General features: G+C 51.4%; 9 protein-coding genes across 23 annotated transcripts; 6 read left to right on the top strand and 3 right to left on the bottom strand.

The window, feature by feature from the left end:
* Positions 1 to 16,105: 16,105 nt before the first annotated feature.
* On the bottom strand, positions 16,106 to 36,161 carry LOC122369879 (carboxyl-terminal PDZ ligand of neuronal nitric oxide synthase protein-like). The gene is made up of 2 exons (XM_043344984.1): positions 34,511 to 36,161; positions 16,106 to 17,079 (listed from the first exon to the last, which is right to left on the bottom strand). Exons 1-2 carry the CDS (start codon positions 35,396 to 35,398, stop codon positions 16,684 to 16,686), a joined length of 1,284 nt encoding a protein of 427 aa, XP_043200919.1. The 5' UTR covers positions 35,399 to 36,161; the 3' UTR covers positions 16,106 to 16,683.
* Positions 36,162 to 36,362: 201 nt separating this feature from the next.
* Positions 36,363 to 39,889, top strand: LOC122369878. Its single transcript, XM_043344983.1, has 2 exons — positions 36,363 to 36,562; positions 39,099 to 39,889. The coding sequence occupies exon 2, from the start codon at positions 39,108 to 39,110 to the stop codon at positions 39,639 to 39,641; it is 534 nt and encodes a 177-aa protein (XP_043200918.1). The 5' UTR covers positions 36,363 to 36,562; positions 39,099 to 39,107; the 3' UTR covers positions 39,642 to 39,889.
* LOC122369876 lies at positions 36,383 to 38,589 on the top strand. Its single transcript, XM_043344982.1, has 2 exons — positions 36,383 to 36,455; positions 37,479 to 38,589. The coding sequence occupies exon 2, from the start codon at positions 37,579 to 37,581 to the stop codon at positions 38,392 to 38,394; it is 816 nt and encodes a 271-aa protein (XP_043200917.1). The 5' UTR covers positions 36,383 to 36,455; positions 37,479 to 37,578; the 3' UTR covers positions 38,395 to 38,589.
* A 54-nt stretch (positions 39,890 to 39,943) lies between the features above and the next one.
* Positions 39,944 to 54,625, bottom strand: LOC122369875 (probable ATP-dependent RNA helicase DHX37). 6 transcript variants are annotated; one of them, XM_043344976.1, is made up of 21 exons: positions 54,545 to 54,625; positions 53,394 to 53,476; positions 53,058 to 53,240; positions 49,431 to 49,655; positions 48,990 to 49,200; positions 48,467 to 48,662; positions 48,007 to 48,193; positions 46,713 to 46,928; positions 45,752 to 45,887; positions 45,373 to 45,595; positions 45,062 to 45,254; positions 44,581 to 44,736; positions 44,057 to 44,378; positions 43,556 to 43,743; positions 43,166 to 43,298; positions 42,361 to 42,622; positions 41,941 to 42,056; positions 41,485 to 41,622; positions 41,058 to 41,226; positions 40,699 to 40,796; positions 39,944 to 40,608 (listed from the first exon to the last, which is right to left on the bottom strand). In XM_043344976.1, the coding sequence occupies exons 2-21, from the start codon at positions 53,472 to 53,474 to the stop codon at positions 40,508 to 40,510; spliced, it is 3,534 nt and encodes a 1,177-aa protein (XP_043200911.1). In that variant the 5' UTR covers positions 53,475 to 53,476; positions 54,545 to 54,625; the 3' UTR covers positions 39,944 to 40,507. The 6 variants fall into 6 exon arrangements, with proteins under 6 accessions (XP_043200911.1, XP_043200914.1, XP_043200913.1 ...); XM_043344979.1 differs by having other exon boundaries at positions 54,486 to 54,545; XM_043344978.1 differs by lacking the exon at positions 54,545 to 54,625 and adding an exon at positions 54,357 to 54,542.
* A 2,829-nt stretch (positions 54,626 to 57,454) lies between these two features.
* LOC122369873 (AN1-type zinc finger protein 1-like) lies at positions 57,455 to 109,762 on the top strand. Of its 9 annotated transcripts, none has more exons than XM_043344974.1 (5): positions 57,455 to 57,472; positions 57,937 to 57,991; positions 106,253 to 106,544; positions 108,090 to 108,248; positions 108,850 to 109,762. In XM_043344974.1, exons 4-5 carry the CDS (start codon positions 108,090 to 108,092, stop codon positions 109,510 to 109,512), a joined length of 822 nt encoding a protein of 273 aa, XP_043200909.1. In that variant the 5' UTR covers positions 57,455 to 57,472; positions 57,937 to 57,991; positions 106,253 to 106,544; the 3' UTR covers positions 109,513 to 109,762. The 9 variants fall into 9 exon arrangements, with proteins under 9 accessions (XP_043200909.1, XP_043200903.1, XP_043200908.1 ...); XM_043344973.1 differs by lacking the exons at positions 57,455 to 57,472; positions 57,937 to 57,991 and adding exons at positions 105,193 to 105,239; positions 105,747 to 105,849; XM_043344971.1 differs by lacking the exons at positions 57,455 to 57,472; positions 57,937 to 57,991 and adding exons at positions 105,195 to 105,400; positions 105,747 to 105,849.
* On the top strand, positions 68,971 to 77,838 carry LOC122369871 (BTB/POZ domain-containing protein 17-like). 2 transcript variants are annotated; one of them, XM_043344964.1, is made up of 8 exons: positions 68,971 to 68,984; positions 70,767 to 70,970; positions 71,140 to 71,280; positions 72,922 to 73,101; positions 73,769 to 73,888; positions 74,147 to 74,283; positions 75,031 to 75,233; positions 75,713 to 77,838. In XM_043344964.1, exons 2-8 carry the CDS (start codon positions 70,848 to 70,850, stop codon positions 76,303 to 76,305), a joined length of 1,497 nt encoding a protein of 498 aa, XP_043200899.1. In that variant the 5' UTR covers positions 68,971 to 68,984; positions 70,767 to 70,847; the 3' UTR covers positions 76,306 to 77,838. The 2 variants fall into 2 exon arrangements, with proteins under 2 accessions (XP_043200899.1, XP_043200898.1); XM_043344963.1 differs by lacking the exon at positions 68,971 to 68,984 and adding an exon at positions 69,013 to 69,032 and having other exon boundaries at positions 70,765 to 70,970.
* Positions 78,838 to 83,283, top strand: LOC122369870. Its single transcript, XM_043344962.1, has 2 exons — positions 78,838 to 78,937; positions 80,659 to 83,283. Exons 1-2 carry the CDS (start codon positions 78,859 to 78,861, stop codon positions 83,010 to 83,012), a joined length of 2,433 nt encoding a protein of 810 aa, XP_043200897.1. The 5' UTR covers positions 78,838 to 78,858; the 3' UTR covers positions 83,013 to 83,283.
* On the bottom strand, positions 83,394 to 94,125 carry LOC122369869. The gene is made up of 2 exons (XM_043344960.1): positions 94,030 to 94,125; positions 83,394 to 89,293 (listed from the first exon to the last, which is right to left on the bottom strand). Exon 2 carries the CDS (start codon positions 89,248 to 89,250, stop codon positions 83,635 to 83,637), a length of 5,616 nt encoding a protein of 1,871 aa, XP_043200895.1. The 5' UTR covers positions 89,251 to 89,293; positions 94,030 to 94,125; the 3' UTR covers positions 83,394 to 83,634.
* Positions 94,442 to 104,176, top strand: LOC122369872 (mitochondrial ornithine transporter 1-like). Its single transcript, XM_043344965.1, has 2 exons — positions 94,442 to 94,599; positions 102,197 to 104,176. Exon 2 carries the CDS (start codon positions 102,229 to 102,231, stop codon positions 103,138 to 103,140), a length of 912 nt encoding a protein of 303 aa, XP_043200900.1. The 5' UTR covers positions 94,442 to 94,599; positions 102,197 to 102,228; the 3' UTR covers positions 103,141 to 104,176.
* Positions 109,763 to 112,283: the final 2,521 nt, after the last annotated feature.

The following is a 112,283-nucleotide window of genomic DNA, read 5'->3' as shown; positions in this document are numbered from 1 at the left end:
TGTTATTTGTTCGCATGACTTAGAATTGAGTTTCTTGGAAATTGGAAATAATTGGCTTTTAATTTAACATTAACAGTTATTGGCGACGCCCGTGCCTTTTCCACCGCTCGGACGGCCACGTGCTCTCACCGCCTCTCGAGCGTCCCCATCTCCCCGCTCCCGGGCTCTCTCACATCTCCTCTGCCGACGAGCCGGCGCGGTGGTGAGTCCGTATACATACAGAGGCGGTGCGGGACAGCTGAGAGCCGGACGGCCGCTCTGCCGTCCGACGGGGCGGAATTGAGCTGTCGGCCGGAGCTGCCTGCCGAGTTACTGAGCGGCCGCTGCGGCGCGGTCACCGAGCCGCCGTCCGAGGCTCCGCGGCCGTGAGGCGGCACCATGAAAATAGCGCGGCGGTTATTTGATTTGTCGGCGCCAACTGGTGCCCAAATGTGGCGTGACAGCGCTGGAGACGGCAGCTGATAACACGCGCCCGGCCCGTATTCCAATCACACAGAAAGGCGCTGCAGTTCTCCAAAGGCTGCGCCGTCAACTGGAGAGGCCGCTGAAAGTCGCTGCTTGAAGTGAATTGTGTCGCGCTCTATTCCAATGCAATAATCAAAGTGGTTTCGCTCAGGTATAAGGGGAAGGACTTGGGAGCGTGACAGCAAGATTTATCGACCGAGAGAGTCAGTGTAGAGCAATTTCTAATCTTCACGATGAATGACGAACTTTTTTTTATTTATCGGTGCTGTGTAAATAATGATAACTTAATTTTTATCTGCCTCTTTATTTTTTAATTACCTATCCATTGTGCACATTTTAGGACACAGACTTTCTACACTAAGAAATAGGTTTATCAGTAATTACTTCGTGCAAATTTAATTTGTCGAGTTGCGTGTGATGCAGCTGGTGGACAAAAAAGGGATCATTTCTCTCCGGTGTGACTGATGACGGAATGTGTTGATGGCCACTCATTCAAAGTGTGTCGCGCAGGAGTCCACTCCGGCATTTTCGCGTCGTCTCCCGTCGCTGCTGACCCTCGTATAGCGGCGTCGGTCGCCGATGCTGACGGAGCCGCTCGGCTGGGAACAGTGCCGACGCACCATCTCGGGCGCCCATAGACGACGGGGCGGGATTTTGGACCGTCCGGCGGCGGGCCGGCGGACGCGGGTCTGACACGACACGGGGGATGTCGGACCGGTCCTAGGGGGCTGCCCCGGGCCGCCGTTCGCCCGCTGTCCGACCGACCGTCGCTGTGTTCCGCCGGCGGTGCAGACGCGAATAACCGGGGCCAGTCAGAGGACGGATGGTCGGCGGCTGATGTGATGTGCTCCCACAGGGCCCCGGAATCAATCAGAGCCGCGACAGGCCGATGCTGCTTTTGACGAGCCCCGTTCAATGCATCACGCAATGACGCGCCACTACCTGATTGATCGGGGACCACTCGGCGGGCTCCGCCTTAGTTTGCCGCTCAGACTGCACAGTCGGGATGCACGCCGGGTGAGTGTTCCACTCAGATACCGCCCTGAGGTACGGGGACGGTCCTCCTCCGGCAGCCTCTGGCAATCAGCTGGGCCGACCCGAGCACAACAGTGGCCATCAAATCATATTATCGACGTCGCCGGGCGATAATCGCCCTTCAATAGCGGCGGCGCGGCGCCTTTCACACCAGCCCTTCCCTGTCCGAGGACGGCTGCACGAGAGAAACCGACCGTATAGAGGCACGGCTCTGCTGAGCCGATAGAGGCGACAGGTGCCAAACCAAGGACCTCCAGTGTCCTCACTATACAAAGGAACTTTGTAAGGAATGAGGGCGTCTTAGGTCACATCAAATATTATATGCTAGCAATCATGTATGGCTTTAGATGTGAACCAAAGTCTTTATGTGTATGTTGCAGTTGAAGATTGAGTTCCTATAATAAGACTTGTCAAATTTTCACGAAATGTTACTGAAGTGATTATCAGAACCAGCCACCGCTGATGAAATTACACCCACGTATCACATTAAACGCTAACGGGTACCGTTTAGCCTGGCACGCACGTCAACGGAACTGATTTGTGATGTTTCAGAGCCTTGGATCTTCACTAACCACTTGTGCCCTCCGGCGCAGATCATTCCGCTCGGCCGATCTGCTCAGAGGCCTCAGGTCTCTCCCCGATCAATGTCGCTGATCAAAAAGCCGCTGATTTGGCGGCCGGACCCGACCGGTCACGTCTCCGGGTCATCATTTCCTGTCCGTGTGAGCGGAGACGGGAGACCGACACAAGAGCTGCCCCGCGGCCGCACCGTCAGGCCGTCTCTAGTGTCCTGGGTCACATCTGTCCACCAGCCACTAGCTATCAGTGCGACCGCGGGGACTTTTTCTTTTTCCTTTGTGTCACTCGATTCAGATAGCTGCAGGGTCTCAGGGGATTGGCCGGGACGTCTTGGCAGAGCAGCTGGGTAACCGTTTCGACAAACCAATTATGCCGTCCGCCGTTGCAGAATATAAAACGGACAGGCGAAGAAAACATTTCAGCAGCAGGTGTTTTCGCAGATCAGAAATAACTACCGGCATAAAAGCTGAATACGTTATGGAGCTCAGAGATGTTTTAAAAGAGCATACCGTACCTATACAGGGTGTCTCAAAAGTTCGTTGACACATTTTCAATGCCAATAAAGCATATAAGTACAAGCCAAAAATGTAAGGTTTTGATGCTTATCTGTACACTAGACAAATGCACGTGCTTTGACAACGAATTCGGAATGTTTAAAACCAAACCCTTTGCTGTAGCTCCAAAAATAATTGACGGTACCGATTTTCGTCGCTCCGCCAGCTGCCAGAGGCTGATAAAACGTGGCCTGCTTTCAAGCTCTTGCAGAGAAATCCCTTGCAGTTTCTGCGTCGGATTTAGGTTTAACGAGCTCCCCGGCCACATTTGCTTCTCCCTAAAAGCCGACAGCTTGCATCGACACCATTCATTAGTATTTTGTAGGTATTCTCTGGCGCCAACTCCTTTACGAAGGCTGGCGCCGAACATCCAAAGCACCATTCCCTCTTCAAAACGACCCCATTCCTGAACAAACGGGAATTGCCAGGGGTATTTTTTTTTTTGCATAATATCGTAGCAGAATGTGTTGGCCATCTGTTTCTGAGACACGCCGTTCAAATTTTGCAAATTCTAAACGCTCAACATTCCCCATGCCAAAACATTCGCTGGGTTCCGGAGTGTTTTCTTCAAGAGAGCTTTTGCCCTGTAAACGGCCCAAGCCTGTCTATCATGTGGTTTTGTCGGGTTTTCGTGTCTGAAAGAAAGCTATTCGCTCCAAATCTGCCTCATGAAACTTCCTAGGATCAAACTTTACATTTATTTACCTTTTTTGGGGCCAAGTGTCCTTGACATTTACGATTTTCGTGTTATTTTCCCAAAAATTTTGGCATTTTAGATATTATGAAGAATTCTAAACGATGCTTTGTCTTTATTTTACGATAACCTGCTATTTTTTATATTGGGTAGCCTTTTCTTGTGAGCTTCTTGCCAGTTCTCAATAGTTATAACCGCACTTTCAGCTGCTTTTTGGCACACGAGCCTAGCTGACGTACGGGGGTCGATCAAAACGTTGATAGTCTCTGATGGTTTCGCCCTTAAAAAATGTTTGCCATCATTTTTTTTAAATGATCATCATATTGTACCCATCCTGGCCGACATTTTGCCATGTGTCCGCTCTGACTTAAACATTCCAATTACTCCTGAAACAGAGCGTTTCACAACAGACTCGATTTTGCGACATCCATTTTTATGCCTGACCCAGTGACCCATGGTCAGAGGTGAACCCTTTTTGTGAGCTCATGAAGGGTCGAATGCATTTGAAAACAATGACACTGCTTCAGGACGGTCTTTGGCAATGCCCATGCAAAATTTCGACATTGAATTTCTTGTTGATTCGGAATTATTGACGAAAAAGCATGGTTGGTACCTGACAACGAACTTTTGAGACACCCTGTAGGGGAAGCGGGGGGAGCACCGCCACCTTAAGCATTTCTGCTCACCGAGCTAATATGCGTAGTAAAAACGAAGCTCTTTTGCATTCATGTGAAAGTAGGGATGTTTTCCTACATGTTGGCATAGTTTCCAGCGCTCCATTATAAAATTTCGCTACTTTACAGACGTCGAAAACAAGTCCTGCATTTTTCGTCCTCCAAAAAATGTGCGGGTAGCACCGCCACTGATGGCGATGTTATCCACAGATCGGCCTTACGGTGACAGCCACCCTTGGAAGCGTTACTGCTGTCTGAAAAAGTAACTCAAACTCATATAAGACACACAAGAATTGGTTGTTAGTTTGTCACAGATCAGACTGTTTGTTGCAGACAATATGCATACAAAGCATGACAAATTCACGTTTATTTCGAAACATCCAGTGAAGTCAAACGTGAGGTTAAAAAACAGACGACGTTTGCGGCCTTACTAAAGCTCTTCTCCGAGCTGAGTGAATCATCATTGCGGCTTTATCCATTTTGCCACCCCTTGGGGTAGCACCGCCGAGCATGGCGGTGTTACCCCACTCACAGTCATGGACCGACAACGCCCCGACAGCAAAACAAGCCGGGACGCGATTCTTCTGCAATTCCTTTCTCAACAAAGAGCACTTCATGCCCTCAAATTTAACGTAAAAATCAAGGCATTTTGACTTGAAATGACCACTTACTTGCTGCTCAAACATGCCAAATGATTACAACGGTGGTTTGAAATTCACAAAATGGGCAATTGCGATCTCAAAATCAAATAAATCTTAGCGAAACCTACCTCACGCGGCGTCCCGTTTCCGTTCGGACACCAAAATGGCGGGTGTTTGCATTTACAATTCAGAGTTTTGCCGATAGAGAGGATGGCGGTGTTTCCCACATGGCGGTGCTACCCCCGCTTCCCCTACAGTTCGTCGGCCGTTTATTGGTAAATTGTATCATAAGCTTACTAAGGAAGACACATCAGCAAGCAATGACATGAAGACCTCAAACTTTTCTACTGCAGGCTGAACTGCAAGTATTTTAGATCTGCAGGAACTGGCCTGAGGCGCTAAGGCTTTGTTTTGCCGTTCTGTCGTGTTTAAGCCTTTCAGTCTTCTAGGACCATTCCCCATTCCACCATTCCAGAGAAATTGGATGAAAGGATAAGGTCGAGACATTGTGCTGATGTGGGCAGCTGTTGCACTGCCACAGCCCAGTCCGTCCCGAGAGACGGGACTGGCGCCGCCCCTACGAGAGTTCCTTCTAAGGCCTTACAATACAGGCAGTTCGTCTACTTTGGTCCCGGCTACCGGCGAACTTCCACTCCATGGCTCGAGCACAAGAAAAGGCTTCTTCACACTGGTCGAGGAGAGGGGCGGATACTGACCCCGAGGATTAAAAAGACCGGTATAAGATAGAGGATCGCTGAAATATGGGCAGTTGGGCACAGGTGGACGTTTCCTTGGCCCACCAGCATTACCTAACCTAAAGCCTCCGCAACTTAGGTTTTATTATGAGTACAGAGTAAGCACTTACTAAATGTACATGAATGTCAAACGCCAAGGCGTGTCAAACTTCAGGTGGTCGGTTGTATGATTGTTCTGCACCCTCTTGAATCGCTTGCTTTGCTTTGCTGGCTTAGGGCTTATCGGTGTATAATGACTAATGAGACTATTTCAGACCCGCAAGGATGTAATAATTGGGGCGTTAACCCTCGCCAGGCGAGGGCCTTTTCCATAACACGGACGGCGAGGGGGGGTTGGTACGACCCCCCTCGCGACTGGCTCCTATGGCACTTAGAAACGCCAAATTTAGGTACAGGGTAGGTGGGTGAGGGTCCATAGAAGATCTCGCCCCTGTGAAAGTTTGGTGATTCTAAGTCAATATTTAGGGGGGTTTGGGGGGGGGGGGGGGGGTATGAGTGCAAAATTTTTGCTATAACATGTCAAAAGTTTTTCGCTTATAACTTTTTACCTAGTAAAGATAGAGCAAAAATAAAAGCACCAGTGAACTCAGGACGTCCGTGCGCATCGAATGGTATACTTGGTTACCAATTTTAGTGAACTCTGGAATTCAGTTGCCGCTAAGCTAGTCCAATTTTACACTGACCTTGGACCGGTTTTTGTGACCTGGTGACCTGACCTGAAAAGACTGGGACTTCAAATTTTCAGGAAAGGTGCGAAAATGTTGCCCCAGAGGGTATGCCAAATTTGGCGGCGCTACGCGCCGCCGTTCTTACGTTATTTGCGAAAAACCCATGGGGGGGTGCATCAACCCCCCCCTCGCCGGGCGAGGGTTAAAGGGACCCTCCCACCTTAACATTAGTTTTGAGTTGAGATAGCCAAGGCCAGGCTCAGAAACCACCATTTATCCTGGTCGCAACCCCCGCAGCTTTATGGTGTTCAAGAAATTTCTTCCTTTTACTTGCAGGGTGGGACCAGCGTGGTCCCTATCTCTTAGGGGAGAGTGGGGTGGGTTGTATCAGTTTTTACTCCGAGACCCATAACCTCGTAACTATCCGTGATAAACTCATTATTTCCATACTATCTCCTTCCTTGATTCTTCTGCTTTTTTGTGCAAGGTAACTTTTCCGTTACCTCTACTAGTTTTTCTTCAACGGTCTGCCGAAGAGAGCAATGTTTTTGATACAACTTGCCCCATGGCTTGGGTGAGTTGTATCACATGGTGGGGTAATATGTATCACTATTTCACGTTTCAGGGAGTGTGTTTGCTACTGGTTTTGAACATAACAACAACATTAAATGGGATTAATACAATGTATTTGCTCAAAGGCTTCACTTTTATTAGACCAAACTTGGTCAATCCGAACGAAACATCGAAACGAACGAAACATCAACAGGTACTAGACGCAAAAGTGACCCGTTAAGAGCAAGGCAGCCAACACATTGTGCCGAAAAGGAACGAGTATTGACTAGCTACCTACAAACGCGAGCCAGGGCTTAGCTTTCGCGATCAAAAGCAACATACCCATACATACATACATACATACATGTTACAACATACCCCACCCGGCTCTGATACAACATGTACCTCGCCGCCATCTTGGAAAAAAACATCTTCGTGCTCAAAAACAGCGGACAGTTGGAGAAATCCATTTTCACTCACGCAGCCTTAGAACCTACCCTCACCACCGCTACGGAGATCTGTCAAATTCGTGCACATCTAAATGCCCAAAACACACATTTTCCTGCAACCTATTTTTTTAGAATGCCATTAAAAAAACATAAAATCGGCTCTCACCTCGAGATGCGTCCACCCAGCCACACGACAGAACAGGGAAAGATGGCGCCCGGAAAACCTCGTCGACTGGTCGTGTCACGAGCGCTATCTATTGGATAAGTTTGGCACAATTCGCCCTGATACAACTTGGACATGATACAACTCACCCCGCTCTCCCCTAACCATTACGGGAATCTGATGACGTCATCAGGCTATCGAACGTCCGTTAAATGTTTGACTAAAACGTTTTGTAGCACGCGGTGGTATATGCTGCTTTGCGCGCAACAAATGCCGCACTTTCAAATAAAGTCGCTAGGAACAGCGGAGATCCCAAAAAGTAAACAAAAGTAAAAGTCTAATATCTTGAAAACCGGTGAACATTTTTCGATGAAATTTGGTAGATATTCGTTTTTGCTCTTTCTGAACCGAGCGACATCACTTTCATGCCAATTCATTAACTTTTTTGAAGGTGGGAGGGTCCCTTTAATATGATATTGTTCTGGGCGGTCATGCATGATGCCCTACCGGGGCTGAGCCCATGTGGACTGTCGAGGGTCAGGCCACCTAGTCTCACAAACGGCCACCCCACCGATTATACCGAAGAGGAGCATCCCCCGAAATGAACTACTACATAGAGTTGGATGATGGTGTCCGTTCAGCCCGCTGAGAGGTTCTGCGGAGAGGTGATGTGTCCTGAGGATAGATATTAGATATGTGTCACGGGCCAGTGTCCTCAAAGAATTAAGAACAACAGGACCCGCGTGTATTCTCGAGTCACCACCACACAACAACCCTTGCCTTGGGCCGTCCGTATTTCTGGTAGGTCCGTATTTCCTACATACATGCATAGGTATATGGCAGCCCAGTGGCAGCCAACGTCAGGGGTGGATTTTTTTGTTTTTCATTGGGGTTGCACAGCCCTGAAAGGGCGCCAAAAGCGGTTCCGAGGGGCGCAATGGTCCGGAAGTGGGCGCCACCAGGGACGGTCTTAAACTTGGCGGGGGGGGGTTGCGAATTGGCAAAGGCCAAGGGGCCCCTGTCGACCCTCGGGGGGAGGGGGCGGTGTTTTATCTTAACCCGCGTACCGCCGGGGGGCGGATATCCGCCCCCCCCACCCCTGAGGTTTTTCGTAAATAACGGAAAACCGCGAAATTTCGCATGACTATTCCCCTATCAATTTTACATACTGTGTGCAAGTTTGAACCAGCCTATCTTTCAAGGTCAAGTCACCAGGTCACTTCGAATGACCCGACCTCAAATCACTTTTTTCAACTTTGTCACCGTGTCAGAGCTATAGTAGATGACGGAGTCCTTTGCAAGTTGCAGGATGTAATGAGGTCATTGGTAGCTACAATTTGTTTATCTCTTTTTTTATACCGATGACCTAAGTTCAGGTCAAGTTCTTGGCCTCCCCATTATAAGTCAAAGGGGAAAAATCAACTGCCTTATTTTCCCCCTAAAACGCGTTCACTGAAAACAATTCAACCCGCGTACAGCGAGTAAAACCCGCTGCTGGCGGGTACACCTACCCACCACCTAATTTGACACTCTACCAGCGGGTGCGTTTACCCGCATATCGCAGGCTGTCAACCCGAGTATATTGTGTACCTAACCCGCATAGGATGGGGACTCAACCCACACACAGAAGGCAACCTACCCGTTCGCAGCGGGTACACAATCCGCACATGGCGTATTACCTGCGCTGCGTGGGTTGGGAACTCGCTTTCTGCGAGTACAAATATCCGCTGGTAGGGTGTCCAAATCAGCTGGAGGGTAAAGTACCCTCCAGTGGCGGCGTTCAAGGAGGAAAACGCCGCCATCGCCGGGATTCGAACCCGATATCTTTGATATTACAAACCGATGCGCTACCAACTGCGTCACAGGCGACCTGACGCTAAGCGACTGAAATGTCGGTGTATATCTGATTAAAATGAAGAACTGACGGCGGACTCAATACAGAAAGTAAAAAGGCTTATCTTAGACAATTGACATGAATCCGCCTATAGTGTTTTAAATATTAAGGAATAGTTTGGACAAATATTTCATTTGCATCGGGAAATATTTATTTATCCAGGCTTATTTTTACCAATAAAATGTGCTAAGAACGGTCTGCAAACTTCACCACAATGCGCCAGATTCGCGGACTGCAGAATATTCTGCTGAGCGTTCCAGCGAAATATTCTGCCGGCCAAGACGTGACGTCATCCAAACAATGATTCAAATGTCCCAAGCCCGTTAAGTACCCTCCTAACTCACAGAACGCAGCCCCACAGCTGTTACAGTTACGATTACCTACAATTGCCTTGCACATCTCTACCCCTGCACAAGGCCTGCACAAGCACGCAGCCGAGCCGAAAAGCGACTATTGTGGCGCGTCACATTTCAACACTCGTTTGAGCGTCGAAGTCAAAAGTATTAATTTCAAAACCAATGCCGTGCATCAGTGGGATATCTGCCATGACACATGCGTGATCAAGGCAACCTGCGTATAGCATGTCACCTACCTTGGCGCAGCGAGTTACACGATGCAAAACCTGCGTGATGCGCTTACTCCGTGGGCGCGAGTAACGCCTGCGGCCACAACCCGCTGCGGACGAGTGATTGACCCCGCCAGAGGAGGTTTCATGTATCCGCGCATGACGGGTTGCTGTTTTACCCGAGTATAGCGGGCGTTGACACCCGTGAAGCGGGTGAAAGCTACGATGATAACGGGATGCTCTGCGAAACGCGGGAAGCTAAACGGGTAGACAGCCTACCCGGCAGCAAAAACTCGCGCAGAGCGGGTAGTTTCTTCAAAATACCCGCGATACCCGGGCCAACTCGCAATCCGCAGGTTGAATTGTTTTCAGTGTTGGAATGGCCTAATATACCATGAATGGCTTCATATAAGATCAACCTTGACTACCTTTAGGCCTTTTTTTGCTCTTGGGCAACTCTAAAGTCATGTGAAGTAATCAAAGGACACCAGAGCTTTTTTTTTGCAAATAACTCCTTACAGGAACGAGATAATGCCGCGCAGGTGGTCTCATACATCGCTCCTCGGAGATCGGCATGACTTGTCTGCGTTGGACCTAAGAGAACCGAACCGATTGGGATGCTTGAAAGCCGCCTTGAGGCCCTTTGAGACCCGTAAGAGTCCACCAGAGGATGGTTTGGGGCACGTTGAGGACGGCAAGGGGTACATACCTACCTATATAGGCTAGTATGGATTCCTATGAAGCCAGCATAGAGCCATAAGAAGTGGGTGGGGGGGGGGGGCAAAAAGTATAACTTTTGGTCCTTCAGAGGCCTATATAGCGTTTGGAGAGACCTGCGTGGGGCATTAACGACCCACGTGGGATCTCCAAGGATCGACGTGGGGTCATCAGAGGCCGGTGGGGCTCTCATTTGACGGAATGGGGATGGTCCTTAGAGAGCGGAAAGGAGCCATAAAAGGACAGTTTTGCCCCTCAGGAGCAGACAAGAGTCTTCTGAAACCAGTATGAGGCCCTTATACATATAAGTCAGGCGTTAGATCATTTAAGGCTAGTATTGACCCTCTTAACCCGGGTGAGAGCTCGCGCAACAGTATGGATCTTTGAACTCCAACGTGGGTCCTACAAGACCTGGCTGAGCCATCAGAGGCCAGTGCGGGGTCATCAAAGGCCAGTTGGGAACCTCTGAGGTGGTGTGAGCCCTTGGAGACCAGCGTTGGGCCTTGACAGGTCAATGTGGGACTCCTTGACTGGTATGGGCCCTAAGAGATATGTGTGGTGCCAATCCTACCCACAATAGTCACAAATAACGACATGGGAGTCTAAGAGACTAGCAGAGGCCCTTAAAGACCAGCATGGGCCAAAAAGATCAACAGGGGGCCCTCCGAGACCGGCAGAGACTAAAAAGATAGCATGAGGCGCCCATGATGTCATCAGAAGCCTCAGAAGCCCATGATGCCTCAGAACTAGAAGCCCGGGCTCTCAAGGACCGAAATGGAACTATCAGAGACCAGTGTGGGCCCCATGGCAGCAGACATGAGCCCTCAGAAACCGATATGACCCCGATATGGCAATAGTCCATAATGGGCCCGCTGCGGCAAGATAACGGCCCTCAAGTTCCGAAATTCCGACATGGGGACCAACAGAGACTGACAGGGAACCTTGGAGGACGGCATGAAACGCCAAAAGTTTTTCCTTGGACCACAGAGACTAAAAATGGGACTCTCAGAGCCTGTTGTTGGGTCCTCTGAGGCCTGTTTCGGGCCACCAGGGTCCGGTTCGGTCCATCAAATGCCGGTCATGCCCCTCAAAAGCCGGTTTGGGACCCTGAGCGGCCAGTACTGGCCCTCCAAGGCCAGTTGGTCATTAGAGGTCAGTCCAATATGGGCCCTTACAGGCCAGTGTGGAGCTCTCGGAGGTCAATGTTCCTCAGAGCCCAGTGCGAGATACCCACCGGAGTGGGTTCATCAGAATTCAGAGGCTAGTGTGGGTCCCTCCAAGGAGCCCGGTTCGGCGCCCTCAGAGGTCGGTGTAAGGCCCTCGAAGGCCAGTATTGGTTCCCAAAGACCAGTATGGGCCAGAATGGGCCATCAGAGGTCAATGTGGGCCCTAAGAGGCCGGCAACGGGCCTTCAGAAGCCAGTACGGGCCCTCAGAAGTGCCCAAGGGTCAGTCTTTGTCTGCCAGAGACAGAAATTGGGCCATCCGAGGCCGGTGTTGGGCCCTGGCAGGTCAGTTTGGGCCATCAGAGACCAATTTGGACCCTATAAAAACCAGCGTGGGTCCGTACAGGCCAGTGTGGGGCCCTCGGAGACAGGTACAGAGCCTTCCAAGGGCAGTTTGGAACCATCAGAGGCCGACGTGGGCCCTCAGATGCCGGTGTGGTATCTTACAGGCCAGCGTGGAACCCTCAGAAGTCAGAGGTCAGTGTGGGGTCCTAAAAGACCAGCATGGGTCGGTGTTGGACCCCAGAGGTCAGCAGAGGACCCTCAAAGGCCAGTATGGGCCCTCAGAGGCCGATGTGGACCCGTAGAGACCGGCATCGGGCCTTCAGAACTGTCAGTCGAGCCCTCGGGGGCACCCAAAGGCCAGTCTTAGGCCCCCAGAAACAGAAATGAGGCCTTGAGAGGCGTGGACCCTCAGAGACCGGTTTGGGAGCCCTAGAGACCAGGACAGGGCTCTCAAGGGCCAGTGGAGGGCATGGCCCTGATGCCCCTGCGACCGCCATTGGGCCCCACCCCCACCCCAACCCACACACATACACACGCACACACGCATATAATATTATGATTTTGGTACTTGGCTAGGTACAGCAATGTCTCAATGATGACCAGTCACAAATTACATTTCAGCTGGGCGGCACGTTTACTTGTGGGGCGGCAGCCGCACCTACATCTGAACTCTGAAGAGCATGCAGCCTGTGCCTACACTTAACCCGCGCACCGACGGGGGGGGGCGGATATCCGCCCCCCCCCCTGAGGTTTTTCGCGGATAGCGGGAAAACCGCGGCGCGTAGCGCCGCGAAATTTGGTATGACTATTCTCTCATCAATTTTACACATGGTGTGCAAGTTTGAACCTCCTAACTTTTAAGGTCAGGTCACCAGGTCACTTTGAATGACCCAACCTCAAGTCACTTTTTTGCAACTTTGTCACCGTGCCAGAGCTACAGTAGATGTCGGAGGCCTTTGAAAGTCGCAGGATGTTATTAGGTCATTAGTAGCTACAATTTGTATATCTCGGAATTTTGATGTCGGTGACCTAAGGTCAGGTCAATTTCGCGACCTCCCCATTATAAGTCAATGGGGGAAAAATCAACTCCCTGTTTTTACCACTAAAACGGGTCGGAATGGCCCCATATACCATACATGACTTCACATACGATCAACCTTCACTACCTTGAGGTCTGTTTTGCTGTTGGGCAGCTATAAGGTCATGTGACGTCATCAAAGGTCACCAAAGGTTTTTTGCCAATAACTCCTTACAGGAACAAGATACAGCCGTGCGGATGGTCTCATTGTGTTCAGCTCATCAAGACGCATCAAATGATATACATGATGACCTCGAGGTCACGTGACCTGAGGTCAACCTTTGACCTTGACCTTTCGAGGTCAACATATATATCATTCGATGCGGATTGACGAGAGGATCACGATGATGCCCTTAGTTTGTTCCTATCTTGACTACTTCGAAAGTTATTCGAGAAAAACCCTCTCCATATCTAGCGCCGCCATTTTGACTTTTTCGACCCCTGTGACGTCATCTTTGACCTGACCTGAAAATGACCTTTGTAAAAATTGTAGACCTTGTCCGTGCGTATCCGATGCCGTTTACCGCTTGTCGCTATCTTGCTTAGTTCTCGAGATCTCAGGGGGGGGCGGTCATCCGCCCCCCCCCCCCCCGTCGGTACTAAGTTGGCGCAGACCCCCGTCGGTGCGCGGGTTAAGGGGCGGCACGTGTACTTGTGGGGGCGGCAACTACACATAAGGGGGCGGTACTTACACTCTATGGACGGAACCTTCATTTGAGGGGGCGGCATCCACACTTGAGGATACTTAAAGAGGCGGCACCTACATTTTAAGGGGCGGCACTTAGATTTGCGGGGGTCGTTAACTACACCTGAGGGGGCGGCACCTACATTCGAGCGGATGGTACCTACCTTTAAGGGGGCGGCATTTACACTTGAGATGACAGCATTTACACTTTAGGGGGGCGGCACCTGCATTTTAGGGGCGGCACTCACACTTGAGAGGGCGGCACATACATTTTATAGGCGGCACCCACACGTGAGGGGGCGGCACCTATCTACATTTGAGGGGAAGGCACATAGGTACACTTAAGAGGGCGGCACCTGCATTTTAAGGGGTGGCACCTACCTTAAGGGGCGGCACCTACATTTGAGGGGCGGCAACTACACCTCAGGGGGCGGCACCTACATTCGAGGGGCGGCACCTACACTTAAAGGGGCGGTTCCTACACTTAAAGGGGCGGCACCTACACTTAAAGGGGCGGCACCTACATTTGAGGAGGCCTCATCTACACTTGAGAGTTGAGGGGTGACCCTTATTACATTATGGGTGGAGCTCTTGAAGATGGTGCGAAGTCAACAGGCGGCATTGAGTTTTTGGGTGGTACATGGTTATGGGGGCGGCACACTTTAAGTCGCCCGCCGGTTTACTTCAATTTTGAAGTTGGGGTTGCACAAATTGATGTTGGGGTTGCACAATTCAAAGTTGGGGTTGCACGTGCAACCCCAACTTGATATAAAAATCCACCCCTGGCCAACGTCCCAACAGCCGCGTTTACATAGAGATTGTTGCAAGCTTATAGCTCCGCCCGTGATGTTGCAATAGATGCCAATGGTGCTTACAATTTACAAAATAATACCTTCTTAATGTACCATGAGCATTTCACCGAATTTATTGCAAAATAAATGAGCTGAAACTTCATCAAAAATGCTATGTAACCAGGCATAATATGAGGACAGCCTCCTGCCCGAGCAGTCCGTCTATGTGCGGCAGTATTGTCCCGGAGCGCCCTCTACAAATTCTGCAAGAGCCTGCCCGCCACCTGGTGGTGGAAGCACAGGGTGAGAGCCATCGTTTTCTGAACCTGCCCGTCATCTGATGCTAGAAGCATGAACTATCAGTGCTAAGCCTTGCTGCTAGGTGGCGGGGCTGTTCACATCGGGACCATTGATTCTCATACGCCAACAGTCCCAATAAGCGCCGCATCATTTAGACGATGGTGCTCTCCCTGGAAGTCTGAGACGATCTGCAGAGACACGTCTGTGGGGGGTAGCGAACGGAGCTGGATGCTGTCCCGCCGCGCCGGCCCACCCGCGCACGGCTAGCAGCGCCACCTGGACTTTACACCGGACCAAGACATTCCGTGAACCCATGAGCAGACGAATAGAAGTACGATTCTCCGTGGCAGGTCATGCAATGATTCATTGATAAGTAGGGTTAACGGTGAATATTCAGAAACGAATTATTCGACACCAGTAAAATGTATATGATCGGGTGACTTTGGAATCGTGTAAAACAGAGAGAGAGAGGGGGAGAGAGAGAGAGAGAGAGAGAGAGAGAGAGAGAGAGAGAGAGAGAGAGAGAGAGAGAGAGAGAGAGGGAGGGAGGGAGAGTGAAAGAGCGGCCGGAGAAGGAAGAGCGAAGGGAATTATTCGTCAGTGCCGACCCCTCACGGCGCAGGCGTCAGGCACTGAACTTGTGCCCTCTGCACGTCCTCCGCCCACGAGTTATGTCTCGCTGGGAGGGCCCCGACAACCTAATGAGGTAACAAGATACTGGTTTGTGGAACTAATGGCGAAAACAAGGAACACGGCTCCTGCGTTCTCCGTGGGTGTCAGAGCTTGTTGTTGGCTAATGTGTAGAATAATACGGAGAAAAGCAGGCGACGCCTTGCCAGGGAGACCGAAGACATAAGCTGTATCAGGTAGTTGATATTCAGTGTGGGCTGACGCGGTAGAATTTCATTCAGCTTCATTTCATTGCTGGTTAGTCCGGACAGATTCATGGTCAGGGAAATGAGATTTATAATATAGATGATCGAGTTTGAGTCGTCCTCTGCAGTCGGTTACCTCGGTCCCGTTTTCCAGGAATGTGTCAAGCTACGTGCAATGTATGCCCTTATTTGACCTCCTGTATGTCCCCCTGCTGCGATAGCGGGCGGCGACACTGGCATCGATTGAACACTTCCCTGAATCAGTCCGCCATCCAACCCCCACGCCCAGCTCGCACCAAGACAGCCACAGACAGCGGTAAGCACCAAACCAGCAATCTGCTATCGGGCAACGGCTGGAGTCAGCTTCAGACGCCATCTACGAACGTGCCTGCGTCCCATCCAATAGTTCCTTTTCCATGCGGCACATATTTCATTCCTTCGCTTACCGAGAAACGCGAAGGGAACATCTCAGAACGTATATTAACTTACACCTCTCGCACACACTGCGCTAAGTACGTCTGTTATAACAGCTGCCCGGAACACTCTCAGTCGGACCTGGGATGGAATGTATCGTTTGTATGTAGAATGCATGACACGAGCCGGCTGAATACACAGCCCACTACGCAAAAAGTCGACCGATGTTTGCTTCAGAAAAACAACCATCGTGTCTAAAAATACTGAGCGCATCTCAGATCTCTGGGTAAATCAGATCAACATCAATGATTATGTAGCACGTGATAGGGTGAGCGCGGCGGCCGGCCCCGGACCGCCTCCTCCTCGCCCGGCCCGCGCGGGCCGCGAGGCAGGCACCCGGGGCCGGAGCTGCGCGCAAACAACACATACACCGGGCGGGCGGCGCCCTGCCCGCGGGCCTCCCACCAGCGTCAACAACGGGAGCTCGGCGCCCCGGCCGGCCGCGGGACGGACGGCGGCGGACGAATATGGCTAGCGGCGCACCAGTCCTCCACATGGCCGGCGGATCAGTTCAGCCAGCACCAGGAGATCGCGCACACAGCGGCACCGGCCCCAGGCGGCGAGCTCAGGTGGTGGTGTGGCGCGCCCACGTGCCCCTGGTCAGCCGACTGAACAGTCCCGCCGCGCCCGACGGACTGGTGGAGGCCGACGGACGGCTGACGGCGGCGGCCGGCGGCGGCGGCACCTCGGCACCGGCGCTGACGCTGCTGCTGCCCAGGCCGCAGTCGAGCGACGAGGCGCCCGACGGGCCGGCCGTGTCGCGCAGCTCGTCCTCGGCGCTGTCGGAGCGGCCGTCGCTGCTGGCCGGCGCCGGCGGCTGCTCGGCCAGCCGCAGCTGGCGCACCAGCACCGAGATGTGGCTGAGCAGCTCCTTGTTCTGCACGAGCAGCTGGTGGGTGCGCTGCTGCGCCTCCACCCGCGCCTTGGCCTCGGCCTTCAGCTGGTCGCGCAGCAGGTGCACCTGCGGAGAGACGGCCGGTAACCCGTCAGACGGAGTATCGAGTGCGCGGGCCACGTATGATACCGGGCGAGCGTCGAATGTCGCGGCAAAGGTCATGGGTACCAAATGAGTCAGGTCAGACAGGACACGGGTAACACGATAGAAAAATCATCGGTCAGACAGGCCAGAGGTCTGGCATGATCAATGGTGCAATATCAAGGGTATCCTACGTGAAATTCAGTAACCGATATACAATACAATCCGATGACACTTCTTCGCACGCAAGGTGCGCCGGGTTATTGGGGGCGCACGCATGGTCACAGCAGGTGAATCCAAATCCAAATCCAAATCCGAGGTGAACGAAAAACGCAGGGTCATGTCGGGTCAGCGCAACACGCAGGGTCATAGGTCAACGGCGCAGTTACGCAGTTGAATATCGACTTGGTGAACGATGAAGGAGGATTTCAGTAAGGCAAATGGGTGCTCGGCCGCGGAGAACATGGCAGGGTAAGTGACCGATTTGGATGCGTGGAACGCTTCAGAGACTGGCCGACGATCGACGGAAACCTCTCAGCAGCTATAACGAGGGAACCACGCTGACGATTAGAGAAACTCGACCAATGGACAGCAATACAACTTCAGAATAAGACTTGCAAGAATGCAGGACAGACCCAGCCGCTTGGTATTCCAGACATGATCTCTCCCTTACGCCAGTGGTCGCCGGCGTCGCTGTTACGGTCACACAAGGGACCGTGACACCGATGGCGGCTGGCGAGGGTGCCGATGAGGGCGGGCTTCAGGCAACAGGGGACATGAGTCGGGCGGTTTCGTCACGCAGTGCACGTACGAGTCGAGCTACAAACGTAAATAAGACAGTGCATCGTCTTCTCACTTCCCTCCACAAATAACTAATTCACACAAATTATCCACTCGCCTCGGCCGGCAGAGCCAATACGCACGGAGCGTCGATTGGCTCTCCATGCATTAATGAGGTTGACGCACCGCGCCGGCCGCCCAGCTCCCGACCTGCAAGGTCGTCTGTGACCGTCTCGCTGCGTGGCCACGGCCCACCGAAATCGATACGACCACCGGCCAGAGTCTGACCGAGCACAGCGAGCACGGCGCCACACGCGAGCCCGCCGCGACCTGTGATGTCACGCGCAGCCCACGCGATTCGGCCATCCCCGTCGACCCACGCAGCCCGCAGCCGGCCGCGGTGCCGGCCCCGCGGGCTGCACAAAAACCACCGCCCGCCTGTCTGCCTGTCCGAAGACACCGCACCGGGCGCGGCGACTGCATACACCGACAGACAAACATTCCGAGCGACCGGTTTTGCGCGGACGCCGGGCGGCCCGCCGACGGGAGGCCGTCACGACCGTGCCGATAAGGCCGGGGTGACGCCGCCCGCGCCCGACGACAATGCAGGGCTCCTCCGGCGGTTGCTGTGCTTTGTTCCGTCCGGGGACGAGCCTTGGTCTCCCTGCAGCTCACCGGACGGGTGGTAACTCTCACAGGCCGCCGCGCCGGCGGCTCGGACGGCCCGCAGTCGGCACCCCGACCGGTCCCGGATCGGGAGGCGGCCGGCGTGCTCTCACGTACCGGCCCGGGAAGACCGCGAGCTCTGCACACGGCCGTTAGATCCCGCGCGAGGGGCGAGGCCTGCTCCTCACTGCCACCGCCGCCGGCCCCCGGGACAGGGGAGGGGTGGATCGGCACGCAGTGCGAAACATCATGGGGGAACGGTGAATGGTTAAAATGCCAGCCCCACGTGCCGCAGACCGCTCCCTCGTTAGGGCGTGAGCTCAATCACCACGTGCCATCCCGGGGACAAAGGCTTCATGATTTATGCATGATCACGTCTTCCACAGACCGTGCGCGCCATCTCGCCCGGCACGGTGGTGAGCCGGGCTCTGCCGGTGGTGAGTCGGGCTCTCCCGGTGGTGAGTCGGGCTCTCCCGGTGGTGAGTCGGGCTCTCCCGCGAGTGCCCGGCATGGTGGTGAGCCGGGCTGTCCCGCTCCGGTGCCCGGAGCGGGCACTCCTGCCCTCTCTGGTGCCGCTGGGGTGACTGGCCACCCCGCCGAGGTCCGGGGGTGAGCGGCGCTCTCACGCGGTGAGCAGTTCTCACGTGGCCGGCCAGCGGCAGCGGTCCGTGGGAGTCCCGTATTAGCCGCCCCATTAGGCTGCAGTCTCGGTAATGTGCCCCGAGCGCCGTTTCCGAGTAATGGCCTCCCAGGCGCCGCCGGGTCGTCCATACGCGGTCCGCTGTGACCGGCAGCACGGCGCGGGTCACTCGGCACTCCGTCGGCGGCGGGATTTGGGAGACTGGGCGGCCGAGTGCCACTCAGCGGCTTACAGACACCCCAATCCGCCCCGCCCTACGTTATAGCGGCTCACATGGCACGGGGCACTGAATCAAAACTGGATTTGGCGGCTTAATCCACCGCTATACGAAGAATCATGACAGACGGTTGGTGATCATTCGTGGTGTAATTTGTCATACCACTGCGTCTTGGAAGTAATACCATGGTTTAATAAATCATTTATAAATCAGAATACAACTACTTATTACAGTGGCGCAGCCAGGGGGGGGGGGTCAGAGGGTCAGCTGACCCCCCCGAAATTTCTGTCAGGGGCCCGCTCGAGAGAAGGAGAGAGAGAGAGAGAGAGAGAGAGAGAGAGAGAGAGAGAGAGAGAGAGAGAGAGGGAGGGAGGAGAGAGAGAGACCCTAATCTAATCGGACGAGCCCGCTTCGAGAAATGCCTACTGGGACACCACGGGTGAGGGGTCGGCCTGGGCCCCAGGTGGACGGGGCCCGGGCCCCCGGGAGAACGGGCCCGGGCCCCTGGGAGAACGGGCCCGGGCCTCCTTGGTGGATAGGGCCCGGGCCCCCGTGGATGGGTCCGGGCCCCGGGAGAACGGGCCCCGGGCCCCGGGTGGACGGGGCCCGGACCCCCGGTTGGATGGGGCCCGGGCCCCCGGGAGATTGGAGAACGGACCCGGGCCTCCCGGAGAACGGGCCCGGGCCCCTGGGAGAATGGGCCCGAGCCCCCTGGGTGGATGGGGCCCGGGACCCCGTGGATGGGTCCGGGCCCCCGGGTGGATGTGGCCCAGCCCCCGGATGAATGGGGCCCGGGCCCCCTAGTGGACGGGGCCCGGCCCCCCTGGTGGACGGGGCCCGGAGCCCCAGGTGGACGTGGCTCGGGCCCCCGTGTGGATAGGGCCCGGGCCCCTGGTTGAATGGGGCCCGCTAGGGTGACTCGCTTGCTCCCCAAAGCGAATAAGGGGTATTTTCGATCGGTGGGCGTTTGGCTGGTCTTGTGTCCGTGGGTTATGTATCCAATTCGGTTGATTGCTTTTTGACGGCTAAGCATTTTGGTTTGGGAAAAAATATCCATTGCATCGAGGTGCTCGTGTCTGATAAGCATGCGTTCTACTATAGAACATGTCATGTGTAGTTTATAACAAAGGTTGACGTAGGTTATTGAAAAATGATAGCGATCGATGAATTACTTTGTAGAGGTTTGCAACATTTATATTTTTAAGAATACTGTTGCTCGTCATGCAAAAGCGATGATTGGATTTTGGACAAAATTAAATGTTCTTTCCAACTATGCCATTTTCAACTGTCAAACGTACCAGGTTATGCAGTAAAACCCATGTAATTAAGTAAGTCATTAACAAATACCATTCTCTCCAGCGATTTGTTCTGAACCTTGTTTTTGATCAATTAGCTGTTCACAATTTTTCCATGAGAGGCGGTACCTTTCTTTTGCCAACAGGCGTTGTTTGAACCCGGTCCGTCAAACAGTCACCCGAAAATAGCATTAAGTCCCAAATCTGTCCGAAACGTAAATTTTCCAGCATAAGTGCCCTCACGGGTGCACGTGGCGCGTGCCATCCCTGCACCGCACACCATTCGATAGTCCTTTCGATTCTCTACACGATACTGTGTTCCCCGTGCCGATTGGGCCCACGGTTACCGAGATACTGCATGGGTACCGGACCAGTGTCTGGCATATTTAGCCATTTTCGCCCGATTTTGCAAGCCGATTTATACATGTAAAGTCCATGACGCGAATTTGCACTTTTTGAGCACGCGCCATGTGCTCGCTATCGATCCGATCGAGCTGAGACCCTCAAAGGCACGTTGCCCATCCTTGATCTATAAGTTGCGCAAATTTCAGCGCACTTGGCGCAACGGTCGGGCCCGTACCCCGCGCTAAGTAACACCATGCCGGGACCACGATAGCAGACAGAATCTACGTCACCACATCACCACGCCACAACAAACCCGGCCCAAGGCAAGAGTATGCATTTAGGCCAGGTCGGGTCAGGTCAGGTCAGGTCAACCAATAGGAGTCCTGCCGGGTACCTATTCGTAGTACCTACCTACGTGTCAGCCGCCTCTGGCAGCTTCGTAACATGTTACGAAGGCACCAAAACTACTTCGTAAATGTTCAAATGGTTGTTAAATTCGGATTCAGCTCCAAAAACTAGCCTGGAAACATGTATAATTCGAAAAAAGTACCGAGGTCATCATAGGTAATGAATGACCTGACCTGACCTTCAGGTGACCTTGACATCCACCCTAATGCATGGGAGCAGCATCAACTCACTGTTGTTTGAATGCTTGAAACCACGAAAGACTGCAAACGCGCGGCTAATGCGAGCCGGCATACGCCGAATCGCGATTCTGGCCAAACATGGTCTCGGAAAGTAGGTCACAGGTCAAAGGTCATTTGGGTCAGGGTCATGAAATTTCTAGGGTAGGGTAGAACTGATCAACGCGAGGGTACTGAAAGTTTGGTCGTGATCGGCTGCTTCTTACGCGAGTTATTTGCGAAAACCCTTAGGGGGTTGCATCATCCCCTCCCCTGTGCCGGCGAGGGTTAAAACTTCTTGTGAGCGAATGCACGTAATGAAGAAGAATAAATCACAATCTACTACAGCAGCCAATAGATGACTTAGGAGTTAGGACAGGCACATGGGACTGCTTAAATCTTGTCCGACAGAAGCAGGCAACAGTTCCGTTTGCATATATGCTATGCATATTGCGGAAGGGGCACATTTCGCCCTCGAAAGATACGAATTCATACGTCATAGTAACATATTTCTGTCATGGTCAATTCGCGTAGAAATTGAACACTGGGTGATTACCGAGCTATTGTTCTATCAAAATTTTCCGATTCAAACTCGCTCAGGGTTATCGTACAGGTAAAGGGGGCTCAGCAGAATGCGTATGTAATATGGAAAGATTCTGAAAAATGGGTGGGGGGCCCGCACACTAGGGGGCCCGCTTTGGAGGCGATGACCCCCCCGAAACGAAATCCTGGCTGCGCCACTGACTTATTACATTATGAAGTGTGCTAATACTGCTGGGAATTTGCAGTGACCGGAAGCTATGTTTCGAATTCAGGAGCTATCTAGAGAAGAAGAAAACATAACGACCGGAAGTCACCGTTTATGCTAGATGTCAGAATTTCACGGCGTGGTCACTCAGTGATCGAGCGCGACTGGGGCGGACCCGTCGTGACAAACGGCTCAAAAGTCAGGTCCTGTGAGCAACACGACTCGACAAAGGCAGCCACTATCCGTAGCATAACGAACAGCCTGTGAACCGAGCGAGCCACAGAACCACCGTGAATCTTAAACCAGCGCCGAGACCACGCCCTCCGCGCAGGCCACAAATTCTCGGGGCGTTAAATGTTTGTTAGCGAACAAATTGATAACTTTAATGTCATGCATAGAAAAGCTGTGTTTGGCTTCATGTCACGCCTCGACAAGACTGACAATCGAATTGTGTCGGGATTGTACAATAGTGACTTGGTGCATATGTCCTCTGTGAGGAAAGCGTGGCACGCCACTCTACATTTATAGTTGTATAGTCTCATCTAATGGACCATGAGTCTGTAAATACAGAAATCTCTCTCTCTCTCTCTCTCTCTCTCTCTCTCTCTCTCTCTCTCTCTCTCTCTCTCTCTCTCTCTCTCTCTCTCTCTCTCTCTCTCTCTCTCTCTCTCTCTCTCTCTCTCTCTCTCTCTCTCTCTCTCTCTCTCTCTCTCTCTCTCTCTCTCTCTCTCTCTCTCTCTCTCTCTCTCTCTCTCTCTCTCTCTCCTCTCTCTCTCTCTCTCTCTCTCTCTCTCTCTCTCTCTCTCTCTCTCTCTCTCTCTCTCTCTCTCTCTCTCTCTCTCTCTCTCTCTCTCTCTCTCTCTCTCTCTCTCTCTCTCTCTCTCTCTCTCTCTCTCTCTCTCTCTCTCTCTCTCTCTCTCTCTCTCTCTCTCTCTCTCTCTCTCTCTCTCTCTCTCTCTCTCTCTCTCTCTCTCTCTCTCTCTCTCTCTCTCTCTCTCTCTCTCTCTCTCTCTCTCTCTCTCTCTCTCTCTCTCTCTCTCTCTCTCTCTCTCTCTCTCTCTCTCTCTCTCTCTCTCTCTCTCTCTCTCTCTCTCTCTCTCTCTCTCTCTCTCTCTCTCTCTCTCTCTCTCTCTCTCTCTCTCTCTCTCTCTCTCTCTCTCTCTCTCTCTCTCTCTCTCTCTCTCTCTCTCTCTCTCTCTCTCTCTCTCTCTCTCTCTCTCTCTCTCTCTCTCTCTCTCTCTCTTAAATCTTCAGCCGCTGCCTCTGGCCAATAAAGTGGTTCTACCGCGGCCTCTGACACGATCCAGGGCGGCGGCCGTCGCGGTTCATTTCAGAGGTGATTTCCGTCGGCCGGCTGCGGTCCGCCCATCCCACTGAGGGCGGCGACGGGTCACTGGACGGACGGCCGGCAGCGCGAAACACTTGTCAGCTCAGCTAACGACGGACCCAAGGCCCTATATACCGACGGACCGACGGTCAGTCCAGTTGAGTGACCGCGCTGCCTCTCGTGATTGCAAACGAGGGAAGGGTAGGGTAGGAGCTTGAGTGTTTGTAGTCTTGGACACTGCTGTTATCCACTCATCCCGGGAACATTATAAAACCAACTGCCCACGCCGCGTCTGACATACCAAAACACCGCACCCTTTTATCAGCAACTGCGCAGATTCCCATACAAGCCGCTGAGAGAGGTCGATTTGCATGTACCGACGCCTGATAATGGGGCCGGCGCCCAGAAAACAGCGGTCGTCTGGGGCCACAGTTATGAATACCAAACAATAACAACCGCCCTCACGACCGTAGACAAAGCGTGCACACCAGCAGTGAAGCGTACCCGGTTAATAACTCGTCGGCAAAACATCGACAGCGGCGCGTCGATCGCCCCGGGCCGGCTGCCCGCGCGGCGGCCGCAGCGCCCCGAGCGGCACGAGCGGCGGCCGGCGATAGTTTCCGCCGGGTTCGAGACGCACGTCGGCGACAATATGACGCAGGCGGGCGCCGCATTCGCCGCCAATGGGTGACGAGCACGGCTCGCTGGCGTCAGAGATTTAGGCACGGCGTGAATTGATGGAAGGTCGACGGTGAACGGAAGACAACTCTTATACGGCCTTGAAGACGGCGTAAGTTAGTTGGCTAAAGATAGTCAAGTTGGATAGCGAGGATGAATTTAGAGCAGGACTGAATAAATATATGAATTTAAGGCCAGTCAGCAGTCAGCTGAGATGATCGAATTCATATTGTACCGGGAAGCGGGAACCAATGCTGAGTTCATTTCAAAGGCGAGGCAAGCGAAATTGTGTTGCAAAATAAAAAATGGATGCGTCGGCGATTAATGTTCGATAGCCATAGTACAAAGCCTAAAAACATGGATGAAAATAATATTGTCAACCTCTGCACGGAAAGTCTGTAACTCAATGGAACGGCCACACGGAGGAAGCTGTTTGGTCAATTTCCCGTCGCGTCGACCAGCCGCGGGTCAGTATCCAATTTCACCGACCCAGACGGGGCGGGCGTGCGGCCCTCGGCAAAAACACCCGGCGGCTTACCGGCTCGGCTCACCGGCCCAGCACACGCGACGCCTACCAACGACGAAATCACCGGACCCTATTGATATTCCCCGGCCCACCTGGCCAACACAACACGTCCCGCAGTCGATATATAACACCGTCACTGTCGTACCTTTTGCAATAATACTCTCATAAACACAACCCTTGCCTGGGCATAGCTTCTTGCCTTGCCTGAAACAGCGACTAAAAATAGCTCGAGCGGTGGCGCGGGCGGCGGCCAGGGGACAGCGTTTCTGAAGTGCACTGATTGGCCGCTGCCAGTGAGGCCTGTAACTCGATGGAACTGGTCACAGGCGGACGGGCGGACGGACGGCCACTGCACTCGTCCATCGGCGGATCAAACGCAGCGAGCGTACCCCGTCCGCCCACTGCACTCGTCCACCGTCGGGCGGCGATCAAACGCAGCGAGCGTACCGAAGACTCACTACTCAGGCTAGCTCAAACGCAGGAAAGACATCTGCTCACTGCTGTTAGCCGATAGAATCTCTCACCAATTACCTAACGCGCTCCAGCAGGTGATCGAAGAAGACCTGACACCGCCCGTAAACAGGCTCCGACGTCTGTCAATGGCTATTAGTCTTGCCTTAGACACCAGCGTGTAATCCCCATTCACGGCCTCCCACCCGCCAGATGACATCTGCGCCGTTCAGGGAACTAATTATCACCTGTTTGCGAGTTCCTGGGTTCGTTACGGGCGGCCGGTGCTGGCGAGACCGCTGCCCGCCGGGCGCCGGCAGAGTCTGACTGTGCCCGCCGCCGCCCCGGCCACTCAGCTGGCTACCTGCCGCACCGGTACCGGCGGCACAGCAGCCGGCGCCGGCGCCGCCTCCGGCCCACAGAGGACGGCCAGACGCCGCCAAGGCCAGCCACCCGGCCGGTGCCGCCGCCATAGCGGCAGGGTTCGGCCGCCGCCCTGCCCCGGCACACAAAGCCTGGGAGAGTGATACGGCAGCCGGGAGCGGCCGAAGCAGCGGTGGCCGGCGGCGCGGCTCGGCGCTGCCGGACATACCGGCCGGCCGGCCGGTCTGCGGCGACACCCGGCGTCTGGAGGCGCACAGCCCGGCCCCGGACCGGCCATTCCCGGCACAATGGCGGCGCGCTGGTGGTGGGACTGCCGCCCACCGTCCCAGCGCCGTGTAATCGTCACCGCCACCGTGACTAGTCGGGGGTGGGGCGGCGTCACGCTCTGCTGGCTCTCACAAGAGCGGCAGGTCGAGAAGGACCCCGCGTCACCGGTGCGGATGCACATTGCATAGCGCAGCACAGTCAGTGAACGGGTACTTGACTGTTACTGCTAATAGTTACCGATATCTAACTGGGCGAAGGTTGGGCTGGCAACCGGAAGCGCTTTTCGCGCGGCCTTGCTAAAATTAGCGGCCCAGTCATGCGGTGCCGCTCCGTTCCACGGGAGTAGCGGCGCCGGCGGCCGCGGAAACCGGCCAGCCGAGTCCCGTACCGGCCGTGGCTCCTCCGCCACCGCCTCACTGACCAACCGAGACCGCGCCGCGCCGGCCGCGCCGCATCCGAACACCCCGCGCCAACGGCACAGCGCTCGGCGTACCGCCAACCTCCGTGACGGCCCGGCGTGCGGCCGGTAATAGGCGCAGCTGCCAAACGGCCCAGCGTTCAGTGCACAACGGCCCAGCAGCGATTAGAGTTACCACAATCAGCTAAAACGCGCTCAAGGAAAATAGCGACGCTGCAATCAGCGTAAGCGTGATGCACCAGGAAATCCGCGGGGGCGCGTGTCGGGCTCGCGCGGGCTGCCGCCGGCCGCCGCGGCCCCTCCCGCCGCGCCGCGCTGTCCCGGAGGTGAGTCACACCTGGACGTCACCTGGCCCGAGGGCGTGTGTGAATCAACGGCCGCCGCGCGCGGCGCCGTGACCCGCCGCCGCGCCGGCCGGACAGGTCGGGATTCCGCGGCGGTGACATCAGCCGCGGCACGGGAGGAGCGCCGGCACTCCGGGCCACTCGGACCACACCGGCAGCGTCACGCCGCCGTCACGGCCGTCACGCGCGCGGTGGGGTTGAGCGCCGACCCTGGCGGCGCGCGGCGCCCGTGTGCGTGCGGCGGGCTAACGGAGCACGCCACCCCGCACAGCCGGTGGTTACAATGGAGGCCGTGTTTGTCCGGAGAGGCAGCGCTAAACGCCCTCAAACGGTGGGAACGCCAGCGGTGATACAAGTAACACGCTTCAGTGATTACAGGCTACAGCGTGTTGCTAGTTAGGCGTGAGGCGACTAAGGTTTAGTCGATATTTTAGTTATACCTACATACAACAATGAACCATTCTGACAGGAACAAGTACAAAAGATATGGAGCTTAACCCGCGCTCCGTAGGGCTACCGGCGGACCCTACCACCCGTAGGGGGGGGGGGGGCGTTTAGGCCCCCCCCCCTAAGATCTCGGAAATTTACCGCCCGATTTTCAAAATTCAAACGGCGTTCGATAGCCTCATCGAGGAACTACCTTGTGACCAAATTTCATTGACCTAGGTCAAACCGATGACGTCACAGGTCAGGTCAAAGGTCAGATTTTCACCGTTCACAGGCATTTCAAGAAATGTGTTGTGAAATCGAGTAAATTGGTAAGTTATTGAAAACCATCGATGGCACATTGTTCGTCAAACACATACTTCGCTATCTGAGGTCACTGATACCAGGTCAGGTCACAAAGGTCAGGTCACTGGGGGTCACAATATGAAAGTGTCGTGTGATACATGTTTTATGGTCCATTTTACATGACAAATGCGATTATGTGGGTCAGGCAGCCTTTGCGGTCAGTTTAGATTATGTTCCGGTGAAGGTCAGGTCAAGGTCAGGTCAAGGTCAGGTCAAATTAGGTCAAATTTCAAAGTTGATATTTTTGCATAAAATGGGTATCCATTCGATGCAGCCCGTCACGGGGAGTCCAATGGTGGTCTTTGTTTTGCTCTTCGTGGTCTAGAATTGCCAAAAATTGAGTTTGAAAATTTGACGTCATTATTTTTGAAGTTTTTTTCGCTATAACTTCGCCAAAAAAGGAGATATCGATCTGAAATTTGGTATGTAGAAAGAAAAAGGTAGGTACTATCACATATATTCCGGTTTTTTCGAAACTCATTTTTTTTATTTTTGGCTAATACATCCAAAAAATTGCATTTTTGATTTTTGGGGGTCAAAACTAAAAAAATTCAAAAATCCGAGATAGCAATTTTGTAGCCCTGTCAATTCTACACCTTTTATGTGTTGATCATTTTTCTGTATCTTCAAAGCTGTAGGCCTGACAGCTCATCTTGCGAAGGTCTTTTTTCGGTCGAAAATGGCAGAACATGACGTCATTCTGACGTCATTTGTGGCCAACCTATCATAGCCTCTGGAAAAAATGTTTTGGTCACAATGTGTAAAATTGATGCCCGGAGGGGTCCTGAAAGTTTGGTGGCGATATCTCCAGCCGTTTAGGAGATATCCACGGAAAAGGACAGGGGGGCCGTTTCGGCCCCCCTACGGGGCGCGGGTTAATCTCAATGGGCCGGATATTAAAATCAATCCATTTTATAACTGATAATAAAATTAAACAAAGACCGGATGAACAAAAACGCACTGTGTTAGTGAGCAGGCATTCCTAACTGAGCGTTCTGATCTAAACTACCTTGCTTTTTTCAAACCACCTTACCGAGACCACATCCGGCGAAATGAGCCACTCTGCTGACTGACGGGTGTGCCTGGGACGTGACGCCCTGGTGAGTCATATATGTAACAGGTAGCGCTGCTTAGTGAAAAACGAGAAATCGTACCTCATTATTGTTGGCTGTAAATCGGATGACGCAAACCACAATTTCCATTAGTTTACCCCCATAGGTCACAGTGCATTCATCGTAATTCGCAGCAACTCTGGCCAACTTTGTCAGCTTTAATCGTCCTAGTGTGAAGTGGAACAGCACAAACAACCGTGCGCAGCAAAGCAGCTCTGTTATTGACGACCCCAGCCCAGCCAACCAAGCAAGGAGATGAGGATGCAGGAGATACGCCACTAGTGATAACTATGCACTTTGCAGACTGCAGAACGGGCTAAATGTAACTAAAAGTTTCCCATAAATCAGCTTCAAAGGAACATAAGTTTCAGAGAAAATATCACGCGGCATTTGGAATGCGATTCTCTTTGAAGTTAGGTATTTCATCTACCTAACTACAATTGCGCTCACCTAAGACATTTCTGAAATGCTGGATAGAAAATCTCGCCCCGATGAAATATGTGACAGTCGGCCACGGGCGCTCAAAGCTGCCTCAGAAAACGGTAACGCATCAAAATTCTGCAACAGTAGCATGCTGCGCCCTGAATGCAGCCCGCCGTCTCTCAGCTCGGACTCCGGCATCGGCCGCCGGCCCCGCGGTCCGACCCAGTGGACATGCGGTGGAGTTAATCCTCCGTCCGAGGAAACGACTGAGGACGGGGGTTCCCCATCCGCCCCATACACTCCGACTAACTCAATCCGCTCTGGAGACATTCACCGGCGAGCGACCCTAGGAGCGACCGTCCCAGACAGGGACCCGAGCGGATCGTTAGCCGAGACGGCCACATGCGTGCTGCCATATTCCAATACAGTGCTAGGAGGAAAGTCATTTGCGTGGTTATGTCGGAGACCTCACGAACGATATCATTATGGTCCAAGATTCGAAAGCAATCACCCACGCAATGTCGGGCCGAAGTGTTAATCAAGAAATCATCACCGAAAGCCGATTGGGTCGAATCGCCAAATATCCGCGTGGTGGGCTTTCAATACCAGCAGGTCATCATGTCATCGTAGCGCCGGGTCATCTCAGTGCCACCCACAGACCACGGTCCAGTTAGTGTCATGGGGGGCGCTATCCCGGCGCGGAGGTCCATTTCCGACCGCGTCCCGCGACACCCATCGCGCCGACCGCTGCGGTCCGGCCGGGTCGGCAGACCGCCGAGATGACCACGCCTAATGCGGGGCACATCCGCGGCCCATCAGACACGATAATGACGTAATGCATGCTGATGTGTCCATAGAGTGGCGCGCTCCGCTTTCAGCGGTGACCGGCAGCCACCCGGGTAATTTCCAGGCTTTTAGGGAAATGGGTGATGGACAATGTAACTGAAATTGATGTCAGAAGTTTACTGTTATTACTAACAAGAAGCGAGAAGACGCTGAACTAGATTGAATGCTGCAGTTGAAAAATGAACGCTGAGTTTGTGATGGAAGTCATGCAAAACCTACCAGCTGCCTGTTTAGAAAGTTCAATTGACGACGACTTAGCATGTGAATATTTTCTAATGTACCTAGATAATTATCACTGACAGAGCATGACACATTGACAAGCTTAAGGTAGCTTCAGCATGTTACATGTTTATGTACTTTGGTTCAGAAACAGACAGCCACAGAGGCGGATCCAGCTCAGAGTTTTTTTTTGGGGGGGGGGGGCAAACCATAACAATTTATCGATTCTTTTCATGCCTCGTCCATAGGCGTAATGTTAACATTATGCCGTTGGGGGGGGGGCAAATGCCCATTTTGCCCCCCCCCCCCCCTGGATCCGCCACTGGACAGCCAATTCATTCCCGGATCCGGCAAAAAGTGGAGCTTTTTCTTCAAAAATGTATCCCATATTTCCAAGTTAAAGAGACATCAAAGTTATGTTGAAGTAAATGTATACATTTATCTATCCGTGTCATGCATGGTGGAAGCACGCCATTTATAAGTCGATGAGAATTGACAGCATATTGCCAAAATATGTGATTTTAAGGACGAACAGCCGAATATCTAATTCAACAATGATTAAAAACAAAACAAAACATTGCAGCCGCACCAGTCCGTTGTTTAGTAGCCTTCCCCTTGAGTCACTGTTACTTTTGGCAGGAATGCATAGATTTTTACGCTTAACATCTTTCAAACAGTGCCATGATGGGTGATAAAGCCACTTAAAACGCAAGTTCATTGAATGAATATGTAGGACGAATCCCATCAAGGTTCCTTTGAACCATGTGGTTCTTATCAAACTTCATTTCCAGCCACGCGTAAAGTGCGATGAGATAGGTCTGGTGGCCGTCTTCAGAGCGCCCTGCTGACGGCCAAACATCCGGTCCGCTCCACCAGAGGCGTGCCGCGACCGGCCGGCCGGCCCCGTCAGCAGCGCCCGCTCCGACCGCGGTAACACGGGCGGCAGCGCGGCTCGTCAGCCCCTCACCCGGCACCTCTCCGAGATCTCTCCGACCGTCGGCCGGAGCTGCCACGCCGCAAAAAGGCACTACATCACGTCTGCCAGCCGGCTCCCAGCCCGGTCTCGGACAACCTGAGAGGCGGCCCGTTACAGGCCACCCGCTCAAAACGACGCTCCATTACCCAGCTCGGACACGTGCCCGGGTCACATTGAAGGGGTTGCCAGGTTTGACTGAATGAGAAAAGTGAGACGCCGGAACATATATGTAGTTAGCTGCATTGAGATGCAAACATGAAATCGACAGCCAACACGCACCCACCATTTGAGATATTCACCGATCACACCTTTTTGAGCCTCTTAATTCATATACATTATACAAGTTTACTGGCATTAACTCATCCTCCACCTCCCCGCCTCTCTCTGACCGCGGACGAGGAGCCATCATCTCCGACCCCCGCGGCCCAGCTACTCTCGCTCTCCACTGCCGGCCGGCGGCCGTGTCTCCTTCCGATCCTCCTTTCCGGGTCATCACGCGCCGGAGCGCCCTCGGAGCCCCGGTCCGGATATCGCCCGAGGCGCTCAGCCGCGGCCGCCGCCGGGGAGCTCCCACGATATCTGAGCGCTCACTGAGGGAGCTCCACTGATCTCTGAGCGCCCACTGAGGGAGCTCCACTGATTTCTGCGGTCGACGGGGGAGCTGCACCGGTATCTGAGCGGCCGCTGAGGGAGCTCCACCGATATGTGTGGCCGCCGGGGGTGATATCTGAGCGGCCACTGAGGGAGCTGCACCGTTCCCTGAGCACCCATCGAAGTGTGAGGGAGCTGCACCCATTTCTGAGCGGCCGCCGATCGGCCGGTGAGCGGCGCTCCCCACTCATCCCGCCGGGTCGGGCCGCGCGCCCCGGGGACGGCCGCTGTCGATACCAGCCGCCCCGTCAGCCTCTCTGACCGGCCGGGGGGCGCCAACACGGGCGGCGCTGACACGGCGCCGACCGGCCGGAAACCCTCAGCCATAGCCGGAACAATGGGCGGCCGGCGGTCGCAGATAAAGGCGGAGCGGAGAGCACACACAGCGGCCCGGTGTCGGCCACAAGTGCCAACAGGGCGCAGCTAATGAACACTCGGCGGGCCGCTCCGTGAATGGAGCCGACAAACCACTGTTCCATTCAAAGACCGGATACAAAATAGGAGACACAAGATCGCCCACATTTCACGGACCATAACCAAACACATTCAGCTACTTGCCACGCTGTACGAATTAGAGTCCACTTCTTCAGAAAAACGAACTCTACGAAGAACATCTAAGACTGAGTAAGGGCGCACCCTATGGCGGTGTTCTACCAGTTTCCGCGCAGCCCAAATAATACACTGCTGTTGTTTTTTATTAATGGGCCGCAGAGAGGCTGCGTATCTCACTCACTACAGTGGCACCGCATTTTCCGCTCCAGTGAACCAGAAGAGGATCACAGAGCCGAACGTGAATCCCCGCGGCCGAGGACGATCGAGGGGCAATGCACCGAGACGCGCAAACACTGCTCCGCGAATGGCGGCGCTGAGAGCCTGCTAATGCAAAATAGATGACGAGCCATTTTCAGAACACTGATGGATACCTATTGCCCAAGTGGCTATGAAACAAGTGGCGATCGTGTGACGGCCTCCCAAAGCGCAAGAATTTTATTTAACACTTTTTAGAATTAAATTTCAATTCACTTTTACTTTTAGAAAATGTGACTACAAAAAAGAATCGGGTTAACGAAAGTGACGATTTCCCATCTGGCAGTAATCGCCACGCCATGTGTGGATCGCCCATGATCGTAAATACATACATACATACATACATACAAATGAGGCACCGTGGGAACAAGTCTACTCCCAGTTCTCACCGGAAATTGGGACGGACATCAGCTGTGATTTCAACACTGTCGCAAGTAGTGGGCTCTGGGCAAACAGTCGAGCGCCGTAGGAGCAGTCCGACTGGCCACATCCACTCCTAAACAGAGCGGGTCGCTTCGAGGAATCAGCACAGCCATCAACACATGATCTCGGGGTAAAGCGGCCGCGGGCGAGGCTCAGTGGTCGGTAAACTTACAACTTTCTTTAGTAATCACACCGATCAAAGCTAACTCGACCATCACGACCCGCGGCCGTAAGATCTTTGGGCCAATATCAAAATATTCGGCACTGCTGATTAAATGTAACTAATGTGAAGAAAGCACGATATCCCACCCAAACGCCCCACATATCCCAGACCCAGGCAGAGGCTGCTGTTTTCCATCCGAGTTCGGGGCGGCCATGACCGGATCCACCTGGTCTGGCCGGATGCGGAGCGCACATTCCGAGCGGGTCGGGCCGGATACGACCGCTGTCCGCTCGGCCAAACGGACCGTCCAGTCGACCGATGCAAACCGCTGACACATGTGGAGGACAGCACAGCAGAGAACACGCTCGGCCAGCGGCAGAGACAATGAAACGGTCCATAAACACACGACATGCCACGCTGTGTGACTGCGATAGGGTCAATATGAAGGACAACTAGCCTGGAAATCACGGGATACCACAACGACCATACCACAATACCATGCCACAATCACGCACGCATTTACAGTTGCGTGCGGAATGCCCGTCCCAGGGCAGTAATCAAATTCGGAGGCCGGAGCCCAATATCCAAAGCACTGCCCTGCCAAATGTCTGGTCACCCGCCACTGAGTGCTGGACAAGCTCCACAAACGGCAATAAACGACCAGTCTGCAATGCTGAGGCAGCATGGACCGGAGACAGAATGCTTCCGTGCCCACTGAGAGCTGTCTCACTTTCACAACTCGGATCGTTGCATGGATACCAGATATATTTAGTAATTGATTGCTGGTGGACCAAATCAAAATCGTCGATGCAGACTTCAGCAATCCAGCTCGATCGCGTTCAGCATATCAACACCCTCGGCCATTGCTACAGTTATGACCAAACCTCCCCCATCCTGCCAGCTCAGTCTGCTCGCAGAAGGGACAGGCGACCATTCTGTTCCATCGCCGGAGAAAGGCGGCCGAGTCACGGCCGGACATCACGAGTCACGACCGCCGCCGGCGCGCCGGTCTCGTGTCGTGACACGGCTCGGGGCCGGGATGACACGGCGGTCGCGCCGCTCCAACACGCCGGAGGGGAAGCGGACGACTAGTGACGTCACCCTGCCAGTGATGTCATCAGGTAGGTGACCCGGCCTCGGCCCTGACCAGCCGGACGGGAGCACTGTAAGACGTAATGATGATAGGAGGGGAATGGGTTTCGCTAAATCAGAAACAAAAAACATGGGAAATAGGAAACATTGGGATCCCGACTGACAACGCCAAGCAGCGGCGCGGGCTGAGAGCCGCGGACTCACCTGCGCTAGCGCCGCCTTGGCCTGCTGCTGGTACTGGAGGGCTTGCTCCCTCAATAGCTGCTGCTCATGGTGAGCAGAGAGAGGGGTGCCAGCCAGCGGCAGGAGGCCCTCCGTGCCCAGCGGCTCTGCCAGAGGCGAGGCGAAGAGCTCGTCTGGCAGAAGCATGTTGCTTCCTCCCGGCGGCAGGGACAGCGGCTCCAGCTTGTTCGGCCTCTGCAGGGCGGTGTTGATGATGTCCGACGAGTCGTACGGAGGCAGGTCCATGCTGAGCGGGTCAGACGACGCGTCTGTGATCCTCCGCAGCTGGGCACTCAGATCCACACTGCCGCTGGTGCTGTGCTCTGAGTCCTCCTCTTCTCCACACTCTAGCTTATGGCACACTTCAAACGCTTGGCCCACAGTTCTCACAACCTTCATGGCCTGGCTCTTCTTGGCTGCTTTGAAAACACTACACTTGAAAACATTGGAATGAGACTCTCTGGCAATGTAACTGAAAATCTTCAGATCTTGTGAATCATGAGAAACATAAAATATCCTGTAAACTGGATGTTGCATGACTAGAAGCTTGCTCTCATCAACAAATTCATTTTTCTTCTTCCGCTTCTTCCTCAGGGACACCTTGACTCCCTCAGTGCTGACCATAATGGAGACTTTCTTCTTTTTCAATCCCTTGGCTTTGTACTCGTATCTTATTCGCCTCATCGCTGCAACAATTTCAACTCTGCTAGATGGGCGAGGGACATCAAGAGTACCGATATACTTCGCTTGGAATGTGATACCATGCTGGAAGGCCTCGTCTGTGTGAAGAGGGATGCGACAATCATACTCATCATTCTGGACCAAGTTGTATTGCTTCTTTGTCATCTTGCTGGAAATAGTCATCAACATGAGTTGATCAGAGCCTGCACAGGACCTATGACTTCAACGCTTTTAAATCCTCTTAGTGGCTCAATTCAGCTTCAACTTGAATTGGATGTGACATGTAGCTGTATAGGTTCCCAAAATATTGAACACCAGCAGCCAGCTAGCTCTTCACGGCATTAAGCATCATAGCATTAACAAACTAAAGGCTTCTCATTGTACTGTAGCACTCAGCCATCTAGTTACTATTTTAGCTTGTACAGCAGTCATTTCCAAGTACGAAGACATTTCAATTTTGCTCGGAAACCAACTTGAACCTGAGCCAGAACTAGTCTTCGCTTGGTGGTCGACGCCGATGTTGAGATTCGGGAAATGTCACGCCACAAATTCGAGTCATTCAGCGCTCACACAAAGCAGTGATCATTTTATCCCGGTGACGTTAGCGAGAAAAAAAAACGAATTCTTAAAAGTCGCAAGCCAACTCAGACGACACACGACACACCCCTCCACATCACAATCTCAACGCGAATGCCGGGAATCCAAACAAATGCAGCCCGAGGCTATACAAAGGAGTCGTTCGTTATGTATCATTTTTAAGAAATGTGTCTCCAGAAATGTGTCTATGGATTGAAATTTACGACGTCGTATGCAATCTAAGGTTTTTTAACTTCCAAAAACGTATTTTTTGCGTAAATGTACGGCAAATTCAAGGCGAAACGAAAATTACAAAAACAAATAAAAACAAAAATAAAAGACGAACAGACTCGTAAATTTGTTGTAGGCTGCCATCTATCGCTTGCTATTTTTTTTATTAAAAACATCTCGTGATTCGCTGTTGTAAATTGTAGTTCTTTTGACTAAAAGAGATATAAAATTATTTTAAATGATTATGTTAAGACAATAAAAGACACATACAAAAGCATATAGATCAAGATCAAGAAGCACTTTAGTTGTTGCAATTCTGGTGGGGTAGTTTCATTTCAGACGCAATGTGTTGAACACATGGTGGGACGGGTGTGTGTGTGTGTGTGTGGGACAGTCACTCACGTGTGGAGGAATGGATCGAAGTTGAAGAAAATATTAGGTGAGATTGCCCTTGGCTAATAATACAAGAAAGCAAAGACGCAGCATCTTGCGTGTTATACTCCTGCAATTTGACAGTTGACGCCTGACGGGACCTCTGTCGATACGGTGAGTAGTGACTAGTGAGTAGGCACTGAGTAGCAATTCAAATTGCTATGACAATGATGTCAATGTTCTGAATTTTTCCATGTTTTCAAGAACCATGCTGCCAAGGCATTGCAATTTATATTGTCTTCATTATTAGAGTAATTGCCTTTATCTGATAACATTTCAATTTTTGATCAAGAAAAGGACCACCAATGGTTCAAGATCAGTGAATTTCCAAGACAAGTCTGAAAGACCAGAGCTTGAGCTTGTGCTGGTGCTGTGGTATGCTTCACAAGTTATGAGTTTTTCTCTGTTTCTTGCTTTTATCATGATCATTGGCAAATCCAGCGACAGGGTATTTGGGCAAGTGTCCCCCACATTATTTAAACTCTGAAATCCTTTCAGTTTTGCTTTCTATAGGTCTGCTTAAAGTTGCACATTACTTTATAAGGAATCAAAATCTGATGAGTTAACTCAAGAGAATGGAGCTGAAAATATTTGACTTACTTTTTAGTGGTATGAATACCTACCCAACTTATTATATTATTTTATCACCTACATCAAGGTGGTATGCAAAAGCAAGATATGACCAATGTTTTAACTGAATGTAATGAAAGTAATGAGTGATGAAGTAAGGAAGTAAAGTAAGGAGTAGGTAATGAAATGAAATGAATTAAATGTGATTTTCAATAAATGATAGAGATTGTATATCGCAAAAAAATCATCTTGAAGCTTTAGTAAGCTTCATGCATAGGCATCTACATTCTACATCTCTTTGGGACTGGTGTAAATTTTATTTTCACAATTTAAATGCCATCTTAGAAAAATGTAGCAAACAGCTTTCCTACAACCCAGCTGTGCCCATTCTCAACACAAATATCTACATTGGTGAGCAACAATTTTAACAAGTGTATGTCGTGCTGCTGTTATCTGACAGGATGAAATGACCAACTGGATAGAAATCAATTGGCATCACAAGTGGGGGGTGCAGCCTATTATCATTGCTGTCTAGAGACATCTGAAACTCCCAAGAGGTGATGTCTGCTGAGCCAGTGCTGGCCAACAGTGCAGAGGATGCACCACCAAGTGGAAAACGAAGAAAACTAGCGCAGAAGTGTGATGCGGCGCGCTCCACCCCGGCGGAGGTAAAGGACCGCGCGCGCTGTCGGCTGTTCGTCGGCTTCCCGGAGGGCCAGCTGCGGGACGTGCGTCAGGCAACCGGGCTGTTCCCGACCGCCACCTCGATCCAGCTGCCGCGCGCCGTCGAGTGTCAGTTCGAGTCGGCGGCCGAGGCGGCCGCCGTGGCGGCGCGGCTGCAGGCGGAGGTGCTGGCCGGCCGGCTGGCCGCCGCCGAGGTGGTGCGCGCCGAGCGGCCCGCGCCCGGCGCCGGGCCGCGCACCGTGCTGCGCGACATGACGCGTCTGCACGTGCGCGGCATCCAGCGCACAGTGACGGTGCCGGAGCTGCGCGAGCTGTTCGCCGGCTGCTCTGACGTCACCGTACCGGGAAATAACGCCCGCGGCAACAACGGCTACGCGTTCGTGCAGTTCCCCGACCGCGAGTCGGCGGCGGCCTTCATGGTGCAGCAGCTGAAGCTGCAGGAAAAACCCCTGACCTTGTCCTACGCCGTGGAACGCGACATGAAGCGTGCCGGAGAGCCCAACTTGGAACTGGTGAAGGTGGACAGCGACCCTGGCGGCAAACCACCGAAACAGGACTTACCTGGGCCGCCGAACGGTGGGGCTGGGGATAAGCCTGCGGTGAAAGAGAAAAAGAAATGGAAACACGGGAAGAACACAAAGATACATAAAAATGATGTGTACAAGAATCAAAGCACAGTGATGACAACATAGTCCGGGGTCATGCGGTAGGCGTTATGTCATGCCTGGACCAACTCACTACCAAGTGACGTTTTCGTTTTCCTGTCGCAAAGTATCAACATCCAGAAAATCAGTTATTGTTTCATTTTGCGCTTTCTCAAGAATCTGATCGTGATACATGATAGCCATGATGTTGCTAAATGACTGCAAATAAATCGTTATTTGTTACGTTTGTGTTACAATTATTGCCTGATAGATAAGTTTAGCGGATGAGACGGCGGGAGCCAGACCACTTCTCGTACTAGCGAAATGATACTTTCACGATTCTGTCGCGTGGAGTTTTACCGAGTCGTAAGATGAATGAGCCAATGGACGCCACACGATAGAATGTTTATTTCCCGCTATATCGATATTCCCCAGAGTGGAATAGCTAGAACATTGCAGACGCAGACACTATGTGGTTACTGATGAAAGTAAGCCTGCTGCACTCATGCGCTTAGTCTGAGAAGAGTTTTCATCGTCCCTCTTATCACGTTCTCTTTAAGTATGGTGTCTAAAGAATGTACATTTGAACTTGCTCGATTGCGAGCCAGGCTGCCATCCGACGGCTCGTAGTTTGTAATGGATTGACATTGCTACCGGCGTTACACTGCCCACCAACTGGCCTCAGCTGCCGGTGTCCCACCCGGCGCCCGCTCTCGGCCGGCCCGTCACGCGGCGTGTCCCGCTGCCCACAGTGTGACGCCATGCGTAACGTGGAGATCAAGGCGCGCGTGCGTGACCTGGAGCGGACGCGTCAGCTGGCGGCCCAGCTGAGCGGCTCCGACGGCCAGCAACTGGACATGCGCGACACCTTCTTCCCGGCGGCGCACGGCCGGCTCAAACTGCGCGAGCAGACGGGCGCGCCCAACCGGCTCATATTCTATGACCGGCCGGACACGACCGGGCCGAAACTCTCCGACTACAAGCTGGCCAACCTGGGCGAGGAGGTGGGTCCGCTCCGCGAGGTGCTGGCCGCTGCGCTCGGTGTGCGCGGAGACGTCGAGAAGCGGCGCTACCTCTACCTGGTGGGCCAGACGCGCGTGCACGTGGACCGGGTCACCGGGCTGGGCGACTTTGTCGAGCTGGAGGTGTGTCTGACTGACGAGCAGACCACCGAGGACGGCCAGGCGGTGGCCGACCGGCTCATGGAGCAGCTGGGGGTAGCGCCCGACGACCTCATCGACTGCGCGTACATGGACATGCTGCTGAAGAAGGGGGACGGGGAGGCCAGCTCGTAGGACGAGTCTGTCACCGGCGGGACGTAGGGAATTCACCAATCAGTCCGCTGGTAGTGGTGGGATCGGAACTGCAGATACACAGTCATCCGTCGATTCAACTGAGATAGATATGGTTCATTCCAATTCCTGTGATGCATTCTCAATTGGAATGCGACTCAGACCATTTATACTCGAATGCTGATGGTTGAGATATGTCGCTCATTTGCACTTTTTTGTTACTTTTGATACAAATATACTAGCAAGTATGCCATTGTCTTTCTAATATTGAACACATCCGGCAGACTCATTGTCAAAACAAAATATACCGTACCGATGTAGTAGTATTTATGTATGAACAAATGAGCGTTTATGAAATTCAACACGTTCATTTTCACCTGCTTGTGGTAGCCCTGGTAAAAGACGGCTTCGAGACGCGGCCCCGCCTCCGCCGTCGCACAAAAATCCGTATCCGGGTGATGCGGGTGGCTCAACAGTCAACAACCCTAAGCGTTTACCAGACATCGCACGGATCAACCAACAACACGCTGCAAACAGACACACTATCAAGCCCATATCAACCCAGTACGTTAGGCCACTTATGCTCAACGCAAGCCCATCACAGTCACAAACGTAGCAACGGGTCGCCACTACTTCTGCATAGCCAAATACATTGTCCTGGTCACGATGATGTCATACAGCCCACGGGCTTCCAGAAACATAATCCTTCAGTCGCTCCAGGTACATTATCTTCCAGCGACGCCTGAAACTAGCAGCACGGAGCTGAAATGGCAGAGTGTTGGCCCGTTGTGGGTCGCTGGTCTACCACCGCCCTCATCCCGGCCCTGACTCCGCTCCCTGACTCCATGACTCGATTCAGTCGGCCGCGACTACGACTCTGACTCGGCCGGCCTGTCGCACGGCGGCCACAGCTGAGCCACCTTATCGTGAAGGATCTCCGGGATCCACTCCTTGTACGCCGACAGCAGGTCTGAAAACGGCAACGCACCTGTCAGTGAGTTCTTTGGGGATGCTTATTGGATGATAGACGAGCATAGGCGCATACACGGGTTGCACTCACAGGTTGGTCTCCGCTGCCACACATCCAACAAGGTGTCCCGGTTGTCGCAGTTCTCTGCCACCAGTGCCTTCAGCAGACTGTCCGTCCGCGGGTGCAGCCTGCCACAAACACATCAGAAAGTCAGTCAGCCGTGTCCTTAGACAGAGGATGTCTACAACGGGCTAGTAGATGGCTGGCTGGCATCGAAATAAGAGGTTGACGTTTCGAGTCGGATGGTGATAGAATATGAAATAAGACTGCAGTAAAATTATGTTCAACACAAGTGAGCAGCCATCGGCAGTGAGACAGTGAATCGGCGCCCCTTTCCTCCACCGCTGTCCAGAACCGTTACCCACTGCCCCCACCACTCCGTCCCGTACCTGGCCCAGCTCTTGGTCATGGTGGCGGGGGGCGCCAGTAGCACCCTGGCGAGCTCGGCCAGTCGGGGGCACACGTCTCCGCGCAGCAGGTGTACCCCAAACAGCCGGTAGCGGTCCAGGCCGGCCGGGTAGTCGAGCTGCACCGGCGGCAGCGGCCACACGGCCCGGCCTACCGGAACGGACGGACGCGGTCAGACGGGTACGGCAGTCGGAGGGTCACGGCAGGATAGGTGAGGCGGGGTCACATGACAAAACAGTCATGAGCAGTTCGTCACGAACCGTCCACTAGAACCATAAGTCAAAACAGGGGACATACGATGCGTACTCAACTATACTATATACAGGAAGTCTGAGGTCGCCACGACGATGTAAACTCAATTGCCCCACAATATGCCGCGACTGGTCGTCACGCCACCTATCCACATACCGAAGGTGGCTGTCATGTAGCACCGTACTCTGCCCGACACGGGGTCAAACTCTGGCGGCGGCTCGTCGAGCGGTTTGCTGAAGGTGCACTGGCCAGGACAGAGGGTGGCCAGCCACTCGGGCTCCACTGCGGTCACACCTGCAGCAAAGAGAGAGGGGGAGGGGTGGTCAGAGGGGAGGAGACAGAGCGTAGCCAGCCACTCGGGCTCCACTGCGGTCACACCTGGAACGGAGAGACGGGGAGGGCCGGTCAAAAGAGTGGAGCGAGAGTCTGCGGCGACGGCAGAGGACTGATCACCGGTCGGTTGTCAGATGTCGCGACGGCTAAGGATTGACCAAAAGCCTCAACAAGAGAGATCAAAGTTATCTACGTGCAACATGGCCTAACATCACGTCATGACCCTGAATTCGCGATATCTCAGCTGGGCATCGCCCACCGGCCCGCGCGGCTCCGTACCGCGCATGTAGAGTTTGTTGGTCTCGTAGATCTCCTGGTAGGCCACATACTGGGGCGCCTCCTTCCTCAGCACGGAGCCGCGGTGTAGGAACACTGGCTCCTCGATACTGGTACACCTGAAAACGGCAAAACGAATCAGCCTCATGCACGTCACGCAGTGAAAGGCTCGTCATAAATGACAATGCAGACGGAACAAAGGGACAGCTGCATAAGCAAATTGTAAACATTTATTGGTGATTGACTGTATTTATTGTAAGAGCATAGCGACCTACGGTCGGTAACCGTCACCATGTCCCGGCCCTTTCCCAGCTATATGGGAGCTAAATTTAGAGACATGTGCAGTATAATTTGAGAACATCGGCCAACAGCCACCATCACAATCGCCCCTCTCTCCTCGTCTGCCCTCGTCTCGCCGCGCACCTGTAGGCACCCTTCCACTTGGGCCGGTCCTCTGGGTTGTTGATCTCCTGCGGGTCGACGCGGCGCGCCACGTGGTCGGGCAGGCCGGCCAGCAGCACCTGGCGTAGCAGGCGGCACTGCGCCTCGGACGGCGGCGCCAGGCGCGGGTCCACGCCCAGCGCCGCCGACGGCACCACCAGGTTGATCTGGTTAGTCAGCTGCACGCGCAGCTTGCGGATCTCGCGCATCGCCTTCAGACGCAGACCGTAGCGGCGGCAGAACTCTGCGCGTGGGAGGCAGAGGTTAGAGGCTGTCGTAATGGGAGAGTACAACACATTCGCCCTATGTCCAGACTGCCGGAGGAATCGTGTTTCAGCACGCAGCGTAGAATAAAACGCGCACCACACTTACTGTGGGGCGTGGGCAGTTGCTGACCTGTGGATCGCCAATGTCAATGATTCAGCTCAACGTCCCACGTGATCTCAGCGACCTGACCCGGCGACCGACCTAGCGTGCTGAGCCACTATACATACTCTGCCCCAGTGACCTGACCCGGCCACTGACCCGGTATACAGCCGGCGTACTCTGCCCCAGTGACCTGACCCGGCCACTGACCCGGTATACAGCCGGCGTACTCTGCCCCAGTGACCTGACCCGGCCACTGACCTGGTGTGCAACCGCTGTACTCTGCCCCAGTGACCTGACCCGGCCACTGACCTGGTGTACAGCCGCTGTACTCTGCCCCAGTGACCTGTCCCGGCCACTGACCTGGTGTACAACCGCTGTACTCTGCCCCAGTGACCTGACCCCGCCGGCCGTCACTGACCTGGTGTACAGCCGCTGTACTCTGCCGCGCCCACGGCCCTAATGAGCACCATCGCGTCCCCGAGCAGCAGCGAGTTACCGGTGCCGGCCCACGAGCGGCGCAGGGTCATCCACTCCGACCACAGCTGCTTGGCCTGGCGGAGAGACACCGGGCCGCGTCACAGGGACAGTTGGAAGACCGGATGCGCACATGGTTTGTAAAAACAGTAAGCCCAACTATCAATTAACTAGAATTAGGATCGAGTCTCAGGGAAGGCATTGTACGCTGGTTTGTGAAAATCGCATCAAATACACAGCACAAGACGGTAATTCAGTAAACAGCCCCCTGTGCAGTCCCAGCCGCGACACACTGCCCTCGCAGCTGCCCGCCACAGCCGGTCCGCTTCCTTACATGTTCCTTGTCCTCGGCGGTGACGGGGTTCTCGAGGAGCACCTCCTGCACGCTGAGCGCCGCCACCAGACACACGGTGAACGGCAGCAGCTCGTGCTGCTCAGAGAGCACCAGCATTTTGGCGAACCGCGCCGACACGGGGAAACAGGCCATCGCGCGGCCCAGGTCAGTGACGCGCGTCTCCGGCTCTGCCGGCGAGCGCGGAGAGTCGACATGTCATGAGTGACGAAAGAATAACTCTAGTGCGACTATGTGAAGGTGCAAACGGAATAGAAATGGCGTCATGAGTGACTAAGACTGTTATTCATAATCAAATAAACATTTACCGCATCATAAACATCGGCAGATGAATAGAAGTCGAGCGACCATCATGAAACACTTCGGCATGTGCCGAGTCACTTGAGCCAGCAACCTGTAAACCAATGTCTCGACTCCTACACCCACTGCACCTTCCCCAAAGGCACTGTCATCCCCGGCCGTCCCTCCCTCTCCCGAACTCACCTGCAGACGGTTTATCCGCTCCCGGGGGCGGCGGTGGCGGCCGTTCCAGCGCGCCGAGCTGCACCAGCCGCTCCTCCGCGGCGCGCAGCTGCTCCCGGTCCGGCGGCGACGGGAACGGAAAGTTCACCACGCGGTCCACGTGCATGGCCTTCATCTGGAGCAGCACGTCCTCGACGGGCTTGCGCTGGATCTCTGGCCGCGCGAACCGCTCCATCTCGTCGTTGAACAGAGCCGAGGAGAAGAGCCGGTAGCAGTGGCCGGGAGCCACGCGGCCGGCGCGGCCCGCCCGCTGGTTGGCCGCCGCCTGAGACTCCCACATCACCTAATGGAGGGGGAAGGGGGTGAGCGCCGAGCGGTCAAATCCACGCCTGATATTCCATCATCAGCTAAAAATATCGGAGACAAGCGGGACGGAAAGGTCGACGACCCACTCTGCCGGCGGAATAACATAAAATGGAACGGCTGAATTATAGTCCTGACCGCGCAGAGTTCGTATCTCTTTCAGAACAGAGCTAATCCGTTACCTGGAAGGCGGAGACGCCGGTCGTCTTCTCGTACAGCTTCTGCTTCACCTTGCCCGTGTCAATGACGTACTTTATTCCGGGGATGGTGAGCGAGGTCTCTGCCACGTTCGTGGCCACCACGCAGAGCCGAGCGCCCTCGGGGACCGGCTCAAACACCTGAGGGAAGGGGGACGGAGGGACGTGAGCAGACAGTGACTCGCGCGCCCTCGGGGACCGGCTCAAACACCTGAGGGGAGGGAACAGCGCGGCCACGATCATCACAACGGGTCGTCTAGTCAACATTTCACGGCAACAACTCTTCAGCATCCTAACATCACTATCATCGAAATGAGGACGCGAAAACAATCAATGGAATAGGCATTCTTGATGGGATACGAGCGAGCTGTGAGGTTTTATCGGGACTCAGCATACCGCATCTCCGACACACCATATTGACAGCACACACAGCCCCCCCCCCCCCCGACACGCCCCTGGGACGGACCTGCGACTGTTTCTCGGTGGAGAGCATGGCGTAGAGGGGCAGCACGTGCAGCGGGTGGCGGTCGGCGCCGGGCACCGCCGCCGCCGCGCGCTCATCCTCGTCGCCGTCCTCCTCGAGGTCGCCGTCGTCGCCCTCGCCGTCGGCGCCCTCCAACAGGTCCTCGGCCTCCGCCGAGGGAGGCTCGATGGCGTAACTGCCGGCCACAACGAGCGGGAGGGTCAGTGACTGGGCAGTATAACACACCGCCCCATCGTGGGGAGAACTGCGGCAAAATAGTTAACCCACAAAATATCATCTCCCGCTGTTCTTACCTGTCCAGGTTGACCTCCGGCAGCTCATTGCTCTTGTGTTTCCTCTGTTTCTTCAGCTTGGGGTTGAAGAAGATGGCTTCCTCCTCCTCCTCTGTCAGCTCCGGTTTCTTCTCGGCAGGCGCGGCTTTCTGACCCTCCTTGCTTTTCGCATCCTCCTTGCGCTGGGTTTTAGAGGGGAACGTCTTCTTCAATCGCTGCATAATGCTGTTCACCTCATTTTGACCTGGTGAAATACAAACAATTGTCAACATATTCGAAAATATTCCCAGACAAAAGAGCGCCCAATCCCCAAGTAAGGCACGAGTGCACCACACATTTCCCCGTCCAATCGTCACTAAGCCGCACACTGTTCAGTGCCCGGTCCCCGTGCTCCGTTCACCTGTGACGAAGATGAGGATGCCGCCGTCGGGCAGCGTGCGGTGGATCTTGCACGCCTTTCTGTACGCCTCGCCCACATAGTCGTCCGGAGTCCGCTTGCTCCAGTGCACGGTGACAGGAAACTGGCGAGACTCCACCTGGTAAAAGGGAGATACCATTCAGCCGCTGGAATGGGGAGCAGATTCGCTCGAGATGCATCCTTCACTATATCACTGTATGCAAAGATTTTGTGGACAGATTTCCCGTGATAAAAATGGCCGACATTCAGTGGAATGGAATGTAAACGAAATAGGAACCAAAGTTGGTGCCTACCGATGTCGTAAAAAGCATATGTTGGGAGTTAAATACATCGATATCACTGAGTAAAATGCAACTTTCCAGACATTTCGGAGAAACTACGGAATACTTACGTTGGATTCATATTTAAATTCATGGATAGATACTTTGGATGTATGTCATGTTCTGACAAGTTTCGTAGCATGCAGCAGCAGTTTTTGCGATTGTAAAACTACAAGATCTCTCAAGCAGCCTACCTTTGCACCTCACCGGTCACAAAATAACAAAATCATAATAAAGTCGTGTAAAAAGATAAACGAACAAGCAACGTCCGGGAGCGGCTGATAAGACGTGATTAGCGAACCCAGCGGATAAAAATAAAAAACGGATCAAGTTTCTTTTCTGAGTCCGATCTACCGTAACGACAAACCGCTACGATCGATATGACATTATAGCGAGGGAACGGGAGTTCAGAATACCGCACAAACCTCGGAAAAACGCGGCACCACCTAAACTAGAGCTAATAGAAACGGTATTAATAATCTCCTTATCTGCAAATAAAAAGTCATCTATCATATAAACGAATCAGAAAAAAACTGAGCCACCAACTTTCACTCTTCTCAGTAAGACATCACTTAAACAATCAGCATTTACGACCACTGCCTACCGCCGCCGCGGAGGCTGACCTTGATGACTGGCGGCGGGACCTTGAAGAGCCGCCTGTTGGCCGTGAAATCCTCCACCCGCAGCGTGGCAGACATGATGACCAGCTTGAGCGGCCTGTGGCGTTTGTTGCGCAGCGGCACAATGCGCGACAGCAGGCCGATCAGGATGTCTGTGTAGACACTGCGCTCGTGGGCCTCGTCGATGATGATGACGCTGTATTTGTTCAGAAGGAAGTCCTGAGCAGAGGATGGCAAAAGACGAGACGTCAGTTAGCCCACCTTTTTAAATCAATAATGAGTTGCGACACGGGAACCCATCCGGCGACATTTCTAGGGGGCTTAAAAGGCACACCTATCCAGCAATGGGAAGCGAAAAATGAGCAAATGAGCCTGACCTGATACTAACACAAGTTCAACAGTCGAATAAGATCGACGTCCGGAAGTTAAATTAGCCTTTTACTTTTGGCAGCCGGATATTTTATGAGATCAAATGATGCACAATGCTGTTTGCTTATAGTTTAGCCACGTCACTCAAGGTTTTTACCTACTGAACTTGATCACAATAGGATGCCAATACTGTTACATAATCACTAATTAGATCGGTCATCATCCGGACATTTATTTTTGTCCTATACGGCACGATAAGGTCTGCCACCAGAAATCGGTGAAGCGGTACTGCGGCCACCGCGGCGACAGCCGCTCTCCATTTTTACCGCCACGGAGCGTTGGAAGGTCGATATTCAGATACCGCGTCTGACAAGGAGAGGCCACAGTCCGCTGTTCCCAGGCCACTGGCGGTGTGGCGACCCTCGGATATCACCCACCAATGACAGGTCACGGTCCCACCGGCGCGCCTCTGCCCCTCCCCAATTACAATAGTACATACCCACACACAGACACAGACACCGCCGAGCTGATGTCCCGATTATCGACTCCAATCACGTCCGGGCAGGTGCAAGATCCCACCATAGACGCATAGCCAGACCCAGTGGTGTTATATCGGAATACAGTTAGACGCTACTGATTAGGCATCAGGAAGACAAAATGCGTGTTCAATTTTTATATGGGAGTCAATATCAACGTGGATTGACGGCAAGAGTTGAAACTTTTTGCTGATGTATCGCGAGATGTGACAAAATATTTGACCCTGCCGCCACTTTTTCTCTAGGAATCAAGATGTGATAAACAAGCCTGAAAAGACCATTAAGGGCACCTAAAGCTTTGGTAATAATTTGGGAAAACCACAAACCAGTATATCTAACCTCTCGTTCCATGACACCAAGTTTTAGTTTTCAGTCCCGCTCCGCCCTCTCACCGTCTCGATCTCCTTGAGGAGGACGCCGTCGGTCATGAACTTGATGCGCGTGCTGTCGGTGGTGTTGCCCTCGAAGCGGATCTGGTAGCTGACCTGGTCGGCGGTGAGGCCCATCTCCTGGCGCACGCGCCGTGACATGCTGACGGCGGCCACCCGGCGCGGCTCGGTCACACCAATCAGCTGCTCTCTGCGCGGAAACGGCGGCGACAGCGACGTCAATGGACCGTCAATGTCAGTCTGTATGTAAATGCAGTACTCCAGTTATAGTGCCCCATCCGTCTGAATAGCATTTCTTAAAGCACATTTAGGAAAGAAGACTTAGAGGAGCACCCACTTAAGAAGAGGGACATCAAGATAGAACTTCACCCAAGTAATTGCAACATTGTTGTCCGTTCAATCACACAACGGCTATTCATCACCTCCGTGCCATTGGCCCGGCGCTCGCCCCTGAATGTCCCACCTGGCGTAGCCGGCCTCGTAGAGGAACTGGGGCACCTGGGTGGTCTTGCCCGAGCCCGTCTCTCCGGCCAACACGAGCACCGGGTTCTCGCGCACCGCCTCGACGATCTGCTGCTCCTCGGCCAGGATGGGCAGCTTGAGACGCGCCTCCTGGATCTCCCGGTCCCGCACCACCGGCGTGTACTGCAGGCGGAGGTCTGTCCAGGGCCGCGCAGTACCGGTCAGCGGCCGGGTGGTGTCGGTTCGGTCCAAACAACGGCGTAACGCACCCTCACCTGATCGGCCTTAAATGTAATTGCAAAGCATCGAACAAAGCCGTAGAATGTCGTCAAAATACCGCTAAACGTTTGCAATGAATACAATAGAAAGCAATAATACACATAAGATCCGGATATTTCTAAAAAAGCTAATGCCAGGTCGGCATAATCATTGACAGGCAGCGGCCAACTGTGCACCGTTCACCATCAGTGACTAATAGGCGGCAGCGTCACCTGGCTGTGAGGTGTGCAGGTGCAGCGGCTCACCTGAGTCCTCGGCCGGCTGCTTGACCGGTCCGGCGGTCCGTGCCGCCTTCGCAGCCGGCTCGCCGCTGGTGCTCGGCGTCTGGCCCGCCGACGACGCCGACTCGGGCTCTGTCGGAGACGTCTCTCCGTCCTCCTCTCCGTCCGGTGCATCACCCTCCTCCTCCTCCTCCTCTTCGTCTTCATCATCATCTGATTCACTTTCCATCACCACCTTGGACGCCACGATGGTGTCAGCCCGTCAGTACTATTGCGATTTATGGAACTATCTTTACTCATTAGGGTCAATAATATAAAAAAATCCCCTTAAGTTAAGTTCATAAAGTTAGATGAAAACAGAAAACTTATATAGAACGCACAGAAACAGAAATGTGCATATCGAATAGAGTGATTGAATAATTATGGCTTGGCACATAATCACGCACAGATCCACGCTGCCCACACCTCTGTTCCGATGACGTTGGGGTCGCTGGGCGGCTGATCGGCGCCCTCCTCTCGCTCCTCCTCCTCCCCGTGTGTGCGGCGCCGCTTCCCGCCGACCGAGCGCAGCCTCTCCTGGGCAGCGGCGCGCTTCAGACCCGTGGTCTGCACGCTGGTCACGCCGGTCAGCCGGTCCAGCAGCGAGGCATCGCCCTGCACCTGCTGCAGCGACGCCAGGAGGCCGGCCCGCTGCGCGCACAGCCCCCGGCGTCAGATGGAGGGGAAACAGGGCAGGGATGTGGGTGCAATAAATGTTACATATGAGCGAGGAGTGACCCAAAATTTGTCAATTTGGATGGGAAACAATACCGAAATTAAGATCATTTTTAATTTTCACTCTCATCTTCAATTTGAAGAACAATTTTTTACTCATAATTTCAAAAAAATTCAAAGAACCTGCGCTGAGGGTTGGTTTACATCCTACCATACTCAAAGGTATATCTTGTGGGGGGGGGGGGGGGGACCTGGGAGGTACGGGACGGTTTTGTGCAATGACAATTTGCTTCCTGTGGGCAGTGGCTAGACCTGGTTTTTCCCTCTGTGTACGTGAATTTGCCTTTCCTGTAAAGTGCGCATGTTATTAGGCATCTGGGATCAACTATTTTGTCTCGAGATAACTTTTAATAAATCATGCGCTTTTCGATCCATCAAAATACACCGGGAGGTATGGGTCGGTGTCATGTTTCATATTCTATTCTCGGCATTGAGCACGATACTCGTAGCTGGGATCTATCTTGAGCTCTCTTAGAGCCCGAGTACCGTTGTTTGGTCTAACTTTGGGCCGTGTGGGTAACTTTGTTCCACGAGGAAAAAAATGGCTAAATTTTAATCAGCTTAATACCTATGCGCGAGAAATGGCATTTTTGGGCCGGAACCAATGAAGTAGTCAATGATAAACCCAGGGACACAAAAAAATACGTCATCATGTCGATTTTGGATTTTCTACATTTTTTTTTGGTGAAGCTCCTTTTTTCACCCAATATTAAGGTTTAAGTAGGTCCCTGTACGGGGCTCAGATGCTACCAGCCGAATCAATTTTTGCAATTTGCCTGAATAGGACATCATGTGAACTTTGCATTCGACTATTGGTAATTTATTTTCCTCAAACATTTTTTTAAAATTTGGGGGTGGTCAATGTTTATATATATTTTTTGCCGTTAATTCAATAACTTTGGGCCACCCGCAGGAAGGGTAAATCCAGGGGTGATTTAAAGTTCCGACACCATATGATGAAGAGGGTCGTCGTGTCGTTCGTTGTGTCCGTGCCTTTTATTGTGTGTGGTTCGTCGCGTCGTTGGTTGTGCGTAAATGTCCCAGCGGGATACGTAAGCGACCTACAGTCATGATGGTGTGCATCATCCCGTGACTATGTTTGTACAATGTACAAGTTTGCTGTTCCTTTTTTAAAAGCCCCTAAGTGGACCAATGTATCCATAACGACCGCTAACATTGATACTTTTGGCTTTTCCATTGTTTTATTGATGCATTTATTCATATGGTACAAAGTTATTTTTGTGCGGGTAACATTGTGCCACTCTAATTTCAAAAAAATAAATTATATGTCATTATCCAAAAAAATTAAGAGTGACTATAGGTGACCAGCAGGGATGTCACTGCCTTACTGCACAATTTCCTGAACATTTAACAAAATAATTTGGAAGTAATACGAAGAAAAGTAAAAAACTGGTACAAAGTTAGGCCAAACAACGGTACCGCATGAGTGGCCAACAGCCTGCTTCTCGGAGGTCACTTGGCCGCATCTTTATTCAGGTGAACTCAATCTGAATCACGTTCCATGAAATATAAGACTTAGTAACCTTAGTAAAATGACTTCTTTTTTTTGTTCGAAATTCGAATGCAATTTGTAGTTAAGTTTTCGAGTGCGCTCGATAAAAAGAAAACGTATTGAAGAGGACATTCAATGAAAACATCGTTTTATTGATTTAGGATCACCGAGGGTGGGTGGCCCGAACCTCCCAGTTAGGACGTCAGAATGTGCGTAACATATCAGCTCATAATCTTGCGAGAAAGCTTCAAATTGTCTACCCAGTCTTACCCCGCGTTCGGAGTCTCTCGGACGACGAAGTTTCTTCGTCGTCCGGCCAATCCTTTTCAAGGTCAGCGGGGGCATGGCTGCGGTTATGGCACGGGCTTGGTTGGACGACGTAAAATCTTCGTCGTCCGAGACTCCGAACGCGGGGTTAATTTGCATGATTTAAAGGGACCCTCCCACCTTCAAAAAAGTTTATGAATTGGCATGAAAGTGATGTCGCTCGGTTCAGAAAGAGCGAAAACGAATATCTACCAAATTTCACCGAAAAATATTCACCGGTTTTCAAGATATTAGACTTTTACTTTTGTTTACTTTTTGGGATCTCCGCTGTTTCTAGCGACTTTATTTTAGAAGTGCGGCGTTTGCGGCAGATGTTGCGCGCAAATAGCATATACCACCGCGTGCTACAAAACGTTTTAGTCAAACTTAATGACGGACGTTCGAAAGCCTGATGACGTCATCAGATTCCCGTAATGGTTAAGAGATAGGGACCAAGCTGGTCCCACCCTGCAAGTAAAGGGAAGAAATTTCTTGAATACCATAAAGCTGCGGGGGTTGCGACCAGGATAAATGGTGGTTTCTGAGCCTGGCCGCAAACTTGGCTATCTCAACTCAAAACTAATGTTAAGGTGGGAGGGTCCCTTTAAACTTTATGTTAGCGACAATGTGACACAATAAAACGAGCCTGGTTCATATAAATCCCTATATAAAGAATAAAGAATAAAATCACATAAAAGAGTTTTCTGTATGTACCGTATTTTACTCGAAGAGGGCAAAAACGCACTATCGCCGCTTACTGCCAAATGAGACTGAGGAAGAATTTGGAAATATCGTGGGTTGTACAACGAAATGGCTGCTACCAGTTTACGCGGTCAAATTGAAAAAAAAAAACGCAAAACTTCTTCAAAACTGCGATGGTCCATACTTCCCGAGTCTCCCCTACATATTTGATCCTAATTCCACTCCTTTTTATGTCTCACCTGGCCCCCAATTTCCCCCCTTTACCTTTTTTGGTGCGGAATTTTCCCCTCTGACACACAAGCCAAAATACAATTTTGGCATACTGTGAGCAAGAGCTTTGCAAATCAACCCTCGCCTGTATTGGTGTTTGGCCAGACGCAAACGTATAGGGTGGGGGTGGGGGGATCTGTTGGACTCCCCTTGCCGTTCGGCCCCTGATGGAGCTAGAGCTCCGCAAAGAAAAAAAACAAGCGTGTTGCCTGTGACGAGAAGAATCCGGTGGTACCTAATTTTGAAGTCCTAGGTCAAAGGTTGACCTTCCAGGTCAGGTCAATGAGCCAAAGGTCCGGAAAATCGGGACCTGTTAGAACTTCCTAAAATGAGGTTGTTACGTTTTTAGGGGTGCTGATCACGAATTTCATGTTACTTTTGATCGCAGGTGATGTCTTCATGCATTAAGGCCAGGTCAGAAAAACGAGGGGTCTGTTTGACCCCCTATAAGTGTGTGGTTAACATGCTGTTCTCATCACATGATCACACACATTCTATAAATTAAGCTCACTGCAGTGCTTCCTTACCTTCTGTTTCTTCTCTTTGCGCTGAACAATCTGTTCTAATTTCTTCCTTTGCTTCTTTGATAGCAGCTTCTTTGGAGTTAAGCTTTTGGTAACATCTTTTGTATTCCTCTTCTTGCTGGGCAGGATCAAAGCATTTGAGTCATCTTGCTGTTGGTTCTTCAGCTCAGTTGCAACCACAGGTATCTGAAAATGGCATCAAATGTATAGTATACAATAAAGCAACAGTTTGTTCAATAAGATTAGAACATGGTCTGTTATTATAATATAAGTTTAACTGCAGGATACAGTTACAAAGTGCAGCTACCTATCCGAAAAGGTAAACAAGAAACATCAAACCTTTTCTTCTGGTGCGTGTTGAATTTTAATATCCTTCTTTTGCCTGGCCTTCTCATTATAGCGCTTACGTAAGCGACCCATTGCTGAAATGTGAAAAAACAAAATGGGTTAGCATGCAGAATGCTGTTTTTTAACAGTGATTGGCACAGTGATATAACCAGGACTGTGGAGTCAGAGTCAGGGTCAGAATCAGTTGGAGTTATCAGTATTCAGTTAACACTTAACAGACTTTTCAGAAGTCAAAGTCAGAATGTCAAAATCTTACCAACATTGACTCTTGAGCCAGACTTCACACTCCATGTGTGGCATGACCCACATCTGTTTTCTTGACAGCTCATGGACCTTTCCACATCATAGTGTGTCAAAGGCAGCTAGGGTTAGAGTATAGGGGACATACCTCAAACTACAACAAGTTCATTTGAGTCCTATAATATATATAATATAAGGTGGTCTTAAAGCACTAAGCAGGTGTCACTACTTTTTGCAAACAGGGAGAGGCACAATATCCAGATCAGATATGCTTTCTAACCAAACCAAACCTGACCAAACCTAACCTAACCTTACCTTGAACCTACAACCTAAAACCTACAACCAAACAACCTACAGCACCTCTCCTTGGTTGCAAAAAAAGGAGTGTGACTCTTCTTTACTACCATCTAATACAGATGCTAGGTTACATCCCATACTTTCGCCGAAGCTTATAAATGCTAGGTTACATCGCATACTTTCGCCAGAGCCCAGAGCTAGGGTCATGACCCTATTTTGGACAAACTTTTTCAGCAAAAAGCAGAAGACTGTGGCTGCCACAGAATCTATCTACTGATACAGCTCACAAAATAGTGATAATGGATGTAGAGCCTGCTACTAATTCAAGCTAACCCTTCTCAAGCTCTCAATGAAATGAAGCAGGTTGGTCAAACAGGTTCACCAGCCTTTGGCGAATAGATGGAGGCATTTACTTACCTTAATTAAAATATTTCTTAACTATTTTACGCCTTAGTATATTGATATCGGAAACCCCGCACACACAAACACGATGATGCGGTATATAACGCTGTACACACACACACACACAAACAAGGTCACACAAACACGCGAAACACGTGTAGCAGCAAGGCAGTAAATGCAGCAGCATGTGTATTTGCCTGCACCAGAAATGTCTTGACTTCGCCAGTTAGAATTCTGAACAAGCACTAAAATCTTTGGGTCTGTTCCCGTCGCTCCTCCCAAAAAATCTCGGATGAGGTTGGATGAGCTTGGAGGAGAGCCGTTTCAGAGGAGCCACGGGAACATTTTAGCGAGGAAATCAGCTGTTTGCGGGCTGTAACGGTCGGCGATTTATGGCGCGCAAACATAAATCAAGAGATAATAATCGCTTTCTAATAAAATAACCTTAGATTAATATCAAACATTACTATTTAAAGATATCCAATCGTCATCAATCACTAAAATCATTTCCACTTCCCGCAAATCTCATTTATAAACAATTCACATTTGTATTACGTGCGCCAAATATGTCTACGCAGGAGCCTCCTCCAAAAAACCAACTTTCGTTTGGGATGAGGGAGGGCATATTTACGTCTGGACAACGAGTTGCGGGGAAAAGTGCCGATTTTGTTGCAGTTTTAGGAGCCGGTAATTAGGCTGGATTTTTTGGTTACTTTTTCGTTCCGATTCATGTATTTCATAGTGTTTGGCTTTTGAATATTTTAGTTCTTTCAGATAAATATTACTTGCCTAACAACTTTTGTAAAAACGTTTCATTTTTTATAAGCCGACCTTCAGAGTCCTAAAAATACATCAGCACTACAATCATTGTAAACAAACAAATGGAGCACCACTTCAACTTGGCTCTGTTCCAAGGCGCTATTTAAGTTTATCTGGTGGTTTCCGCCAAGGCTATATAAACCAGGTAGAACGCTCCCGAAGAAAAAGTGGTGACAAGCAATATTTAGTTGCCGCGACCCTCACTTGTTCAAGACTATATCCGCAAGCAGCATTTACAAGCTAGCGGAAATCGACCAATCGGCGTTCGGCAATACTCAACGCTGATTGGCCCGATGCTCGTGACGAAATTGCGGGGGACTGCAGCTACTCCCCTATGGCGTTTCATTGACTTATGACTTTTGAAGGGGATTTGTATCAGTTTTTGTTGGGTTTGAGGCCATTTTTGAGCTTGGATATTCTTTCCGTGACCTTTGACTATATAATAACGACATTTAATTATGACATTTCTATATACTACCGGTGTCACATCGGCCAAAAAGACCGTAAGTACATGGGATAGACGGACCACTGCTGATGGGGCCACACATGTCGGCGTGTGGTCATCGGAGGCCCATGAGGGCTCGACATGGGCCCTTTATGGGTCGGTATAGGCCCAGTGGGTCCAGTGCAGGCCTACCAGGGGCCGGTGGCATATAATGTAAGGCTGTCTCGGGACGAATTGAGGGCTCATGGGGGCCATATAGGACCATTAGGGACAACATAAGCCAATCAGGGGTCCATTTAGGCCAATAAAGGCGCTTCAGGGACTTGAAGAGGCCATTCAAGAGCCGTGGTGGGCCCATGAGGGGACGGCATTGGTCCATCAGGTGCAGTCAGGGGATGTTGTACGGGTTTCTCAGTGACCCATTTGGGCATATCAGTGACCAATTTAGACCCAGCAGGGGGCTTTGTAGACCTATCAGGGGCTGGTGATGGTTTATCGGAGGCCAGCGTTAGTCCATCGGGGCACGGCATGCCCATTAGAGGTAATTGCGGGCCCACACTGAACAATGATGGCCCTTCAACGGCCCCTAATGGATCTAGATTGACCCATGTTCCATGATGTGTCATGTATGCCCCTATGGCAGGCCTACTCAGACCCCTGATGGACGTTCCCGGCCTCTGATGACCCTATACTGAATCCTGGTGGGGCTCTAAGAGTCTCCAATAACCCTTCTTCAGCCCATTATTACCATACGCTGGCACTAAAGGCCCCACATCAGCCGCAGGGCAGTCCGTGCCAAGACAGCATGTCTTTTCGGCCGATATTACATCGGTAATATTAATTAAAATCATGATTTTATGGTGCCATTATATAGCTAACAGTCATAAGAAATATATTTCAACTCGAAAACAGCTCGAAACAGCATATAATCTTAAAGAAACCCCTCTGAAATCCAAAAGCCTATTCGGGTCCATAGAGAATAACTGCGGTCCCCCGCAATTTCGTCACGAGCGTCGGGCCAATCAGCGTCGAGCACTGCCGAGCGCTGATTGGTGGATTTTCCGCTAGCGCGTGAGTGCTGCTCGCGGAACAAGAGTTCGTCGACAATCCTCCACAAACGTCTGTCACCACTTTTCGTAATAAAGACTATGCATACATATATACAGATGGTTCAGTTTGTGACGGGAGGACGGCAGCCGCTGTCACATCTGACCATCATAACAAAACAAGTAGGCTACACGACGACCATAGCATATTTAGTGCTGAGTTGATAGCCATTCACTCAGCACTCAAATATGTCTCATCGAAAAACATAGAAAAGGCTGTGATCTGCACAGACTCAGCTTCATCGGTAAAGGCAATAGCTCACAGAAAAATGGAAAAAAACGAAATCGTTTATAAAATAAAAAAGATGATTATTGGCTTTACCGATGAAAACAAACACGTCATTCTCCTGTGGATTCCGTCCCACGTTGGAATACAGGGGAATGAAAAAGCGGACAAGCTAGCCAAAGAAGGTCTTCATCTCCCATCTCGAAATCATCTCGCTCTCCCCCTTCCGGATTTTCTGTCTTCGCTCTTCCGTGCCTTCCAGAGATACCGCCAAAAATGCTGGATAGATGATCATACACCACATCTCTTCTCCATTAAACCGAAACTTTGCCATTTCTACTCTTCCCATCAAAACACAAGGATCAAAGAGAGAGTCCTAGCCAGGCTCCGGCTCGGCCACACACAACTCACCCACAACTACATCCTGGACAGAGCACCTCCACCCATATGTCACCACTGCCGCGACCACCCACGCTACACCATCTCACACTTCCTCCTCCACTGCCCACACCTACACCAACACCGCAGACATATAGTGCAATACATTAACACACATGGACTCTCTCTCGACCTTCCGACTCTCCTGGGCGACACTCATCCGGATATCCACGACCTTCTGTTCGTCTTTCTCGCCGACGCTCGGATCATCAAGAGCCTTTAGCGTGTTAGGGCCGCGGCTGCCGCCCCTAAAACGCTAAACAGAGCCCTCGTCTCCCGGCTCACCCCCAAACTCACACATTAATTAATCGCGGTTACAGGGCTTTTTCCCTCGCGCCGTTTTGGCTTAGGTGCGAGGTTTTTGCCCTTTGCGTTAGGCGTCGGGTTTTTTATTATTTAGGACTTTTTCTCCCGACCATTACACCCCACAACAAGGCCCCGCCGGGGGGCTGGAGCCTAGAAGGTCTTATACCTTCTGTCAGTGCGATGAAAGCTTCCCGGCTCCATTACACTGACACCAGCTCACAAGTGTTCATGTCTATTATGTATTGTTAATAAAAGTCATTACCACTGTTGTGTTTGCGACTCCAGACATCTCGGCTCTTTGGCTATACACGTAAGTACCTCCCTTAGCTTTGATTCCACATTAAGATAGGATCCCACGTTGTTTTTGCTACCGGGTTCACATAAACCGGTTTAACGTAAGACTTGCTGCCCGGCGAAAATTGCCGGAGTAACTGCCCCCTGCTCGGGTATGGCACTAGGCCGACCGAGCAAAAAAAAAAAAAAAAAAAAAAAGCTAAACAGCCGGAGCGTACCCCCCTGGTTTCCGCGTACTCTTGTACATCGTTTTGTTGGATGTTTTGAATCCCTTAGGATTGACTTATATCATATTTAAGAAGCATGTGACTGAATATAATCCGAAGTATCCAGGAGGTTGACAGAGGTCGTGACTCCTGAGCAATATCAATATCAAGTTGAACTTGAAGTTATGAAATTTTGGTTGATAAACGCGAGCTAAACGGGCTCATATATCAGCAGGAAAAAGTAAAATTTTAAGAGCTTATTGGCCGAAAACAAGCTATAATATTGCAGATCCTGGAGCAATATTGAAGAGTGCGCTAAGCAGGATCATGCCAGAAAATGTTGACTAATGAGCGCACTGCGCATATTAATGTATTGGTATGAATATTGAATGATAACTTACAACAGCAAGATAAATTAGTGCTATCAAGTTAAAAACCTAGAATGAATAGACTTTGGCAGCTTTACTATGCTTAGACGCTATGCAGATTGTAATGTGCATCAGGTACTCAGTGTCTGGCAAATGAAACATGCGATCATTCCATTGCTACTGGACTTGGAGGAGAAAGCTTGGATCACTAAATCCACTTTATGTTGATTTTGATGTTAATCATTACTGTATTTCTTGAAAAAAGGATTGTTATAAAAATCCTTGCAACGATGTGATCATATAATGTGTTCATAGTCATTCGTGATAGTGATTGTTGGTCCAATATACAATGGCAAAGCTGAAGCTCTCAGTCTCAGCGTTTCTTCCTGTGGATGGCCAGCAGTGACTCAGAGCTTAGAAGTATTAGTTTTCTTCACAGGGCTGGGATAAAAAGTACTGAGGGTAATCTTCCACCAAGGAACTCTACTTTGACATGGTATGAGATGTAGGCACAAGTAGGTAGGTGCTTAGTTCCTATAGTCAGCAGTTGTGTAGGTTTAGTCGGGTTAGCTTAGGGTTATGTTCGTTTCTTAATTTGCCAAGTGTCCATAAAAATGTGACCTGAGCAATGAGCATCCTGAATAACCGAACAGCTTGACCTAACCTCAATCATCACACATATTTGCAGCCTACCCAAGACCTGCATAGCAGTAGCACCCAGTTATAGGTAGGTACTCACCCTAACTCAATCTCACCTGCTAACCTTCAACTTGCCAAGTTAGCTCACCTTGCCAAGCTGCATCCAGGGAAACAGTCACTGAGGAACTGGCTCATTGGGTGGCTGGTATGAGTCTGTGCATTTTAAGTGTTTTTTCTCTGAAGCTGCTCTGCACTGCTGTATGTAATATTAGATGCTCAGAAAATGTGGGAAATGATTACTAAGCTACTTAAGTGCTTTGTTAATGCTCGAGACATGAACAAGTACAGATCCTGCAGGGATACAGCTATGAGTTAGGTGCTAGGTGAGTATGTTATGTGAATGTGCTGTTCCCTGTTTGACCATAGTAAGTATACAAACAAGCACAGGGTCACAGTTATATTCAATCTCCACCTAAGCATACAACAAAAACGGCCATATAGCCTCACTCCGAACACACCACAAAGAACTTAAGCCTTTGCAGGCACAAAAATTTTTTGATTTACAGGACAGGTATACAATATAGGTACCTATCCTCTGTCCTTGGGGATCTTGCTGCCAAGTTGAGGTACGATGACTGAACTTCAGGATTGATCAACCTTTTCTTCTTAGCCACTGCTTATATACGAGAAAGACCAAATGCTTGTTTGTAAACTGCCTTGAAAATTTAATGATCCACCTTCAATTCTGACATGAAGGCACAAATAAAAAAGTTCCCTCTCCTTTTGGAATGCACAAAGCAAAATATTTAATAACTTCTAGTGGATGGACAAGAGCAATTAGCATAGCTTCCCCTCAAGCTACTTCTGGCACAAGTTCTTGCCAGTTCTTGCACTGATGAATTTTTTACACTGACGCTTATTCGCTTCATATTTTGTAACAAACGCGCTAAAACTGCAATATAACAGCACTATATGCTTCTTGACAAAATGCAAAAGTAGTAAAAATTTAGCCCTGATGGCATTCATTCTTGGTGGAAACGTAATTACAAAATATTTTGTAGTAACTATTAAATTCCGGCCGAAAACAGTGCACGGTTTAAAAAAGAATCATTCCAATGACGGTCCATTCTTGCGGTCCTGAAATCGCCACTATTTCCGGCCTCTCCAACGCAACTCGTTGTCCAGACGTAAACATGCTGAGGGAGGAGGCAAATAGTGGTGGTGAGATGTGAAATCAAGGGTTCCATGACAACTGAACCAGTGACAACTGAACCAGGACAACTGAACCAGTGACAACTGAACCAGTGACAACTGAACCAGTGACAGCTGAACCAGGGACAACTGAACCAGGGACAACTGAACCAGGGACAACTGAACCAGTGTCAACTGAACCAGGGACAACTGAACCAGGGACAACTGAACCAGTGACAACTGAACCAGTGGACAACTGAACCAGTGGACAACTGAACCAGTAGACAACTGAACCAGTAGACAACTGAACCAGTGACAACTGAACCAGTGACAACTGAACCAGTGACAACTGAACCAGTGACAACTGAACCAGTGACAACTGAACCAGTGACAACTGAACCAGTGACAACTGAACCAGTGGACAACTGAACCAGTGGACAACTGAACCAGTAGACAACTGAACCAGTGACAACTGAACCAGTGGACAACTGAACCAGTGGACAACTGAACCAGTGGACAACTGAACCAGTGACAACTGAACCAGTGACAACTGAACCAGTGACAACTGAACCAGTGACAACTGAACCAGTCTGACAACTGAACCAGTGACAACTGAACCAGTGACAACTGAACCAGTGACAACTGAACCAGTGACAACTGAACCAGAGACATCTGAACCATTGACAATTGAACCAGTCACAAGTCACAACTGAACCAGTAGCCCAGCCAGCAATGTTACTCCGGGCCCAAGCAGGCTGAAGTGAGGCTTGCCCGAGATTTTTAGTCGGGCGAAAGTCGGCGTATGACTCGAAAACGCCGACTAAAGCCAATGCTCTGCCGGAGGTATGCGCGCTCGGCGAGCTCAGGACAGCCGTAGTTACGCCCTAGCTGTGCGACGTTTGGCGCAAGCCCGATGTAAGCCCGAGCAGTCAATCCATTTACATACCGGAGATTCCTCTGGGCCCAAGCGGGCTGAACTCTGCCAAGCCCACGTTACATGCCCTGTCTGTCCCGAGTTACGCCATCAAAGTGAATATTATTTATACGTTGCTAACTATTCGGGCGTCCCAGGTGGGCGTAACGGTCAGTTCGCGACCACCAGGCTCTGTCAGCCCTGTCAGCCATCGTACGGCTCTCGGACGGACACTGACACAGATCAATTGGCAGACCGGCAGATTGGTACAGTCCGTCCGTCCAGCCACGCGCTACCTTAAACCTATACAGCGCAGTACGACATTATAATTGTTTCTGGTTCAGCTGTCCACTGGCTCAGTTGTCCACTGGTTCAGTTGTCCACTGGTTCAGTTGTCCACTGGTTCAGTTGTCCACTGGTTCAGTTGTTCGCTGGTTCAGTCGTCACTGGTTCAGTTGTCCACTGGTTCAGTTGTCCACTGGTTCAGTTGTCCACTGGTTCAGTTGTCCACTGGTTCAGTTGTCCACTGGTTCAGTCATCACTGGTTCAGTTGTCCACTGGTTCAGTTGTCCACTGGTTCAGTTGTCACTGGTTCAGTTGTCTACTGGTTCAGTTGTCCACTGGTTCAGTTGTCACTGGTTCAGTTGTCTACTGGTTCAGTTGTCCACTGGTTCAGTTGGCACTGGTTCAGTTGTCACTGGCTCAGTTGTCACTGGTTCAGTTGTCACTGGTTCAGTTGTCACTGGTTCAGTTGTCTACTGGTTCAGTTGTCCACTGGTTCAGTTGTCATACTGGTTCAGTTGTCACTGGTTCAGTTATCACTGGTTCAGTTGTCCCTGGTTCAGTTGTCACTGGTTCAGTTGTCGCTGGTTCAGTTGTCACTGGTTCAGTTGTCACTGGTTCAGTTGTCGCTGGTTCAGTTGTCACTGGTTCAGTTGTCCCTGGTTCAGTTTTACTGGTTCAGTTGTCCCTGGTTCAGTTGTCACTGGTTCAGTTGTCTGCCTACCGAAATCAAGATGAGCTTGGAGGAGCTTGGAGGAGCGACGGGAACGATTTTTTGAAACGAGAGGAGGTTAGAGGAGCTTGGAGGAGGTTAGAGGAGCGACGGGAACAAACCCTTTGTGTCATTCATTTAAGATTTTTGTTTTTAATAGCACCGTATTTTTATAATGTGAATCATTATCAACAAATTTCACATTTGTATCCCTTTTGTAGCCACCTTTCACCTAAAGAAATGAAAAATCAAAAAATATATATATATATCAACCAATTTTGTTGCAGTTATGACGCGGATTCAATCTTGATAGTGGTTCTATCATTGACCTAAAAAAGACTAGACGCGCGACTCCCATTGGCCCGGCGCCCGGCCGGCCGTTCCTGTCTTGCGACACTAGCGCCACCACACGACTGGGGGCGTGAGTTAGCATCGTAATGCTAAGGCTATGGCGAAATATCAAACTTTGGATGCGGATGCTGATAAACCTGTTTGGGTTAGAACATTTTAACCTTCACAGATGCATTAAGTAGTCAATTATGTATGCTAGGGAACAACAAAACTTGATCGGCAACGTTACAGCCCCATGGAACAGGGCCGATCTCGAAGCCTTATTCCACGGTTTGGGAGGTGAACGACGGGCTTCAGGCGGTGCAGTATTTATTCTAAGTACGTTCTTTGGCAACCTGGGAACGTGCATCGCTGTCTGCTGTTGGGAGACCAGAACGAGACCAGAAAGCAGGAGATTCTGAAAGAAAGCCAGCCAGCTGACCGGCCACAGCGCTCAACTCCGCTCAACTCAAACAGCCATACATCGATACATACATCTACGCCGCGCTCCGTCGAAATACTAAGGTGTCCGGCAAATTCAAGTTAGATTAAAGAGGCGTTTCTCAGTAAGATCCAGTCACTTACACTGTCACACAGTGTCTGTAAACTAGTAAGCACATGCCAGGAACGAATCAGGCCAAGGCGATTCCCTTGACTTCACAATGAATTACATTTGTTAGTGTCAAAGACCGTCATCTAACAGAAAGCAGCTTCCCGGCTATCACCCACTTTTTCCCGGAATATTTCATGTCCTCAAAAAAAAGAATAAAAGTACACGACACTGAAAATTGACACTAAATAAATTTTGGATGGCGGACATTTCACATTACTGCTACATCTCACGTACAATTTTTTCCAGACGAAAACTCACAAATTGGTGGATAAAGCGAAACAGCGAGTGAAATCACGTAAATATCAAAGATAGCGAAAACGACAAAACACCAACTATGCATACAAAAAAAAAATAAATACCACCTACACTATTGAATGCACATACTCATATGGCACATATACTTACTGCCGCGCAAACAGCACCTGCTTGTGCAGATGATGCCTCACATGGGCACTGGCCATCCCGCTCAGAGTGATATAGTGGCCGTAGGCATGCAGCCGGACGCGCAGGTACCGGGCCACCACCTGCTTCAGCAGACTCACTGCGTGGCATCCACCTGCGCGAGGTTCAAACATGTGCTCCTGCACGCCAGGGAATAGCTCATGACTGCGCTCAGTCATAAACTGAGCGAGTACGGAGCACTGAATCCTCAGAGACAGGTTCTCCTGTCCCATTTCACCGCACTTTCTCAGCGCAGTCAGGTGCCGCTCTGATGACGCAATGATTGCGTACGTCGACGCCGATGGGACGAGAAGGCCCCCGTTGTCTCGAATTTCGACCAGCCTCATCACTTCGCGTGATGGCGGATCTTCCTCGTTACTGAGAAGTGCACCTATACACTCTCCACACTTCACCACGCTGCCCTCTATCAGCTTACGGCACACATAGCCAGCTATGTAGCCGACAGAGTCGTCCACAAACGCAGACCGGTTGCCGGGCGTCATGAGGACATGCTGCACTACCGCCGGCATCGGATCACCTGCACCGAGTGCCGAGCGCTGCCGTTGTGGGCGACGGATCTGCAGCAGACCGACCTCGTCGTCGTTGCCGTTGTCCTCGTCAGCTGGTGCCGTGCTGTTGCCGGTCGCAGATGGCGAGATGAAGTTGTGGAGAGCCAGTCTCCGCAGAGCGTGCTGCAGCTGCACCGCGTTTGGGTTATTGTTAAACCCACCCATGCGCCGGATACGGCTGAACAGCAGCTCCACGTGATCCTGGCTCATCTTGTAGGGCAGGACGTACGCGAAGCCCTCCTGCTCCAGGAGAGCCTCGCTGACGTCCAGGACGGACTGCGCGGCGAGGCAGAGGCCCAACACAGGAGTGGAGCGGCGCGTCTTCAGCACCGGCTCTCCGGATGCCGTCTGCAGCCGGAACAGTGTGGAGCTGAACTCCGCCAGGAACTGACGCCGGAGCCTGAAAAGGGTTGAATAAGTCAGGAACCCGAAAAAAACGGGAGCTGGTTTAAACGACTCTAATTCCAGGCAGGAGTCAGAGTCGGTGATTTTTTCGATTCCGACTCCGGACAAATTAACTAACGACCACGACCCCGACGCCGCAGCCTTGATTTAAAGTACTAGCAGCTGATTTCGAACACCTTTGATGCAAAACAAATGTGAAAGACTGACAAATAAGCAAGACAAGCAATTGGCACGATATGAATATTTCAGGGCATCGTGGCAAACAGGTTACTTCAAAGCTATATTCAGGCAAAAATGAGTCAATGCAAATGGTCTGATTATTGCTGGTTAATGTTGAAGCACAATGATAGCAACAAAAAAATGTATCCATCGCTTTGAATCCATCGCTACTCACGGTAGGTTATTGGCGGTTACAGGAGCCTTGAAGCCCTTGCCATAGATGCTACTGCCGTTCAGGTAATCGAACGCCTGGTCGATCATCAGGATGAATCGGGCCGTAGCTTCAGCTCCAACGAACTGGTGATGGCCAGATTCTGCCATGTACAGCAGGGCATTGCCCACCGAGCTGCTGAACAGCTGAGCCGCGAGTTTTACCTTCATTTTGTTTTTCTTGTACTCGATGTGGAGGCGAGATAGCTTATTTGCAGCTCGGATGCCCTCCCTCTGTTGAAGAGCGTACAGCGCCTGTGAAAAAACAAACCAAAATTATTTTGATGAAGAACGTCGGCAGCCGACCTGGCAGTCAGATTACTTCAATGCTACTGCCTACTGCTATATTAATGCAAAGCTGAGTGAAAGGTCTGGTCATTGCTGGTTAATGCTTAAGCACAATAAAAGCAAAAAAATGTAAATGACACTGTTGACAGCATCCTGATAGGTGGTTACTGGTTGTGTTATTGCTGATTATTGTTTAAGTACAACAACTACAAAATATACAAAAAAATATTCACTACAACATTATGCACAGTATACAAAAAAGCTGGGTAGTGGTTAAAATCAAATAAACCCATTACAGCAACCGCTGATTAGCGTTAATGCTCACCTGTACATACTTCCAGGATATCTCTTCGCCATCCAGAAGCAGCATTTTCTGTTCACCGAACAGGTTCCGCAACAACTTCAACATGTGGACGACATCAAGGAGTATGTGTACCTTTTCTCCTGTAGCAGGGTGCAGGAAGAAGTTGTTCCTGATGGGAAGCTGGAGTTGTCCCGGCTGCATATTCTGAACGCCCAGGTGAGCGAACATCGTCATGTTGGCCTGGAGACCATCTGCCACAAGCGTCCTAGCCTTCAGACCTGCTGAGTTCAGGGCACGTAGGACGGTCTTGGTCAGCTCAGCCTGCGTCTCTCCTGTCAGGTGATCAGTTAAGAAGTACGCGACTGGGTGGCGCCACACCCCCTTCAACCCAACGGCCATGAACACCATGGCATTTGTGGCCAGTCTAGAGTCTTCCACATCACCTGCTCCCAGGTCGACATGGCCAACAAACTTGTCCTTGGGCTGGGAGTACACTTTTGCCTTTCGGATAGCCATCTCATCTACCATGAGGCAGCAGTTTGGGTCGATTTTCTTCGAGGCTACTTGAGAGGCCAGGGTCTGTAAGACCTCGTCGAGGACACCGACTTCGCATCCGACGCTCCTTGTCCACTCTTGCAGCGAGGTTACACCAGGAAGGGAGAAGTTCTTAGCGAGGAACTTGTACGCTCTGGGAGAGTAGTAATGTAGCGTGAGGCAGAGCTTTTTTATCTCCTCGGAATATCTTCGCCCACCACGCTTTTTGCGACCACCGTTCACTACTTCGTTGGCAAATAGCTCTGACACAATTGGATTTTCAAAGCGCGCACGGATGCTGTCCAACAGGTTAGCATCCATCACCTGGCTCTCCTTGAGTGCATCCAACGTGCTTTTCAGGCACTTCAGCCGCCTATCGCGTCTCTTCAGTTTTTGACGCAGCTTCTTTTTCTCATAGTTTAGCTGGCGAACCTTGGCCACCATCTTCTTCATTGGACTGTGGATGTGGCGCTCTGCCACACTAGAGGAGTAGCTGTGGTCCAGCAGAGTCGGCTGGAGCTCTTGTACAGTGGGCTGCTGAGGCTCTTTGGAGGCAGTGGACTGTTCGACCTCCTCCGAGACAGTGGGCTGCGGGAGCTCCTCTACAACAGTGAACTGCACAGGCTCCTCTGAAACTGTGAGCAGCTGGACCTCCTCTGGGACCTCTTCTGAGGCAGCCTGCTGCTGTTGCGACTCTGATGGCCCGGACAGGCCGGACATATCTGTATTCCTAAGCAGTACCCGTCTCACTCGCTTGGCCTTGGGTGAAGACAAGCTGGCACCAGCTCGCTTCAGGGGACTTCTGCGTTCAGCTTGACCGCTTTTCCCTGGGAACACAAACCAAGATGGGATGGTTCCCTCACGAAGAACTCTGCGCTTATGGCTGGGACGAAAGTCATCTTCAGAGAAGTGATCACTGCAGAGCATGGCAGTCAGTGATGGCTTCCATGGCCTTCCGTGATCTCCTCGTCGCCGCACTGCAGCCATCCACTTTCTTAGCAGCTTTGGATCTTCATGAGGAAACCTGAAAGAAAAGAAAACTGTTTTAAGCCTGATATCTGAAGTCTGTAGACATTACCTATCAAACAAAACTGACAACATGTCAGTAAAAATATATAATGGACATTATAGACACCAGGACATACAGCAACAATCAATACTTAGAACGTATTTTCTTTTATATTATTTATTCTCTTGATACTATAATTTGTCTCTCTGTATCAGATTAATATACTGGTGATGTTAATACGAAACACGTTTGTGTTAACAATACAGAGTAGGTAGATTGTAATGTTGTTTGTTATACTTTATATGCTATATTACAATTGCTCTTTTTAGTCAATCATTCCATTCAAGCTTAAGAAGCTTAATAAGAAACCAGAACAGATGGCAGCTGTAGGATAGGACAGATGGGTTTACTGTTGTAATACTGACACTGCCCAAGCTTTGATTTCCGTGATCAGGCTACAGCAGTTGAGCTTAGCCCATCTATGATGTTAGCCCATCTATGATGTAATGTCCTCAATATAAGTCCTTTTCAGCCTCCTTATAGACAAAGCAGATAATGCAAACAAATAAAAGTTAGTAGGTAGGTAATCAATTTAGTTTTCACATTTTTATCCATAATAAATCATCAAAATATCACTTCTTGGACAGCAAGAAGCTAAAAAAACAGTCTGAAAAACATGGCAGGGTTTGACATGATCTAACTGGGGCGGCTCTGAAAAAATTGGGCATCATTCAGGGATTTCAGGCCAGTACCTACTCGAGATAGGGCAGAACACATGGAAAGCAGGGCAAGTGTGACATAGATCGGGTGACAAAGGTACAATTTTGGGTAGGCTAACAGATAACTGAGGGTAAACTGTCCTTTTGACAGGATCTGGGCTGCCCAGAGATAACTATCTCGTCAAGCCCACTGCCCAGGGCCACGGTTTTATGAGAGGCTACGCAGTAAGCACGCGTAGTTACATTTCCATGAATGATAAAGAAATTAGATTTGCTTTTACTTCATATGACTATTCTTACCAAAACACACATTTCAATTCCCTGTAAAAAGCTCAAATCTTTCTGATGACGGATCACTGTGCTTGTAGGATCTTGTGATTTTTACGTGGTATTACTTTGCTGGTTAGGTATCACTTATCATCAACCACATCACTGCTTTTGCCTTTTCCTAACACAATATTGAATTTTGAAATAATGTGGATTCTCAACTGATGGCTATGAGTCTTTCAGGTTAGGTTTTTATGTGATTTGGGTTAATTGGATTTAGTTATCTCAAACTGTTTCCAGTGTAGAAAATTCCTCCTGATGGCAGCAATCAACAAGGTAAAAATAGCATTATTGTTCAGAAATACATGAAATTATACTTAACGCATCTTAATCTATCATTCTCTTTCTCAACTCAACCGAATTAATAATTAGAAATATGTGTTTCAATTTATGCCGAAACGCAGCACGCCTGACGACAATAACGGCGCAGACCTATCTTTAAAAAGAAGATCCTTAAAAAGCTAATTCAGGCACATAAACTTACTTGTGGAACGACAAAACGGTGCCATGCCTGGGTTGACCTCCTTGCCTCTTCGTGCACCCGATCGCAGAACAACTTTTCGTCATTTCCGAGTTTTAGCAAGACCGCTCACCAACGGGAATACGACCAACAACGGTGAACGTTTGCCGCAGGCCGACGAATGCCCCCCTGTCAGAATGACCTTGAGTTTTACAGCGTTGCCGGGCGGCACGTTATGAAAAGTCTAAAAGTGTGTCTAGACTTCTAGAGGTCAATGGGTTCTATTATATGTCTGGAAGTAGAAGATGCGGCAAAAAAGCTATCACGGCAAATCAGAATGCGCGAGTTCGCCTACCAAGTGCCTTGAGCCCGTCAAGGCATCGATCATAAACACGATTCTTTATGCAAAGCTACAGACAGTTATTTTGATTCGGTTGAGTCGGTTGGGGTTGAGAACTCCCCCATATTCTTGGTTTTTGACTTGTGTGAATGGGCGTTGAGTCGGTAGTCTAGGTACCTACTACCTATCAATAGTCTTTTTTAAATGTGTTCAAACTTCAATTTGGCTAGCCTAAAAGTACCTACGTTTTTCGACTAAGCACCGAGCACGCGTTTAAGCCAGCAAATCTGGCAAAAACTGAACCTTTGAGGAAGGAATGTCACCTAATTTCATCATATGAATTATTCCTGATAAATTCCATGCATGACCATACGTATTTTTCGAGACTGGAAAGAATCCACGAGCATGCCTGATGCCTTGGCGCCTGGCGGCTCATGTGCCAAAATTTGGAGCAAGTGATTTTGCTCTAAAATTCAAGCTAAATTTGTGGCAAAATTTAGAGCTTATTTGTACCAAATCTTAGCCTTATCATTTATCAACCATTTTAGTCCATGCACATATCTATCTATGGCATACATAATAAACAGCAAAAAAAGTAAGAGTAAAGTAAGATGTAAAAAGTCTTATACAGCACCACTGCATTGCAGATGGGTCACGGTAGTGGTCTGGCTGTCCTACAGGCTATAAGGACAAGGATCATTTTTTTTTTAAACTTCAGCCATCAGCATAAGAAAGACGAATTAATATCAAATTGAATAAGTAAGGTAGGCACCTAACTATTGCTAAATAGAAAAAAAAACTAAAATTCAGTAGGTACTAGGTATATGCACAGATCAAGGTGCACTTGCAGTGTGCACTACACTGTGCTATTTTTCTGTTCTGTGCTTGCTATAAGTTTAGCATTCCTCCCCATCATCCCTCTAACTCAAGGCTTAGTTCATACTTTATATAGCCTTGGTTCATATTGTGTGTTCTTGAATGAATGATGCATTTCTGGCTGGTCTTGACATGCTGATGCTAAATGTGCATTGTTTGTTTACATATCATCATGATTATTGCCATCACTGTCCACTGTGACAAGTCATGTTACTGGCTACTGTGTTGCTGCCTTCTGTGGTAAACCAGCAGCATTTGAAGCAGCAGACTGCACTGCTCAGCCCAATAATGTCAGCTTAGCAGTGGCTAGTTGGTGTCACTGTTTGCTCCCTGCTCAGTGCCCTGCCCAGTGCCCTCACCATACCAGTATCTCCATAGTTGACTGATCAGTGATTGGTGAAGTAGTAAGTGTTTTGGCACAGACAGAGGCGAGATATCTTAGCTGTTAGTACAATTGGTTACTGAGCATCCACAGGCATTTGCTGCCCATCCACAGACATTTGTTGCCTTCACTAGTTTTTCTAAAAGAACATAATTGTTTTTATTTTGTCTACTCGCTGTATTGGGTGTTTTCCTGAGAAAAAAGTATGAAGACTTAGACGTGGAGATACGATGTAATGAGCAGAAGCAAAGGGGACAGCAAAGGATGGTTTTAACAGCCGATTGCAAGGGCTCTACTTCTGACTGCAGACTGCAGAGCAGAAGCCAGAAGCAGACAGCTGACTGATTGTAGTGCCATTTGCCCAAGGACTTGTGAAAGAATGGCATTTGCTCGTATTTACAGCTGGAATGATGTACCTATATATCATGTAATGATGTAAGTCTGCTGTTTACAGGTATTTTGGTGACTTAGTGCCACCCTAATGTCTGCCAAAATGGCATTTCCTGTTTGAAGCTGCCCTGAGTGCAGTGGTACGATGTTCCAAAGGCTGTCTAACATGATGCGAGGATATCAACAGCAGCCAGACCTGCCTGGGACACCACCCTCACCAAGCCACTCGAGTGAACCCAAGGAAGAGGATGCTAGTGCCAGTTTCGAGGTAATGTTGCCTTTTGCCATTGATACCAATCTAGACTTAAATGAATGTGTGCAATCAAGGGATAAAGCAGCTTGTATCAAGTTCTCTAAAGTGTGTTGCCCGAAGCATCACTAACGGGCCTGAGCACACGCCGGCTGTCCCGTAACCCCGCACCGTGTCACTGCCACAGGTGAACAGCACGGAGAGCGTGTGTCAGCGGATGGTGGCTCTGCTGGAGCAGGGCACCATGAGCGACGTCACGCTGCTGGTCGGCGCCGCCCAGTACCGCGTGCACAAGGTGGTGCTGTGCGCCTCGTCCGACGTCTTCCAGGTGGGTCAGGCCGCCGCTCGGAACCGTCTCTGGACTGCATAGCGTCAGTTTTTTTTTTAGTCGTCCGCAAAATGATCAGTGCAGCCAACACGCCCTTAAGCCCCAATGAGCAATTATTTCCAGATGTCATGTACCAAATTTGTATCGTTCACAGTACGTCGTAAATGGCCGTCTTCGGTCCTCTGCGTATTTAATGCTTACCTACGCCATCAGTCACCGTCATAGTCAACTTGCTGGTTTGCAAACTGCAGAAGCTGCTTCCCGTGACTGCTGTCTCTCCCGTTCCCCTTCTCGTCCCTCGCCCACCAGCGGTCTTGATTTCGACTTTGACCTGGATCTAAATAGGTCGTTGCAAAAGTAATGTCTATTCTGTAACATTACAACATCACTACTATAGGTACTACTGTTGTGGGCGTTAGTGTCAAGCCAATGTCACGAAACCGAGGTCTTATGGTTTATTAGATCGATATATTACATCGAGGATTTATGAGTTTTTTAGTGGCAAATGCTGCATCTTGGCATTTGGACAATCCACCCAAATTTAGCTTCATTCCAGTGACAGCGCTCTTAGTGTTTATGAAGCCTTAAAACGATCTTAGCCTTAAAACGATCTTCATTGTGCAACATAATCCTAAGTATCCGGATGATTATCCAGTCCGGGTTTTTGAAGATGTGGCTATTTATCCGTACATTCAATGGCTCACACTCAATGTAGGCGCTGGGGAATAGCTAATGCAATCTGACCATCCGGTGGCATCTCATTTCCAGGCGTACATCGGGGTTTCTGACTGGTTGCTTGCGGTTAGAACCATGCTTATCTATATTCACCAATCATTGTCCTTCAACGTTAGTCCCTTCGTGCATCAAAAGCGTCTCGTTGACGCGTAAAACGTGACTGTATTTTTACCATTTGTTTGTTTTCCTGGCATCTGTTTTATTTCGTCTCTGTGACGGTCACCGTGCCTAGCCCCGTGCTGGCGATTTTATGCATCCTCTGGCCTCTGCGGTACGATTTGAATCACGCGCGTGAACGCCCGGCTGCGCGTGCTCGCCTTGTCCCCAATCCGGTAGCGGGCTGCGCGGCGCGGCGGGCTTACCGTGGACGTGTCGCAGAGCCGGCCGCCGGCCGCCAGTGCTGCTGGTGACGAAATGACACATCGGGGGCGACAGATTAGGGCGCCGGCAGCTGCTGCCAGGAATGGCCCACCCGGGCAGCCGGTCAGACACGACGGCCGAGGTCTTGGCCGGATGTTAAATACGGTCGTCACACTTCAATATTTGTGTGCTTTTCTAGTGGCAGTTATATTTGCCTGCGATGTGGATGTGCTAGAAGTTTTTTTTTGTCATTCTCGACAAAGGCGAGTGTTGTTCCTCGCGAAACCCCGACAGCATTATAAATAATATCAAACCACAATCAATCAGCAGCATGAATTTACGCTCGGGCAATGCGATTCGTTCAAGCGTCAGAGGACATGCGTTTCCCGATTATCACTGGCCCGTTAGATATGAAGTTTCTGCTATCCACACGGCGCGGCTGACCACCCTCTCCATCAGGTGATGCTGTCGAGCATCACCTGAGTCACCGAGCTTCAGTCGGAGGTGCGACTGACCCCCCTCACTGCCCCCCCCCCCCCCCGTCAGGTGATGCTGTCGAGTCCCAACTTCAGCGACAGCCGGCAGTCGGAGGTGCGACTGCAGGAGGAGCCGGCCGTGGCCGCCGTGTTCCCGGCCATGCTGCGCTTCCTCTACTCGGGCCGCATCACCATCACCCACTCCAGCGTGCTGCCTACCCTGGTGCTGGCAGACAAGTACAACATCAAGGTGGGTAACGGGAGCCGGCCGGCCGGCCACGCGGCCACCGACCGGCGCGCGGTTGGCCGTTTTAGAATTAGTGTTTCCAGTTGCCTATCTCTTGCGGTGTGCCATTTGCCGACAACTCTTTCCTTAAATTTGCCGCTTTTCGGAAACCGTGCTGACAACTTGCTGATGATACTAGGAAATATTTCGTTGTCTATCCCATCCCCATCCTGCCAAGATTCGATAGATTATACCGGTGTTGACTCGATATCACTCCTGACCGGTATTGTCTGCTCGGGAGTGGCCCGGTGACGCTGACTATGATCGGCCAGTCCGTGTTATATCCGCTCGGATTTGTAGATTTGCGCTGTGTCCCTGCTCTCGATATGAGTCAGGGTGACATCACCGACTGATCTGATATCAGCCGAGATGGTCGTAAATTACCCGACCGTTTGGCGAGGTGACAGACTGGGAGGGAGCCGATCTGCCCGGTGCAATTAGGTCCATGGGGCTCACTTTTCTGATAAAATTGAATCTCGTTGGACCCGTGGGATAGGCGAGATCGGAATGTTTTATTTGAACACCAGTAGCTGATCTATAATCGGGTCCATCTTCCCGCGCTATTAGCGGTATCGGAGTGCCGGATCCGGTTCGCACCCGCCCCTCTGATGACCCCCCCCCCCGTCGCCAGGACCTGAGCAAGGCGTGCAGTGAGTTTATGTGTGAGCGGGTGGTGCTGGCCTCTCAGAGCGGCCTGCTCGTCTCCTGGCTCCAGTACGCCATCACCTGCAACCAGAAGCCGCTCACAGAGGTCAGTGCGGGTCAGGTCATCTGTGGGTCACCCAGGCCGGTGGGGAGTGCTGGCCCGTGGGTCACGGGACTGGAAAATATAGCAAAAACTGTCAAAGTGTCGACACTTCACCGTCTCGTTAATTAAAAGTTCGAATGCACGCATTTGCGTAGTTTCTGGCAGTGCTATCGGTTTATCGATATTGATATTTTATTGCCCACGTTGCCACCACAGTTCGGCTCTGCCAGTTTGACACTGTTTTCTCTCTTCCATTTATAGGCATGTGTGAATTTTGTCAAGTGGAATTTCGAGACGGTCGCAATCAGTGAACAGTTTGCGGATTTCGACGTCGAAGTTCTGCTCTTCTTTCTACAGCAAGATGACCTGGTGGTCCAAGACGAAGTCACGCTGTACAAGTACGTTGCCTTTAGTTTTGTGGCAGCAGTATGCTGCGTTGCCGCTTTTACGGGGCATCTTTTGCATCACAAGATAGCTGGTTGCGCTCGCTTAACTCTTCAAAATAGCCTGGCATATTATCATGCCTCATTTTTGCGAGGTCACTTTAATCCCATGCATGTATGTATTCTGCATGTCGCGTATAACTGCTCGATGCCATTTAGAGGAAGCACGGGTGCTATGCCGAATCTCAGGCCGCTTTGTCTTTATCCCGGTGGCTGCCGAGACCACGGGCGTGCTCGGAGCGAGAGCGATGACAATTCTGCAGCATGCAGGGCATTGGTGGGCGCATTTCCGCGGTTTCCAAGGGCCCGAGAGAGCTCTCCCAGCTCGGGCAATGACTATCAATCGGTATCATTAGCGGAAATGCGGCTGCCGTCATTGCCACTAATTACCTTTTTGGAGTTCCGTCATCTCGAAAGAGACTGCGATGGTGCTGAAGTTCCAGGCAGCCAGACAATGCGGAGCCGCTCGATGATAGCGGAGAACTGTCTTTGATCGACTCATCCCCATCGATTTGGAAATTTCCTCCTCGGGGCGATGTGTTCGGCCACAAGCCGAAATGTCAAGAGATCTCGGTGTGGTTTCCCGATACTGTGTTTATTAGAGCAATGAATGTATCAATTATGGAAAAAGTCAGGCGTTTCATATCGTAATATGTGAGCTGCTCGCCCCACCACTGACTCCGCACCCCTCCCTCCTCTCAGTCACGTGGTGCGGTGGCTGGAGGCGCAGGAGCGCTGCCAGCCGGCGGAGGTCATGTCCGCCCTGGTCGAGGAGGTGATGCTGCACGTGCGCTTCCCGATGATGACGCCGCGCCAGCTGGCCGAGCTGCTGCTGGTGCCCCTCACCAGCCGCCACAAGGACTTCTTCGTCGAGCGGATGGCGATGGGCATGTCGTTCCACTCAGGTGCGTGCGGAGCTGGCTGGAGGATTGGGCGAGGGCTGAGCTAGTCTGGGTTGATGGTGAACTTTTGTAGTGATTTTGATGATTGATAGTGACGTTTAGGTGTGAGGGTGGCTGAGTCAAGCTGCGGCTTACAGGTGTTCTGTCTCATGGGGCGTTGGATCGGATTGTCCTGGCGATAATCTCTGTTATGAAATGAGGTGATTCATGTCGCAATGTTTACGGGGCTGCGACTTGGCATTGTGCAAGCTTGTCCAGGCAGCGACCTGACCTTGTGGCCTCGTGACCTTCACCCCTTCCCCTCCCACCTCTGCACTCTAGGTTGAAATCGTGTAGGTATACGACTATCTCTCGGGGGCCGCATCCTTCATTTTGCTCCCGCCGTCCGGAAAGCGGACGTTGACCCCGCCATATGCCGACCCTGTATGTACCGGCCATTGTCCTGTCGTGCTGACCGCTGACTGAGCCCTGTGTTCCCCCAGGTCACTGGGAGCGAGTGCGGGAGCTGATCCGCACCGGCCGGCCCGGTCGGCAGCTGTTCACTCCCCGTGTCTACACGGACGAACAGTGGTCGGCGTCTCTGGTGATCGACAACTACAGCCGGCTGCCGCCCTACCTGACGCGCACGCTCGTCTTCCACTCTCCGGCGAGTCTGAGCGAGGCCGACCGGCGGCCGCCCGTCGAGTGGGTGGTGGACGTGTACCCGCGCGGCGTGTGGTTCAGGAAGTTCTACCTGATCGTCTGGCAGGGCATGACCGAGGTGCCCGAGTTGGTGCTGCGCACGGTGCGGCTCGCGTTCATGCCCCGCTCGCTGGTGGACGGGCCACTGCGGTTCCGGCTGGCCGTGCTCATTGACGGCGTGACCAGCGGCGTGCACCACGTACGCACCGTGGCCACGCGCAGCTTCCTCTTCACCGAGGAGGAGCGGCTGGTGAACTTTGACGACCTGCTGTCGTTCGACGAGCTGAACGACTCGCATGCACGCTCGCCCTACCTGCTCGGGAAGGACGGCGACGTGCTGAGGCTGCGAGTCGTGGTGGTGCCGCTACACGACGTCTGCAAGACGGCCAGCTAGCGGAGCGGCGCCGCGGGGCGGGCGGGGGGGGGGGGGAGGCACGGAGCGCGGCCCCCATGTGATATCGCAGTGTGTTGATCTCGTAGGTAGGTCGGGGGCGGTGCCGTGCTGGGGAGTGGTGGCGTCTCGGTCGGGTGTTTGGTGCCTCTCGATGTTTGTCGGATTGTTCGGACGAGCCGCTGGCTCTGTCAAGCTGCCGTCGCCGCCGGCGGGGTCTGCGGCCACTGCCGGGAGGGGTTTGGTCGGCCAGTCTGCGGAAGTCTCCAGCGGCGTCACCCACTGCCGGGCCGGGTCGGGCCCTGTTTGTTACCGTGCCATTTAGCCAGAGGCTGCCTGCAACTGCCGTTACAGCTGCGGCGAGCGAGATAGCTGCAATTGTTCAGTGAGGCGAGGCATTGGGGGTTTGTCTCAGGGCGTCTAGTTTAGGAGTCTGCCACAGGTGTGCTGCCAGCGAAAAATGAAGGCATAGGGTCGTTACAGTCAATGGTGGCTCTTCACGCCACTGTGTTCGCGTTTTATTCATCGTTCGGTGATTGTGGCCGATCACATCCACTCAAACTACTGCGTTTGAAAGCTACGGTCCTGAATGGTCTAAAAGTAAGAATCTTACTCTGATGCGTGACGGCAAATCTAGAACAACTGTGTATGCCTAGCAGTGCTTTCTTAACATCTTTTTTTATAACCCCGTCAGCACAGAATCTGCCGTCTAACGACTGTCGTAAGACCATATATTCCGTACCGTCAGTAACCGAACTTCAACTCACGACAGGAATGTCACTAGAACTGATCCATTTAATGTCATACCGATGGTGACATAGCATGTTATCGTCTCATTTTGTGTGAGACCTCAGCCTCTGCGACCCGTCATTTTCGATGTGGTCGAGACTGGGACGATTTGACGATCGGTGTTTGACGGACAGCTAGACGGCGGACTTGTGACAGGTATTCTATGCCGACGACGTGCCAGCCGGTAGTGTGTTGTTAATGCTCAGTCTCATAACACGTCCGGTGTTTAACAATATTAATTGGTTAATAGATGGTCGTGTCTTATGCAGGGTCGTGGTAGCGCTCAGTACCGGTCTAATTACGGTAGTACGAATGTACGCGGCTTTATCTGAGATACCGAAAGCGTCTCCAGACATTGTGGGCTCAGTATCGTTCAAGATATTATTTTCTGGTCAAATGTCATTGACGTCAGACAACTGAAGCATGCTGAGATATGTCATTCCGTATCTCTATTCGTACTTGGGAAGACACAACTTACTAGCAAGGCTAATGATGAGTGGTAACATCGCGTGTCCCATACCTATTCCGGAAGCGATCCAGCAGTGACTTTAACAGAGTGAGTGGTTTGTTTTGTGATCACTGACTTCCGACAGTAAGTGATCAATTTGGGACAATAATATCGCTCTGTATTCTGACGTTCTGTGCAGACGGCGGGACACAGTGATTTTTGGCACCTCGATGGATTGGTCGATGCCTGCTCGAGCCAACCTGCGCTTGTCTCTGATAAAGTGAAATACAAATGCAAAAGAAGGCTTTGTGTGTTCTACCGTCAGAACTGGACCGACCGAATATATGCTCGTCCGCGAATGGAGCCTTGCGATGGTTGGTGCCGATGGGCTTACACTGGTCTCTCGGTCCCAGGGTTAGCGCTCACCCCGGCCAAAGTGTTGCAGCAGTGCGCGAGGTCTGCCGCCACGCCAGGCTCGGAGTCGTGCCCGCTGCACCCCCTATCCACCACGCTGCACCCCCTATCTGCGGCTGTCCGTCTGAGGCTACATCCCTCCGCCTCTTCAGGATTATCCCCACGCCTGCACCGTGGTCTAACCGCCTAAGGAAGGCGCTACACGGCAGTGTCACTGGTGGCGTAACGGAGAAACGGGGGCTCGGTACCCTCCCGGAGATCATGCATGTTCGCGGGAGATCACAGCCCGTCCAGTGGCACGCTGGATCGGCCTGTCACCCACCCACAGCCCGCCGCGGAGCCGGGTCTGTCACGCCAGTAGGACGCAATCGGGACAGGTGACGATGGATGGATTGCAACCCGCACCGGGTCCGGGAAGGTCGGACGGGTCACGGGCGAGGAGATGTCAAAACGTACCGCACCGTGAAAGGGTCCTCTTTTTAAAGTTTCTCGATCATGACCGTTTCAACTTTCAAGACTGATGCATGATCTTTTTGCTGCTTCTAAGCCTAATGCTACATATACCAAGTATAAATTAAAGTAGGCATAGTACATATGTACATCACACAAAATCTTATTCTGCATGCATATAAACATCCAACCATCGCGATCATAAAATTACGCAATGTTTCAGATTACGGGATATTTGCGACTGTCCACGTGATCACAGCCGTGCCACGTCTGTTCTCACGTGACTTACTGTGGTGCTGATTCCGCGCCCGGGAGGACTGAGCGGCGGCGGCTCAGTGGCCGTGAGGCGCCATGAGCCCCCCCCCCCCCCCGCGGTCACCGGTGCGGGGGGGGGGGGCGCCGTTATAAATGGGGGCTGATCTGGCTCAGGGGGTAGTGTCGCTCGCGCCGTCGTCATGGGAGCTATGTTGTGGATGTGTGTGCCACTGCTGGCGGTGGCTCAGTTCGCCTCCACACAGAGTTCCAGCCCAGGAGGTGAGTCAATCAGGATCCGAATAAGAACTAAAAACGAGCTGTTCTGAGGAGATAATAGAGCACAAAATACAAAAAAAAAAATAAAGTCGCTCATTATCGGTAATCGGTAAAAGTGGCTGGACGCTTTTGATAGTAGGCCTACTTAAAATGTAGACGTTTTTTACCTAGACAGGAAAGTGCAAAAACATGCATATGGACACATTCAGGACGAAGTTAACACTCGCTGGACCTACCTATAGGTTTCCTACATGCCTACCAAAGATCCTCACTACCCTGGGACATGTTCCGCTTGACTTCAGAATTCACCAGTTGGCTTGAAACCTTAGAACCGGAAACCAGTCGCTGCGTCTCGTAATGGCGCTAACGTTCATTTTTCGCGAGGGGACGAAATGGCGAGGTCCCTCAGTCAGGGATCGAGGGGGTGGTACCACCACCCTTGAGGTTTTAAACGGAAGTGGAAGCCGAAGACGGTAGCCTAGAAGACTGCAACTAGCTCACAAGAAGGTATCGTAACACTGGAGACTGCAACTGGCTCATACGAAAGAAACAGTAACACTGGAAACTACAACATATCATAAGACGCTACAGTAGGAGATTCCAGCCAGCTCACAGGAAGATGGCGCAGGAGACTACAACTATTTTACAAGACAGTATCGTGGGAGACTGCCACTACTAGTCATAAGACGGTAACGAAGGAGACTGCAACTAGTCATAGAACGGTAACGTGGAAGACCCCAATTAGTTGTAGGACGGTAAAGTAGGAGACTAGACTGCAGCTAGACATCAGACGGTAACGCATAGGGGACTGCAACTAGTCATAAGACGGTAACATTGGAGATTCTAGCTGTCATAAGAAAGTAACTGCGAAGACTGCAACTAACTCACAAGACGGTAGCGTAGGAGACTGCAACTGATTCATAAGACGGTAGCGTTGGATACTGAAACTGACTCAAACAGTAGCACTATATAGTGTATACTGCAACTTTCCACAAGCGGCACCGTCAGCCTCCAGCTCAGCTAGCTCATAGGAAGGTAGCGCAGGATCGCAGCTCGTGGTCAATCATCAATTAATTAGTGATTGAAGTTACTACAACATAAGAAATCCTGTATACGGCCGAGAAGCTCGAGTCATTACCGGCAGCGAGTTGCGATCCTATCGCATTTCCGCGGTCACGAATTCCAGTCAGCACCAGAATGATTACTATCACACTTCTCGTCTTTGTTAGACTCCACCAGGATCTAAAGATAAACTGAATTACTATTGAGAATTAGCTTCTGTTTGTCTTGATAGATAGGCATGTACTGATCAGTGATCAGCAGTACCTACTGCCTACTGCTCAGGTAAACACGCGACACTAACTTGTCCCTGGCAAAAATCCCCAAAAAATAATTTCCATCAAACGCCATAAAACGACTCCGTAGCGACTTTTTGCTCAGAACCGAGGCGATTTCGCGACACAACCGGAGCGTTTCGAGTCCAGTTGGCCTTGCACTTCAGCCGAGCGTTCACTGTCCAGTGTCCATCTCTGGTCCCGGCTCCGTAACACTGCTGAGCTCGGCTCCGTGAACCCTTCTGACCCCGCTCCGAGACCCCTACTGAGTGCCCACTGCTGACCCCCGGCTCCGTGACCAGTGACCCCTGCTGACCTATCTATGTGTTTGTGACCCCTGCTGGCCTATCTATGTTTGTGACCCCTGCCGACCCCTGGCTCCGTCCGCAGACTGTTCCCGTCTGAGCTGTTCCACCGGCCACGAGTGCCGGCTGCGACACACCTGTGACAGCGACACCGGTCTGTCGGGGAGCTACCTGCCTCCCTGCCGGGACCGGGCCGAGTGCGTGCCGTCGGTGACCTGCGCGGGTCACCAGTGCCAGCGCGGCCACCACTGCCGACTGGAGGTCGACCCGGCGCCGCGCGCCGCCCAGTTCCGGCCGCCGCTGCAGCGCGCCGTCTGTCACCGGACGCTCTCCTGTGACGAGCTGCGCTGTCCGCCCGGAGAGCGGTGCGCTCAGAGAGAGCTGTGCGACCACTCCCTGCAGGGCTACCTGCCGCCGTGCCAGACCATCTTCGAGTGCGGGCCGGAGACGGGCAGAGGAACGGATGAAGGGAGAGTAGTGGAGGTGGACGGTGAGACCGCGGTTAGGATAGAGACGGAGAAAGCCCAGGCCGATGTGGGAAGTCGGAGAGGAGGCGGGGAAGCGCCGATTCAGAACATTCAGGTGACAAGCAGTGCAGAAGCAGTGGATGACCTGCCCACTATCACCGTTTACGAACCAACAGCGGAGGAGGCAGGGGAAAAGAAAACGAGCCCAGAAGAGAAGGATGGTTTGCTGGAACAGCTTTTGAATGTGGTTGAGGCGACACCTAGCCCAGCAATTCAGCCCGCCGTTCAAACAACCGACACTGACCGAGACGAAAATACGAAGGTTCCTCTCGGCGAAATACAAACGGTTCTGCTGGATGAGACGGAGGACGACACTGCTCTATCGGCCATCTCCGGCTCGGCCGGCTCGCTGGAGCAGACGAATGATGGTAAAACATTCGTATCAACAGTAGAAAATGACAGTCTAGAGCCACTCACGACACCCGAAATTAGCTCTGAACCGGAACAGACCTATGATGCTAACAAGAGCCCTGATTCAGAGGTTGAAAACTTGAATCTATTTTCTGCAGTTGCTCCTAATATACAAGGAAATTCGCTAGCGGAGCCCAAGGCTCCAGAGGAAGTCTATTCTGCTGAAACGGAAACCCCTAGTAATTCTGCGCCGAACTCGGTATCAGAGCAGATCAGCAAATCGGCGGCGCCCGCTGAGCCCCTCCCTGCCCCTGAGCTCGAGGTGGCTCCAGAGTCTTTCGCTGACATCCTAGTCCTGACTCCCGAGTCGCTGCGGTCGTCTGAATCTGAGTCGACTCCAGCATCCGACTCGTCGCTGTTCGATGACGAAGCCAACAAGATCCCGCCGGCCCGGAGGTCGATCGGGACACGCTCCTGCGCCGAGACGCGCTGTGTGGCCGGCCGGCGGTGCGTCCTCCAAAACAGCCTGCCCACCTGCAGGAAGCTGACCTGTAAGGACCTGACCTGTAAGGACGGGGCGCGGTGTGTGATCATGGGCGGAGTGCCAGTCTGCCGCCCGCCGCCCACACCGCGGCCGGCCGCGTTTGCCCGGCCCAGCGCAGCCAGCTCGTGTAATGAGGCCCGGTGCACAGAGGACCAGAAGTGCGTGATGGCCGGCGGCCGGGCGTGGTGCACGCGCCGCCGCACCTGCGCCAACCTGCGCTGCCGGTACGACCAGTTCTGTGACGCACGGCGCGGCCTGCCGCGCTGTCAGATCCGCCGCTCGTGCGACGGCGTCTCCTGCGCCGACGGCAAGGTGTGCCAGCTAATCGGCCGGCTGCCGCGCTGCGTGGTGGCGCCCCGCTGCGAGGACCTCAACTGCGGGCCCAACGAGCGCTGCATCAGCGTCGGAGGCGCGCCCTCCTGTCTGGCGGCGCCCGCCTGCTACGACCGGCGCTGCCCGCCCAGCCAGGAGTGCCGCGTGGTCAACGACGAGCACCTCTGCGTGGACGCGCCCACCTGCGAGGAGCTCCGCTGCGGCCCCGGCAAGGTGTGCCGAGAGTACTTCGGCTCGGCCAAGTGCATCACAGCCACGACGTGCGCCAACGCGCACTGCCGGGACGACCAGCGGTGTGAGGTGCGCGACAACCTGGCTCGCTGCGTGTCGCTGCGCGGCGCGCCCTGCACAAACGCCGGCGGCTGCGAGCAGGGTCTCCAGTGCGTGCCCGTCAACGGCGAGCCGATCTGCGTCAAACCGGCCACCTGCGACGGCGTCCGGTGCCGCTCGGGCCAGCGGTGCGCCGTGCTCTCCGGCACGCCCACGTGCGTGGCGTCGTGCGCGGCGGCCGAGTGCGCGCCCGAGCTGTTCTGCCGGGTGCAGGCGGACCGGGCCGTGTGTGTGGAGTGCGAGCTCGACTGTCCGGCCGGACAAGTCTGCAAGCTGCAGGAGCCGCGCTCCGTCACCAGCGAGTACGTCGTCTCCAGAAAGAAAATCCCGCAGTGTGTTGTAGGACAGGCATAATTCGACGACCGTAACATCCTCCAGAGGGGGACAGGGAGAGAGGAGGAAGAGGCGATACGTATCACGCCGGACGATCGAGTGCCATCGGGTCTCCGTCCCGGTAATAAGCTGTGATTCAGGTACTTGTGAGTCGCACAAGACCGGCGGTCAACTGCGCGTGGGTGACCGGGTGTGTTGTCCACACAGTGAAGCGGACCTAGTGTGAGCTGGTCCGAGTTATTGTTGTCATGTTATGAATTTGGAAGTTGAAATAAAAATGATGATATAATTAGCTGACCCGCCTTTGACTGGGCCCAACTATAAGTATGGAGAAAAACAGCAAACATTCATATAACTATACCAGAAGCTAATCCTGACTACTAGACTACTGTAAACCATATCTTATGTGAAATTACATTTATTTTGTATATCGAACCGGGTCCACATATTCGCATGCATCCCGCGGATTCCACGTCAATCTAATACCGGCAACAAAACGACACGGTTCACAGGGGCATTGTTAATGTGTAACACTGATGGCCTACGGGAGCGATCAAAACAACCATATCGGCGGCACCTACATTTTTACATCTATACAAGCAAATAACAAAATTCTCAAACACTCACAGTAAAGCCTGGTAAATCATTTGTTTGCCTTTTGTTTAGCCGTGCAGTCCGGACAGAACCATTTACCTTTTGGAGCAATCACAATGCCCACGCACTCGAAGTGGAACCACTCGTGTTTGCAGTCGTCATTGTCACAGCCGATCATTTCGCTCACCTCGTCGTAGGGCGACTGGCAGTAGCAGTAGAGCTTGTCGGCGTCATCCGCCGCCGCCGCCGGCTCCTTCGCGTCCTCGGCCTTGAACCGACGGGACGAGTTGGAGTAGGACTTGCGGTACGAGTCGCCGCCGCCGGCGCCAGCCCGGCCCGGGGTGCCGCCGCTCCGCCCGCCGCCCCGCCCGCTGACACTGTGGCCGCTTCGACCACCGCCCCTGCCGCTGGGACTGGGGCCGCCCCGGCCACGACCCCGGCCGCGCGTGGCACCCTCTTTTGTCGCTGACGGTATGCTGCGCCGTTTGGCGCCGGCCGGCACCTTGGTGGCGCTGGGCGCGCGCCGTTTCTCGGCCCCTCTGACGCGCGCCGAGTCCAGTATGTCGGCGTCGTGCTTCTCCTGAGCATCCGACTCTGAGGCGGCGTCGGCCGCGGGCGGCGGTGTCGCCGGCTCCGCGGGCGTCTTGGGCACCGGCTTGGGCACGTAGGTGACGACCACCTCGAATCGCGGCAGGTCGGCGTCCGGGTGTGCCAGGTAGGTGTGCGTCACCAGGTCGTCGTACGACTGCGACTGGTCCTGGCAGGTCAGACACTTCCACCGGCGCCGCTCCACATGATCGGGCGGCGGCTCCGGTTTGGGCTCCGGTTTGGGCGGCGCCGGGGGAGGCGGAGCCGCCCCGTCCTCGGCCAGCGGCGGCGGGGCCGTCGGGTCGTCCGGGTTTTTGCGCGGACGGCCGCGTTTCCGCGGTTGTGAAGGGTCGATCGGTGGCCGTATTTTGACGGGGTACTTCCTGGGCCGGCCGCGGCGCGGCAGCTCATCCCCGTAGGCCGCGATGCGCGCCTGCCGCTTGGCCTCCATTTTCAGCTCCCGCTTGGCCGTCTTGGCGTTCCGCTTGATCTCCTTGAGGAAGTCCTGCTTGCTGGAGGCGCTAGTGTCTTTGTCATCGTGCAGCACGGGCCGCATGCTGGAGCCCGGGTGTTTGAGCGTGATGTGCGCGCGCACGCCCCACAGTTTGGTGAAGTAGGCGTTGCACACGGGACAGCTCCACACCGACAAGGAGTTTTTGTCCTTGGTCTTGAAGAGCTCCTCCTTGGCCTGCATGTCGATCAGGTCACGCTTCTCGTCCTCGTCCTCGTCCGTGTCCAGGTCCGAGAGCGTCATCTCGTCCTTGGGGCCCGACCAGGTGGCCTTGTACCGCTCGAACAGCTGGCGCAGCTCGGCGGGCGTCAGTGTGCCGTCCGGGGCGCGCGCACTCTCCCCGCCGCCCTGAGAGGCAGCCGGCTCCAACGGCGCCGGCGCCGGCTCGGGCTCAGCGGCCGCCGGCGCCGGAGCGGCCCCCTCCGCCGCCGCACGGGGCTCGGAGTGGCGCGACGCCCGGTGCTTTTTGAGCAGGTTCCGGGAGACGAACGCCTCGTCGCAGGCGGCGCAGCGGTGCGGCTTGTCATCCGAGTGGGTGCGCTTGTGCACGCGCAGCTGGGTGGCCGTCATGACGCGGAAGTGGCACACGTCGCACATGTGCAGCATGTACTTTAGGTGCATGTGCTCCTCGTGCGCCTGGCGCGCCGTCGCCGAGGTGAACGGACGTCCGCAGAAGCGGCACGGACCCTGCGAGTGTTTCCATTTGTTGTGCATGGCCAGCATGCCTGTGGTCATGAACTTCTTGCCGCACTTTGGACACTCAACGTTCTTGTCTTTGAAGTGGAAGCGCCGGTGTCCGAGCAGCTGCTCGCGCTTGGTGAACTTGGAGTCGCAGTGGTCGCAGCAGTACTTGCCGTCCGGCGCGCGCAGATGGTCAACCTCGTGCCATTTCAGTTGGTCGCCCGTCTCGAAGCGGGCCTGACACCTAGCGCACGTGTGCGTCAGCGACCGGCACTGCACCTCGTGCGAGCCGTACGCGCTCGGATCCTCGAACACCCTCGGGCAGAACTCGCAGCGGAAAAAGTCGGTCGACGAGTCGTAGGGGAGTAGGCGGCCGGCGCCGTCCACGTGTTTCATATAGTGGTCCAGCAGGCCGTCCAGGATCTTGGTCGGGTCGTCGACGAGCGCCACCCGCATCGGACAGCCCATGCAGCGGAACAGGTACTCCTCGGTCATGTGCAGCCGGATCTCGTGGTACACCTGCTCCGAGAGGGTCGCCAGTCGCGCCGGACACCGGTTACACGCGAACGGCAGTGTCGCGGGGTCGACCGGCGGCGGCGGCGGCGGCGGGGACGGCTGGACGCTGGCGGCGGCCGGCCGCGGGGAGTCGCCGCCCGGTGTGCCCGGTACGGACCTGCCGCCCGACTGAGGACGGTCCGCCTCCGACGGCGCGGCCGAAGGCGGCGACACGCTCAGCGGCGTCCGCGGGGCCGAGCCGGCCGGCGTGGCCGCCTGCCCGGCCGACGGGGTCGGCGGCAGCGCGATCCTCAGCGGCTTTTCCTCCATGCTGACGTCAGAAGCGTCATCCGCAGCGGCGGACGGCGCCGCTGTCGCCGGCGGCGCCGTCACTGGTGCAGGTGTCGCTGGTGCTGGCGGTGGAGGTGCCATCGATGGTATAGTTGGTGCCGATGGTGGCGCCACAGACACCAGCACTGGTGCTGGCGATGCTCCCGGGACGGTGAGCGGGGTGATGAACAGCGCAGTGGCCGGCACGCTGCCGTCGGTCGGCAGACCCGTCCAGGCGGCGCCCGGCGCCGGCGACACCACGCCGCCGAACCAGCCGGTGGTGGTGGCGGCCGGCGATGTGATGGCGCCGCTCCAGCCCGGAGTGCCGGCCGGCGCACCGTACCAGTCCAGTCCGGACGCCGGCGGGCCGGCCATCCAGGCGGCGCCGCCCCGCGCCGGGTCCACCTGTTCCACCGGCCACCCGGCGCCCGGCACTGCGGACACACCGGGACCGCCAGGCGCCTGTCCGTTCGGCACCAGAGTCTGATCTACGCCCGGTGGCAGCGGCGTCTCGGAGACGAACACCATCCGCTCGGCCGTCTCCACCGGCATCTGAACGGCGGCCAGCAGGCCTGAGCCACACGTGCGCCGGTAGCGCGACACGCGCGCAGAGTCCAGGAACTCCTTCAGCTTGGTGGCCGACATGGAGACCGGCAGCGGCGTCTCCGGCTCCGGCAGCGGCGCCAGGCCGTCGTCGCCGTCAGCGCCGCCGATGTCGGCGTCCGTCACGGTGCTGCCCGCTTGGAACGCCGCCTCCGTCAGACGAACAACACGCGGCTGGCCGACGCGCCGCCGCCGCCGCCGGACGCGAATGATCGGCCGCCAGCCGAGCTGCCCCTGCTGCTGCTGCTGAGCTGCCGCGACGGCGGCGGCCCGCTGCTGCTCCTGCTGCTGACACCACATGATCCGCTGCTGCTCGGCCGCCTGCAGCTGCACGCGCTGCTCGTGCAGGTCACTGAGGAAGCGAGCCGACAGCTCCCGTTTGACCTTCTGCAGCCGCTCCACGGCCGCTGGGTCAGACTCAGCCTCTGGGCGCTCCGGGCCGCCGGCATCCGGCGTCTCACCCGCCGCAGAGGGAGGCGGGGGTCCGGCCGCCGGCGGCGGCGGCGGGGGAGCGGACGGCTGCGGCGCCGGCTGGCCGGGCGGGCTCGGGCGCGCGTCCGACTGAGAGGGTGACAGAGCGGGTGGCGGCGGCGGCAGCGAGTGTAGCATCAGCTGCACTTTGGGTCGGCTCTGCGGCGAGACGGAGGCACCGCCGGCCGGCGGCCAGTCAGCGGGCGGCTTCAGTTTGGACGGTGACCCGACGGGCGGCCGTTTCTGCGGCGACGCCTCCGGACTGGGCGCGGCCAGCACGGCCGCGATCGCCTCCTCCATGTGCCGTACGTTATCCGAGGTCAGCGGACGCACGTTGTACGGACGTTTCATTTTCATCTGAAGTGAGGATTTCCCAGAAGCCAGCTTGCTCTTCCAGTAGTCGCTCATCTTCTTCTTTTTGAACATGTGGACTTCTTTCTGTTTTCTATGCTTCTTTTTCAGGGCAGCGAGGGCACCCTCGTCCATCAAACTTTTGATCATTTGATCCTGAAGCCGTTCTAAATTATGAAGCGGAGCATTCAGGTTGTTGCCAATATCTTCATCAGTTGACAACTCATCGGAGCGGTCACTTTTCTTAGTCGGAGACGGCGTGAGCGTCCCTTTCAGCGACGATCCAGCCTCGCTCACCCTTCTCTCCCGCTTCGCCTCAGTATTCTCCAGCGACTTTTTGATCACAGCCCAGTCCTCGTCAATGTGCTCAAACAGTGGTTTCGTTTCGGGTTTGCCGTGCGCGTGCTCGCTGGCACCGGATGACCTCCTGGGCGGCGAGGCGAGGCCCGGCCGCGGCGCGTCCTTGACCGGGGACGCGGTTGAGTCGGAGTCGTACGGTTCGTCCGGGTCCCGCGGCAGCAGTGTCACTTTCTGCGGCACGCTACCGTCCAGCCGCACCGCCACCAGCTTCTCCTTCCGCCGGCGCTGCTTCTCCTTCAGCGTGCTGAAGTCGTTGTGGAGCACGTCGGTGGCGCCCTTCCACTTCGGCTTGGAGTGAAGGATACTGGCGTTCTCCGCGTGGCCGCCGGCGCCGTTGGCTGCGTGCGCTTTCTTCACGTACTTGCGCGGCACGCTCTGCTCACCAGGCGCCTTCGGAGGTCTGCCGCGGGGCCTCTTCGGCTGCATGTTACGCACCTTGTCATGGATCGGTCCCATGGTCCTGAGCTGACCGGTGACCGCCGGCGGTCTGCTCGGCCGCGATGGCTGGTCGCTGGTGAGGAACGTGGGCGATTGCTCCAGGTCCGTGGCGAAGTGTCCCTCGTCCTCCGGCGACCCGTCCGTCAGCAGGTCCAGGTCCCATGACATGCGCGGCTTCGGAGCCGACGCCGACGGCTTCGGCCGGAACAGGTCCGGCGCGGCGCGCGAGGCGCCCCCGGAGGGCGCGCGGTGCCGGGCCCCGGCGACCGGCGCATACTGACCCCTCGGGCTCACACTGTCCGGCGGACCGGGCCGCGGCAGCCCCAGCTTGGCAGGAGCGGCGAACTTCTTCAGAGGAGCGGCGAGGCTCGTCTTGGGCAGACCGGTGGCGCCGGACGGACTGGGCCTCTGTGGTCCCGCCTTGCTGACCGACGGCGAAACCAGGCCCATGCGCAGGGGTCCGGCCTTCAGCAGCGACACCGGCGCTTTAGACGGCCCGGGGCGAGACGCCGGCTTCAGACCCGGCGTCCCGGCGGGGGAGCCGGACGACGCTATTCTCGGCTTACCGACCTGCATTGGTCCTGCCTTGCTGACCTGTGCTGGTCCTGTCTTTCCGACCTGTAACTGTCCCGTCTTGCCGAGCGGCGCCAGCCCGGGCTTTCCGACAGCGGCGACTGCGCCGACGGACGCCGTCGGTCGAGCCTTCTTGACGACGCTGAAGAACTGGTTGTGCGACGACGTGGCAGCAGGTGGCGGCCAGCGGTTCCAGGAGCCAGAGGAAGGGGAGCTCACCCCTGGTCGGGCAGCCATCTGGCCCACTGGCTCGTCGTGAGCCATGGCGCCCACACTACTAATGTGTTGTGTATTGGACTGCCCCTGCCTGAAAACAATAGAAAATATATCAGGAAAGCTACCATACCACTTCACAAGCTGGTGAGGACAAAGCATGTTGTCTTTTTATAGACAGCAGTATTATTAGCAAATAATTGAGGCTTCAGATTTGTCACATAATGTCGAGTCCTTGTATGCAGCCCAACTGAAGACTACAAGTTCAATTCTAATGACAAGAAATAACCATCAAAGTAAATACAGATGAGAGAAGGGTATTTATGTATAAGGAAGTCCTGAACGATGTACAACTGCTTTTACCTTTTAAGAGTAAGTTACCAATGTCATTGGTTGCATCAACCAACTAGACAAAACATAACTATTCTAAAAGCCAAAAGAAGTAGACTTTTCATAATTGTACACACCATATTTAAATATGAAAATATTGGCAGTTGGCATGGTCAAAAAGCAAAGAATAGAGGGGTCAAAGAAGCTATATTTTCCTGTACCAATGCAGTAAAGGTGAACAGGAAGGCCATGTTCCATAAATGAATGTCAATGCTTGTTCTCTGCCATCCTGAATCTATTCAGAGGATAGATTTGATAAGTTGCAAAATTAATTTGCAACTGACATGAAGCTGAATTGCAATTCATTCTCTAGAGAATAACCTACAATGTTTCAGACCAAAAACATTTCAAATATGCAATATTTTGAAATCCAGATATGAGTATGTATGTGGCACATGTAAAAAAGTGCAATGCAAAACAGGAAACAGACATAATTAGTGCTAAGCTTTAAGTCATAAAAAGGGCAAAGCAATGCCCAAATCAGTTCAAACAAACACCATCAACTTCATGAGGTAATGTATCATTTTAGATATCAAAACAACAGGCATTATTTACAACTAACATGTTCTCCCACTTAGGTAGCATAATTCAACAGGTTGCATGTCCTTTCTTAAGCTTCTATCAAAAATGAAGCCCTTGATATCATAATAACTTAATTTTGCAATCATGATTCATTATTCAATAAATATATCATGAAAAATCAATAACATGACAAAAAAAAATGTAGAAAGAGGATTATAACTTCATTATCATGACCCATGACTTTGATGAAAAATAATTGAACCAGGTACTTCAGCTTATCTTTACATAATGAATGTTAAGTAATTATCAAAGACTACACCAATCACAGATTACAGTCACAGATTACAATCATAAAACAATCTTATTTTTTATGATAGTAGACTACTTCTACAAAATGTTGAGCTGAGTCACTTTACACCTGATGGATCCCAAACTTTGATGTTAAAAGTACCCATAATAAGTCCATTCATTTTTCAGACAGCGATGCTTTACTAACAGTAGCTTTCCAGACCGACATGTGCCGAAAAACTTAACATCAGTTGGTGACATACCAGGGAAATAAGCTAAAATTAGAGCGCTTTATTTATTGCTCCTGCCCCATGTTGAAGAGATACCCCTAAAAGCGTGATCTTTTATCGGCCCTTACGCAGCAAGGCAGTAATTCTCAGACCGGTGGATGGTATCAATAGAAAGAGAATGCGTCAAAGATTAACATGAATTAATTAAAATAACATTAAAATGTTAGTTAAGCGTGGAAATTAGTCCCAGACATAAGCTAATTATTGCTCCTACCTCGGCGACGGCGCTCCCCGCAGTCAGCGGAGAAGCTAAAATAAAAGCCACCATCCTCCTCCGTAAGTCAATTTTAGAGCGGCCGAGTGGGCCGATGCGGGGCCACCAAACTGAGGTGAGACGTGGCTAGCAATTGCAAACCGCCATAGAAATCAATATCTTAAGACGTACAATATTGGATGATTACTCGGAAGCTGGAGTGAAAGCATGAGTAGATTGCAAGAAACGAAATGCATAGATTGGTTGAATTATGTACAATAGGCACAGCTCAGATGAAGCCATTTCTATGATGTTGACATATGACATAAATAACCCTTCCTCTCCTCACCTATGACCTAAGTGCATTGGCAGTTACCGGCATAGTTTTTGAGCACGAGTGTAATTCGCCATCGGACCGCAATGCATGTTGCTAGGCTGCTGCAATTACAACGAACATACGAATACTGCCTTCATTTGTAGACGTTTGTTTTTTAGGCGGTCTTTGACGTGTAAGGGGGCATACCTGTCGACAACTTGAGTTTCTCCGAATTTCAAAAACTCCCAGAGTTTCAATTCCTTATGCACTGTTGTAGGTACAGCTATGTTCACAAGTTTTCGTTTCCTCCTGTTCTAAAAAGGATGATTTTTGTCGATTTCGTGCGTCGCTGATAGGAGGGTGCGTTTAATAATTAGGCCCAACGCTTTCTGCATCCGCGAGTACCTTCAAAAGGGAACAACAGTTTCCATTTATTACACTATGGGACATGTGACAAAATGACCACTGGAACACGCATGAAATGGAGCTCATATTCCTAAAAATGTCTACAATCACTTCTTTTCTGACACTATTGGCAAATACCATCTCAAGTTAGGTGGTTGACAGACAGTCAATGGAGATCTGGGGAGACTGAGTGATGCCAATTCACCACTTAACTGATAATGAAGGCCGAGGGAAGAGAAACATGCAACATGCACAACTGACAACTTGACAAGTGACAAAACACTACCACTACTGCGCAGTGCACAACAAATTACAGCAGCCAGCCCAAAAATGCTTTTGGTGGCTAATTGCAAAACAAGTCACTAACAAATGTCTTAATTGCAGCTGAACACTGCACAATAATCACACTGTTCAGTTGTTCACACATTGAGTGAGATGCCACAGGTGGTTTGAATCACACTTTGGTTCAACTGCAAATCTGAAGTGTTGTCATGAGGTTCATGCCTCCATGATCACAGCACTTTGGTTGTGGTTGGCATAACTTGTAGTCTGCAGAGTTCCACATGAACTGCAGACACCTCATCTGGTGGTCTTCATGTTGCTCAACTTCATCAGGAGGCAAATGTCGACCACCCAGCGGAAGCATGGTCCTGCAGAAAAGAAAGGTAATGCATAAGGTACAAACATTATCTGCTGAAACAGCCCCTTCTGTTGGCTGTTATTTAACTTTTAACATAACATAACAACATGTATTCCATGTATATTACATTTGTTGAAGTAAAATACTGCCGGCTATTTGAAAACCAGAAAATGAAATTATATTGTGGCATAATTCACATGCTCAGCTATCAGTATCAAATAATAATTAGCATATTCTATATAACACATTAATAGAATATTCTACTTCACGTCACCAGGACTCACAATCTTTCTGTTGGGTGTTTGATTGACACATTAACTAAGTTTGTCTTAGGTATTATTATTGCGAAAAATTCATATTGCATTATTGTATCAAAATACTGCCAGCAATAACAAAACAAGAACATGAAATGTCAATGAGCAAGCCGCCTTTCCTAAAAATGGATTACTTTGAAAGGAATTTTAGTTTCTTTTAAGGAAAAGGAGAAATGATTATCAGGTAATTATCAGAAAACCCTCAACCAGCAAGTGGCTGGGTGGTTTCACAGCAAACATCAAGCCAAAACATTTACTTACATCTATCTAACAATTGAGCCATTTGACTATTACAAGGATATGTGAGCAAAATAAGAATCGAATTATCCAATGTTGACTTCCTTGCAAAGTTTATGCCTTATTTTATGAAAATGTGTCACTAGAATATGATACTTATCATCGAATATTATTTAATTTACGATTTATTTCGATCGGAATGCACATGGAGTCCCGCGCCATTTTCGTCGACGATGAATATGATCGTGTTTCATGAAGAGATAAGGGGTTTCAATGGTCTTTCAAAGCAATAATTTGATGCAAAAATTTGTAGGAAATAATATAAAGCTGGTTCAAATGGCCATCAACCATTTAAAACACCGAAAATACTCACAACCCCGTCCCGATGACCACGCAGCACCGCGCACGCCACACTACTGGCACAATGCCAAAACTGCTGTCACAGCGGAATTGTTTTTTTTTCTCGATTGCAATTGTGGGATTATTTATTACAGAAGATGATCTTTCCGAAAAACCGACTGATTTCATACACAGATGCATGGAAAATAAAAAAATCCCGGTAAGTTTATTTGTATTGTTTTGTCGATTTTGACATGCTCCTAGTTTGCAGCCATATTTCGATATGTCCTACAGGGAGTTCAGAATTATTTCAGGACCAATCTTTTCCTCATTCATTTTCCCGTCGATCATGAAATTTTTAGAGCGGAACAATTAGTTTCCAGGCGGTCCGAGCGGTTTTCGTGAGAAGGGTGCAAAAATCGGCGTCATTTTTAGAGCCTCGACACCAGCTCAACACAGGACCCTATGGGAGACGGTGAAGTAGCGGGAGCAATAAATAGAGCGCTCTAATTTTAGCTTATTTCCCTGGTGTGTCACCGACTGACATTGGCCCTGGTAGCCATCAGCAGGAAAAGACACAAGATATTTAACAATAAATCAATAATTTTCATTTATTCTAGTGCAGCACAACATTTTAGAAGGATTCACAGCAAAACTACTGATTTTCTTGACCACATTTAGCCCAGTAAATTCCAGAGCATTTAATCCAACATGGCCGCCATAGCTTCACAAACCGGTCTAGCAGTGTACACCAGTTTCACACCGTTCTTGTGTAATTCTGGCACAGAAAATCATAAGTTTCGTGTGTGGAGTTCAATGGCAGTTACGAAAAATATAAAAAAGACCAATAAAACCACTGCTACATCAATAAAACGGTACATAGAATGCCACCTCACCTGAAAAGTACCGAACCCAACCGACGAAACGATTCTGAAACGGCATATTATTGGTCGCCGCCCGGCCCCAGCAACAGCGTTGGAGCAGCGCACTGCGAGTTTCCTCCCAACTTCCGTCACTTTTCTAGCTACCATATCACCTTTTAGAGAAATCCTTCGTAAAAGCGCTAAGAAAACTTCAAAGCTCGCCCGATGGTTACATGCTTGAAGACTTATTTGAAATATTTTATTTTGAAATGTGTAATTATTTTTCATTTAGATGAAAAATCGCTTTAATGCAAAAAGATAATGAATGAATAGAACTGGAAAAATGTTGCATGAATCTTATTTTCTTATGTTGGTGGAATTCCTTCGACTGATAAAATTTAATTCTACAATAACGACGCAGTAGTTTCATATGTGAAAATCAGCGAGGCGCGCATTGTTTACCATTCATTTCCCTCTTTGATACGCGCCAAGTCGCACAAATTGCTCCTGGCGGCGCTAGGAGTGCATGGTTTCTTTTCAATTTCATATATTGGTGGGGTGCGCGAGTTGATGCAGATTTCACTTTGTTTTAAACAAGTAGAGGCAAGTAACTTTGCATTTTTTGGTCTATCTTATTCTTCTCTCTTGATATGCATTTTACACTATTCTTATCTCAATCTAGATTTTTGCGTTTTTAGTATGGCATAGGTAGCATGAATCTATTTGGTTGAATTTCATCCTTGAAGGCATAGCTATTCTGCCAAATTAGTTGCTGTGATACCTATGCTGCAATATTCAAGAGTGTGGTTTCTGTTATATTCTTATGCTAAAATTTTTGTTTTTTGTTTTGTTGCTGCCTGCTTCCTACCATATTTGGATCACAAACAAAGAAATGCTGATACTGTAGTCACATGCCACTCAGACCATTATCTCTTGCTACCATTATAAATCTGCCTAGATTAAAAAGGGGAATATTTGTTTCTGGTCCCTAAAAAGCTGTTTCTGGGACCTAATTGCTGATCAGCCCCAAAATGCTTACTCGACCCTAATATCTGAATCTGGCACCTAATTGCTTCCACACAGCCTTAAGTTGCCAGATCGTCTAGTTGAACTCCGTATTTGCTGTTTGCTGATTCAGCACCAAAACCAAAACATCCAGTACCTATTTTATTCCACGTTTGCCTACCTAATTCGCGTAATCTTCCTGATTTTATGTATCCTAACAAACATGAACGTTGCATTCGGTGATGTCAAGTGCCATTTTCGCCAGTGGAGATAATGATTAATGCCATTTCTAGCCAAAAGAGAATCACTAGCCACCTATGGTGCAGCATAGCAAGACGCTCCTATACCAGCCCGCTATGTAGAGATTATTGCACCCTCAGCCATTTTAACGTGAAAAGTTTGGATCCGTCACTTCCAGCCAGGCTCTCAGGTCATAAACTGGAGTAAAGCAAAATGTCAACTCTGAACAGACATGCCACGCAACCGGCCCTCTTTTCAATAGCTTTCTGCAATCATCGTCTGACTCCATCTCGATCAAACGCAGCATCCGGTTTCTACAGGGGCGTTTGACTGACAGGCCACACAATAACCAAAAACAAAATCAAAGCTTCATGCACACATAAGTAAGAAACGGATGAAAAAGGCACAACCACGGCACAACTCTGCGCGGCAAACAACGGACAATGTCCCACGCAAGATCTCGCGTTTCTTCAGCGGCCTTGAACGGAATGAAAACATTACCTACATTTCTTTTTTGGAGCTATTTGATGACGTCAAAAAATGCAATACCCGTTTTAATGGTGAAAATCGAGACAATTACTCACAAAAATGTTTCCCTTTAAGCATTACAAATAAATACTTTTAAATATTAAAATGACATTGTTTTTTTCGAACAAATCAATATTATTTGCTTACTTAAACGTCATATACAATGCTGAGATCACTACGGGGCTGTCTTAGAGTGTAGCTGCACTGGCAACCTTTAGGCTAGACTCCAGGGGTCATTATACCAGAACAACATGATTCTACCAGCCAGTAGTTCATTTTTCTACTAGATTGGTGCTACGCTCAGCATTTAGGTGCCAGATTCAGAAAAAAGAGTAAGGCGTACCGATGAATAGGTGCCAGAAACAGCTAATTAAGGTCATTTTCCATGATTGGTGCTGGTATCCACCAAATAGGTGCTGAGGACCAATTTTGGGGCGAGTCAGCTTTTAGGTGCCAGAAATAGCTTTTCTGGGACGCAATTAAATGGCGTCCGATTAAAAATAAGAACATAAAAGGAACAGGAAAGAATGTGACTCTTGTCTTTAGCAATGTTATCCTCTATAATTACATGCTTGAAGATCATTAATCTTATGGCCATCCTGATTTTTGTGATTGTTTGTCTGGGATCTGTGCAAATGTCTGTTGTTTAGGTACCATTGCAACACATTTCTTCAGCTATAATTACCAAGTTAATTTTGCTGTTTGCTGTGGACAAAAACTGTGTCATGTAATTGACTACCTATGGTTCATCCTCAATGGAAAAAAGGCTGTATGGTCCATTGGGGTAGCTTTTTTAGGTTCTTTTATAGGTTAAGCAAGTATGGGAATTCCTAGACAGGATGAGCTAGAGCTGGGACTCTCAGAAAGGATAAGGCAGTACTGGAATTCTAAGACAGGATGCTGTCAGTGCTGTTATTCTTAGACTGGATGAGACAGTAGGGCGGGTCGATGAAAAAAGTTTTCAAGTGAAGAGCGATTTTCCTACGGGCTGATCCATAAAACGGTTAAAACATATTTTTTGCGAATTTTTGAAAAGGAACTGGGCGCGCCGTACACGGTTTTTCGAGACCACTTTTGCTAATTTTTCTCGTTGTTTGCAAAATTTAGTAGGAAAAAATCGAGAAAGATACTATATTTACTACTTTCCTAGTTCTACATGCTTACCCCCACCTCTTCACAAAGTTTGGAAACCCCAGTGGCAGAATCGTGCTCAGAATAGCGATTAGCATCGGCGATCTGAGCGCAACGAAACCAGCGCCATCTATTGAGCGAGTTTGGCATAACATTGGTTTTGACGGCTTTCCGACCGTTAAAGGGACCCTCCCACCTTCAAAAAAGTTTATGAATTGGCATGAAAGTGATGTCGCTCGGTTCAGAAAGAGCGAAAACGAATATCTACCAAATTTCACCGAAAAATATTCACCGGTTTTCAAGATATTAGACTTTTACTTTTGTTTACTTTTTTGGGATCTCCGCTGTTTCTAGCGACTTTATTTTAGAAGTGCGGCATTTGCGGCAGATGTTGCGCGCAAATAGCATATACCACCGCGTGCTACAAACGTTTTAGTCAAACATTTAAAAATCGTTAGATATCAGCGCTGACGTCACACATTCAGAGGGGTATTCCTAAGCATTAGCCCCTCTGAATCAAAATGCTGCAATTTTGAAATTCAATATTTCCGATTTAAGGCATTTCTCGATGTTGTGAGTGCCGAAACCGGTAATTGTGACCCAGGGACCCCATTTTGGCTATCTCAACTCAAATCTAATGTTAAGGTGGGAGGGTCCCTTTAAAAGCTGACGCAGCCGCTGCCAGGGTATATTGCCGCTGCCACGTCGGGTATATGGTGTTCTTTGGTGTTCCTAGGTGTCTGGTGTTCCTTATTTGACACTAGGGGAGTTGCACCCATTCGATCCATATACTAAGTTGCTCCGGAAGCTATACCTATAGTGATTTCGCCAAGAAAACAGCGAGATGCTTAACTTTGATATATGTTTATCAGTTAAATTAAGTTTTGCAGACAGATAACATCAGTCCAAACCGTATGTTCATTTTTGAATGCAATGTAGCCAGCCACCTTACCGTCCTAGGACAGAAAATCACACTTCGATAATTGATTCAAACGCCGGCATGAGAGCGCTGCATTGCGTCCTGATGGCACACATGATGTAACTGAGACGTGCTCTCTTAATAACAACAGCGTATGCTGCCTAAGTTAGGAGCCGGACGGCTCGCTCCACTGCCTGAGTAGTGAGTATGGGTATGCACCGGATCGAAATTAATTTGCTAAGCAGCGGGTCGAAGGTCACCCTCTTCCAGCGAGATTGCTATTGGTGACTCTGTAACGCGTTTTTTGGACCGATCTATGAGCTGCATGTAGTGCATGACTTGTTTATTGCAAAATGCTGATAGAATCGCATATCTTTGTCTCCTGCCTCATTCACTTCCTATACTTTTTTGCCGTAAGTGTCTCGAGTCTTTTTATCACCATTCCTTAGTTCAGCATTCAGCAAGCATCGCAGCGTATGCACTGTTTGCTGGCTGTCTGTATCGGCTAGTGGCAGTCCAAAAAAGTTTCCTATAGTGAGCCCGGTACTTATTCCTGTCGATCACTGGGCAAATGACACAGACCGATGAGCTGAGAGGTCTCGCAATAGCGGGATGCTTTGGAGTAATCCGTCTCTGCAATGTTTACCTACTCCGTAATTTCGGACCACATTGGGAAATAGTGAACAACATTGAACTCGGTGATACTTCGAAGCTGGTCAATATATGTTGTATGATGGGCGATCGCGACGGAATACGTAACTTGCAAGCTGCCAACGTAAGCCATTTTACCAAATTCAAGGGCTCAAGCTTCCTTACTGACAGCTACCTCAGGATTTGTCAAGAGGTGACGTCTGCTTCCGGGCTGTTCAGAAGTGTTCTCTGATCTGGACTGCATGGCGTTGCCCGAAACGGCACGAACGGTTCCTGCTCGATGCACAGGCACTCTTAGTAAATGGTCCACTGATCGGCGCGGCTTTAGTCCAGTGGCTTTTCCACAAGTCTTGTAAACTTGTTTAATAATTTGGCCCTTGTCTGATTTTGGTGTAAAATAGAATAAGCACTGACTACCGGCTCATTTACTGAAGCAATATGCTCGTCCAGCAGGCTCGTCCTAGCCGATGATCCAGCACGGCCATCCTATTTATCATGATAAACGACGCATCCTTATGCACGTAAAATGCAGAAGGGCATTTCCTTTGTAATCACTTGCCTATCCGAGAACAGAATGTGAAGTGTCACCGAGAACCACCACGCGGCATTAGTTCCGTTTCGACATGGAGGCTCCTTTCCACTAACTGCAACAATGTCACATGATTGGGATCACAAATTGCGCCGGCGACCGCTTAGCAGCTACTACTGCGGTTATTATGAGGTCAGTTTCCCTCAAAGCTCGATGCTCCACTGCTTGTTGCGGTGGCCCAGCCCCAATAGGTCATCAAAATGGGATCTGATGGTCCGATGAGAACGCGCGACTCGGGCAGTGATATGATACGCGGATCGCCGATCAGCAGGATACCTCGCAACTCATCCTCAGTCTGCTGTCAGATGAAGCCGGGCTAACTTAGTACTTGTTCTGCAATTGAGCTGCTACTGTTCAGTTCTAACACTAGGTTTGCATTAACAAAAGGTTAAATTTACATGCAAGAATATAATCGAAGCCAAAACTGAAAATAATGCTGCTGAAGTCTCAGCGCAGAATTAAATGACTAATAGGTCCAGCGGACACTATCGCACTTGGCGAATAATGGCTGTGCTAAAGTCAGGTGAACCCTAATATGTAAATTTCATGGCTAATTTAATTGCAATTGACAGCTTTCACGCTATATACGCTCCTGTGCCTCACGTTTTTTCATCAGCGTCCTAAGATCGCATCAGCAGAATGCATACTGTCTCGACCGACGCAAGGTTAACAGTCCTCTCAAGAGATGGCGCTGCGATCGAGTTGCGGAAAACCGATACAGAGAGCATGGCACCATGGCCACAGTTAGAGAGATACAGCCAACAGACTTACAGAATAGGTTGAGGAATAGCTGAAGTTTCGAGGTATATATTTGAAAATAATTAATTATATGATATTTGTGCTCAAAACTCGCGTGCAGTGAAAATGTAGCGAAAAACCCGGTTGATTAATTGGCTGCGGCGACCCGCAACCTGGCAACCTCAACCAAAAAAATTGAAAAAATTCACACAGTCTTCTTGTGACATGCTCCGTAGGAATTTCGGTCTTCATTTTGTGTCCTCGAAAAAAAGTTCTCGGATGACCCGCCCTAATGAGACAGTACTACATAAATTATCAGGCCAGATAAGCCAGTACATATCAATATTGGAACTCTGTGGGTTTATCCTCAGACAGGATATGCCAGTGCTGAGTTCTCAGACAGGGCAAGCGAATACCAGGTAAGGTAGCTTTTGGCAACTCAAAGTTACATACATGGTAAATGCTATATTGTATATTTTGTATAATTTATTGTGTGGGAAGTCACAATAATGACAATGGGAATAGAAGAAGTGACAAAGATCCATGTCAAATGATGTTTAAGGTACCTACTGTCCCAGTGCAAGAACACTGTAAATATTTTACCCTGTATTCTGTATGTGTGCACCAAATATCTCATTGGATGATGGCATATGACATATGTAAGTTTGTTTTGGTATATTTTTTAAGGTTAGATATTACCCAAACTTTGGGTAATAAGTTGATATGCTGCACTGCAGTGTTCCACCCACTGTAGAACCATACAATGCTGCATGGGAGCTGCTAGCAATTTGTTTGCCCTCTCTGCTCGACCCTCCCTGGTGCTCGACCCTCCCCTCTGCTCGACCCTTCTCTCTGCTCGACTGCCCTTCTACTCGACCCTTCCCTCTACTCGACCCTCCCCTCTGATCGACTGTTCTCTCGGCTCGACCGTCCCGTCCGCTCGAGCGTACTCTCCGCTCGACCCTCCTCTCAGCTGGACCGTCCTCTCTGCTCGACCCTTTCCTCTGATCGGTCCAGCATAGCATGCTGCGGAATTGGCTTTGTGTTCCCACTCGGTGCAGCTGTTGAATGCAGCAGAGGGCGTTCAAAAAACGATCGAGCCCGGAAGGAAAACCGATAGTTCCTGGGGCGGTGCGGCGGCCGGCTGTTTCTGACCACGTGGCCCGGCATGGAACGGACACGTGTGACGCCAACGGCGAGGGTTTGTCGACGCGACGTGGCACGGGATAGTCCGACATCGTATCTGTGGGCGCTGAGCAGCCGGCTGGCTGCCCCGAAGGGATAGCAGGCACGGGATAAAGTAAACAGAGCACTTAGAAAACAGGTTAACATATGACAGGAGGGCGGGTAGACAGGGCTGCGGAGTCGATGGATTTTCGGCGACTCCGACTCCGACATCGACTCCGGCTTTCAAAAACCAGCTCCGACTCCGACTCCGACTCCGGGCAGAATTGTCGACTCCGACCGACTCCAACTCCCGATTCCGACTCCGCAGACCTAGCAGGACTGCGGAGTCGACAGATTTGCGGTGACTTCGACTCCGACTCCGGCTCGGGTTTCTAAAATCGACTCCGACTCCGACTCCGACTCCGGTCACAACTGTCGACTCCGACCGACTCCGACTCCGACTCCGCAGCCCTGCGGGTAGATCAGAGAGGTGAAGGGACATAGAGAACCTTTAAAGCCGCGTTCAGCTGATCAATTAGCACGGAAAGTTTTTTTTTTTTTGCCCAATAGCCCAGTCATGTAAGTCAATCAATATCTTATCCTACTTGATGCAGTCTCCAACATTGAGTTTCGCACTCTCGTTTGCGTGAGGGATGCGACATGACCGTGAGGTGACGTATGACCGGACGGCTGGCATAAGACATTGTATGCACCGCATCACGGAGCCTTCGATATCGGAAACTCTTTCACTCATTCAGCATGCAGCTGCAAAACTATTACAATGAGTCGTATTGAGTAGTAATGACGATAACCGATGCCTTTTAAACGTCCGGTATTAAATCGAAGACCGTTGAGTTAGTTCGGATTATATGGATTTACGATGGAGGTAATCTTTGGAAACTTATTCGTGCATGAATATACAGAGAAGTGACTATCGTTGGCGGGGAAGGGTGGATCCGGATAACCATCGCTCGAATTTCAATTGTCTCACCATCTGGCATCTGCATCACAGTGAACCGTCACAACGGCATAAGATAATTAGGCAATTACACATCTTGTGTACTTGTTTATTTGTTTAACGTTGGTATTGATGCGGAACTTCCGCATTCTGGAATTCTGTGCGGAAGCGTTCGATGGACGACAACGGCCATATTTAAAGGTTATGTTTTATACCAGACATGCCGGTAGGATGGCCTGTATAACGCCCTTACGTGCCTCTGTGCTGCTGACAGTGGTGCGTGCGGACGGAGCGCCGGCGGCAGCCATGAGTCTGGCAGCGGAGGAGTTCCACACAGACACCGGCGGCGCCCACTACCGGGACGGCGCCATCGACCTGGTGGCCGGCTCGATGGGCGGCGTGGCCAGCGTGCTGGTCGGACAGCCGCTCGACACCGTCAAGGTAAAGATGCAGGCCTTCCCGGAGGTTCACACCAACCTGCTGGGCTGCTTCCGCACCACGTTCGCCGGCGACGGTCTGCGCGGTCTGTACGCCGGCACGGTGCCCGCGCTGGCAGCCAACGTGGCAGAGAACTCGGTGCTCTTCTGCGCGTACGGCTTCTGCCAGAAGCTGGTGGCCCGAGTGACGCGCACGCCCGACGTGGCCGAGCTTTCCGTGATCGGGAACGCCACGGCCGGCTTCGTGGCGGCGTTCTTCTCGTCGTTCACGCTGTGTCCCACCGAGCTGGTCAAGTGCCGGCTGCAGGCGATGCGTGAGACACACGGCCAGCTGGACGTGGGTCCGTTCGGACTCACCAAGCGGATCCTGCGCGCCGAGGGCGTGCCGGGCCTGTTCCGCGGCCTCACCGCCACCATGGCCAGGGAGATGCCCGGCTACTTTTTCTTTTTCGGTGGCTACGAGGCGACGCGCGCCCTGCTGACGCCGGCGGGTCTGACCAAGGACGAGATCGGCGCGGCGCGGACGATCGTGGCCGGCGGTGTGGGCGGTATCATGCTCTGGGTGGCCATCTTCCCGGCTGACGTGGTCAAGTCGCGCATCCAGGTGGAGGGTTCGCGCGAGCCGATGTTGCGCGTGATGCGCACCATCCTGCAGAAGGAGGGCGTACTGGCGCTGTACAACGGGCTCGGACCGACGCTGCTCCGCACCTTCCCCGCCACGGGCGTGCTCTTTCTGGCCTACGAGCTGACCAAGAAGAGCCTGCACAGCCTCTTCGGCTGACCGCGGCCGGACTATCATCTGAGACGTCGTATGTGCCTTGTGCCCAGATCGATACGCTTTTAGGAAAGATCTACTCTAGGTGCCTTAGAGGGTTCATAGCGCCTTTGCAGTAGCGCCTTTGCAGTTTTCATAGCAATGGTATGTTCAGGGATCGAAACTCTGCCAGTTTTTTATGTTTATTTTTAGATGCAGTAGCCCCTTACACCATAAGGGTTGCTCATTTAGCATTTAGGTATGTGATACCCAGACGTTTTTCGTAGTTTCCTTGACCTGCGCGTGGCCATACATTGGTGTTAATGCTTCTAGTGAGGTCAAGAAAACTAATAAGGCTTCGAGAATATATATGCTAGCATTGTCTGGTTTCATCTGAAACACCTTGGATTCGGTGTTCAAGGGATGCGGATTTTTCAGCGGTACTTTAACAGCATTTGACCGGAATGATAACTATTCATGACATGTAGTGCCTTGCAGGTTGATATTGCGAAATGGTGCATTAATGCATTTCATATCCACTGTATCTTGCAATTAGCAATGGAATGCGGGTGCCTATGCGTCTCAGGCTGACATGTTTCTGTTGGTGCTGATGGTAAACTGGTGAGCGGTATAGTTACAGAGATTGCCATGAATGTGTGTCGCTTCAGCGACAGATCTGAGCTTAGCCTTTTGGCCAAATTTTATATGCCCTGCATTTTTCAACGAGACAACTTGATGAGTCATGTTAGGACTCGGATAAAAATGTGATTTCAAGTGCCAAAATGTTTATCCTGTGGGGTCGATGTTACGTCGTGCGACTCTATGTCATGTAGCCACTAGCCAGTATGTCTTAGATACGATCGAAAGGAGGGATCATTTATGATATTTGTAGATTTGTAGTCGCCTTGCTAGGTCGCCTTGATGTGAAGGGAAATCGTGTGTACCTGTACAGCCGCTGGCTGAACAGAAAAGACCTATGTGGTTTTATGTAACCTGCGCTGCTGCATAGAGCGTACTTATGAAAAGACTACAGTGAATGACGAATAAATGAAAGCCCGATTCACGTTTTAGTTTTGTTGCTGAGCACTTGTTTCTTCATATGATTCGTATGGAAAGTACATGGCTTTTGGCCATAGGAGCTAATACTACTTGAAGTATTATGAAAATGTTTTTTTTTTTCTTTTTGCCGAAAATGGTTATGAGATGAGTGGTTGTTGAGCCGGCTCACAAACCGAAAATTGTTGTTGTGAGCTGTAGCGGATACGCCGTTGCACGTGTTTGGTTCGTCATTCGTGATAGAATGGGAAAGGCTTTATGGGGTTATGAGCCTGCCACAAAGGCGTATCAACATTTTGTGATTGGCGAGCAATGAGCATATTAAATGATATAGGGCATTGGACGGTATCTGTGCATGTCTATGTATGGATTTGGTTGGAGTGTTGGCAAGGGCGCGGGAACTACTTTCAGACTAGGAGGGGGGGGGGGGGGGGGCACGCCAGAATGGAGATCAACCTAGGGTACCCCCACAGATCTAGTTTTCTCACCGGTTTTAGGCCACTTATTTTTCATCCCTTAGCTTTTTCAGCAAAAACGAAAACATTTGCAAAAAAGGTGCGGTATTCCGTCTCAAAGTTGTGGGGCACCGCCCTCGCGGCCCCAGAGTTGGGGGGGGGGGGGGGGCCAGCTGCCCCTACTGCTCCCCGGTTCCCGCGCCATGATGTTTGGGAACTTACACGCAAGCTTACACGAATGAGGGAGAGAAAGAATAGTGGAGTTATGAACTTGAAAGTTGAAGGCACACATGAACAACATATACCCTGGCATTATAATTGCTCTCAATTTTGTTATCTGCTTTGCGGCTTTGCCCTATATACCCTCAGGGTATATAGGGCCTTGAGGGTATATAGAACTTGTATAGAACAACATATACCCTGGCTTTGCCCGCTGGCACTGCCCTTTTAGTGCCGGATATTCGGCGTCAATGTCGGTGAAATGTCAGTGAAATAGATGACTCAAAGTTTTGCAGTACAGTAGCACTACACTTTTCACGTATATGACGCAGCGGCTTCAATGATTTTCACAGTGGATTTTCACTGTCTGTTTCCGGGGAGCATTCCGGTCTAGGGGTAAGATACTTGCCTCTAGATTCGGCCATCCGGGTTCGATTCCCGGGCGATGCACGTGGCATTGCCGCTACCTGACCGCTTGGAACAGCGTGAGAGTTCCGGTTAGCACCTTGGTCCACTGGATGTGGTGCTTAACCCAATACCAACCTACCAACCTACCTGTCTGTTTCCATTTGATTCAAGGCCCTATATACTATTTGATTTCATGATTGGCATTTCAATTTGATTGGGGGTAGTCACTGGTCGGACCAGTTCAGTTCAAGTTTGGGAATTAAGTTCGAGAGAGGTGGGCTGATAAGAATAAGACCAAGACGGTAAAATACCTTGACAGTAAAATGACCAAATGTCTTTGAATTTTGAAATGTAGAGATGTGATAATTTACTTTATTTAGCCGATATTTAGCTACCTACCAGGTTTACTAGGTACCTACTTTTGAACTTGAATAATTCGCTCCCGAATAAGGTTTTGTTATGATGAAGCTGATGAAGCACCCCTTTGTCTTCCAGAAAATTGACTTTTTTTAATGGGTAATATTATATTTATTTGCTAGCACCAAGGTTCATAAAAGTGATCTGCAAATGCCTGTACCTAGTAGCAGGTAATCTCCCAGTAAGTAAGGTGCCTCCCTGGTGCCATTTTAGACCGGCTCAAGTGTTGCCGTTCTGGAGAGGCGGGAGAGGTGCCGTCGGGGCTCTTAACAGCGCACGCATCACTGTGTTACTCAAGAATAAATAATAGAAGTTAAAAAGTAACTACCTACCTACATAGCCTTATGATTGACGGGTTATATAACTTTTGAAGTCTTAGTAAAAGTGCCACAATTTGTGTTGCGAGCTCCAGGTACATGCCCTCAGGCCACCTGCCCCAAACAGCCATCCTAGAGTGCGCCTGGTGCCTGGTGGCTGGCAGACTGAGTGAGTACTGACTGTAGATTGTGCCCATTTGTGTTGGAGCAGAGCTTCTCTCCAAATTCTGACCTGCCCATATGCATCCCACATTCCCACTTTGCCAGGATGGACAGCCAGGTGCAGCGGGAGGGCCGTCTGATCGACATTGTGGATGAGGCGTGGCGGCGCGACACGCTGCCTGAGGAGGAGATCGCTGTGCCATTGTATGAGCTGCCTGACCCGGAGCCCGACAACAGCAACAACACGGAGAGTCTGCGCCAGCAGGAGCACACGTGGAACGAGCTGGCGCTGCAGCGGCTGGCTGAGCCGCGCCAGCCGGCTGACGGCGACGTCACCATCGGGGGACGGCTGTGAGCGGGCCGGAGCCACCGCTGGAGCAGCACTGACGGTTCCACGGTACGGGCTCCGACGAGTGCCCACCCCATGCTATCATGTACTTCAGGATGAGCTCTAACCTACTGTGGCACGGGACCCGTGGCTCTCACGATTCGCGAATCATACGAGCCTTGGCGCTACACAAGGTACTGTCATCATTAACCCGCGCACCGACGGGGGTCTGCGCCAACTTTGCACCGACGTGGGGGGGGGGCGGATGACCGCCCCCCCCCTGAGATCTCGAGAACGAAGCAAGATAGCGACAAGCGGTAAACGGCATCGGATACGCACGGACAAGGTCTACAATTTTTACTAAGGTCATTTTCAGGTCAGGTCAAAGATGACGTCACAGGGGTCGAAAAAGTCAAAATGGCGGCGCTAGATATGGAGAGAGTTTTTCTCGAATAACTTTCGAATTAGTCAAGATAGGAACAAACTAAGGGCATCATCGTGATCCTCTCGTCAATCCGCATCGAATGATATATTTGTTGACCTCGAAAGGTCAAGGTCAAAGGTTGACCTCAGGTCACGTGACCTCGAGGTCATCATGTATATCATTCGATGCGTCTTGACGAGCTGAACACAATGAGACCATCCGCGCGGCTGTATCTTGTTCCTGTACGGAGTTATTGGCAAAAAACCGCTGGTGACCTTTGATGACGTCACATGACCTTACAGCTGCCCAACAGCAAAACAGACCTCAAGGTAGTGAAGGTTGATCGTATATGAAGTGATGTATGGTATATGGGGCCATTCCGACCCGTTTTAGTGGTAAAAACAGGGAGTTGATTTTCCCCCATTGACTTATAATGGGGAGGTCGCGAAATTGACCTGACCTTAGGTCACCGACATCAAAATTCCGAGATATACAAATTGTAGCTACTAATGACCTAATAACATCCTGCGACTTTCAAAGGCCTCCGACATCTACTGTAGCTCTGGCACGGTGACAAAGTTGCAAAAAAGTGACTTGAGGTTGGTTCATTCAAAGTGACCTGGTGACCTGACCTTGAAAGTTAGGAGGTTCAAACTTGCACACCATGTGTAAAATTGATGAGAGAATAGTCATACCAAATTTCGCGGCGCTACGCGCCGCGGTTTTCCCGCTATCCGCGAAAAACCTCAGGGGGGGGGGGGCGGATATCCGCCCCCCCCCCGTCGGTGCGCGGGTTAAACGAGCTGATATTACCGGACTTTTACAGTGCGAGCTTATACGCTTATGAGCTTATACAACTTTTTCACGTCGCGAGCTCATTCGTAACTCTTTCACGGTACGGGTTTATACGGTCCCGTTTATGGTACGAGGCTATTGCGAACCCCTTTTGCCGTGCACGGTAATACGCAATTATTCCATGGCACGGGCCCATACGGACCTCTTTTGCGTTACAAACTCATTCGCAACCCTTCCACCGTACCAGCTCATGTGAACGTAACCGAACCGCCGTTTTCCTTTATGCCTGTATGACCGCTAAATTCTCAGAAGCGTTCATACAACCTTAGCGCTTTCTCTTCTCCTGCAAACAAGCTTCTTGTAGAAGTTCGAGAGTTTCTATTGTTTACCCTCAGATGGCCGAGCTGCCCACGCTGGGGGAGCAGTGTGGACTGGCCTCGTGCCGGCAGCTGGACTTCCTGCCCATCGCCTGCCAGCACTGCGCGCGCTCCTTCTGCCGAGACCACGCCTCCGCGGACGCCCACGGCTGCGACAAGCGGCCTGAGCCGGCCCAGGTGAGCCATGAGGGACGGTCGGCGGGACTGGGGACACACATACTGGGTCACATGGAGCTGAGAGTTGTGCCGTAAGGTCCCACCGAGGTGTATGTGGTTTGGATGTTTTGATTGGTAACAGGATGCTTGTGTGATACAGGCTTGGTGCTTTAATCGGTCCCTAGTTTTTTTTTTTTTTTTGCATGATTGTATTTAGAGGACATGATGAGAGGTTCGGAAAGACGGGTGATTTCGCGTCCCTCGTGTGTATGGTGTAGATGGAGCCGCTATTGGCGCTGCCGGGTATCAACCATCGCGCTAGGTGGCACTAGTGAGCTCCTGTGAGACCCGATGAGAGGCTGATGGGTCAGCCTGGTCAGCTGCCTACGGCTCCATGCGCAGCACTGAACTAAACCTTGAGCTCATCATTGAGTCGGGGATCGCAGAAATTCATCAGCGTCTTCCTTGCAACAATTTTCAATGTGGTTCACCCTTTTGGGTTTCCTTGGTACACATTTTACCGACGCACTGCGCGGTTCAGGGTCTCAGTAGATTCTAACTGAAATGTCGTAGCTCAGTCGCATTTCCACGCTGTTCCGACACTGTGTCCCCGTTCTCTCAGGCCGACCTATCGTCGAGCACGCGCATCTATGCGTGCCACGTCTCGGGCTGCGGGGCGGCTGAGCTGACGCCGGTGGTGTGTCCGGACTGCGGCCGGGGCTGCTGCCTGGCGCACCGCCACCCGGCCGGCCACGGCTGCGCCGCCTGGCAGGCGCAGCAGGCGGACGCCGCCCGCCGGCTGCCGGAGTTCCAGCGCGCCGCCGCGCTGCAGGCGGAGCGCCTGTCGGCCGCGCCGGTGGTGGTCAGCTCCGGCCGGTCGGAGCGCGCGCGGAAAACGGCGCGCCAGGTGCAGCTGATGCGTCTGAAGCAGCGCGCGGCGGGCGCCGGCTCGGTGCCGCTGGCCGACCGGCGCTACCTGCTGCTGGTGGCGCCCGGCGGCCGCGGCGCGCCCCGGCCCGTGTTCGTCAGTCGCCGCTGGACGCTGGGACGCGCCGTGGACGCGCTGACCGACCTGTGCGGCGCCTCCAACAATAACGACAGGACCGGCGGCCGGCGGCTGCTGCTGTACCGCTATACGGACGGCGGCCGGGTCGGGGACGCTATGGACACGGTGATTGAGGAGCTGCCGGACGGACAGATGGACAACGCCGAGACCGTGGTCCTCGAGTACGGTGACCCGGCCGACACGCACCGCAGCGATGTGACAAAGTATGAGCTCAAGTGACGCGTCCGCCCGCTGTCGTGTGCCGGGGGCTGACAAAGTGTCGCGTGATCTATCCTCTGGTATGTGCTTGGGGCGGGTATCTGGTCACATGATCGTGGTACGGCAACTACGTTCTGACGGACATAATTAGGAACAGGTTGACTATTCCTCTGCGCGCGTTTACATTGTATTGTTGCCGGAATGTTGAAGTTTCACTCGTATTCACTGCATGCTTCGTGTCCACATTGATTCAATAAACCCATTGTGCTAACGCTTTGTAATAATTCTCAGCGGTGATTAGATTTACGATATGTGTGGGCTTAGTTAACCCGCGCCCCGTAGGGGGAGGCCGAAACGCCCCCCCCCCCCCCCCCCACCTGTCCTTTTCCGTCGATATCTCCTAAACGGCTGGAGATATCGCCACCAAACTTTCAGGACCCCTCCGGGCATCAATTTTACACATTGTGACCAAAAAAATCCAGAGGCTATGATAGGTTGGCCACAAATGACGTCAGAATGACGTCATGTTCTGTCATTTTCGACCGAAAAAAACCTTCGCGAGAAGACCTGTCAGGCCTATAGCTTTGAAGATACAGAAAAATGATCAAGACATAAAATGTGTAGAATTGACAGGGCTACAAAACTGCTATCTCGGATTTTTAATTTTTTATTGAGTTTTGACCCCCAAAAAAATCAAAAAAATTGATATATTAACTAAAAAAATAGAAAAAATTGAGGTTCAAAAAACCGGAATACATGTGATAGTACCTACCGTCTTCTATCTACATACCCAATTTCAGATCGATACCTCGTTTTTCGGCCAAGTTAAAGCGAAAAAACTTCAAAAATGATGACGTCAAATTTTCAAACTCAATTTTTGGCAATTCTAGACCTCGTAGGGCAAAACAAAGACCACCGTTAGACTCCCCGTGACGAGCTGCATCGAATCGATACCCATTTTATGCAAAAATATCAACTTTAAAATTTGACCTAATTTGACCTGACCTTGACCTGACCTTCACCAAAATGTGACCTAGGCTGGCCCCAAAGGCCGCCTAACCCACATAATCGCATTTGTCATGTAAAATGGACCATAAAACATGTATCACACGACACTTTCATATTGTGATTTGTGACCCCCGATTACCTGACCTCGCTGTGACCTGACCTGTTATCAGTGACCTCAGATAGCAAAGTATGTGTTTGACGAACAATGTACCATCGATGGTTTTCAATAAATTACCAATTTATTCGATTTCACAACACATTTCTTGAAATGCCTGTGAACGGTGAAAATCCGACCTTTTACCTGACCTGTGACGTCATCGGTTTGACCTACTATTAACGCCAGACCCCTTGAGACCCTAATTTTTCGCGATTACTTTTAAATACGTGAAGGAATTTCAACCAAGCTCAGGACATGGCCGTTTCAAGACAGGCCGAAACTTTTACAATTTAGATATTTTATCGCCATTTCAATATTTCAGGCACTTGTAATTGACTCGTAATGTTAACTGTTTTTCCATCCTGGATAGAGGCTTTCTACGTCATATGACATTAGGCTCCGCCCACGACTGCGGCATTGACCCGTGCCCATCAGCGACCTCTGTACAAACGACACCCCTGCCATCTGTGAAGGACTATGAATTTCGCTGACGCTTCACGTGCTATGAGTCAATTGCAGCAGACGGTCAAGTAAATGTTAGGCTCTTGTTGACTCTTGTATATAGGACCAAGAGGACCATCACTCCTCAACCTACTACTCAGTCGTGCTTCGAACAAACGTTAACGATTCCTAACAAATACGATTTTCGATGTAGGGTATCTGTTTGAAATACGAGCGAGCCGTATGATGTGAAGCTCAGGCAATTAACTTATTATTGCGTTGTTCGATGGTTGCATAGCGATGTACAAATCGGCAGCTACTTGGTGACATCCGACATCCCATTATCGCATTATCTGCAACGCCATAGGCTTTAAATACAGGTGAATATTTCCTAACCTTATGTCAGTTATATGCCATCTGCCCGTCATTTGCAGCTTATAAAAAAAGAAATATATCAGCGAACATATCAGCATTGTAGAAGCAATGCGCATTGAGCATTTATGACTCCTGAGTCATCATGTCGCTCTCTGGGCACTGTCAGCCAAGACGCTACGCACAACTCCGCCGGCTTTCGGCACCGCTCGACCGTCGCCCGTCCCCGCTCCCCGCCACAGCGAGAGTGACCGCGCGCCGGCCCGAAACCGCCGCAGGCCAAGACCACAGAGGCGGGGCTTAGCTGTGACGTCATAACGTATCACAGACTGACTGGTGATAGCCTCTACACACCGGATGAAAATCTTGCTCGAAATTTAACATTACGAGTCAATGACAAGTGCCTGAAATATTGAAATGGCGATAAAATATCTAAATTGTAAAAGTTTCGGCCTGTCTTGAAACGGCCATGTCCTGAGCTTGGTTGAAATTCCTTCACGCATTTAAAAGTAATCGCGAAAAATTAGGGTCTCAAGGGGTCTGGCGTTAACAGTAGGTCAATGAAATTCGGTCACAAGGTAGTTCCCTGATGGGGCTATCGAACGCCGTTTGAATTTTGAAAATCGGCCGGTAAATTTCCGAGGTCTCAGGGGGGGGGGCCGAAACGCCCCCCCCCCCTACGGGTGGTAGGGTCCGCCGATAGCCCTACGGGGCGCTTGATGCAGATTTGAGATGAAGCGCCACTACAGGAAGCGCCTAAAAGGAAATGGAGGGTCCACCCAGTACGAAACGAGTGCAGGAGCTAGTGCAGTGC

Source organism: Amphibalanus amphitrite, unplaced genomic scaffold, assembly GCF_019059575.1.
Source record: "Amphibalanus amphitrite isolate SeventyFive unplaced genomic scaffold, NRLGWU_Aamphi_draft 001081F_arrow, whole genome shotgun sequence".
Lineage (NCBI taxonomy): Eukaryota > Metazoa > Arthropoda > Thecostraca > Balanomorpha > Balanidae > Amphibalanus > Amphibalanus amphitrite.
The sequence above is the reverse complement of the archived record's forward strand: the minus strand, read 5'-3'. Positions and strand labels throughout refer to the sequence as shown.

Bases quoted from the DNA above. Each gene is read 5' to 3' on its own strand.
- LOC122369875 (XM_043344977.1), bottom strand. From the start codon at position 53,731: ATGAGCTGTCAAGAAAACAGATGTGGGTCATGCCACACATGGAGTGTG. The intron at 48,663-48,989 runs GTGAGCCGCTGC...GGCCCTGGACAG, and splicing joins GCAGCCGGCCGAGGACTCAG to ACCTCCGCCTGCAGTACACG. The intron at 43,744-44,056 runs GTGAGTTCGGGA...GCTCGCCGGCAG, and splicing joins AGCGGATAAACCGTCTGCAG to AGCCGGAGACGCGCGTCACT.
- LOC122369872 (XM_043344965.1), top strand. From the start codon at position 102,229: ATGAGTCTGGCAGCGGAGGAGTTCCACACAGACACCGGCGGCGCCCAC.
- LOC122369871 (XM_043344964.1), top strand. From the start codon at position 70,848: ATGTTCCAAAGGCTGTCTAACATGATGCGAGGATATCAACAGCAGCCA. The intron at 70,971-71,139 runs GTAATGTTGCCT...TCACTGCCACAG, and splicing joins ATGCTAGTGCCAGTTTCGAG to GTGAACAGCACGGAGAGCGT. The intron at 73,102-73,768 runs GTGGGTAACGGG...CCCCGTCGCCAG, and splicing joins CAGACAAGTACAACATCAAG to GACCTGAGCAAGGCGTGCAG.
- LOC122369873 (XM_043344974.1), top strand. From the start codon at position 108,090: ATGGCCGAGCTGCCCACGCTGGGGGAGCAGTGTGGACTGGCCTCGTGC. The intron at 108,249-108,849 runs GTGAGCCATGAG...CCGTTCTCTCAG, and splicing joins AGCGGCCTGAGCCGGCCCAG to GCCGACCTATCGTCGAGCAC.
- LOC122369870 (XM_043344962.1), top strand. From the start codon at position 78,859: ATGGGAGCTATGTTGTGGATGTGTGTGCCACTGCTGGCGGTGGCTCAG. The intron at 78,938-80,658 runs GTGAGTCAATCA...CTCCGTCCGCAG, and splicing joins ACAGAGTTCCAGCCCAGGAG to ACTGTTCCCGTCTGAGCTGT.
- LOC122369876 (XM_043344982.1), top strand. From the start codon at position 37,579: ATGTCTGCTGAGCCAGTGCTGGCCAACAGTGCAGAGGATGCACCACCA.
- LOC122369869 (XM_043344960.1), bottom strand. From the start codon at position 89,250: ATGGCTCACGACGAGCCAGTGGGCCAGATGGCTGCCCGACCAGGGGTG.
- LOC122369879 (XM_043344984.1), bottom strand. From the start codon at position 35,398: ATGTTGATGACTATTTCCAGCAAGATGACAAAGAAGCAATACAACTTG. The intron at 17,080-34,510 runs GTGAGTCCGCGG...GTCTCTCCGCAG, and splicing joins CCAAGGCGGCGCTAGCGCAG to GTGCACCTGCTGCGCGACCA.
- LOC122369878 (XM_043344983.1), top strand. From the start codon at position 39,108: ATGCGTAACGTGGAGATCAAGGCGCGCGTGCGTGACCTGGAGCGGACG.